Source organism: Haliotis cracherodii, unplaced genomic scaffold (genome assembly GCF_022045235.1).
Source record: "Haliotis cracherodii isolate W230 unplaced genomic scaffold, xgHalCrac1.p SCAF_11, whole genome shotgun sequence".
Classification (NCBI taxonomy): Eukaryota; Metazoa; Mollusca; class Gastropoda; order Lepetellida; family Haliotidae; genus Haliotis; species Haliotis cracherodii.
In genome coordinates this window covers 26,395,290-26,539,468 of record NW_027266266.1, presented here as the reverse complement: position 1 = coordinate 26,539,468, position 144,179 = coordinate 26,395,290, and the positions used below count along the sequence as shown (strand labels likewise).

The 144,179-nt window shown below is 38.3% G+C and overlaps 1 protein-coding gene across 4 annotated transcripts; it reads left to right on the top strand.

The window, feature by feature from the left end:
* Positions 1 to 39,355: 39,355 nt before the first annotated feature.
* Positions 39,356 to 129,177, top strand: LOC139456376 (T-box transcription factor TBX2-B-like). 4 transcript variants are annotated; one of them, XM_071238034.1, is made up of 7 exons: positions 39,356 to 39,414; positions 85,304 to 85,600; positions 111,147 to 111,414; positions 120,204 to 120,371; positions 123,383 to 123,459; positions 125,265 to 125,464; positions 125,784 to 129,177. In XM_071238034.1, the coding sequence occupies exons 1-7, from the start codon at positions 39,362 to 39,364 to the stop codon at positions 126,941 to 126,943; spliced, it is 2,223 nt and encodes a 740-aa protein (XP_071094135.1). In that variant the 5' UTR covers positions 39,356 to 39,361; the 3' UTR covers positions 126,944 to 129,177. The 4 variants fall into 4 exon arrangements, with proteins under 4 accessions (XP_071094135.1, XP_071094137.1, XP_071094136.1 ...); XM_071238036.1 differs by lacking the exon at positions 39,356 to 39,414 and having other exon boundaries at positions 85,186 to 85,600; positions 125,283 to 125,464; XM_071238035.1 differs by lacking the exon at positions 39,356 to 39,414 and having other exon boundaries at positions 85,186 to 85,600; positions 125,280 to 125,464.
* Positions 129,178 to 144,179: the final 15,002 nt, after the last annotated feature.

Below are 144,179 nucleotides of genomic sequence, written 5' to 3'. Positions count from 1 at the left end.
AACATTAACAACATACCAAGAAGCATCGAGGACAATAATATTTTAAACAACTTAGCATTAACTAAGCCGGACGAAAATATACACCTCGCTTTCGGTAACAACTTCAAGTGTTTCGTGAACGATTTCAGGAATGTGGATTCCGTATAGAATCAGTTAAACATTTATATAGACGCGTATGTCATTTGAAATATACATCTAGTCTTCCACGAAACGGATAAATATTGAATCAGAAACATTAGAGTCCCTTATTGATACCGCGTTGAATAAATTCATATTGACACTCGATGGCAGAAATGTTAGAAATGTGGTATCGGTTATGTTGCAACCTGGCAACTGACGCATAAACGAATATATTCTAACGGTATCCGTTTCCAAATTCGCCACATCAGCACTTTTGTGGAGACATATACGAAGGAATGCTTTAAGTAAATGTCCGTGGTATGCAAGGAATTCATTATGATTGTAAGAATACAAGGAACTGGATATCTACTCGCTTCTTGTTAATTACTCTCGACTTGTCTTTCACGAGCAGATTGTTTTAGCGATCTGTCAAAACAGTCGTTTTGGATTTCACTCCCTTTATACAAGGCGTACAATAGGGCACACGGAATCGTTTTTAACTGCAAGTTCAATTAAGGCAGTGGATTTGGCGTTTAAAATTATTCATGAATCCTTTCAAACATTAAGAAGGTTTGAATTATCCACTCTCGTTGTTTGATTAAAGTTTTACTATCTGTGGAATCTTGATTTACTTCGAATGACAGTGGAATTAAATATTGAAATTTCGCTTTACTGTAAAAAAGGTGTTTACTAGGATTTAGTCAAGAAGGATAATATGTTAAAATCAACTACAAAAGTATGTTGAGTTGGTTCAACTACAAATGCAAGGAGTTTTTAAAACAAATTTGGTGAAGCATTATTTTTCATTTCGATCCGTTTGTGTTTATTTAAAAAAAAACAAAAAACTTTTTAAATGCAAATAGTTTTCTCGTTATAAAAAAATATACATTCTTTTTCTTTGGGGAGGTCGGACATTCCTGTTGTTTCGCAAATACACGCAGCACTTGAGTGATATTAGGGATCGTGTATAATCTTGTTTATCAACATAAACATTCAATTTCACTTGGATATTCTCTTTCTATCCGAAGTTGTGTTTCAAATGTATGAAATAAACGAATCGGCTTAGTAAACGCATATCCAACGGAGATCAAATTGTCTTAAAAGTTAAACAATAGGTTAAACTCTTAAATGATGTAATAACGAAATAAATTTGTGAAGACTAAACGCCACTGGTGGGCTTTTCGCAGCCTGAAATAACTAAACAAATAGGAACAATCCAACATTTATACCCACATTTGATCTGGATATGATAAAACATCACACGATAAAGCTGTGAAATCGGGACCAGCTGTCAGTCAAAGTTGACATTTTGAAAAAGTAATTTATCATTTGGTGATTTTGTTGACGTATATTTTGATGGTTATTGTTCTATCAGAAACTTGACTTCTGTGCCTGATAGGGGAAACGAGAGGAACGACACACACACACACACACACACAGAGTGTGTAGGTGTGTGCGCGAGCATGTGTTAGAGTTTTGGCAGGGGGAGGGGGCGTTCATGAATGTAAAGCGGTGTAGAAATTTTACAATTTAACATTTATTGGGCTTTTAAGAATTAATGTTTATACATTAATAACGAGGTAGTATAAGGGTACTGTTTGTGCCTGGTAAATATTATAAAGTTACACAGAGATATTCATTCTCACAAATGCATGATTTTTTAACAATTAGCAAGCCTGTGGCCCAAGGTGAATTTATTACCATGTGTTTGTACTAGCATTATCTTCATCTCAGCCTTGATCAAATATTTCGCCATGTTCAAATATCAGAGAATGTACTATCTGAAAATCTCTAAAACCGGTCTGTTTTTTCGGCACATTTTAGCCTCACCTATACATTTAGTGTTTCTATTAATCCAAACATGCATGCGTTAAATTGGACAAATTCTTACGCACGTGAACACACCTGATAACGTTGTCTCATTTCGTAAATGGTGTGGATCTCGTAGGCCAAAAAGGCTCTTGTCTTGTCCTTTGTGATTAATTAGATTACCATTGCCGCATTCCGTGTATTCAGGGACGAACACTGGCACTGATCACCCCGATGTGGTATGAATATGCTGCTTGATATATTTTGTCCTTGAAATGTGTTACATGGTGCCCCAACCATGATAACATCAACTTAAGGATTTGTGTTCAAATGCTAACACAGAATTGCCTGCTACTGATACCGACAAAGAAAGGATAAGTACACGAGGATATTTGGTGTTCTCGCGGTAGTTAAAAACGAAATATTCGTAACACAATAGTCGCAATGTATTTAAATAAAGAGTGATATTAAAGGGTATGACACAAATATGACATGTGTTTTATAAAATCCTTGTTCATATTTTTCGGGGGTGTTAAAAATATAAATGATCACAACTCTCTTCAATAATAGTATGCGTGATGCACAATAGAAACTAAACTAATTAAAGTATGTTTATGTTATGTATAACGCGGCACTTGTGTAATATGTAATCAAATCATCGTTTGAGTGGGTGAGTGTTTGTTTATGACAAAATCTATTTTTGTGTAATTTATTGAGAATGAATATATTATATGAGTGATTATTTTAATAAAGAAATAACCAGGAATCAGGTTAAAAATGTCTTGCTGTGACAGTGTTATAATTCGAAAAATATCCCTTTGGCCCGTTGACATCAGCACTCATAAACGTACCCTATCTTGTCCTCAGAATAACACAACTGTTAATATTTTCACAAATCACAAATCACGAATCTTGTTTTACAATACAGACGTATTTATTTAAAATATATATCTTAATATTTCTGATAATTTTAGCCGTTTTAGAAAGCATGCCTCAATGTGAAATAATTAATCTATTTTTAGGAAACTGGTCACGAATAAGAACGTGTACTCACAGTAGTGGTCGAGTTACCTTGGCGCCGAATGCCTGCTTGACTTCGTTCAATCTTGATCAAAATCAAGTCAATTTCATTCAAAGAGCCACTAACTTATGTGTGTTTCACTGTAAGAGTGACACATGCCATGTCAATATCCAAAACATCTACATAAAACCCGTGAGCATCTGTGTCATCAATTCTATACATGCTTTGTCAATAGCAGAATACTGCAAACTTTCGTGTATTATCTATAACATTCAGAGCAAGGCTGACACACCGAACTACGGGGTACATTGGGTCGGAGCACCAAACTACCCCTTCAAAGTCAAAGTACGGATGAATGAAAGATACTACATGCATTTAAGTACTCAATTTCACCTGTCGACGATGTCGATTCAATTGAAAAAATCATTCATTCGAAACAGCGTTCTTTCGTTTCAGTTAAAGAAACTAAATTAAATGAAGGTTGGTTTTAATTGGACATGAAAAGCTTGAATTTAATGCAATGTTTGGTGCATTTGTTTGGCGAATATGCGTATGAATCGCGAGGGGCACAAATGCTGTATTATGTATTTCCCTTTTCAAAGGATGCGTCTGCTGTACCAAGGTCATTTCGTAGTTTCTTTTCCTTTCACGAAATCATATGGTAACCATTTGCAAAGATTGTTTTGTGTACAACTCATAACAGGTTGATGGTTTGAAATAATATCAATTCAGAGGGTAAAGGTGTATTTTGGGTTTTAAACACCACTGACAAATTCGGACGTATTTTAGCAGGGCGAAAACATATAATGCAGTGTGATTATGGTATGAAACTCGCATTATTTAAAAACTCGCATTATTTACACGGCAAAAATCGATTGACATAAACTCATTGTGGCTTAATGTGTACAAACAGTATTCATTAAGGGCCTTTCAAACAAAAGAACACCGCAGGTTTTCATATATAAGCATAACAGACCCAGCCATGGGGAACTTACTTTCAAAGCCCAAGATATATATTACTTAAACAATTATCGTAATTAGTAAAAATGCAGTTCACTAAAAGAATAAAACCGACAATCCATGGAGAAATAAAACCACGAACTTTTTAACAATCGTTTGGGGAATCACGAAAAAAGAATGACACTTTCGAATTTTTTTGTCCGTAAGACGCACAGGGGACAGGGTTGCGTTTAGTGAGAGCACAATAGTGTTATATTTTCCAGCACAGGTTACACGATGTATACGTGCAGAAAACCATGCTTAGGCCATAGCCTTTGGCTATATGACTCGCTCCCTTCCTATACAGATCTCTTATTTCGTATCTCAGCGCTGACCTTTGACAAAAGGGCATTTTTAATTGACAGAACTTGCGCCGAGTTCGGCGAGACGCGCGCAGATAACTTCCGTTGCTTTCTACATTGCGGATTATATTTTGCTTCATTTTTTCAAATAATTTGATATTAATCTATTGCACGTGTATACTATATAAAGAACTTAGGGAAATAAGAACTGAAAGAAAGTGTGAAATTCACAGCACTACTGCTGTTTCTTTCATTGAGAGATATAAAAAATATTTATATTATAATAACCAAAATAGATATTTCCAAAAGTGTTTTAAAAACATAATTGGTAAAATTCTGTCTTTTAAGACACAGGATTACGCGTATGTATCTCAGTTCAAATTCCTTTTTTTCAAACTATATATAGAATTATCAGAATGCTAAATTTCGTTAATTAGTTATCAAAACACAATATTAAAGATTCCTGGGTTTGATTGTTTTAAGTACCAAAATGCTAATATGTTTGATCTAAATCCAATAATCTATCCTTTAACGGTCTCATATGATGTAAGAAATAGTATCTGCCTTATGTTACATTTAATGAGATCAAGTACACATTCGTTATCATAAAGAGTGAAAATAAGGGAGACATATGAAACGGAGAAAAGTTAATATTGAATGTTTCAACGTACAAAAGAAAGATAGATTTTTCGGCGTCAACAACTCGAGACAGCTATCACCATACGAAGTAAAGGCGTCGGCTTGTTGTATGAAAATAATAAACAATGTCATTAGAGTTTGTATAGGCCTAATAAAAACTGTAAATTAAATGCTGTCGCGACATACTAAACAAATAAAGGCTTCTGACATCGATAAGAGAGAGAACTCAAAGTCTTTGTTATTTGAGTGATAAGTATTGAATTATGTTCTATAAGCGTTCTGTTGATAAAGATTTTAATATAGTCTCGTCCATATATTTCAGCGTGTATAAGTCAAGAGGGCACTGCGTCAAAAGTCGATTATTTCACACCAATACTGTAGAATAGTTTAGATGACACTCAATGATAATGTCTAAAAGCGTCGCTATTCCGTGTTACGTCCATTAAAACGATTAAAACTGGATCCAGAAAATACAGTTACAACAGTTTGTTGGTATGTGATCTTTTAATCAAATACGTGTTTATTTGAGGTATTGCGTTAGAACAAATGCGTTTGATTTGTATTCTTAATGAACATGATATAACGCATGCTTTTTCCAAGTTTGATATTACCAATAACAAAGTAGTTTTTGAAATGAAACTGCATACAGTTTAGTAGAGCATGTGCATTCCAGAGTACAGTATCTATACATGCTTCATGGTCAAATACATCCTTTTAATTAACTGACGCTTATGCTAATCGTTTTTTATATATAATACATTTGTAAAGATTTAGGATAAAAAGAAGCAAATCTTCTAATGTTCCGAAATTTAAACTTAATTAAATTCACGTATCAGTAAAAAGCTGTGTCTATAAACCTAAAAAGTAAAGAAATTGAACAGCGTTTGAGAGCGTGCATGTAATGATTGAAACAAGAGAGCTAGTGCCACGCTTCCACCGTATAAAACACTAGACTACTTAAATAAGAAAATTTACCTCAGTTACTATGACGGGGAAACAAGTGGTATGAGAAGGCATAAGTAGCTACAAGCGTGATAGTATCAGAAAAAGCGGTGCCTGAAATCTGTAACAAAGCCAGTCCTCGACCCTTGCTCCCCGGGTTTCTTCCAAACCCCCAACAAAGACCATGGGGTCGTGTATACGCCGCTACCCCCTACGCCACCTCACCGCACCCCCGACCGTCGTCGCCTAAAGCTATAAATCTACGATTTGTATAAATTACATCTACATTTTCGCAAAGCCAGTTAGGCTGCGGGGATTAAAAGATTTATACAGCGAAGACGGGATTCATTTCAATAAGACTGTTAAATTGCTAGACGGATTAGACAGCATACGGTATAGTCGGCGTTGTCTAGCTCTCTCGTTGCCCAGATTTTCAAGTAGATTTTAATCCACTGTCCGCGGTATAATATACTTTTGGCTCTATGAACAAACTAGAGATATTTATGTGTCGCCTGTGCGTAATTTGCAATGTGGAAATGTATTTATGTACATTTCAAAATGTGTCAAGATAGCGGTATGTTTGGTGCCTGTGATAACGTTGTACATAGCACACTGACAAGGTAAGTGTTGTGTCCTCGTATGATTTATTTCATAATCTTCTCATAATGGCCGCAGAACTATGCCACATGTACCAAAGCGTTTCGCTCTTTATAAATTAATCGATTAAATTTGTGATAAGTATGAAACGAACACCTTTAGCTGCTTATGACAATAAATAAATAAATGGCCTGGAGGTAGATTCATAAGAAACACATTTATTGATGCTGATTTATCGCAAACACTGTACGTGCCATGTATCGTATGATTAAATGCAATATATTTGTATACTCCGTGAAATCGTTTCAGTGTATGTAGAGATAAATAGGATAAACGGAAAAAATAACCTTCATGGAAAATACTAATGACAACAAATGACAAATACACAAATAAAACGAAAGTGAATAAAATAATTACAATTATACATGGGATTTGAACCAACAAAATAATTACAAATCAGGCACCAAATTAGCAAAAGGGCTGAAAGATGCATTTATGGCTGCTGATGCAGTATTACGGTTGTGTGAAATCCCGAGTACTCTTTCAAAAAAAAACTACTCCAAGGACATTCAAATATTTCCAATATTATTGAGATGCAACGTACATTTTCCCACGTTGGTGACACTTTCTTTAGCGAAGCAAACAAACAACTTTATTCATAAAGTAAACTATATGTTTGCTTGTTTACTCGCCAACTTCTAGAATGCCAACCAAACAGCTATTTTCTGTAAAGACCTACGATAACGTATTTCATCTTACTTAACAAACAATGACTGCATCTCATTTCTTCTTCCACACCGTGTCCGTTTAGTCCGTCGAATTGTTCAATTAAATTTCATGAAAAGTATACCGGGTATTCAAAGGCAAAGACCTCCATCCCAGATCTCTTGGGTGTTCAATTATTCAGATACTACACGACTTTCTTTCCAATACTAAATAAAAAACAATCACCACCCTTGTAGCCGTTATTGATGAATTCGGTCACATAATGGGCTACCTTTTCCATATGTGTCTTAATTGCGTCAGGGTATAAAATATGCATGTGTCTAGATACGTATGTGCTTGTCCTCCTCGGCAAAGGAAATCCATGAAATGGTTTACCAAACACACCGCTACAAGAGACGCACATTCTCAAACGATTCTAGTGAAACAGGTTCAATGGTTTGTTCGCCATGACATAAAAAACATACATTTGGAAATATATTTTACGAACTGTTTTCAAAACTGAGTACAGTAGTGTTTTGCCTTCAATCAGAACAAATCTTATTTGTTTATATTTACAGGCATGTTTTATATTTCTATTGACACCATACGTGATATATAAATAAAACAAAACTATTTTATACCATAAATAATGCACCAAAAAATAATGCACTGAAACAAATAATTAACTAACATCATAATAGGTATTATATACATAGATGTACGTGTGGCATGGGTTGTGTTGTAGTTTCTTTCTCAAAGGTTACACCTCTCCCAAAAGCAACATTGTAGTGGTTTCAGTTTCATGCTTGTCAATGATCGTACTTTCTGTCCAGTTTTCGTTTCCTACACGGCTTGCGAGAACCAAATATTTTCTTTGGAACCAGAAGACTAAACTTTGCCAGTGACGTCGAGTGGAAGTGAATTTTGAGATTATGCTCGACGTCAAGCCCGAAAATTCTCATAGCTACAAATTCTGGCTCGAAGCCAAAGGTGCCAAACCGGGAGTTGAAAGAGCCATTATGTTTGAAATTCGGACGAACCTAACTCTTCGTTAACCGTAGGAGCATCAAGCACACCTTTCTTCTAAGCCAACCACCCGGATTAGTGATGGTTGCCCCCCAAGCCCCCAAACCACAAATTAATCTCTTTTTTCGTTTCTGTCAATCCCGCCTGTGTGACTTTGAGAAAAAAACAAGATGGCGGGTGTGTTGGTTCGAGGTCGCCAGAGACGAAAGGAAGGGCAGAAACTCTAGGACAACAAGAGTAAAGAATCACGTTTGTTGCCAGTGTTGACAGTAGCTAATCCTAACATATTTCTGCCTTGAAGTTGTCCAGATTCAACCAACCAGTGTCACCTGTTCTCTATTCCCGCCTTTGGCTCCGGTAGGCGGCACCATTTGGGTGGATTTCCTCCTCGTCGTTGTGTATTGATGCCACGGAGTGCGACGAGCACTGTACGACTACCAAACAACCTTCGGTACAATTCGGCCTTTTCCGTCACACACAGCTCCACCCGCCGAAGTTTGGTCAGCAGACGACAGCCGAAGAAGGAGCAGACGACAAGCAGGGCGAGCAGACGAAATGACGGCCAGAAGTTGCAACTTGAAGTTTTGATTTAACCTCTGGTCTGAGCACTTGTAAGATCTTATTTGTGGGTCTAGACGCCATAACTCTTTACCGGTCATAACTCATGGCGATATATGGTGTCCTTTGATGACGTCACATCAGGATTAATATAGAGTTTTTCAGACGCTTACACCAACTTTATTAACCATATTTCATTTTACCGTTTTGATATGTTCATTTCCATTTTGTTGGCTCATTGTCATATTACAGGAAGTCTTTTAAATAACATATCTGAATTAAGGCAACTGTTCCAATGTAGAGTGTAGTTGGTACGTGTAGATATAGATATATTGTTTATGACATGACACACACGCTAGGTGTACATTTGTAATAGTACAAGAAGTTTGTTTGTCTATTTGGTGTTTAACGCCACACTCAGCAATATATTCAAGTTATATGACGGCGGTCCGAAATAATTGAATCTGGAACAGATAATCCAGTGATTGACATCATGAGCATCGACCTACGCCATTGGGATACAATGACAAGCATCAACCAAGTCAGCGAGTCTGACCACCCGATCACGTTAGTCGCCTCTTAAGTCAAGCATAGTCGCCTTTTACGGCAAGCATGGGTTGCTGAAGACCTATTCTATCCCGGATCTTCACGGGTGCAAAACACTTGCCATTACATTGTTTATTGTAAAGATACATATTTCATGTATTTGTAACCCAACACATGCTGCTGCTGATGTTGCCATACATACTGTTTGATCGAGTGAGTTTCGTTTGACGTCGCTATACTAGCAGTTCCGTTATATCACGTGCCAACTTGACGTGGAAGGAAAGCCCAAAGTGATGCAGGTTTTTGACGTGTTACCCTATTACGACGAAACTCACGGGTATGGTGCCGACAAACCAAGAACATTAATCGGGGCAAACCGGGATTCGAACCCACAATCTTAGGTTTCTGGCGTGTCAGAAACAACCCATTCGTATATCATTACATATCATAAGACAGAGTATTAACGTTTGGAATGAAGGCATTCAGTCGTCCAGCAAGTTTGTTTGCGGGCATTGTTTGTTTTCAGCATTGTGTAAAATGATAAGGTGGGAATCCGGACTCCTTTAGTCAGGAAACCCGCATTCCTGAGATTATTGCTGGGACAAATAAATATTAATCCGCCTATGACTTGCTAATCTGGAAACTTGTTTATCTGGAAACATTTTAACCTGGAAACTTGTTTATCTGGAAACATGTTCAACTGGAAACTTGCTAATCTTGGCGCTGTCCCTGGGAACACCATCGTTCGGATAGACTGGGCCTCATTATATGAATTCTGTAGGATTCTTACTTCCAAAAGCAAACAATTAATAAACTCATTCGCCTTGTACAACTTTGATTCACTAACAGACCTTAAAACAGATCCAGCAGATTAAAACTACCCATTTGGGGAGAGCCACTAATTCCACCTAATGTCACTATTGGGGTCGAAACAAATTTCAAGTAGCGTGTCAATGACGAGTATATGTTGTTTTAAAAATGCCAATGAAACATCCAAAGTAAACTTACTTCTTTTCAACAGTCTTCACGAACCTGACTGATTTAGCATCAGGTCCAAGACCTATGTTTACACACAGGGAAGCTGTATATCTTACTGGCCTCCACAGCCAACCAACTCATATTCACGCCAATCCCGGTCAATTGCTAGCTACACATCAACATGACCAAGAATGTACAGCAATGTGTCGACGCCCAAAGCAAAGACTCGACAGCTTTCCGGCCAGGAACATACGTATACACCATCCAATCATGTAACAGCGTCTAGACGGTGTAAATCATCATCTTCAACAACTTCTGACACACAACTATTCCCCTACAAATACATAAGTGTTCAGGTTGGTGTCAAAGCGAACCTCTTTGCCCCTGTCTGTAGGGGTCTTCAATCGGTTGACAAAACGACCATAAAACTCCAGAAGCCAGTAGCCGTTATGCGCCGAGAAGGATCACCAGCCATACAGGGAGAAATATGTACTTCTTCAAAATATTACCATGGAACTATCCACAAGTTTGACTGTGGCAAAAAAAGAGGCAAAGAAGAAATGGTTAGTCGATGGTGATGTATTTGATGCGGATTTTAGAGCTGTAAAGTTGCAGTTTTTCGGGGACTGTTTTCAGCCTTGTAATTTTTTGGTCAAGTCCAATTGTCAAGGTATACTTTCTTTTGCCCGGCAGTTTATTACCAACCTCTTTAATCTGTTTCTTGGTCCTTGGCGGTATCACAATTTATGGTACACTTATGTCTGCTGTTTTAACTCTTATTTTCGGGCTGAATGCGAACTGATTCTTTTTTTTGCAATGTAAGCATATTTATCCTCATCGGGATTTGTTTCCCTATTTTTTAAGACAGAGTATTTTCCCTCCATACACAGACAAACAATTGTTTTCCTTGAGAACTGGAACCCAACACATTTTTTTACCAACAACACATTATGTTTTAACAATCATTATATCCAGCTTACGACTGTTTTGTAAATCTTTATGCCATTGAGTGAGTGAATGAGTTCATGTTTACGTCGCCTATAGCAACGCTCCACTGGGGGCACAGCATATACAGATACCATACTAATCAAGGGTCTAATTGTAATGATCGCTTAAACCACTGGGCTACCCTATCGCATCCTTCAACCCAGGAAGACGAAAAACAAATATGAAATTTTCTTCTTCATCTAGATAACATTTTTCGTTAATAAATATTAATATTGTAAATAATCTGTATACTCTTTGCTTTATTTCGGTTCATGACTTGATTCACCATCGAGAAGATGGCTTCAGTGCCACACTGAACGACCAGAGTTACATTCAAGGGCTCTGTCTAAATAAACGAAAGTGTTCGATCCGTGTTCCAAACAATGTGAAGCACGTTTCATCTTGTCCACTTCGAAGTTCGATTGGTCAGCGATTAAGTTGTGGACGGCTGTGGACACTGGAACCTTTGAAGCAACTGTCCTTGATATCATTGTGAAAGTTGGCAAGGGAATGAATAAAGAAACTCACGATCATGACAATTTGGCGATTGAAACAATACGTTTGACAAACGCTCGCGCGATCTGGTCTGTTGACCATTGGCCAAGATGCTGTCCTCGCACGTGCAGCTCGTGTAAGTTGCCCGTATGTACACGTCTTTCGAGTCGTGATCATTTTAAGTGTTGAGAGGGATAGTCTCGAGTTTGCTTGCTAACATTGATTCTCCAAAGCCACGGCCTTCATTAATACATTAACAGTCAGCCACCATTGTTTTACCACCATTGACTTTGGCATTGGGTTCTTTGTTGTTTAAACTTCAGAGGGACCGTTCAGCAAGGAGGAAAAGCAATCTTAAGGCCCCAATTTGGTCGACAAAGTCCAATGGCATCAAAGGCAATCTTGTGAGATTTGATGTAATGAGTGTTAGATCTTACGCAGATATTCCATGTTTGGAAATTGATTAAAGTCAGATTCAAATTTCGAATTTCCAGGAAATGAAATGCGTTGCTTAAACCTTGTATTTGTTTACGCAAAGTTAATAGAATTATGAAAGATGTACAAACAAATTTCCTTCACGACAGGACCTCAACAATACAGACGGAGGGCTTCCATAAACATTTTCTTCTGTCTTTCCGAGTATCATTGCTTCAAGAAGTCGAAGCAAAATTGCTTTTATGACTAGGTTTCCGGATTAATAGGGTCCTGGACAAAGAGGCCCAGCCGTATAATCTTCATCATTCCTTACTGCCAGAAAGAAATATTAACGAAATAATACAGAACACACAAAAAACTGCGCACCTGACTATTAACAATTCGCTCATGTAAAGAGATGCATAATCCCCAATGATTAGAGTCGAAATAACACCATTAGTCAAACGGACCCTCCATACAGTCCTGTACATAAATCATACCCTCTGCTATCTCGATTTAAGGAGTAACAGTGAGCCAATATCAGCTCCATAATAAACTAGTCTCAAAGATTTATACTGCATGTTGATTTGACTTCTTGACAGCCCGACTCGCCAAGCAAGCTATGCTACCCATTATTCGATGTGATTCTCGTTAAATCACGTGTGTACTCAAAATCTCGACCTTATCAAGATCCCGTCTAAACTTTAATCCCCTTCGTCGCCAGTTCTACCCCGAGGAGACGCACAACCGCTAAATATTTTGGCTGTCGATTTAACTGTTCCAAGGCTTCAGAAACAATCCTTCTTCTCTACTATGAGACTGTTTAAAATTTCTCGCGACACCGCGGTAGTTGTTTTGTTAGGGCCGACGCCTTTTGCTGCGGAACTGGCCTTCCCAACTTCCGGTCATATCAAAGATCATCTAAAAGTTGGATCGGCAGCCTGATGGGGACGGGGCTTGACCTTTTGAAGGGAAAGTGTCGACCTAACGGAGACACAAGAGCTAACACTTTCGGCTGTGTTGTTCGGTTCTGATGCCGCCTGGTTGATAAAGTGTATAATAAATTACATGGGGCTTTAGATAAACTGTTCTAATAGACGTGTAGATAAAATGAAATTATCGCCATTTTTCAATGACTAATTCACCAAGACAACTTTTGAAAATAAACGAGCTATGTCGAAGCACGTTAAGATATATATCGTGTACATTACATACAACAAAATAATATATTACATATGTATTGAAAAGAAAGTAAAGCGAGTGTGTTAACATTATAAGAGACCTTTACGTTTTCTTTTTGATAATGATCCTTTTTCATTCTAAATGAAATATTTTACAGTATATATTGTCATATAATTATGGGTATATATAGAAGACTATGTTACCCATTTTGTAATGATTCACACAGTCAACATGAAACCAAACAAACAATAATAACTTTTAGATACACAAACAATGAACAATAATCACAACAGATGGGATTTGTCCACATTACTGAATCATAAATATCTCTGAACAGTCGCCCGACACTGACATAGAAATGTACAACGAAAAAGGTGGACGAAAGCAAACCATAACAATGTTTGCGTTTTTCAATCGAACTTTTTAAAAAACACTTGTGGTGGGAGAATAGTGGCTGTGGAGGGTATTGTCATCCCCCTTAAAAGTGTCCATCCTTGTTTTAATTAAAGCAAAATTAATGTATATTTAGTCAAATGTGGATACAGATATATATCGATGATGCAGTGGAACATAGCTACTACGAAGTATATCCCTATTAAATGCAGTTGAATAGCATCTCTAGCTTGTTACATGATGGTTCTTCGAAGCACGTTTTAAATTCGTCATATTCGGTGTTGACAAGAGTTGTCCATGTCACTGAAAGGTTTAACCTTTGACATACGCATTGTGAATATCGTGAACGTGACGAAAATTGTGTGTTACTGTGATGAAAGCGGTGGAGCTTCCTTAACATAAGTACCTGCTTGAGTGAGTGCGCCAGATTTTCTGTAATAAGCTGTGTCCCCCGGAAAATGCCAGCGTCTCATAGTCATGGGTTCGAATCCAAGCTTTGCTGTGATTACAATTCCTGTTTTTTCAGCACCTTACCCATGCTCACGTTATAACTGCCATACGGAATACTGTTTAAAACGACGTTACACTCAACCCACTCGCTCATTCAAGCACCTCGTTGGATTATCCACAGCGTTTAACTTGGCAGGTTCATTATTGGTGACTACCCTTGTGATATTGCTAGAATTATGTTAAATCAGCGTAAAACCAACCGCATCCGGTGATAATCTATCGAGTGACTCGGAATGAGAGAACGCTGGACCGGTTTACACTTAAAGAGTGAGTGTATTAACCTGGATCACTGCAACTGGGATCTTAGTTTCGCACGATGTGTCAAACACGGTACAGTTTTCATTCAACTTTTCGAACGTGCGGTCATAAGCCCCCGAGCAAAACGTTTGTTCTTTTGTCTGCCCATGAGCGGAAACTTTGTAGGACAAACCCTTCGCCTTGTGGAGGCGATTACATTAATATCTGTCATTGTGTTCCTAAGTGGACGTCCAACTACTGAATCATCGTTCGTTTCAGATGATGCATGTGGGAAGAATGGTTTTACAAGGACCCTATGTTGTAAGTGTCAGTGCCACTCAAGGTAAAAGTCACAGACCCTTGTGACGTGATGTACTGGAGATGACCTGTGACCTTCGACTTACCCGGAATGTATATTCAGTTATTACGAGTGTTTGTTTACAATACGATAATAACGTTTTACTTGTATGTCAATTGTACTCCACTGTGGAAGAAATATATTCCTGTATACTACTTTAATTATCCAAATATTGTGAAATTCCGGCAATTGTTAAACAGTCTGGATAAATTAATAATGGTAAAAGTGGCCATGTATATATATACCACGCACTGTTATACAGAACCACATTTGTAAATTATAGTTAAAATTGTGTGCAACACCTCTGTAATTTTTCTATATTCCTGTGGCCTCACAAGTGCTTGAATAAAGATTAATTTACTCTTATAAGATAATGATGCATTTGAAATTCGGAATGGCTTGGGTCCAGTAGATAGGAAAGTAGTGCTACTTGTTGTGAATACGTGAGTATTGTTATACGCAGCTTTTATCCAGCAATATCACGGCTTCGGACACCAGAAATAGACTTTACACAGTGTACCCATGTGGGGAATCGAACCCGGGCCTTCCGCGTTACAAGCGAACGCTTTATCCACTTGTTTACCTGACCGTCCCACTACATGTTGTGAATTATGTTGATAAAAAGTTCGCTTTACTTACGAGTTTACTTACTTACTTGATAATATGATGTATCAACATAATCATTGTAATAATATCCCCATAATTTCCGGACAAATGCGTTTGGTCGGCTTTGACTCATTTCGTCAATTACTGATTACCGATTTTAGTGCTTCTCCCTTTCTTCATGGGGCACAAAGTTCCTGTTAAATTGCAACTCAACTTTGGATCAAGTTATTCAAAGAACATTTTACTAATCTGCTGACTCAGGTTTCGTGATGTTCATCTGACAATAAATATAATGTCTCAACTTCATGGCGCAAATTGCAGCATCTTGATCTGTCCCGAAATCTGCACAGGCCGGTGGAGCGTAGTCCTCCTCCTCGACCGACTGTTTGGCACGCCGGGAGACGGGGGGATCTGTGATTTTATCGAAATAGATATATTGTCCCAGGAAAATTCTTGAAAAAAAGAAAACTATGATGAAAAAAAGAGATTGTCTGCCACAAAAAATACATCGTTGCAAGATGTCTTTTCTATAACTAGCTATTTAAGCTCATCGTTGTAATGAAAAAATATCTTGCTTTGCAGTAGATGAAAAAAACCAAGTCTCATTAAAAAAACCCTTCTCATCCCAGAATATGAAATGGTCGGCCCACAGGCCAATTAATGAAGTAGCATGAAAGGTTAAAAATATTTGCCTAATAAAGTTTTTGTTTCTTAATTTCAGTATTTATTTGAATTAATCATATTAATGACAAAATCGAAAGAATTGACAAACGTGAACCACTTACTGGGCCATCCTCTTACTGTCGTGTATAGATATGGTACAAGGTGATATACATAGCATGTCCATAACATATTAATTATTGTATTGAATAAACTGTCTTGTCTTGTCTAATGCACTTGGATTAGTGTGCGATCGAAATGTATTTTGACGTAGATTCGTTTAAATGATTATATCTAGTTTGTTGAACTTAAATTTCAATTCTTTTTTCCAAACGTTTTGAATTTTTGAACAGTGAATATTCATAAAGTGAACAATGAGTTTAAATATGTTGACTTTCTCTGGGTTAATTTCAATAAAATATTCCATTCTGACTTCTTTCCAGATATTGCTTTATTATAGGCAGTGGTTGGTCATCACAAACGTGTAAGCGAACACTATACTTCCCTTCAAACCATACTACCAAAGTGCACAAACTTTTGACAGCGTTACCTAACGTATTAATATGGCATTTGAAATTAATCACAAGCGATAGCAGGTGACATGACTAGTGGAAGGATTAGAGTGACCTCCCTTGTTTATGCCAACGCCTGTGACACTTTGGACATTGTCGTAACACGTCCACGTGTCAATATACAAGCGTTTAGTTGTATCTGCTGCCACAGGTGTAAACGGCAGCTTTGGTGACACGTGAGGAATGTAATATTTAGGAATGTAACTCTGTGACCTAACGCTTCACCAACAACGATGTCAACATGGCATTCATGTACAAAACAACCAAATATTTAATGTGACACCGATTTTCGTGAAGGAGCCGAATGCTAGCTCAGAGTTTAACCGAAGTATGGAAGAAATTAAAATGAATGAGTATGGTTTTACGCCGCGTTTAGGCAATATCACGGTGTGGGACATCAGAAATGGGCTTCACACATTGTACCCATGTAGGGAATCGAACCTGGACCATCGTTGTGACGAACGATTTAACCACTAGGCTACCCCACCGCCCTTGGGGAAATAAAATGTTGGGCAGTTAGTTATCTTCAAACTGTATGCATAATAATTTTGTAATTCCCAAATCATATGCGATATTGGTGACCACAGTGTTTTTGTCTGCGAGTGGCCTATCGCCATAATTCAGCGTAAAATCATAAATGGGCTAAAATCTCTTACGTAATCAAATTAATACACATATACACCCTTGCGCATGCGCAGGGAAAATTAATTCAGTCTGACCGTACTCTATGGTGTTGATGACTTCAAAGATAAGGAAATTGTTTTGGTCTTAAACAGAGAAGTATTACATGATGAGGACTTATTACTCTGTTTCTTGTTTCGAAATGATGTAATTTTCTCCTGAAAGATTGTATTGCAAGTGTCCTTTTTTCATTTAATTGATTTACTATAATCAGATGCTATCCAGTCCCCGGAAAGGTTAAGCGAGACGTACTGTGTAATGTGCCAAATTAGAGAAAATAATCATGTAATGTAATAATTTTTTGCCGCATGTTATTCAATGACTTAATTGTTTAAGACGCTGTTTTTGTGAAAATATGTCTTTAATCTCAAAGTTAAATATTCGCATCTTATTATTTTATAGCTATTTGGTTTGCATGTATTACGGCTATATATTTCTGTATAACATAATCTCTGAGCGAAATCGACAAATGAATTAATCCTCTGTCGCGTAACAAGCGACAGTCGTCAGTGTACCGTGAAATTGATCATGATTAATTGCAACTGTCAATCATAAAGCACTGATTTATGTACATATCATTCCTGATCCGACATACTGTTCAGCTTTTCAACTTAACCGGTCTGAGAAGGGATATACCTGGGCGTATAGGTGAATGATGTTACATGTGTAGTATCTAAAAGACGTCAAGTATTAATACCGAAACGAAATTAATCAACATGTCTCATCAAAAGACGATTACACCAAAGGCATGTTCCAAAGGCACTAACGAGGACGCATTTGACAGGGTATTAATTTCATAATGACGATCCCTTTTGATATCTAGTGGTCAAACACGTTGACAACTAGACTTTAATGTCAACATATAAGTACTACATTGGCAATAGTTGTGATGACGTCACATCAAATAATTAATTTTGGCTGACATTAATGATATGTACATGAGAGACGATGGTGTTTATTTCGTGCATGGCTTGTTAAACGTGTTCATTGCGTGATATGTACAACATCCTATGTGGTAACGTTAATGCTTCCCGGAGATCAAATGAAGCAAATGTCTTTCATGATGATGATGATGATGATGGTGATGGTGATGGTGACAACTGAGACTCAATTCATGTACAGATGTCAAAGATCACAACGGACACTTTATCTATCAACGATATCATGTTAGAGAATTTTTTGTTTGCAAATATCTAATACGATACGAATAATGACAACAGTATAGAAGCATATTACTTGTAACAGAAATTAAAAAAAGTAAGTGAATGTTATTTTTCACCGCAGACTGTATCATTCCAGGAGATTTAAGTCAGCTTTGAATGGAAGATCTTTAATCATTTGTTTTTCAAGCAAACGGCATATCATCTTGACCCAAACCGCAGTTCAGCGATTTTGTTACAATGTACAGGTAAGGAGATTTTTATTATTAGTATGCAGGGAAAACCACAGTTATCCTGACCATATTGAGTTCAGAGCTGTATGCTTAAGTATTATCCCCCTTTCGCTGGATCCTCCATCCATCCCACTTTGCGCTAACCACAAAAGCACGACACAGTCATTGAAACACACACAAACTACCACATCTTGTAAATAAGTAAGGGTTATTCATGCGTCTACCGTTTATGAGATGTCAAGGATGCACACAGTACACATATAATTCACGTCTTATCATCTGTCATAGTTGTTGGAGATGTAACGGACATTAAGGTGTTGGAAGCAGAATACCAACTTTAGCTGACACATATTGTTTACTCCGGAGGGTAGGGGTGTCCATGTTCGTGAAAATCCTGTCAAATGTTGTTGTTTACAATCTTGTGAATAAAAGCAACCAACCCATTGCAATAAGAATTCAATTGTACGATCCCGACTATATCTTCAGCATCAGTTTGTGAATCAAGTCAAGAAAAACAATATTTATTCAATTTCTTGACGTAAATGGGACATTTTGCTATTCAATTACGATTATTTTCATTATAAAATAATTGCTATCCATTGTATTTATTATTTTTTATTATGCGTTTTCTGAATAATTGATATGCAAATAGGCAAACAATTATTTAAACGGTTGATAAAAAAATATTGGTTTCGCTCGTATTTACACGAAGTATAAGCGATTCACTCAGTCGCTGTGTAGTTACCTGGTTTCGAAGACCATTATTTCAAAAATGTTAGATTGTTTCACCTACATGGAAATATTTGATTTGATTATGAATTCACGATCATTTATGCCAACAAGAACTGTTAATGTTCTTACAGAAAGAGTTGAATTTTAGTCAAAACATTGTCAGTGGCAGATATCCCATCATTCCTGAACTTCAGCTTTCTTGGAGGTAGTTAAAGTTAAAAAACTGATGCCTTGTGGGGCACATACAGAGAAGGTTATGCACTTTTTTACAACATTACCATAAATAAGCCACATAGAATGACAAATGGCAGTCTCTTCTCGTAGAACTTCATATCGTTATTAAGAAGAGCCATAAACATGTTAAATCCAACCTGACGCAAATGATCCCATTTTAAAGTTCTCAGAAGGAAAAACAAGGAATCGGCGTCGGGTAGTGCTTTAAACACCTGTTCTGTTCTCGTAAACAAGAATTCCATTTTATTTATGAAGGCACCTGTAGATACCGAGTAAAGCTTGTCATACCCCGAGCATGGTTGGATGCTAATGATCCATTGTATAAAGCTTTCCTTTTCCCTCCCAACCCTAATGAACAACATTTCGAACTTTAATTACAGCTGGACGAATCACCATCTTCAACTTAGCCAGCCCAGCAAATTGTACATTGGTGGAGACACGAAGCAAAGCACCCCATCTTCGTTAAGTTTCGCTGTTTGTCGCCACAACTCGCCATCAGCAGCTAATTACTGCTCCGCCGATGCATTAGCGATCGCAGGTGCCTGGTGAGCTACCCTTTTGATGTTGTCATTATCGAACGTGAATATATCCCGAAATTGCATCATAAATTTCTGGTATGTCGTGGCATGCTGTGAGTTGGCAATGCGATATAGAAGCAACCTCGCCTTAATTAAATAATTACCGTCGTTCATAAGGTAACGAGCCGGCTCCACTGGTTCATCGGTATAATGGTCCTGTTCGCGAGAACCGTCGCTCTCGCGAGATTAAACGCACGCGTTAACGAGAACTGCCAACGTCAAGGCCGACGTCAGAGTAGATTCGAAAAGTAGGAACGTCATTTAGCGTGTGATAAAACGAGCTTGGAGTGAGGTTTTTGGCCCTGGATGACAGGTGCCTGGTAGCAATAATGTTAGTTTCACTCTCGCTGTCACTTGTACGTCAGATGCTCACGAAAGCCAGTGGTATAATTGATTAGATCTACACAAATATCTGCTTAATGTGCAATGGAGATATGGATAATATGAGATACACCACATGGTGTTTCTGCGTTGTTTGAATACTAATCAATACGCTTATTTTTAAAAAAAAAATATTTTCAGCTCTGTCTTCCTCAATGAAAGGTGATTAAAGTGGATAATTAGTCGCGTTTAATCTAGCGCTTGATTTCCGTAACGACCATTTATATTCTAAAAGTGTGCGACGTTAACTTTCTTCCAAGTCGTTTACTGTGGGTAATGTGTACGGAAACGTGACTATGACATTTGGAATCGCTCATCCACGTGTTTTGTTTGTAATTGTTTGCTTAATTGATGTTTACTCATATTACGAAATTTGTCAAAAGTCGTTGTCAATGAAAAGGAGAAGATGTCGTCATCATGGCACTTTCATTTTGCCTAACTCAAGAGGAAGCAAGAGTTTGCGAATGAATGAAACAGGCGCATGTGTTCGGGACCACCACAGATGTGACCGAGACTTCGAGGTCAATTTTGACACATCTCGGGTTTTACAAAGTTGTTCTTGAGGCATAATTTAACCCCTTACTCGACATTAGCCCTTTACGTTAACTGTGTGTTCAGTGCACACACTTAACGGTAAATATGCACGACCGCCATCGTCCCTGCTTGGTTTGTCTTGCACAAAACTCGAGTGTAGCACAAGAAATATTCTGCATGTTCTTATAAAATTCTTACAAAACCAGGACACAGTGAAACAATGCTCCTGGAGTCGTGCACATTGAAGAAAATCGTTGTCGATATATTTGGCCTCTTATATGTATAATTTTTTAAAGTATTCTATTCAAGCTATAAACATTATTTCGTTAAAAATGTGACCTGAGTTTAAGTGTTCTAGTTTGTGCGTTTGATTCCCATGAAATCCCTATAACCCGAAATCTATAACGTGTACAACAATTACAAATCGACTTAATAATTGTTGTTGTTGTTGTTGTGTTGTGTTCCCCGTGAGTTCACAACAGGGCTGCCGTAAAATGGCGAAAGAATCGAACCATTTTGATTGAATAACAATGCTTATATAGAACAAAACAACAATTGTCATTTTAATAAAAATATGTCATAATATTTTTTTCCATAAATCAACATTCCGGTATGTGGTCACTTGTTTAAATGTCTGCAAGAAACGAATTTAAGTAGCACACGTTGACAATATTATGAAACAAATATACAAACGAAATTCATCGAGTTTCCAGGCAAATGTGATGACAAAATATGTCTAATTAACGAAATGTCAGTGTTTCTGGACCAGCTGTTTCTTTACCTTATAGCGCCTGTAGTTTGGGTCCATGAACATACTAACCTATTTAAAGAGACATAAATGCATGTCATGTTACTAATTACACTTAAAAACCTTGTACCTGTCGCAGAAATATCAATAATTGTCGATACTAACAATTATTTGCAAACATTTTATATTTTATTGTGATGCTTTTAGAAATGTTACTTCATTACTTTTAAGATTTGATCACCGACATTGTAATCACATTATACAAAACTGATCATATTTGATAATAATTTTAGATAATAGTACCGTATGATACAACTGACGTGATATACTTTTGTCATTGCAATGATGGTTACTTTCAATAATGTCATTATGACGTGCACATACGTTGCTATAGATTGCCTCTTACACGATCTTAAAAAGAAAATATCCAATTCTTAATTTTAGATCTTACATAATATCGATATGTGTAACTTGCATTTTAGACGGTCAAATCCAAACGATCACATACTATTTGCAGCTTATCAAGGACAAATGAAATAAATGTCATATATAATTATATGATATAATTCACATGCTGTATATATAAGCAATGTTAAAGTAATATGAAATAATACCTACATGCAGATTAATCATTTTGATGAACTAAATATATGAGTTAAATTACATTCAAAGTACAAAGTATCCCTGCGTAGTTGCGCAACTCATGACAATGAGGTATTTAAATGATCCGTTTTTATAACTGCAGATGAATATTTGGTTTTGCCTTCAGTAATTGCACGTGCTCAGAGGTTGTCATTTTATAAACAGGTGGTTAGAACGTAAGAATAAAATGGAATTTCAATGATTATTTTGATTGAAGTAATCATGAGTTATGATCACGTCAAATATAGCTTTATTATTATATTTATTGAGCATTGTTCTCTTGTTTATATATCAGTCATCATCTCTTAAAACATAAAGTTTAAACATAATCTTGAAATGTTCGCGTCTGAAAAATAATAATATTAATAAATTCATATTAGTAAGCCACTGAATTCAATGAAATGATATGATCGATTTTCGGTTATATCGGGTATAATTGTATGAATAGTATTAATGATATGCACTGACGTCTTCACAGTCTGCTCAGTTCATCGCACTATAAACCCTCTCAGCGTAACAAAGGACGACGTGGCGATGTTTTTGTATTTGGGGAATTCTATCATAAACAAAATGCTAAATAATCAACAATTATATCCTCAAGTTCTACAACATGCAACTCACCTGAACAACAACAATCACCGGTAACAGGAAATCTCATGTTTCGTTTAATCCGCTGTTCAGTGATTGTTGTTCGTAAGGAACATTTGCCACCGACGGCTTCTGGAAGGTGATATCAATGGTGGACAAACAGATGTATTGTTGTGGGTCAGGGCATTCAAGGGGAGAGGGGAGAGGGAGGGGGCGGGATGGGAGGGGTGGTGTAAGGGACATTGTGTAAGCGTGAGCAGGTTTGGATTTGGGCGGCGATTTTAAACTTTGTTGATATTAGTTTGGTTTGAACTTTCTTTGCAATTTTTTGGGAGCTCCAGAATGTTGACTTTCCTCTACTACAATCTTTATATTCACTGAAAGTATTTGGGCCAAGTGGAATTAAAATCATGTTGATTCTTAAAAACCCAAAGGATATGCTTGATGTTTTACAATCTCAAAAAAGAACCAAATTCAATTCTGTCTAAACATTTGATATTTTAACATTGTACACCACCATCCCACATGATAAACTTAGGAAAAACTTCATTTCTTGATTCCAGGGGCTTTCGTTACAAAACGTAGTGACGATATGTACGGTTACATAAGGTTCAGGGGAAAATGTAAAAAATGAAAGCAAGTGCTATCTGAAGTTTACTGAGAAAACAAAATGTGAAATGCTGGACTTTCTCATCGATAACATAGGTGTAAAATATGAGGGTAAGACACTTCGTGCCTTCCTTCTTGCTTATCTTTATGGACATGAAGCTGAATTTCCGCTCGGATTGGCGAAGTTAAACATGGTAATATTGGTCAAGAAGTTTAACTTAAGCGTCAGGTATAAGGATGTTCTGAAATCGTTCACTCACCACAAAATAGCCAACTTCCTTCCATTGTCATACCCACCTGAACGAGAAATGAAGAAGACCAGTTAGACCTCATCTGTTTCATATTTTGATCTATGCATAAAGATTCAGAGTGCCAAAACACTCATCACAAGACTGTATGACAAGAGGCAGCTTCAACCCATGGTGGTAAAATCGAGTATGCTCTTTCTACCAAGATTCGAAAGAAAACTTTACGACTCTTGCCCAGAGGTTGTTTCATTAAGGTTACAGTAAAGCTTTCAAAATGTTTTGTGGCAGACATATGGAGGACATTTCCAAATTGGACTTATTCGTGACAACTATGACAGACAATGCAATTCCCTATTTTGACTTGTACCATATGTTCCCGTATAATTTTAGGTGAACAATTGACTTGGCTTTGCATGTGTTCGGGTGCCACCGGTGGGACAGGATACGCTCGCCTTTTCGCGAACACCTGGTCTCATCAGTATTTGATAGTGATTCATAAACACATGCTTGTGATATAGTCGGTAGAGATTTCGTATTAATATGGAAAGGGTTTTGTCTCTTTTGTTCCTCAACGTGGTGTCATTGATAAGAGTTTAATAGAAAACCGGAAGCATTAAATATTAACAGATTCCATTGGGCGTAAAATCACTAAAATAGTGATGGCAATTCTATGAGTGGATCACTGAAAATCACACGACTTTCATTGTTCCAACATTTGAAAAATCCGGCTTTCAAAGACGAAAAGCCAGAGCATCGGAAAGTTATCATATGTATATTTACTATCCTTTATGTATATACATGCATGTTCCCCTCCTTTTGTCATAAAACGCACAACTGTGTAATTTGTATCAGTTCAAAGATATGTTGACATGTTCGTTACATGTCACTTCGCATGCATATTGTAGGGGGTCGTTCCCATGTGAAGCTGCTTTCAAGTTACTTTGGATTTACACCATTGTCCAAGCATCGCCAGAAAGTCTTGAAAACTCTCGCTATTTTGGAAACTTTTCAGATGGCAACAAAAGAACAGCCTTAGACTTTGACCCAAAGTGATTTGGTACTGGATTTGCAGGGAGACTCAAAGGCTACCCGGATCTTGCCCATATAGAAGAGGTCTCGTGGGGCGCTTCTTAAACACCCGGAATTACACGGGTGTAATGGAAGAGCGTGATGTGTCTATAGCAACCTGTTAAGCAGGTATCGGTGATGAAGAACTGGCTGAATACGGGTAAAGTCAAACAGACTGCTCTAACAAAAGACGTATCAATAGAAGAGGTCGGAATTCGTTACATGGCAAAGTCTCGCTAATCCGCCAGCGTCCTTTCTCTGTGAGCACGTTGTAACGGATGCTACGGCATTGTCGTATATTTGCTAAAACGTGACCTAAAGTTGGTAGAGAACAGTGACGATTATTGACCGGCACACGACGTTGTGTTTGCACTTGAAGGTAACACTGTTTAGGTGAGGCAGACTTGAATTGATCGCGGTGTCTCTCCGAAGAGCGCCGCTGTTCTCCACGATCCTGTCCCCTAAGGTTCCGTTCGGGTGTGATCGATCCTTGGAGTTATCTTGGGCATATGTGTGAATTCTTGGGGAACTGGGGTACGGGGATGTTTGATTTTACACACGAAAATGTACCGTGCATGCCAAAGTGGAAAGAGGTACTAAAAATCGTTGGTGAGTTTTGGCGTTCTGTCCTGAACAACGTCCTTGGGAGCCGCGATGACGTCAAACCACAAGCGCCATGAAGGCTGTGTGTTGTTTTGTTGAAGTACAGAAAGTTCGTGATTTTTTGCGATTTGAGAATTTTTTTCTCTGGGTTCAGGATTTTGGCCTTTGTGCGATGATTCGTTGTCTTCGTATCTAAGTCTTAATAAATAATCACTAATGCAATCTTATAATTGTTTTATTTATAACCATAATTAAGACTGTTAAAATATTGTATCAGATGTTAAGTCGGAATGTTAAAAGGTTCTGATATTAAGGGTACACTTACGATACACTCTTTTCAATAGGAAAAATCAACAACGTGAGATGAAAAGTATTGCTAAGATATTTTCAGTTATTTAATTTGGCAGAAACAAAGACAAAAATTGATACTGATTAACTGACCAAATAAATGTTAGATAAAAATATCTTTTTCATGTAAAATACGAGACGTGAAAAATATTTTTATTATATCAAATACAACCAAGTTAATTATAAAATATTAAATACTATACTTATACCTGTCAGAGTGAATAAAACTATTAACACACCGTTTCTGTAGTGCACAGGAGTACCCATTTATGCTAAGGCTGACTTGCTTAGAATATTTTTTTAAATAAATAAATAAACCAAGAAGGCAAAATGTAAACCTCAACTGAAAAAAATGCATAATGTATTTTGAATAAGTTAAGTAAACATGCACGTTCATTTAATTGGATACACAGTTGGTGATTTGATGCTTGGTATGTTGACTGTAGATATAATAAATATTCGTATTAAGGATATAAGATAAATTATCTTAATACGTTCATGAACTGCAATATGTACACTGCTAAATGCATACTGATCGTATGAAATGCCTTTTTGTCGTGAAAGGTTGTCAACAATGTAGACAATGAATTTTAACCTCGTTTTTAATATTTGTGTAATGACAAGCAGCATGGTTTATAAAGCAGAAGAAAGCAGCGTTTGTGAAAGCATACATAGTTTTTGGTTCAAGAACAGAAATTCATTTGGTAAAGAAATATTTATATATGTCAGAATAATAGATCATGTTTGCGTGTAAAATTAAGGTTATAAGGTATACATCCGGGCAAAAGAAAGTATACACCTGTGTGTGATGGTGGCTAAAAAGACATAAATATGAAATAGTCATTAGATGATGATGTATTTGATAGTTGTGTTTTGTGGTGCAGTGTTTCCGGGACTGTTTGAAGCGTGGCATCGTTTTGATCACGTTTATGTTTCTTGGGTTATTCTTGTTTTCAAGTGTATATTCGTCTTTTGCCCGGCAGTTTATTTTAGTCGTGGGTGACAGTGATTTTGGACACTGAAATTAAAAAATGTTGCAAAAGAATTAATGACGCCATCATGACCTAAATATTTCCCGATAGCTATGTATCTAGGTATCGTGTACTCTTATTTACTACCAGAACCCGATATGGGGTCATGTACTGTACATGAAGGGCCTTTGTGGCACTCTTAAAAGGATGGTTGACGAGAGAGTGGAGTGACAATCATTGGCATCATTAATCAACTAATGATGACGCAGAGACACATAACGAAACACACACACGCCTCCTCGTTCACAAACAGCTGGAACAAATCCATGAAGCCATGTTATTTTTAATCCAAGAAAATCAAACTGGGATACATGCTAGAATTTTAATCTTACCAAACCTGCAACACCATCAAAGCATAACGATGGCAGATATCTGAAAAGTCACTTGTTGTGTTGCAAATAAGGTATTCACCATTGCAAACAGGACATCAAGTCATCATGCCGACAGGTAGCAACACTTTATCTCTTCATTTACTTCTGTTGAAACACTGGTGATTGTTCAGCGGCTAAATCCGACAATCTACCCGTAACATGCCGCCATTTTGTTTGCAGAGCAAGGTCCTCAAATATTGGAGTCATGTTTTTGTGGATTGCCGAGGGGTAGAATTGAATGTCACTGACAAAGGATTTGGAATGAATACTGGGACTTACAGCGGACGCCACTAATACCAAACTTGGGTCCAACTCGGTCTTATTGCACGTCTCTGGCGAAACTGAATTGTGACAGTTTTCTTTGATGTGTTGCTGAGCATCTGTTGGGGGTAACTTCAATAGCGCGGAAAGCCTCACTATTGAGGGCTTTCTGGTTTGAAAGTTTTTAACTACGCGTCAGTTGGGAGGAATACTGTTTTTGAAGGGAACTTTTGATAAAACCAATCTGTTTTATATTGTGTTGGGTAAACGCATGCATGCCTCGACGTCACAATATGTATGTTACTTGATGGTTATCGATGAACCTATGTGAAGTGAACATTTATTTTGTAGATTGCAGTTCAGAATCATCATAGGAATTAAAGACAATTTCCAATACGGCGTCCGAAAAAAGTTCAGTTTAATAATATCCATTTTATACCCATTGCAATATGCAAATGTACTGCTATAAAATACAAACATGCAATGTAAACAAAGATAGGTAGCGGTTTTGGACTTACTTAAGTCTTTACTGTAACAAGACAATTATAAGACACTTCATCATAACAATCAATTTGTATATTTGCTATGTATGTAAACATAAATACACTGTACATCATCAAACATATTGACAGGATCAGCAGCTTTGAAACGCTTAATAAAAAACAATCGGTAATTTTGTACACACGGTTACAATAGTAAATCCATTTGTTTCATGTGATAAAAGCAAAAGTTTTGTTTGACATGGTAATAAAACGCCACTTATTGTCAATGGCATAACTGAAGATATACGTGACATGCACAGCAATGTATTCAATACCTCACCTGTCATCTTAAAATATTTCATTTCATCGAAATTGATTTATGTTACTAATTTGAAATAGACGCCCAACCAGCGCCATTTAACTATGCTAATATCTTCTTAACCTTCAGCCATACTTAATAAACTATCGGAAGCTTAAAACAGCAAAAGACCTATTATTGGGTATTAAACAGACTTTGGAGTGCCTTTGGACTGGGAAACAGTTCTTAGTGGATTTAACTATGCTATTTAATAGATGCAAGTTTGTTGTGTGTGGGTCATACGCTTCAGGTTTGGTCAATTTATTTGAGATGAAGCCACGTATTTACCTCGAGCGGTCTCACAAATTAAGAATACGGTGACTTCAAAGACTTGGAAGACTCACTCAGTTTACAAATATACGTTTTTTATAGATGTGTAACGATGCTATGTAAACAAATTCGCAAGGGAAACTTCGGTATCGGCATTATTAGTGGTCTGATAATAACTGCCTTGGTCCCCAGTGACACTAAATTTTGTTTTATAATCCTTTTGAGGCTGGCGATGACGACTTCTTGTCTGCGTTAGTATTTCTTTTAAGTTTCACGGATATAGCCGATTGGACTATATTTCTTTTCATCAACTATCATGTTCAAATTGTAGTCTTTGAAATTCAAAATTAACAATAAAACATATTTAAAATTACTTAGTAAAGCAAATGGTTTGGGTATGATATATAATTTGTTTGGTTTTAGTGGTTTAAGATATTCCAATTTGTACTTTTGAAAACAATAATGAACAATAATGAAGTGATCAATCTTGAACTGACTCCTTGACTTATATTTGAATGCATACTTGCAAATATGTAATCAATAGTTTAAAAAAAATATCTTAAGAAATTTGCATTCAAAAGCATGGCATTTGGTTATAACAACTATCGTTTGTATGATTTTATTTCTTCTCAATCTCGGAAATGATAACGTTTGCTGTAACACCTGTCTTGCAAAGGCGGGTGGAGGGTGGGGGTGGGGAGCTTTGGGGAGGGGACGGGGCAACATGAGGCTTGGGGGATGTCGGGTATGGTAAATACTTGGCAGGGGATTATGACATATAATGGTAAAGATCAGCAACGAAAGATACCCCTTTCATTCACCACCCCATCTGCACACGTTTGGAATCTCGGAGACGCGTAAACGTCGGCCATATTGCACCCGACTCGCCGTAAACGCCAGTTTTCACGCCACGTCTTATCCTCCCTTTTCACGACGGCGTCTACGAACTGCCGATCTTTCAAAGGCCGTCTTCGTCCCCGCGCCGACGGTCCCCTAGCTTCCACAAACCCTTGTTTGTCAAGCGATCAAGCTTTTCAATATGGCGAAGGCTTCACTGTCGTTGCTTTGGATACAGGACAGTTCTTGAAATTGAGCTTTAGAAAATGTTCAAACCCCTTTCGATACAGGCCCCTTCTATCCTCAGTCCATGCACTTTATCAATTACAGTTCATTTACTTCGACTTGTCTTTTAATCCAGGACTAATCTACGGTTTCTGTTGCGTCGTCGAAGATACTCCGCAACAAGGTTCCGACGTCAGTTTCCAGTATAAATTGAATTTGCTGTCAGATTGCCCTATAAGAGTTGGGCTTGTAAATTAAGACCTGGAAGACACGATCAATTTATTGGCTCATAAAATACATCCACACAAAAGTTTACTAAGTGCCCATGTTGAAGAAACATTGTAAAACGTAATCTGCGGAAATTGTGATTCTCTTATCTCTCCAGTATCGCTATTGAGTAATGATACATTATAATGAATTGATTATGCATTCACGGCGATCGTTATTCCCCTAACAAAATTGTTGTTTTAAAAGTAAATAAAACATGCCTTTTATCATCTTCCTAATAAATGTAAATCATGACATTGTGGTTAACAATCAATGCAAGCAATGCAGGCGTTCGCCGGGGCGATGTGCTGAAAGCGTGTTTATATCTGAAAGAAGAGGGAAATATACGGTACATTACCGCAACATTATATCAAGTTCTTGTTCTGACTATCTCAAATATGTACGCGATTTATGATGGTTTTACAATAATATCTGTCAAATAACACCTAGTTTAGATGCTCATTTATCAAAGTGATATGAATTATACCACTAGGAGGTTTTTCGCAAATGCAGTTCAGAATTTTCTAAGAAAAGGAGTCAAAATTGATCTGCATAAATCAATTGTATATTTTAACTGAACATATAAAAGCTTGATCAAAAGAGCGTTTCTATAGGAACGAAAACTGTTTGAAAGTCAGTAGAATTGTAATATTGATATTGTGTTAAGAAAAAGTTGTAATGAGAGAAGAAAGACAAATCTACAAGTGTTCATAGTGAATGCATAGTGATGTTTTCAAGGACAGAAAATGACATGAATTGATATATAAATCACATGATTGATTTCGTTATTCCAAAAAAGGAGGAAATACTCTATCTAACGTGGTATGCACAATGTCGCTTGATGAAACATTTTTTGCGTTTTCAAAAGAGTGTCATTGCTATTAAATCCATATGTCATGTAGCATAAATATTTAAAAAACGAACAATACAATTATTTTCTAATAATTTGAAAGGTTAATTGAAATCCAGATTGTTAGGAAATGCCTGTCACATATGCAAATAAATATAAGATATCGTGAACAGAAGATTAAGATATATGAACATTTCAAAACGTTTTCTTTGAACTCGGATACATTTAGCATTTCAATGTTTTTTTGTGGATTTAGGAAACAGTCAGGTGAGATGAGAATTGTAATTACTGCAAAGACGGATGACTACCCTGGCTAATCATGTTTCTAATTTGTCAAGTTTTCAGCAGACAAACCGAAATTACAGCGCATTTGCGACTGCTAGCAACATCTGAAGTATCGCGTTTCACGTACGTTTTGCTAACAAAACAAATGAGAAAATTCGAAATATGTCAAGAATATTATTGTGCCACTAATTGCACGAATACATTATCTCTGATGCCTCTTTAACTAATGTGATGAAATATTCATCGTCTCATTTAAGATATCTTTAACCTAATGCTCTGTCACTTTCCCAACTGAATTATAATATTTGAAAGAAAAATATTAATATTGTATGCAAATAATCAAGGTAAAAGCATATTTAAGGTTCAGTCAAAAGTCAGTTTGGGTAAATTTCAAAACACGGCGTATCACATTTAGAGCAAAGGCTCTAAAATTGAGCACTCGAAGATAGGTTTTCTTGGGGCGACGGCTGTTCAGTGAAACTCTGTAAGCATCTCATATTAGAGAAATGATTAATCATTTAAAGACATTAATATGCTCAGGCGTATCCCTATAGTGATTATTTAAACACCGAGATTTCCATAGGCGAAAATATGCAGAGAATGTTCGATCGTAGTAACACTGTATTCCACGCAAGAAGAATATTTAATGATTTCTACGCAATACTAACGTGCTTTTCTTTGTAATACGGATTGTGTCCATCTGAGACTTTTGGAATACTGAGCGCTTATAGACATTGTCACGGACATGGATCCGGGCCTCGGTCCTGTGTTGAAACTGTCACTCCAATAAACAGTACAAACACAATCTCCGCTGTAAACATCTGTACAAGATAGAACAAATGTTCTATTTGGGATTATACTTCTAGTACTTTGGGGGGGGGGGGGGGGGGGGGGGGGGGGGGGGATGGTTGAGTCCCATCCTGGATTCGATCCCACACTGTCACTGAGCACCAAATCGCCAGCCCACAAAGTCAGCGATCCAGCCCACTCAGCCACCGAGGCTTCCACAAAATGGAGTCCGACAACTGGTAGTCTAGATCACGTACTTTGTGTACACGTCTGATACGTGTAAATTGGCCGAAAGCTATGAATATACATTGCCATTTAGAAAGTGGTCAAATGTAACACATGTTATATTCGGGATAACACGTCCTTAGTAAATTACAAATTCTTGTCCTTTTGAGGGTTGAGTACAAGATACTAGAGAAATATGCTTCAAATCTCACACATACATCATGTAGTTGACCAGATGGCGGAAACATCAACACGTACATACAGCCAAAACACAAGTGTCACATCGTAATATATGTGCAAAGGAAAGAAGATTCGTGTTTCATATGGTAATATAGGTGCAAAGGGAAGAAGAGTTCGTGTTCATAATAATATGGGTGTTAAGGAAAGAAGTGTTCGTGTTTCATATCGTAATATGGGTGCAAAGGAAAAAAGAGTTCGTGTTTCATATCGTATGATAGTTGCAAAGGAAAGAAGATTCGTGTTTTTATATCGTTATTTAGGAGCAAAGGTAATCAGATTCGTGTTTTGTATCGTAATACAGGTGCAAAGGAAAGAAGAGTTCGTGTTTTATATCGTTTTATAGATGCAAAGATAATAAGATTCGTGTTTTATGTCGTAATACCGGTGCAAAGGAAAGAAAGGTTTGTGTTTTATATCGTTTTATAGATGCAAAGGTAATAAGATTCGTGTTTTATATCGTAATACAGTTGCAAAGGAAAGAAGAGTTTGTGTTTGATATCGTTATATAGGTGCAAAGAAATGAAGAGTTCGTGTTTAATATCATAATTCATGTGCAAGGGTGATATGATTCGTGTTTTGTATCGTAATATAGGTGCAAAGGAAAGAAGAGTTTGTGTTTTATATCTTTAGATAGATGCAAAGGTAATAAGATTCGTGTTTTATATCGTAATATAGGTGCAAAGAAATGAAGAGTTCGTGTTTCATATCATAATACATGTCCAAGGGTGATAGGATTCGTGTTTTGTATCGTAATATAGGTGCAAAGGAAAGAAGAGTTTGTGTTTTATATCGTTATATAGATGCATAGGTAATAAGATTCGTGTTTTACATCGTAATATAGATACAACGAAAACACGTGTTCATGTCATATATCGTAATATAGATACAACGCAAGTGTCTGTAATAGAGATACAAAGGATCGTAAAATAGATAGTATCAAAACACGCGTTCGTGTTATAGATCGTTATGTAAATAAAAATGAAACACAAATTCATGTCATATCTGCAACATAGAGGAAGTGCTCACTTCTTCATATCATAATTTGCCATATTGCTGGATGTAAGGGAAACAAGGGTTCGTGTTATATATCGTAATACAGATGAGAAGCAACCAGGGTTCGTGTTATATATCGTAATACAGATGAGAAGCAACAAAGGTTCGTGTTATATATCGTAATACAGATGAGAAGCAACAAAGGTTCGTGTTATATATCGTAATACAGATGAGAAGCAACCAGGGTTCGTGTTATATATCGTAATACAGATGAGAAGCAACCAGGGTTCGTGTTATATATCGTAATACAGATGAGAAGCAACAAAGGTTCGTGTTATATATCGTAATACAGATGAGAAGCAACAAAGGTTCGTGTTATATATCGTAATACAGATGAGAAGCAACCAGGGTTCGTGTTATATATCGTAATACAGATGAGAAGCAACAAAGGTTCGTGTTATATATCGTAATACAGATGAGAAGCAACCAGGGTTCGTGTTATATATCGTAATACAGATGAGAAGCAACAAGGGTTCGTGTTATATATCGTAATACAGATGAGAAGCAACAAAGGTTCGTGTTATATATCGTAATACAGATGAGAAGCAACAAGGGTTCGTGTTATATATCGTAATACAGATGAGAAGCATCAAGGGTTCGTGTTATATATCGTAATACAGATGAGAAGCAACAAGGGTTCGTGTTATATATCGTAATACAGATGAGAAGCAACAAGGGTTCGTGTTATATATCGTAATACAGATGAAAAGCAACAAGGGTTCATGTTATAAATCGTACTATAGATGAAAACAAAACAGGGGTTTATGTTATATTGCGTAATTCAGATGAAAGCAAAACAAGGCTTTATGTTATATATCGTAATGTAGATGATAACGAAACAAGGGTCCGTGTTATGTGTTTTAATATATGAACGCAATACAAGAGTCCATGCTATATATCGTACTAAAGATGAAAACAAAACAAGGGTCCATGATATATATCAAAATATTGGTGTGAAGGGAACACATTTTCGAGTCATTTACTGTAATATAGATCCGAAAGAAACAATATTGATGATGATGTCCTTTAAGGTGTTGAAGATACAATGAGGAAAACAGTTTCAGGTAGACCAGGGACACGGTGAGCCTACAGCCCTATCTAACTCAGAGATAGGGGGGACATTTGTATGAAACGGGATAGTCAGTGTACCCCCGCACATCCCTCACCACCACATTAGTTGCTAATACATATACCCTTTCATCCGCACATCACATTCCTGTGGGTTTTTTCTGTTGTTTTAATTCAGTTATGTCCATTAAACTATTAAACGTACGTTTTAAACATCCGTATCACGAACACATGCCCAAGCATCAATTCCACTGTCTGACGAGATGGGCGAATTGATTAAATTATGTTTTAACCTTATTACATGTACCAGTTTTATTCAGTTGATGTGTTTTCTAGAAATTAGCCTGTACTGTACATAGATTAGGTGTTATCCAAAGACCTGTGGTCTCTTTTCATCAAAGTCACTTGAATTTACTTGTCAACGTGTAAGATATTCCTCTTCGTCAATGTATCTCCCGTAAAGACATTTTAATAAATATTGATGGTTTTGTTTTGACACTTTCCTTATATATCTCTCGTGGAGTGTGCCAACTATACTCACAATATTTTAATAAACATATCAGTCCCTCCATTTCATATCACTTGATTCACCCAATTGTGTATAGCGATGCTCACGATGTCAATCACGTGATTGTCTGATCCAGACACGGGTGCTTCATATATAGCTGAAATATTGCTGAGTGCGACATTTGGAGAAAAGAAGGATTTCGTATAGAGACAACATAATTTTAGCAACAGCTGCAAAACCAGATATAATTTGTATTAAAATCATGATCCGAAATATATATTTCCATCGATAGAATCTCCACCACCCCGAATACTAATTTGTTGGTCCCTAATAAAACACTGGTATCCCATGCAGAAAGGGGGTGTACTTGTGGGGTATTTAGATCACGTATTACTTTAGGTCTGTTAGCCTGCGTATCACTCGATAGTGTCCTTTAAGCAATATGACAAAAATATATGAGTCCACGTAATGTCCACCTCCAGTGAAACATAGTTATAACGAAATCCTTTAAGACAATGTCCCAACGCACACTTTATTTCTATGACCTAAAAATAGCACTCGTGTAACTCGAACTATGGATAACTCGATATATTTTAGATGGCCTCAAGAAGCTCGCGATCGGCCTGACAATGTTCGTGAATACGTTCAGCTCATGACAGGTGCTACTCAGACCGTCGCCTAGCCATGCTGTTTTAAGAAGATTGAATCATGTTTTCACAATTTATTTCATTTTGTCTCAAAAGCTCTTTTCGGTGAAGTCACCTTCCGTTGAAACGATATATCTTAACATCCGCATTCATATTAGTGCTATTCAGTGAAGTCCTACTACATTTCTGGAAACAGATTTCAAAGCACGGACTTAAACCCAATATCGCAGGAACAATTGTGAAAGTCATCAAATTCCTTTCCATTATATTCTTAATCCAGCTTTTCAATATCACCGAAGTCTTTCGGCGTCAAAGGGGATCAGCCGCTGATTTTCATTTGCGACCATTTATTTTCCGCTATCATTGCACTTTTACACACACCCGAACAGCGCGCGTGCAACGTAATTGATAATGTGCTTCGGGTCCCCTATTGGATAAACATCAATAACGACTTGAAGGCGGTTAATCGATAAATCGTCAACGTTCGAGGTAATCTTGGTGCCTGAGCGGCATTGCCAACCGACCGACTGGCTTTGGTACCCTTCAGACACGTGAAGGATCGGCGAATACCTTGAGAAAAGAAACAATTTGGATAGTATGTTTAGGAAACATTGTCAATAAGTGCCCCCGGCTGTTGACAAAATGGCGGCTTGCTGTGGCCGGTTCTCACGTCTGCTGAGCAAGGTTGCCCGGATGGTGGCTCAGCCTCGCTTTGAGTGCGTCGCAGATGAAACAGACGGCACTGAGAACATTTGTCTCTATCCAGTCCCTAGCTTGAGCAATTAGTGTTGCTCGGAATTGGGTTGGCCACAATACGACGTCTGTTTTAAGATAACTTGTATGCGAACTTTGTCATCCATTAACAATAAACATGGCGGATAGGCAACCCACGGGGGCCAGTCATTCTTGGACCTTGCGTGCAACTCGACCAACACACATTATTAAGCTCCGTGAATTCACCAGTGAGAGATGGTTGGTAATAAACAAGTAACCAAAAAATCCAAATGTGTACATGCTCTCAATTAAGCTGAATAACAAACGATTAAATAAGGATGAAACACTATTCGTGTTGAAGGGATACGTGGTCATATAATGCTTAACATTGATGGAATATGAGATACGATCAGTTGTAATCATCAAAAAAGCAAAGGGAACAGAAACGTGTTATACTATAGATGTTTATTTCATAAAATATTTCGAAAACATATAAATATTTGAATGTTTATCTCGCCTAAGTTCCGAGTACCGAGAAAAGAGCGCACACACTGAGAGTCAGTGGGTATCTTCATTGCTGGAAATAAAAGCCTTTAGCCTTTTGTACTTTTTAATCTACTTAATCCCCATTTCAACCCGACATTGCTTTGAATATGGCTTCATCAAAGGTAGAATTAGTGATTTTAACCACAAGTTTATCAATGTCTAGTCGGGTCACTTCAGACAGCATTGTGACCTAGGACTTCTTGGCAGGCTGTGAAAATGGTGATAGACATGTCCTTGAACAAGAGACGGGCCTGACATGGTAGGTATCAAATATAAATCTGGCGTAGTATCAAGGGAGCTTATACTGTTTTTTATGCTGAAAAGAAATTGTCTATGTCTTAGCAATTAAGATAATCATCTTGATAGAGAGGTCCAAATGTTTTCCACTTTTATAGGTGTGCTAGTAATTTATGCCCCACTGGATATGAGATACATATTAACATTATTAGTAACATTGTATTCGTGCATATTCCAAAACAATATCTAGGATTCTTCACGCTTTATCCTGGCGCAAGTACACATTAGCAAAAGGAATTCTCTCCCGAGTGTTTGATTTAATGTTAAATGATATGACATGACACATGACGTCAATATGCTTCACAATGCTGGCTGCTTTAGTATGGGAGTCAAAAACTTAAACCTGTTATTCATCAACACATTCTCATGATTCGTTTTAATCGTACAGTCTACTCTGATGTGAGCAGAGATTTCTTATGAATATTGAAAGAGTTTTGTAGCTTTTATTAAAAACTGAAAACTGGCAGCATGAGAGATGATAAACATGGTTGAACTCACAATCCGAGTCATAGTTTCACCAAAGTACGTTTAAACATGGTTGTAGTTTTCAATGAAGATAGATTTGGATATATATTATATGTATTGAAAAGGGAACATAATGTATTTCAAACTAGTGAACTAAAGTCACCCTGATTTTATCATTTATTATTATTATTATTTATTTTCTGCACTGTTTAACACAATTTTCTCTCTTTGTAACTGCTCTTTTCAGCCGGGTCTATCCGTCAATTCTCGCGTTGCAACAGCTCGCACATTTCTGCTGACCATATAGACATGTCTTTTATTCATATCCTTCCTTGCAAATCATATGTTTCCAATGGGCGGTCGGGTAGCCTGATATTGCTGGAATATTGCTAAAAGTGGCGTAAAACCATACTCAATCATATTTCGAAATTGACATTTCCATTAGTTCATTCACAGACGCCAGCATAGACTCTGCAAGCTGAAAAAACTCACCAACACCCTTGTAGTCTCCCTTAATCCCGATGCCTATAATCTCCAACGATTTCTTATTATGACTATATTTGTAAGTTATTAAACGGAAATTTTTTCTTCCGAAAAGTTTCTCTTAAGCACTACTGTCTCGATTTACAGGGTTCCTCTATTCATCAAAAAGCTGAATGGATGTTTCCTTCCAATGTTTTTTTAGAGTATGTTGCATAAGATGGTATGGGTTATTGCAACAGAACAATATGTGCACAAATATGCTTACATAAAGGGACATAACTCTTATTTACAATAGCACACGTTGTAATTAACATACTGCATTTGTTATTTGTTATTGCATATATTTTAAATCATGTTTTTAAACAAAGCAAATAACGATACCACATAATATGTTAATATTAGCAGCGTTGTCGTGATTTTAATGGTTCGATAAATAACAAAATGATGTGCACTTTTTTAAAGTCAAACTTAGTGAATCAATTTCGGTTTTAACGATGTATGCGGATGAAAGCTACCTGATCAATTATTGTCTGTTGAAAATCCTTCCGTTGCCTTGTATATCAAGTGTTGGACAAGTCACATACTACGAAGCTTAAAAGTGTAATTATTGGAACAAACGGAGTCGAAAAATTCTAATTAAAATGACCTAAGTGTGTACCTACTACGATAATTGGGACTCGAATTATCCCTGTAATGATGGCAATACAAACTTCAAAGCGGCATGAAATGTTCTCCGTCGCGAATAAAGCCGCGCTGTATGATATATTGTCTTGTTATCGGTAAACTTTTCTTTGTTACCTTTCTCAATACGCCTGTCTCATACGCCCCTTAAAAGAATCATGTGGCAACTCTTTTACAGTCCCGCGGAATCACTTTCGAATTTCGGGCCAATGTTATCCAAGAAAACTTGCTTTTTATTGGCCCGATTCAACACCACTACGTCATCAATGGAACAAGTTGGCGCGTGAGGTTAGACGCTGGTATCACGCGGCACGAGCGCACGCGCTGAAGCAGACGAGATCATTGCGAGCAGACGACAACTGAGAATGGATTGGTCGCTAGACTGGCCGAATGGGCTCCGGAATCTGCCATGGTACCGGTCAGTAGTTAATATCAATAATGAGTTTTTTAGATATGTACGCTACTAAATACAGCTAACTGCTGTATCGTAATTGATGGGACTATGTTATCAACACTAAAATTTGTTTGAAATATGTTGCAGTTACTGGTCGATTTGTTGTGCAAAAAGTATCACTGATGTTAAAATTAAAATATGTGGTACTGTAAAGTTTAAAATAAATACTTACCTCGGTGAAACTTGAGAGGGTCCTGTTAATCCACAGAAAATCCTAAAACTGTTGCGACCCGCTGATGCGAAATGATGATAACAAAATTCGTTTTCTATAACAAAGCAATTCATGTTTTTTTAAATACACAAAAAGGGCCTGGTAAGCGAAAGCACCTGTCGAAAAAATTCATACGTTTCCATTGCCGTGTTCAGTCAAAGGTAGAATTTGCAACAAGGGTTGTGAATAAGTCATATTTTGTCATTATACATCGTGGCTGTAAAACAACGAGCACGTTACTTCATCAACGTGATGTGATATATACATATCGACGAGTTTGATATCGCCATGCCACGAGTCGCAGATTTGAAATTGACCTGAGACTGATTTGAAATAAGCTGCACCGTGTTCCCCAGTCACACTCGGGTAGATAGGTATAAACTTAATAGAATACTTGCACAAGTATACCACTGTCTGTTCATATAGGTAGATCTGGTACATTTTCTTTGTAGACCTGTAATTGCGAAATAATGTCTCGACAAGGATAACGAAATGCATTAATAAAAAAGATATAGTTTTGACAAGCATGCGTGCCTTATTTGCATGTTTGTGTTGACATATGCACAACATGTTGTTATTGTGCAGCCATAGTTGATAATGTCTTTGCTAATCATGTGTCTGTAGCCACTGAATATTTTATATAATTGTCAATTTTGCTTGTTTGGTGCGCGGTATTGGCTTATAAAGATTACAAAATGTGAACATTTTAATTAAGGTAGATTTGTCTATTCATTACAAACCTTTTGTTCTTTTGCATTATGTTTTGATAATTATTTTTCCTGGGTATTTTTGCCAGATAAAATGACAGCCTAATGTTTCAACTGTGTGCTTTATGTTGATGGTAATCTTTTGGACAATAATTACGAAACTGTTTAATGGTCATTGTTTATCATTGTTTCTTGTATACAATTATTGTTTCGTAAAAACGTCATTACCGAGCGCTGCATGTTATCACGTAGTCGTCAATTTGTGGTTCATTCCTCAGTCGTCAATTACAAATGACATAATTTCCATCGGCGCAGCTGGTTGCTGTTCATCATGAATTCTTGTGCCTTTCAAAGGAGACGTGTTTCTATGTTTGCTGTCATACTATTCTTATCATATTGTTCGGAACATGAAACAAGCTAGATCGTGATATTGCTATATTGTGCTGACCTTTCTAAAAAAATGTTTTAAAAATTATACACTTAAGATTCAGACAGTCTGAACGATTAATTTCCTTATACTGTTTTCTTGTTCTAAGAGAAAATAGTTTTACCATGATATATGACATTTTGTCATTTTCATTGGACGCTACATATAATAATTTCTTCTTATAATATTTTGTATTACCTCAAACTGTCTATTCGCATATTGACCATTTGGATACTTTCTTGGTAAAATAATCGCCTGTAAGAAAGAAAAGAAACCGTAGTCCATACTTGTATGGTACGGTCCTTTATTTTACAAGGTCAAAACGTGTTTATCTAAACATGACCACCGACTGACCACTTCGCCACTGACCACTACGTGTTCACGATGTTACAGCCACGAACAATGTTGTCTGTATTGGTGTTGACAAAACTTGGCATTTTTCTATGGACATGATCGCGGATAAAAAATATGTTTGAAAACCAAAGATATAAATAATGACCCAAATCGAAATTGTTATCACAATGAAATAAGAAGCTAACGATATCAGAATAAAATATCCACACATGTGTGTATCCTACATATTTGAGCGCATCTCCTTTACACATCGGGCTTCTTCAGCTTTTCAAATGATATTACCCTATTTATCCAGGAATTGTAAAAATCAGGAAGAAAGCTCTAGAAAAGAAACAAATATTTTCTGTAAGCAAAACATTTTGGGATAAATTTCAACAAAATTCAATTAAGTGTCAATTGGTCAACGCTCAAGTGTTCGTTCCTAACGCGTGTCAGATATCCGGTTTTTTTCAGCGTATTCATATGAATGTACTATTAAAGCCTCCATGCATCCTGTTCATCTTTAGGAATACTTCACAACACGTGTTAAATATGTATGCATTATATATAATTATGTACACACTTGTAACCATACAACACAATTAAACAGAGCAATTTAATACAAATCGTGAACACTAGAGAATAAGCAGTTTCGATTATTGAACGAAACAGATTCCATTGGATGTAAGGGTAAAACAACCCGGTGAAAACTGTATAAGAAATGGAGCATTCAAAGCAAGTAATATGAAAATAAACTGTTGTGCATACCTACAAAACAAACAATTAAACAGTGCCAAACACACACAGTGAACATAAGCAGTTGTGCATACCTACAAAACAACACAATTAAACCGATAGTGCAAAACTCCGTAATATGAAGGTTAACGTTTGCACATACATGCAACCTAAACAATTAAACCATGCCGAACATGTGAAATGATACATAAAGTTATCTCCTACATACTTACTACAACAGTTTGTCCCAGCCACAGAAAACCTATATTTGATGCTAATGACAATGTTCATTGCTCATCAGGAATCTTTTGTTATCCGTCACCGCGGCCCAATATGTACAAATGATGATTCAACAATAATTGTACAGGTCAGTTGAGAGTTAGAACCAAACTCCAAACAAAGACAATGCTGAAAGAAGGACATGGTTTGGGAACATTTTTGTGGTTAAGTGTGCTTTCTATGCAAACATGAACAATGCTCCCAAATGCGTGTACAATGGTTGCAATACAACTCAGCATTGTCTCAGAAGAAAGGGTATCTTTTCATTGTTTAATGTAAAAGAGCTATCACAGTTTTGTCGTAGTTAAAGATTTAAGGAAAGCGTGGCAATATAATGCTCATACGTTTTATTTTTATTCGTTTCCCCTGAAACGTTTCAAGTACCTTGCAATAAAGTGATAATTGCTATTTCGGAGTAATCAAGGTAACTAATGAATCTTTCACATGGGAGCATTACCAATTCCCAATTATTCTCTATCCCAACTAGTAATTGTCATAATTTGTGTGCGATTGGCTATATCATGTACGTTCATGTCTGATATATTTGAAATGTGTAACTTATCGGTTATGTTCTAACTTTGAATATGAAAGAATATATAGCCTTGTTCGAGGTTGAATTGGTAGCATATATTAGATTCTTTAAGAACATATTTATTCTTTTTTATGATACTCCAATGTTTTGTGAGAAGGCGAAACTCCAATGTTTTGTGAGAGGGCGAACACGGGAGGTGAACTACGCTTGTCTGCCTACTGTGGACTTCAAGTAACCAATTTTAGTATTAAAAAAGTATCGATCGATTTGTCCGAAAGTAGATGAACCACAACTTTAAACTTGTTACAATGAAGTCCGTGTGCACAGCAAAATAAAAAGCTTTAATGTAACATGTGGCTAATGTGAACGTGTGATGTTGAACCAACGTAAAATAAACATATGCTCATGCCGAATATGGTACGACTAAGATACGGGTAATAACGAAGATGTTGAAGATGTTGAAGCAATATTTTAAATGTAGTTTAGTTTCTGGTAATCTTTTATATTCTTCAATTAAATTCCTGAATTTTACAGTAAGTTTTTAAAATATTAACTGTTCAAAGACTTGTTAATTTATTTCTCATGTAAATCCTTGTTCAAGATGTTTTTGTTTTGCCTTGGTGCAACTCCTACACCTTGTTTTATGAAGAAAATCACACAGATGTTCACAGTCAAGGTGATGCGGTCAGTTCAATGATCTGCAGACCATCTAGCACTAATAGTGTAGCGTTGATGTCCGGTTTTTTTTAGGTTTTAACACCGGTTAAATTTCGTATTCGACTGGGTATATAGTTATATTTTAGTCATCAATACATTACATTGAAACAAAAAGCAATTAAACGGATTACAATGTTTGATAATGGTCCCCCAAATTATCTAAAAGTGTTGTTTTCAACTAATCACTATATTCCCTTACCAATAAGTATATCTGCATGATGGACGGAGATAAGAGTATTTGGAATACTGACATATCAACTTGCGTACTACTTTTGAAAATAAATACAAAACCATCGTGCCAACTGCTTAAAATATGAAACGTTGTATAAATGTCTGCAAATATATGATATATTTAGAAAAGAATCTGTGGTGAGATTCAAATGCCTTTTATCTTCAAAATAAACTTCATTATAAGTAAGCTGTAATTATGTACAAATATTTACGTTAATAACACAGTCGTTCCTATCCTGAATACTCGAAGAAATTGTCGGATATATGCAGAGGGTTCGATGTTACTAATTACGGACTAGCTGACATCAGATAACAGAAAAATGATATCAGTGAAAAAATATATTGGACTTTTATCATAGAAGCCATAGTCGTAGAAACATACGTGGTAATGTCACCACAGAACCCTTAAATATAGTGTATTATAGGGTAACCGTCTTTGCATTGTTGAAGAAATAATACGTTAAATCTCTCTATTACTGACGCGCGTGTCGCTACTTTGTTTCCAATTTGTCGTATATCAATCTTTGACAGCTACAATCCGATGACACCCTAATAAAGGGTTATTCCTAAGTATGTAAATAATGTAGATAAGTACTGGTGATCCCCCAGGCCTACCGGTTGACTGCAGTAATGGAAGGCACGCGTCCCTACAATAGCAATTAAGTCCCAAGGTCCTCCTCGTTGACACTCGTAATTGAGAGGGTTTGCAAAGGATGTGGATTTCAACATGAAATGGACATTCCTCTTCCGCGTCAGTGTGTTAGTTTCAGACAACGGCCATCAATCAAGAGATGATATGAAATTAACATATATCTAGAACAGGAGTGTACAAGTCAAATTCATATATAGCATCTTGACCTTGTTCATTTGTAAATTGTGTCATTCTGAAATTGGCATGAAAGCGATGACCTGCTGACATTGGTACTAGTACATGAAATCTACATTAAATGTAAACAGGTACGCCGATGTGTGTTAGGTACATTACAGTTGCTGGCATGTGCTCGTTTGAAATTGACAAAATATTATATGAAATGTTTACAAGATAATGGCCATGTTTACAACTTCTACGAGATATCGTTAGACACAAATTGCTTACATGGACAATGTTATGAAACCTCGTTCATCGAACTCCATCAGCTCTATATGTCCTTTAATCTTTTATTATATTATCGTCCGGAACTATGTTCATCGCTTGTGTCGAACTACGGATTACTCGATATACCTTCAATCTCACAAGGATTCCGAGTTAATCCTTGTCCCCATATTGTAATCAGATTGTTCAAGTTCAACACAATTGGTCATCACACGGACCATGCTGTACATTCATATCATCACTAAATCTGCACAGATATATGCATTGTTACACTAAAGTCAGGATAATGATATGATGAAGTTGTACATTGTATCATATCATTGTATTAGGCCACCTAATGATGAAAGTTACCGACCCTCCAGACTCTCAGTCGCTAAAGCAACGAATAACATATCTTGCTTGGTTCTAATTATCAGTCGACTGTTCGCTGGGATAACACTATGGCAGATACGTTGGTAACATTACTGAAACACTATCTACCTTAAGAATACTGCGCAGTGCAAAATAATCTTTAGCCTCGACGAAACTGACAAGATACTTTGAACTTCTTTATAGCATTATTTTTTAAATCGGGATATTGACTTCCTTCACTTAACAACAGGCCTTTCCTTGCGGGCAAAAGGGCAGCATCGACCCATAAGTCAGCTCTAACAGGATTTTCCAAGGTGTTATAGATGAGACCGTTTTATATTTTCTCCTCTTCTCCTGAAATCCTGATTAGCGATGAAATGGCACTACAAACTAAACTAAACTAAACTTTTCAAAAGAAAGCAGCATGGTGCTAAAATATATACCAAATATTATTATGATAAACTTTAGTCAGTTAAGGTTTAACATGTATGCTTATTATTTAATAATACATCATGACCAAGTTTACCAAGACATTTACAGGTGATGACCTTTAAATATTTGATGTATTTACCCATCTTCTTCGTATTATACATATGTATGGCTGGTTTATATGAAAATTCTTAATTTCCTACCCACGAATATTGCACTTACAACATAGATATAATTTCAATAATGATCCGTCACACATGTAAAATGTGAACACCCAAACTAAAAACAGACAATGTGAGACATAATCATTTTAAGCACAGGATCCATAATTTGATCAGTGTCTTATTATTTTTCTGTTAGAATTACTCATAATGTTAACTTGAAAGGATTTTCAATATAAATTACCATGCGTTCTTTCGTCAAGAGTGTAAATTATATATATAAGGTTTGTATTACCAACACGTATGTATGTGTACCATGTGAATGTATCACTCTTTCAACAAAAGAATACCGCGAAGACCGCCATTACATATTCCGTGTTGACAGCTGTAATCCCCCTTTACATGTATTTTGTTCGCAGACATAAATTTCCAAATGCCCACCGAGTTTTGCTTAGTTGTATGATTGCTCATTTATTACGCCAAGTCAACCTATGAAAGGGATATACCTAATACACATTCTTTTTCAGGAATAATACCGGTAGGTCACCTTTCTAAACGTGTGTTTGATTAATCTGTTTCAATTACGTTGTAAAAGAAGAACGCAGGTTAAAAAGCCTTCAGTCTGGGGATGCATGTACATATGTTACACTTATGACGTTTGCAGATTAATAGTATGACGTTAAGTAATGTCATGTGGCGTCACAGTAAACTGGTATGCGGTTCATTCGTCTTCTGCATTCTTAGAGAGACAAACACTGTAAGCATTTCAGCATGTATAAAATGCATGTGTGCTCGTGTCTCATTCTACGGTTTTAAGGTCACAAAAATGGCCTAGAATAACGTATACAATAATTTAATACATTCTAGTGTGTTACGAAGCTTAGCTTGAATTATCAGCTTTATTTTTTTATAAATATCCCTTTCATGTTACTCTATTGTAGCTTGTAAGCATTCTGCATTTTATTAATATAATCTGCAAGAGATCCTGTTTTCTGTGGTAGATTCATATAATTTTCTCCGCCATTTTGCCTTTTACGTCAACGGAATTTGTTTCGTCGGGTAATCGAGACTGGTTATTCTCTAGTTTTGACGTTGTATATTGTTAATCCCGACTCCGGGTCTCCGGGATGTCTTCATGAAGTTATCAGTGTCAAGACGAGCACTCTTAAGATAAAATTGTTATTCCAGAATAAACAAATCAGCGCAAATATGAATTATGTTTGAGTACCCCAAACAACGAAGATCCTTAGTATCAGCACTCGATAAATTGCTTTGAAGGAAGACCGCACCACCGTCCTCTTCTCATTTCCAGCCTAGGTCTAGATGTTAATGGTCCGGTGGGGTAGCCTTGTTGTTAAGGCGTTTCCCTGTCGTAATAGTGGTGGAATATTAGCGACCCAAAACCATATTCACTCCCTAGATGTTGTAATTAATGACATTGTCGCAGTGTCTTTGTGGTAACGTGTACTGTCAGGTTGATCTTCATAATAAAAGTTTAGTCAGCATACAAAGAGTGCTTTAAGGACTTAAATCAAACCTGCCACGACAACCATTTTCTTAGGGACAATCTCATTCTGCAAGAAAAAGTGAAACGCAAGCACAAACATTAACTGTATGTTTGTAACAGACACACCATGGAATGATCTGTGCCATATTTACATGCTTTAATGGAACAATATTAGCTACTTTTATGCAGCAATTAATATGATGAGTACAAATGACTTATTGTCAAGCTTTCAAAGTGAATTAAATGTTCCTTTCGTTGTCAATCAAAACTTGTTCATGGACTCAGAGCTTGGAACATGTACTTATCTTATTATCACTGAATCTGCCATGTCTACGTTGAAATCAGACGGTTTTCTTGCATCGATGGGAAAGTTAGCGTTGGTGCGGTCCCATGCTTTTCTGAGCACAACACAACTACAGAACTATGCATCTGCATTGCAGTCTCCATCAAGTAATAATTAAGGTACCAAAGAATAGTATTAATTTTCTGAACAAACGTACAGCTAGTTATAATCACCACCGGGTCGCTGAAAATGATTTATTTAATTGCATTTAGGCAATTGTTATACATAGTCATTGACATGATAGATTTCCTTTTAAAACTGCAATAAAGCGAGACGTGTCCTCTTAAATGAGTATCCCACACTATGAGATACAGAACCTCCTAGCGTCTGACATCTTGGGTTGCATACAAAACCACAGGGAGCTGAGAATACAGTACTGTGGTCGAATTGTAATAATAATTGTAATATTCCAGGGTAACAAATGTTCCAGGAAAATAAGAGCATGTCATCGTATCTCCAATTGCGTAGATCGATGATCATGATGTCAGTCACTGGATTGTCTGGTCCAGACTCGATTACTCTCCATCAGGTATGTTTCAGGTCTTGTTCCAAATCATTCTTGTAAGAAACGTTACGGAATAGCGAAAAATGTGACGAATTCGATGAGGATGTACATAGGTGATGTCTGGAGTTTCTTTAAGGCAAGAAAGACTGTCGCGCCAACTGCAGTTCCAACCACAGTTCGCTATCAAATTTGTCTTCGTTTAGGAATCAGTCATCTTCGTCAAGCGTTGTTAGTACGAACTAGGTAACCATCGCTTCCAAGACAAAAACGTTCCCAAACAACTTGAATGTAGTGAAGGGGGTACGGGTTAAAATGTCACCGGAATTCGCAGTGCAGCTTTGCGTCACAGAGGCGTTCCAAAATCATATGACGTTGGGTTCGAATCCAGTATTTGCCCTGATTAATATTCTTGGCTTTTCATATCCTACCCTGCTGAGTGGGAAAATGCCAAAAATCTGCGCCCTAGAGACCATTTGCAATAAAAGTTTGTTGTGTCATTTTGACACTGTGCCGATATAGATTGTGCCGAGACCTTCATCTTAAAGGTGTTCCCGTTATGCTGTATAATACATGAAACCCACAGATACATATAGAATTGTGTACACCACTTATCACTGTGCACATCATTTGCCCATATGCGGTACTTTCTTTCGTATAAAGTTGCAGAACTAAATATCGTTTAACTTCTACAAATAGATGGCAGAGTCGTGCAAACCGTGTAAATTTGGTGACACAGTTAGCAGAATCGCTGTCATACGTTTATATACAACATTTCATCAATAATTCCATTTTAAAGGTTTTTATAATAATACATAATTGGATTTGGCACGAAACGCGCTAATGGCTTTTGACCCATTATTGATAACTTGTAATGTGAACCGACTTAATTAAGGATAGACACTTTTAACACTACTTACAGTTGACGCTACTCACTGTGAGTTGCCTTTAAATGCAAGAGAAACAGGAGGCAGCCGTGGTTTTCGATAATATGAATGGATAATCTGGATAAGTTTCACTTCGAGACAATAGAAGTCGGTGTATCGAGAGGTGATTGTACACCAGGTACGCCAGATATTAAGTTCATTTTTCATGTATCCAAACACTTCTGCAAATAAAGTGAGATCGGTTATGTCGTCATCAAAGGCGCGAGAGTGAAATTACACACACAGAGAAATTAATGTGTTTATGTAACTTGCGAGTAAGGCCGTGGCTTTACTTCCCGATAACGAGAATATGTATTGGTGAGATGTAAGCTAGGCGTACCTTTGAAATGTCGAAATATCGAGATCGTGAATTGATATGTATTGGCCAGATGTAAGTTAGAACCCTGGCGCAACTACGAGATATTGAGAATTTCGAGGTCTCAGAACTTAATATGTATCTTCAAAAGGTAAGTTAGAGCCCTGGCTTACTTCGAGATATCGAAAATTTCGAGATCTAGAAATCGTATAAATTTGAAAAATGTAAGCTAGAACCTTGGCTTAACTTCGAGATAACGAGAATTTCGAGATCTAGGAATTAATATGTATTTGTGAGATGTAATCTAATAACGTGACATAACTTCCTGATGGCGATGTTTTTGGATAGATAAACAATTATATGTAAGATACATACAAGCAAACGTGACATCACTCGTCTATATTGATGTTTCACCTATTCTCAACAAATGAATTTCAAATTCCATAATCTCGATTCTTTGATGGCAACAAACTTCCTCAAAACGCTCATGCGGTCGTCTTAATCTTTAATTTCTATGGTATTCGTGGTCTGAAGATCAATGGCTTCTACAAGGGCGTGACGCTTATTGTAAGGCGTGTTACATCACCGTCCTGGCTTTATTTAATGTCGCCATATAGCTGCGGAACACGAGCATCTTTGTGTGTAATTTGACATATCAACAGCGGGGTATATTTCTCAAGATCCATTAATGACAACGCGGATATGTTTTTGTAAAGAAATCCATATTGGAAAAAAATTAAAAAGGGTGGGGTGGTGCCAAGGTGACGGGTTTATGCGATGATGCTTTTCACTGGCAAAACTTTTAACACATTGCTTTTTCGTTAGCTCACCTGGATAAAAATTCCAAGTGAAATTCTCTTGTGATGTTTAGGACCAACATATTTTTATCATTTCTTGAACACATGGTGTCATTGCATGTTCATGTTTTCCTTATGAAGTACTTTGATGCATGTGCTCTTCTGGTGCCGGACTTTTAACTGAGAGAAAATATTTGAATAAATCTATGGCATCAAGCTTGTTTATTTCCACTATAAAAGGATATTTATAAATTTTATCACCTGAAGGAAATTCATGTTTGTTCAATTTTAGAAAATTCTAAGCAATGAGAACGTGCATAATATACGGACCGTCACCAGAAATCGGTCCATATAATATGGCTCGAATTTCCAAGTTGTCTTTTAGATTGGTAATTATACAGTCGGGAAAATGTTCGAGATATCGGGCCATATTTTTATCTTAAAATAGACACAAGCGGTATGTTATATTGATAGTTATACATCAGTACAATCAGTAGTGCTGCATCGCATTCGAGTCAAAATATCGAGACAGCGAGACACCATTGTGATAAAAAATTAATTTTGATTTCTTTGTTCTAATAAAATAAAACTACTCTCTTCGTGTACTTTGTGTTGTTTTAAAGCTATTATGTTCACATAGTTACCCATTTACATATCTACAATTACGTGATGGGTGAAATTAATATAACACTACTTGCCTCAGGGGTACATCATGCTATGATATATCTGAAGATGAGGCTTTATTAATGATAAGGCTATGTAAGCTCCAGAAATGACTGGACCTAGATCCTTTGAAGGAAACATGTGGCGAGTGGTTCATTCTCGTTACTGGTTCTACATAATCCCTAACCTACACCACCATGACGGAAACAAACGCAAGCTTTACGAAACAAACTATTAAAATCTCATAACCATTCGTGTCACCCGTTCAAACAAGGCCATGTTTATAGCATTTTGTAATATGTTGCAAACTGTACAGCAATCAATGTGTTTGTTTTAGCTTTTCGTGAACAATGAATGTACTTCTCAGATATTGACACACTCTTAAATCTGTGATATTTTTTTCACACTGTTACGTGAGTGAGTACGCGTTTTGTGTATACGTACGCAAAGCCTATTAACACAATATTGTAATGGTGACAGAGGGATGTAGGTCACGTTACATCAGGGTCAGCCTGTATGAGAATCGGCTACGGGTTGTATATGGTCATAAATATCTACCGGGTTCCGAACTCCTTGTTTTAGACAGCCAGTGACACAATTGAAATCACAACTGTACGGTATACTTTCTCTACAGATACTTACTTTTGTAAGGATTGGTGAACCGGAAATATGCATAATATACGGAGAACGGGCATCGATAAGACACTTCGGTTTTGTCCATTATATAATTTACATGTAATTGAAAATGAAATTCAGTTTGTATTGATATGCCCCTTATATGGTAATATTCGTTCAAAATATTTCCCATTTTTCAATGTACATACTTATGCTTTTCCAAGGGATAGTTGGATGACAATCCTGCAGTCCTCCGATTAAAGGGTTCTAAAGATTTTGCCATCAATCGCCGATCTTCTCAATTGTAAATACTTGCTGTTGCACTCGTGTTAAGAATACCTTCATTGTATTAATTGTACGTGGATGATTAAAAAGATAAACCTGGAAATTCAGAAGTTGAAAAGGGTATAATTAATTTACTACAAAGGAAGGGGGCATACTCTCTAATTTACAACGGCTGGTAAGATATGCACTATGAGAGAACTGCCTTCCTAAAACGGCATCTAGCTGGAGGATGGATCAGATGTATTGCTTCATCTATCAAAGAGCTACATATAAAGGTCTCTATGACCGCCCCCTGGCACATTTGAGATCCAACAACATATTTCATTTCTATCACTGATCTAGTGTTGAGTACAAAGTTTTGTATCACTTAATCGTTAGCGGATAACGTGTCTTTCCATCCACCCGTCCAGCAACGTGCCCTTATTACCTTGTCACCATGCACCCACACTAATCCGACACGCCGTCATATAACTGAAAAGAAGGTCCAAGCTCTGTCTTCCCTTCAACCATCTAATACTCTTTGTTAGTTTGTATATCCTTGTAGTTAGATACATATTTTAACTACTATGTACCTTGATAATGTTCATTTCAACAAAAGACCTTATAATGCATATACATTGTATAACAACCACATGTTGATTGCACTGGTTGCACACATTAATAACAAATACTCCCCAAAGGTCACCACTCAGTGCGATGTTTATGCCAAGTTATTGACTATTAAACTATCTAATGCAAACAACAAAGAATAAAAAAAGCAATAAAAACAGAAAAAGCTTATTTGATTTGTTGTTTAGAAACGATAACTTGAGACGCCATTCGTACCGCCTATACCCATAAACCACTGTGAGTTTGTCGATTTTGAGTGCAAATCCTGTCGTTTTCTTTCATCCTAATTTCTCTAACTGTGGTACCTTTCTTTTTTCACGCCAGAGTGGCCCCCCTTGACAACTTTTATCGCTTACGTACATGATAATTTGTCTTTCACGCCGCTTGAGCACCATCGACGCTCCGCATATAAGACGTGATCGCATCCCGCTGTTTTATGGCAACTATTACGCTGACGGCAAATAAACGCAATGATATGGGCTATAGTGGTACATCCTCAATAGACAGAGTCAAGTCACGCGTAGTGATTTCATAATTTGAAGTCATTGTGGCTAGCCGCCCGCTCACATCATTTGCGGTGGAAAATCTTCAACGGTGGACAAAAACGTTCCAGTTTTCTTTTGAGAAGTTTAATAGGTACTACCTTCCTTACAAATAGTTCTCAGCTTGTTCCACGTGACGTGCACGAACTAGGGGAATAATATGGTAATTGCGGAGGATTTAAGACCACGTTTTATCAATAAGACGTACCTCCATGAACTTTTGAAAATGCCTTTGCACTTAAAAGGGCTTCTTTTGTCCGTTTATCTCCCTTTGTTTCGGATTGACATCGTTGACAATTTTGGCTATATTTGAAAGACAATCAATCAAACTTAGTTTTTGTTGATATGCTTTCATATTATCATTGACACATGTAAGTTTTAATCGGACAAAGTCGTTTTCTGGTAGGTTTACGTTATATAGCTGACACTTTAGGAGCATGTACATCATCGCATAAATCTGATTTATGTTTCGTCAGAAATAGACATTTACGGCTCGTATACATGTCTATCTTGCTACAAGGTACATTTGGTGCATTTGACATCATACAATCACCTTATACGAAGATAGTTCTCTCATGGTCCAAATCTCACTTCGAGCCCATTTAATTAATTATAATCTATATCAGGGAACCTCGTCTCACAATATGCAGAATATAATATACAACTAAAGTAATAAGTTATTGTGAGTCGCTTGCCACCCCCATATCTTTTCTGTTCCTCGCTACGCATGTTAAGAATTGGAATTTAAATATACAGATCGGACTCATGCTCCAAAATTGCGGTTTTCAAAAACTCCGAAGGATGAAATATACCTTTCTAAGATAGTTCAAGATTCAAGACATGTCAGATTCACCGTATGTCACATTCCAAGTCCATCGTGATAATGTCACCGGCAACAAAAGGTGTTTTCCTTCAACAAAACAGCGCCATGTCTCACCACAAAGGTTTCAAATTCTTCTTCTACAATGTCAGCGCATATACGATCCTGCCAACCTCTTTCATTTCTAAGAAGAAAGGCCTGTTAATTCAATGGTGGCTGCATATTTCTGTGAAATATACAATACCAGCGTGTCAAACGACCGTGTAAATCTTCTACTAAAACTGTTGTCGACGACTCCTTCCCTGAAATATGCAGCATCTAATTGTTGTATATTTCACTCAGTGGGTATCCGATAGCGGATATTTCTTCACCAATCTAAAATCTATGGCACCTTATATACACATATGGATGTTTCAATAGGTAATACATCTCCTTATTCTGTTTGCACATTCCAGTCAGGAAGTTGGAATGGTATCGCATTTAGAATCGCTGCCTGCTGCAAATCTTGAAAAACTGAAATATTTCAGTGCGTGAATCCAATTTGAAATTTCTCTATTTGTGAAGAATATTTATAACCGTCAATGTATAAATTCTACATTCAGGTTAACGCACAATGTCGTTTGTCAACATTTCTTCTGAAAGAGAATTAACATTTATAAGCAGCTGTTGTCATTAAAAGCCTGAATCTCAATATAAAAGCGACAAAGTCATTTCCATAGCCTTGAGCATACCACGAGTAAGTGAGTGAGTTGGGTTAACGCCGCTTTTAACATTATTATTATTATCCATCTATATCAAGGCATGTCAGCTTGATGTATGAGGAATGCCCAAAGAAGATGCAGGCATACCAAGATGTCCATGAGCATATATTATAAAAACAACACTTTATAGTCCAAATGTTTACATTTTTATGATATAAGAATGAGGGCGTTTTGTGTACACGTCAAGTTACTTCATTATCTACTAAAGTACCTCACTTGTAATAAAATATATCACAGAAAGAATAGTGTTTGAATGAACAGACCTCTGTGCCAAGGATGATAGAAGCCTCAACACTTCTTCGGGGCTTAATGTTGGACTCCCCTGGGACTCCCCTGGGTGTAGCTGTGTGTGTTATCGACCGATGTGAAAAATATAAAAAGAAGGTACATGTAATCTGTGATTTTCAAAGAATATCTTTCTCTCTCTTCTCAAATTTGCTTAAAATGCCGACAGACCAAATCATACGTTATTGCTGTATTTAGTTATATAGTTATTATTGATGTACACGAACCACTGCTTCCAGTATGTTGTAACATCTCTAGGTTTTATCTCTTCCTCATTGGTCATTTAATATTTGGGATGACCTGGTCATAAATATTGTTCGTAATTCTTTCAATACTTGTAGGGTTGTTTTCCTTTCAATAGGACGGACATTTTCAGGGCATTCCTGAAAATGCAACAAGATGTAATTTTCATCTGGATTGTATTTAAACTGTAGCATTTATATTTTCCTGAGCCATCTTATCTGTTTTGCAATATGTTGGTCTTCAAATGCTTATAATCAGCTCAGAAAACGATTAAATTCCATCCGCCATTTATCTTTTCAAACTGACTGCATCAGTACAGACATACCTGGTATGCACTACATAGAACGATCTTATTTAAGCGTGGAAAGACTGTAGACCGTTAACTTTGTCTATGGACTTTATACATTTTGAGATGGCTAACAGTCATGTGTGTCGTACACAAACTAAATGGTACTGTTGTTAAAAACTGAGAAAGTATTTGACATATGTTGATAATGACTCTGTATACTTAAAAATGATGCAAGCAAGGGAACTAAAATGAATAATATTCAGTGGTGTCTTTCAATATTCCCCGAGTCTTTCGGCAAGGGAGATAATTCGGATACAATCACTATAAATACGGGGGGATGGGATAGTCCTGTGTTCAAATCGTTTGATTTTTTTTATCGCGTTCCAGTATTTAAGGCGAAAGATATTTTTATAAGCATTATTTTGTGGTGAGGTTAGGTGAAATATGGTTTAGGATTATTGCCCTTATAAAGTGACGTCATTGAGGAAACCACAGTGAGTGAGTGAGTGAATATGGTTTTACGCCGTTATAGCAATATTCCAGCAATATCAGGGCAGGGGACACCGGAAAAAGGGCTTCACACATTGTACCTATGTGGGGAATCGAACCCGGGTCTGCGCCAACGGTTGAACCACTAGGCTATACCACTGTCCGAAACAACAGTGACGTAAAACTGCGGGGCGAAAGAAAGTATACCACGTTTGTATGTATTGTACATGTAATTGAAAATTGAAAGTGCTGTTGTTACATTGATTGTCTATTTAACTATAACAACTGCCTGCAACAGTTTGTTGTTGTTTCTTCCTTTCTGTCTTTCTTTGTTGTTTACCGCCACAGTCAGCAATATTATATAATGTAAATATAATATAATATTGCTAACTTAAGATATTTTCAATTGAAAATCAAATATGTGATGAAATCAACTGAGAAATATAGTTTCTTTTGCTCATCAGTTTAGATAGCTGTAGCTCGTCAGTGACAATGTCCGGTGTTCGGCGGAATGGTCAATGAAAACGACAGTTAGTAGATTCTGTATTACGCATATGAAGTTTGTATGATAAAAATAATATCACGTTATATTTTTAAAATAAATTGTCTTTGTGAATTTTCTCGCTAGCTTTTAACTCTATCGGGAAAAGAGTCTTTTTTCCATTAATAACCGTTAGAAATAAATACAGAAGAATAGAGAAGGTGTCATTCTTATAATGGAATCACTATTGTTCTGAGTGCTGCTGGCGGGTTAAAAAGCCTCCATTGTGGTTTCGCGTTTCTTTAAAGCAATCATTTAGTGAGAAATGGCCATATATCATTCGAAAATAGGTTCCAAATTGTTGTTTACTTTCTGTCGGTCTTGGACTTGCAAATTATTCAATTGTCCATGGCCTCGTTGACTTGGACAAGGTAATGCAAATTGAACGTCACGTTAACGAAACACATTTCAGCAGACAATCTCGCGTTAATGTGCAGAGTATAAACATTGAAACTGAATATGTTCTTTCACACTGTTCCTCCGGACAATGAATAGCTAACGGAAACGAAGCAACCTTCCTTGCGTTCTGCTGACGGTAGCAATCAAGAATCTTATTGATAATCGTTTTCACACCAGAAAAGTGACTTTTTCAATGAATATTTACGCTCCGAGTCCCAACGATAATCGTCCCTTGTTAGAGAACGAGTTTCGTTTTTGAGCGGACTGAGTTCGCGCAGAGTGAAACAGATTGGCCTGTCGCATGACAGTCACACATTTTGTTCCGCGATAAAACATATTCCGCAATTTCGATGTTTAGTCAAATTTCTCCTGCTGTTGTGGCGTAAATTGATTTCTTCACTCAAGGAGCCCTTTAGGGGTATTCCTTATCATTTTTTGGCCGTGTTGAGAAACATGAGATTTTCATTTAAGGCGGTTTCTTAACAACACGAACAACCATTTCTCCTCAGGAAAAACTCATTACGCATTATCTAAATGTGAAAAATGGCACCTTTTGCCAAGAAATCTCGGGAGGGTCCGCTCGATATGAGGATATTGCCTCTTCTCCTTAGTTTTAACGCTTACCATGGTAAACTGGCTACCAACAAATTATCGCTCGTGGTAGAGCGATGCGCAAGTTCGTGACGTGTGCGTTTTCCCATTCAAAACCTAGCACCTCGTAATTGTTCCGAGTTCGGTTGAGGACTCAGGTTAAAGTTTTCACTTAACTCCTTTAAGTGTTAAATTACGCTCTACTCTCATTATCAACGTTTACACACATTCAGGAACATTTGGCTTCCGCGGGGAATATTTAGAAGCAAATATGTCTATCCGTTTCATTTTCAAATCCGTATAATTGGTTCAACCAACAGCTGCGTGCGCAGAGATATATATTTCTATGGACGATTAGTCCTTTTTTGCTCTCATAACTGTCTTTGTTACCAAAAAATGTGTTAAGTAGTTATTTCCAAACCCACAGTTGTCATAATAGCATTATGGCGAAACATCAAACGATCTACATTTGTCAATTTCATTTTCTCTCCAGTTCACAAAGTAATTAAGAAATTGCCGATTCTGTTGAATCGCAAACGCTGTTTAACAAAACATGATCTCTCGAGCTGAACTGATTTAAACTGTTTTATCTCGGTTTTTATCTGTCGCTGATTTTCGTCGCTTTTGCATTTAACTGCGTCTGTACATGCATATCTCTATTGTTTTCCGGGCGGTTTACAGTTCTTTGCATGCAAAAGACTCCCGCTAATAAAACACATGTTGGTCTCGTTTTCTCGAACAATTTATCCCCTGTTAGTTTGATCTGGAGATATACAACAGGTTTATAATTTAGTCACTGCTGTTCCGAGCGAAAACTTTCTAAATAGCCGTGTGTTAATCCACTTTGAAACATGGCCCTTATTTTTTTTGGGGGCGTTTTTAATTTATTCGAATAATTTAGACACTACATTTGTCACAAAAATTATCTTTTTTTATTCCAGAACAACATTGTTTAATTTTATTGTTTAAAAGGATCAATGATAGACATATGGCGCAGTGGGATATCAGTTCAGCCAAATTGGAAAATATTTTGTGAAATATGAGGTGAGACTGTTTTCAGTCTGAAATTTAAAGTATTAATTAAAACAAACAGGAAATCAAAGAATAGAGAATTTTGTGGACAAAAGTATCAAACGCCGGTCTATGAATAACAGATTCGTTTGCATTCTAAACTTCTTTGAAGTGTTTTCATATTGGGATAACATACTCTATACCTCGCTTCGGAAACATCTTACACCAAATAGTATTACAAGTTCACGAATGATTTTGTTAAGATTTAGAAAGGGTCTTCAAATAGCAGAAAGATTAGAAGACAGAAAACAAGGTGTTCAACATTCTCTTCATTTAGTATTGATCGCCATGCATTCCACTCGGGTCTGGTGAGATAGCAATCATTCTTAGACCAGACTAGATATCATGTGTTGAGAAAAGGGGCAGTCGTTGTTTAAACTTTAAATTACTCATTCCACGCCGTGATTTTATGATATTATAGTGGAGAGAAATAATTACACGAATCTGTCACTGTTTGGGTCAGGGTTTGGTCGTAAATGATATCATAATATGCTGCAATTTGGTAAGCTTTAGGATAAATTCATTCACTGGTTAACATGGTGTAACATTTTCGGGCTCAGGTCTAAGCTTTCAAACACGACATTTGGTTGTGTACAAGTGGAATTTATCTCTTTGTTTGAGACGATTTACATGCATATTTATTCCTTTTAAAGCATTTAACATTACATATTTCTTATATAAGATATATTTACTGAATATTTTACTGAAGAACATATCTATAAAATGTGTAGAAGGGCGTGTTTAATATAACACGACAACGGCTGAGAAAAATCGGTCTCAGTTATCCGACGAAACAGCTTCCATTGAGCGTAAAAGGCAAAACAGCAGAAACAAACAGATGATCTCTGAAAATCAGCGGACGACGCTTTGTGAACGGCAAGGGCGGATCCAGCATTTTTTAAATGGTCCAAAATATCAAAATCCTCTCTCAGTCAATTTTACTGCCTGCAACACACTGCATTTGGTTTTCAAAAGGGTGGTGGTGGTCCGGACCCCTGGGACCCCTCCCGGATCCGCACATGAACGGTATTTCAGGTATAATACGTGTTAGATAAATAGTAAAACAAAATGTGACAGTGGTCGCTGACGTTTACCATTATTGTCTTGTTTCCATGGATACATGTGGTGCTTCTATACTGAGGGGCATCAGCGGTATTAACCTGGGATTCGAACCCGAATATAAGTTGGTCCTACCACAGATATAGGAGACACGGCGAATTACGACACCTTTTACCACGCGACAACTTGTTCCCCGCCTTCAGAAGATGTGAAAAGCGTTTAAATATGTTAACACGATTTCCATGAAATCCTTTTGTATTTTCTTTGAATGATAAAAAAACCTTATTCCTTAGGTGATGTTTGAATCACCTTTCAAATTCCACACACAAAAAACTTTCATCAGAACTAAGGGGAAATAACTCCCATACAAGAAAACGAGGCGGCGCTGTTCAACACCACTCGTTCGGCTTTGAACTGCTTGTCTAGGCGAGCGTCTGTTTCTTTGATGAACGAAGCTTATACAGAAAATGGCAAACTAATTTGTTAGTTTTGTCACCAGGATAAAATGTTTGGCGACGTAGAGTATGAAGGAAGGGTGTGTAGACGAGAAAGTTAGGACAAGGTGGCAGGTGGGTTATCAGGTTCCGATAAGACGCCATAGGGTTTACAAATGACTGTTTGATAGGGGGCTCTAGGTGCCTGCTAACGTAATATCACTGACATTGTGGAGTGAGAATGCGAAACTATTAGGAAGGAGGGGTGAAGGTGAGTGGGGTTGGTGACGGAGGGATAGAGAGATGGACAGTTGTTATGTAAGCAGGAAGGTGAATATGTACATTTTATTTATGATGATGCGAGAGGGTTCTTTCAGCAATATAGATGGATAGGTCCGTGAATATTGGTGACGGGTATGTTAGGGCTAGTTGGTGGATGCGCGTTAAGGTTATAGGAACGTGGATGGAGGTTGGATGAATACTGAGGTTCTGGGTCGATGTTTAGGTGGCTTGGTGGATGTTTGTGAAGGTTGCAGATCAATTGGTTGATGATGGGGGTGGTAGATGAGTTGATGGAAAGTAGGCGGATAGCTGTTGAACCACACATATCAGGAGGATGAGTATGTGGTGTTTTGTTTACTATTTAAAATTGAAATAAAAGAAGTACAAAAAACAACAGATTTTCGTTTGCTTTTAACTTTGATTACATTCGGAAACCTCACATAATGGCTGACATGCTGCACTTGATATAATATGAAGAAACCACTGACCGAGATGGTGTGGGAGTTTCAAGTTGTAGCCCTGATGGAAGATTGATGCATAGCTGCAAAATAAACACAGTATGCGTACGGCGCTGTGTATGAACAATAGTGTCCAATTACGTTTGTAACACTAACACAAATATATGAGCCCGAACACTGGAGAATATTTAGATAAGGAATCATTTAATAACTATTATTCGGTAGTCTTTCTTGGTAGTTGTGATGTAGGTTGCTAGTGTTAAACAGGTCCAGGGATGGTTGATCAAGTGGTAGGTAAGAAGGTGGGGTGGGATGTAACCTCGGGGTTTAACGTCGCGTTCAAGATTATTGCACTCATTTAGCGACGTGCATGAACGTGTGTGTGGCTGCTTAAGCTAGTCCGGACTAATGCCGATTTCATAACGCTAGCCCACTTAGATACCATAACGAAGGTTTAACATGAATACCCCACTCAGGCACAGTATACTGACTCCGATCAGTCCTTTCAATGCCGAGGGCAAGGCAGGGTAACAACAAGTAAAATCTTTTAACGTCTTGTGGTATAAACCGAACGGGGATCAAACCCCCAAACCCCAGCTCTCCGGGCAGGCGCTCTACCACTAGAGCACGGAGCAGGTTGTAGGTAAGAAGGGGTATGTAGTAGAGGTGCATTGGTCGTCAGTGCTGGTAGGATAATAAAGGGCATATGGGTGTTTTGTCATTGAAGGGGAAGGTTTTCATATTTATGAAAGGCATGAAAACGCAAGCAGTTATCAACATTTATCACAAAAGATAAAATATGTCCGACATTTTGGAATGTTTGACCATTCTGTGCACCAACTAAAGGATCGGCACATTTACACATCGTGCGAATAACTTTATCCAATTTTCTGTGTGGTAGTGTTTAATAACTAACTCTCCTTGACTTTTCTAGGTCTAGATGTGTCTGTTACTGAACTGAATACGTCGTCTTGTACAGAGTATTTGAGAAATGCCAACTTGAGAAAAGGTTAAATTCTTAATTTACAAAACCAACGTGCTACCTTGTTTTTTAGAAATGTTCAAAATCTATGGTGTATTGGTCTCATATTAGTTGATATTAAGTTAGACATCATCACGATATGAAGCATATTTTGCATCTTATTTCTCTTACCTCTGACATACATTATCATGACCTTTGACATACATTATCATGACCTTTGACATGCATTACCATGTTCGTTTGGAAACAATCAATCATCCGACAGTTTTATTCATGGAGGGAGAGAGTGAATGGTGTTATCGCGATTTGAACAATACCTAGTAACGCTGGTAAACATGTCTATTTGGCATTCCAGAGATTGCACCTGATGTTCTTCATGCCGGACTAATGCACAACCCACCGGTGGGTTGTGCATTAGTCCGGCATGAATGTTGCTCAAATTGTTACCTTCAGTATATTAAAATATTCACGCTAAGTCTAAGCTGTTAAAATCTTCACGGACAGATACAAAAGACTGACTATATGAATACTTGCAGTTGCATCAAAAGTACAGTCCTTGTGTGTCGAACTGATGTCTATCTTTAAGATCAATATTGAAAAAAATACAAGAAAAGAATCCGTTAATTCCTTTTGGTATATTCGGTTAAAGGGGCATTATTGTGACGTGCGTGTCTTAAGATATTATTGATAATACCCCCCTTGTGTTCCTACTATCATCTCCTTAGTAAAAGTCAGCATCAGGGGTTGTCTGCAGCTTCATTACAACTATTGTCGATTTCAGTTGACCACGGGCTACAAATTGATGTTAATTACACGCTATTGTTGTCAATAACACTGCAGACATCTTGTCAGGATATCCAAGTATTCAATTACAATAAGTTCACGCAGTCAGTTTCATATTAGAAGTTAATGTCTATGTCAAATTGCTTTCAGCAGTTAGCACAGTCGGATCGAGTTAAAATAGAGGCTGGTGTCAATTTCCACTCATATGATATTCCCCAGATTAACCTAAGTCATTGTACCGCCGATTTTATACGACTCGGGTGTGATCATGTCTAGCATTTATAAATGGACAAATCGTGTAGCGTCTAGTCCGTTAGCCAAAAGTGACCGATTACACGGGCGAACGTCCACGTATTCAGATAGATCACGATAATTATATGCCCCAGACGGGACCCTTGCCACCCCGCGGCCATTTTGAATCGTACGGCGCCATCGCGAAACAACCCAATTGACAGTTCGATGATTGTTGGGCGTGAAATTCTTGATAATGGTCATTGTCCTCCGCTATGGTCATTGTTTGGCTGGTCATTTGGGACAGATTGGTCACTCGGGTGGTCATTGCGTAGACTCTAATGCACCCAGTTATGTAGACTCAGACAGCTTAGCGCCTCAACAGACAATCAGTGGCGAAACCAAAGACGGCAAGATATGCTTGTCTGTTTTCTTGATCTGTGGGTGTTGGATCTTGTTTAAAGGAACAGGATTCCTGCATTACCCTAGGTGTAGCGAGTGGGGTTTCACACAACACCCCTAACCCCCGGGCAAGGAGATGGGTCTCGGTTTGATGGACACTGGTCACTTTAATGTTGAGAAGGTGCTACGAGGTATTCCCTGGTCAGACATTTCGTATTCAAGAAACCCGACTGCTTGAAGGTGGTGTTGGTATCAAGACGTTTGACCTTAGAACGGAAGTCAGTTGGTTCATTAAAATTTCACGGAATAGCAGACTGTAACGGATAGTATTATTATCTATTTTAGAATATTCTTCGGCCTTTTAAGACTACTTGATTTGCAATTTCAAAGATTAACATTGTACGTATTTGACTTTGAAGTAATCATAGTAAAATGGTAAAGAAAATAGCATCTTTATGTGGCGAATATCAAATAAATATCGTTTCTGAAAACTACTATCTATTCAAATATGTTTCAAAATAAAATACAGGTCCTGACACGTGAATAAGTTCCTTGGTCTCTCAGAACTGTGTATGTACATTTGTTTTACGGGTATTGCGCATCTCACGAGCCCTTCTTAGACGTTCTGTCATGACGAGACTCAGCTGAATATTTAACGGTTATTGTTTCTTTTTCGGTAGTTTTTCTTCGGGTTTGGAATTTTGTATGCACGAAAAATACAAGGTCTTGTCATCGCGGAAAATGTAGCACTCAGGCATTATTCCACGTTATCAGTTTCATAGCGACTCGTGACATTGACATATGACGGGGCTTGTCGATTGCTGTCATGGGAGAAATTGACCATAGCGTAAAATGAGACAGCGACGCATATTTCAGAATTTGGGTCAACCTTTTTTTATTACTGTAGATTAGTTGTTGAAGTCGTTAGTAAGTTATTTGAAAGTGGATTCGGGAAGTTAACGTGCTTTTTTATATCTACCGAAATATTCGAATTATAATAATTTTGAACATTTTCCATTTTTCACCAGATTTTCATATAATGAAAAGGTGGAAAGAAATGTATAAACTTAAAATCTGGAATATAGTTTTATCTGTGTCACCCGAGGTCGTATGTCTGATTCGAAGTGATGTTTAGATGTCGCTGTCAATATACAGAAAATTATAAGAATTATCTATGTTGGTCGATATTTGATGAATAAGCAAAGCCATTTTCGATAACGTTTTTTAGTACACTTTGTAGCAAGAATTTATTTCCAAGAACATGAAGTATAATCAATATTACAATTGGCAGAGCACTCAGTCACATTCGCAAACAATATAATTTCAAAATATATAATTTAACATATCCTTTAAAAAATTATAAAGAGAGATACATCGGAAATGTGATGTTCTCAGATCGACTGTAAACCTATACATTAAGTGTGGCCATAATACCAGTGTTTTACCGTTTGGATTCACAATTCAATCACCAGTTTCAAAACTGTCTTCAATTTCCATTCCCCGTTACTTTGTAGATCTCTTTAGCATTATTTGTGTTTGTTTAATGGATGGGTAAGCCATTGTATAGCTAAGATAACGTTTCACTTAATTTAAGGATTCCTGAAATCAACGCGTTTACCTAGAAAGCTTCGACTCTCTATTTCCCGAGAACCAGTTAATTGTCTATTACTCGCTAGATATATCTTTTCGAAGACGGTGAAATCTATATGCTTCTTGAACACCGTGCTCCAAATCTTTTTATCTGTCCATTATTCATAACATTTCCACCATTTAGCCGTTTGTTACGCCGATAGTGCGCGCACATTTTCAAAACCGTACGTTTTCACGAGAAGTAGAGTACCCCAAATCGCTTACACATTTTCTTTTTGTAACGGTAAGTGGGTAATTAGTTGATGATTTTATGTTTTAGGAGAGTGGGATGGAAAATGACTCCATAATTGGCTCGTCCCGTTTCCACATGATAGTGGATCTGAGAAGCGCCTCTTTTTTTCACATCAATCATAATTTTCTTGTTAGCTCTTGTTCTTCATGGTATATACCTATTCCATGGCAAATTGAGATGTGTTTCCATGGTTTGAAGTACATGTAGTTCCGACGGTGTTGGAGGGCTGTGCAACAACGACAGTTATCATCGCAGCAGTTGATGATGACGGTGTAAATGTAGTGGGGTAACACGGTGGTGGTGGTGTGAAACATAATGTAGCTGTTCTTGTTCGAAGCAGGCGGTAGTGGCGAGGTCTGTGGGTGAAAGTAGGAGTTGTTCCAGTAGAGGCGGTCGTGGTGGTAGGTGTAGTTGTTGCAGTAGAGGCGGTAGTGGTGGTACGAGCAGTTGTTCCAGTGGTGTTGGTAAGTGAAGTTGTGGTAGTGGAAGCGGTAGTGGTGGTTGGAGTAGTTGTAGTAGTGGAAGCGGTAGGGGTGGTTGATGTAGATGTTGCAGTAGAAGCGGTAGGGGTGGTTGGAGTAGATGTTGCAGTAGGTGGTAGGGGTAGTTGTAATGGTAGAAGCGGTAGTGATGGTCGGAGTAGTTCTTGCCGTAGAGGCTGTAGTTGGTGGTTGGAGGAGTTCTTGCAGTAGAAGCGGTCGAGGTGGTTGGAGTAGATGTTCCAGTAGAAGCGGCAGGGGTGGTTGGAGGAGTATAGGTAGTAGGTGGTAGAAGTAATTGTAATGGTAGAAGCGGTAGTGATGGTAGGAGTTGTTATCGTAGAAGTGGTATTGGTAATATTTTAGTAGGTGTTAAATTAGTAACACTGGTATCATCTGCAGTAGTAGAGGTGAGGGTATCAGTGGTTGCATTTGTTTAGGTGAGGGTATCACTGGTTGCAGTTGTAGAGGTAAGGGTATCAGTGGTTGTAGTTGTAGAGGATATCAGTGGTTGTAGTTGTAGAGGTGAGGGTATCAGTGGTTGCAGTTGTAGAGGTGAGGGTATCAGTGTTTGCAGTTGTAGAGGTAAGGGTATCAGCGGTTGCAGTTGTAGAGGTAAGGGTATCAGTGGTTGCAGTTGTAGAGGTAAGGGTATCAGTGGTTGCAGTTGTAGAGGTAAGGGTATCAGCGGTTGCAGTTGTAGAGGCGAGGGTATCAGTGGTTGCAGTTGTAGAGGTAAGGGTATCAGCGGTTGCAGTTGTAGAGGCGAGGGTATCAGTGGTTGCAGTTGTAGAGGTGAAGATATCAGTGGTTGTAGTTGTAGAGGTGAGGATATCAGTGGTTGCAGTTGTAGAGGTAAGGGTAATCAGTGGTTGCAGTTGTAGATGTGAGGATATCAGTGGTTGTAGTTGTAGAGGTGAGGATATCAGTGGTTGTAGTTGTAGAGGTGAAGATATCAGTGGTTGTAGTTGTAGAGGTGAGGATATCAGTGGTTGTAGTTGTAGAGGTGAGGATATCAGTGGTTGTAGTTGTAGAGGTAAGGGTATCAGTGGTTGTAGTTGTAGAGGTGAAGATATCAGGTGTTGTAGTTGTAGAGGTGAGGATATCAGTGGTTGCAGTATTAGAGGTAAGGGTATCAGTGGTTGCAGTTGTAGAGGTGAGGGTATCAGGTGTTGCAGTTGTAGAGGTAAGGGTATTCAGTGGTTGCAGTTGTAGATGTGAGGATATCAGTGGTTGTAGTTGTAGAGGTGAGGATATCAGTGGTTGCAGTATTAGAGGTAAGGGTATCAGTGGTTGCAGTATTAGAGGTGAGGGTATCAGGTGTTGTGGTGGTGGTGGTAAGGGTGTCAGTGGTCGCAGTTGTAGAGGTAAGGGTGTCAGTGGTTCCAGTTGTAGAAGTAAGGGTGTCAGTGGTCGCAGTTGTAGAGGTAAGGGTATCAGTGGTTGTAGTTGTAGAGGTAAGGGTATCAGTGGTTGTAGTTGTAGAGGTAAGGATATCAGTGGTTGTAGTTGTAGAGGTGAAGATATCAGTGGTTGTAGTTGTAGAGGTAAGGGTATCAGTGGTTGTAGTTGTAGAGGTAAGGGTATCAGTGGTTGCAGTTGTAGAGGTAAGGGTATCAGTGGTTGCAGTTGTAGAGGTAAGGGTATCAGTGGTTGTAGTTGTAGAGGTAAGGGTATTCAGTGGTTGCAGTTGCAGAGGTAAGGGTATCAGTGGTTGTAGTTGTAGAGGTAAGGGTGTCAGTGGTTGTAGTTGTAAATGTGAGGGTATCAGTGGTTGCAGTTGCAGAGGTGAAGATATCAGTGGTTGTAGTTGGAGAGGTGTGGGTGCCACTGTTTGCACTGGTATTGGGATTGGTATTATATAAGTAGGCGCTGTGGTTATAATGGTGGTTGTAATTTTGATGGTAGTATTACAAGAGCTCTATACCAGCCCCACTGCCATGCATTCTGTTGCCGACTCACCTAACTCTCAAGTTGTCACATTTCTTCGCCTGGAGAAATAAACACTCTTCAAAGGACTGCTTTCACAAGTATAGCTAAACTGGAGAGCTGGGAATCAAATGAAAATGGTTAAGTGTGAGTGTCGGTGCATTATCCGTTTTAATTTTTTTTCTCACAAGTCCGGAAATTGAACGTGATTGCAAGTCGACGCCATTTTGACGTTGGTGGTGGCCGCTGCATCGCATTGACAACGTCATCAGTTCCATATTAAGTCACCCTTATCGCCGAATGACAAAACATATGCTAAAGCAATCTTTTCAAGGCTGTCCCTGGGCACAGAATGGTTATTTTCCGAATATTACCATCACACGTTCCTTTCCCTGGGGGGTGGGGCTAAACAACTTGGCCGGCATTTGCCGAGTCCCCTAGGGTCGAGGGTCACGGAATTAACGCTTCTATTTGCCACCTTCGCGCTTCATGTACCGAAACATAGTGCGCGCCAGATAATTGGAAATGGTTTTTCTTGAAATGACCCTCTTCAGATTTCACACGTGTGTCCCGGTTGTAAAAATTGCTTTAATTTTTTGCCAGTTTCTGTAAATTTACCACCACTAAGTACTTCAACTACACGAAAGATTTAAACTTTGTTCTTAAAAGTTTCTAACTATATCCATTACTAGTCCCATTCTTCATAGCCCGACAGTATGTTTTACATTAATATTTTTAAAAGCAATTCATCTTTTCTAAACAGCTGAGACTCGCTAAATGATCCCGTTGTGGATTTTTTTCGCTTCTAAAATGAAGAGCTATTATTTCTACGCATTATTCTAAAAACACCCAATAAATTATTTAGGCTCTATCAGTCACAACTGATACATAACGCCAATTTAGAACCATTTTACTGGCAAATACAATATCTCTCAATATTCGCGTTTCTTTCTCGACACCTGATACTTATGTATTTACGAAAGTGAGGTCCATTTACTACACACTTTCACTGAATATATATTCGGTTACACGTGTTAGGAACCTGCGTGATATTCATCCGACCCAGATATGACTAAATGATACATATATCATATGTTTTAAACCCACAATTTAAATGCCTCTTATGATGAAGTACAATGCATATCGTGTGTTCATTTTATCATAGGTTATTCCAAAAGAGGGATTCACCATCGTAACAATTTAAAACGGAACTCTCTGATTAACGTTAGAATACTGCAATGTAAGCTGTGTTTAATTTTGAATGGTGTAGGTGAGAAAACGTGCTTCTGTGTGTTTGAAATCGATATTGCAAACGTTTACATAAGAGATTGTATTTGTGTGTTAACTCTGGCATGTCAGGCAACACACACCACGGGTATGTCCTGCAGGCACTGGTCATGGCCTTGCACTCCATACAGTAGACACAGATGCAGATGAGTGAGTGAGTACGGTGTTACGCCGCTTTAAGCAACTAGGGCCGTTAGCAGAGAGAGGATAGTTTCGACCACAACCAAATTTGTTTTCCGCGCAACGAATCTAAAAAATCACAATTAGTTATTTAGGTCATCCAGCATCCAGCGAACAATATGTTTGTTTTTGTAAAAAATTAGGAAAAATATTTCATTTTAAATATCATTTATTATCATTAAAAATTATCCAACAATATCAAATGGTCGGTTTCTAACGAATTACCTTAGAAACATATGTCTAGTTGTCTTAGAATTGGGAGTTAGGGTGACGTAGGGTTAGTCATAATTAATTTAGCATATCAACATCTTCGACGTACCAAACCTTACGAAAATAGTACTCACATGGCATTGATTTGGAGTGACCGGAATCCCTGGAGAGAGGACGTGGTTAGATAGCAGGCAGTTAATAGGGCGAGTGCATACTCGAATTTCCGTTACCATTGTGGAACCAAGATAGAGATGTGACGTCATTCCTGGTTTTAGACATCTCCCTCCAAAATTGCCATGACAAAGAGCTGAAATATTGTTCAAAACGACACTCAACCAAATTCATTTAAACAAGGACTTGATGGGTACGAATCGAATACAGGTCACCCTCCCCTGCGCCCCCATATGTGTGTCTCAAGAGCGACTTAACGGGTCGGGTTGCTTGTCATCGTATTTCAGTTGCGTGGATCGTGGATGATGTCAATCACTGGATTGTCTAGTCCAGGCCAGTCATTATTTACGGTACAACGTCATGTCGGTGGAATATTGCAGCATTCAGCATTCGACATGAATTTATATCAGTTTTGTTCCGTTCAATATAATGTGTAAAACGGAGCATCGGGAAGCGTGACATATATGTTACAGAAGGTGTATATCTATGTGTATCGATTACACAACAACTCGAGTGTTTGCCCGAGTACGTCTCCGGTATTTGGGGCATTTTTAAAATTCGGACAATCTGGATAAACAGGATCCGGGAGCGGGGCATATGCAAACTGTGTCATACATCGTATTGGTAACACAGGACATTTAATATTACAAGATATACAAGAGTTTTCCATTAAATATCCATGCCCTCGGCTAAATGACATGTTGTTTATACCCCGACCATGGATAAATGAATGCGATAATCTCACTTACATAATTAAAACCCGAACCAAGTCCTGCTGGCCATATGTTTGGACGGTGAAGCCCCCTTCAACTGTAATTATTTAACTAGTTATTCACTCGTGCTTAACACGTGAGGAATAAGGCACCATTTATCATTGAACAAGCTTAAATGTTCAAACAGTTATTATCTCATGCATAACTAAAGTAATATACATGTTCAGTGTTATTGACTATTTGCATGGGCCCTAACTCAGCATAATCATACCTACGATAAACGTCGGTAACACATCATTTGTTCATTTCACTTATCCGGATGTCGATTGCATTCACAACATCGTAATTGTTTGACTGCCATCGACAACAATCGCGAAAAAGTCTTCTCTGAAGTAAACTGAACAGTTTTATGACTCCATATTTAATTACACTCTCCCTGAAAGGCATTTCAAGTGATGGCCGTCAGTTGCGTTGTATCCGTTATTATGCGTATCATATAAAAGTCACTCGAAAATGATCTATTGCTAATCACATGAGACGCATCTGCGAGCTAATTTCACAAGTGAACGTAAACACTGGTCCTTGATATCGCCATAGTTCTGCTTTTACGAGCACACTCCACAAAATATGTGATGGGTTTTGATTGTCGGTTTGATGTATTAATCATGACCTTTGTATATAATCCTTGTATATAGCCCCCAGTTACATGGTAGCCTTTTACGTTTGTTTATATTGCATAAATTCAAATAACGTGGGAACAGGATATGAAATGAGATACTTGAGTTCATGAAATATTAAATTGTTTGTGTTTTCAAATTTTCAAATCAATTTACAAAACACAATTCAGTTTAAACACTCTCAACGCCATACTTCGCGGAGTCAAAACGTTACATCTGCGATATTAAGATCAAGCTAGAGGTGAAACAGAAATTCGTAAATATATTTTATTCTATTGTATTAAGTTAACTTCTCACTGAACCTGCTCTTCACAAATGATGTAATCATAACAATTAAAATATAATGGAATGCCTTTCAACTTGTTTCGGAATCGAATCATTATTTCAACGAAACTGTGGTCAGTCATCTGTCCAGAAATGTATTAAATAATCACATTTGAATCAAAAATTAGCTTTTGTTTTATATCTACAGCATCATAATTTACAACAGACTACAACAAACCCGCAAGCAACGGATATCGATAAATATATCCGAGTCTATGTCATAAATCATGAGAATGGAAATACATACCCAGCAGGTATCCTGATTTGAAAATAGAGTCATGGACAAATTACCTTAATACTTTATTCGTGTATCGAAAACTGACGCATTCGGCCACAATAACTCAGTGCGCATATTAGCGGGGATCGTGATGAACTCAGACGGAGAACCGCAAGAAGACATGAACAAAGTCTTTAGGACATAAAAGAAGTCTTGTTCCATCACACAACAAACACGAAACACGGAAAATTTGAATTTAGGTGCCACGAAATGGCGTTTATCGTTATATGTCCATCTAGACGTAATGGAACCCCGGCGTGCCTCGTTTTGAAACTGCCGAACTGTCCGCCACTTCGATTAGCTGCAATGACAGACGTGATACGATCTTGGGGTATAAAAAAGGATCAGCAAACTACATCATTTTTGCGACAGAATCATAGCGTCGCTTGTTAAATAGGAAAAGGCGATGGAATGATGGTATTACAGTTCTAAACGAAGTCGTATTTTCTATGAAACTGATAATGATCTTGGAGGACTACATGTCGTTTTGTAAATAGGTTCTGAGAAAGTCCCTCCGCGCTCACTCTTTCATGTCTGCCGCATGTATTGTTGGTTTTAGAAAATCGCCACTTGTTCCTGTGTTCAAAACGAGGCTATTATTTTAAGATTTATGGTCGCGTGTAGTGTACGAAAGTTAAAACGTTCTTGTGTTAGTTGAAGATTGTAATTATACGAACTAAGATGTTAGAGCATCAGCCTCTCCGCGTGCTGCGGTACCCCTGTTTAAATGTTGACAATGATGATGGTCATGGTGACAATAAACAATAGCGCGTAGTGTGGTCTCTTCACATCGATCTTAAGGGTGGCGATGATGATGATGACGATGATGATGAGGTTGTTGTTGTTATTGTTATTGTTATTGTTATTGTTATTATTATTAACAACTATGCGTCCTGTGCTCTCTTTACATCTATCTTAAGCATGGCGATCATAATTATGATGATGACGATGCTAATTGTGACTAACTCTGCCTTCTGTGGTCTCATAACCATCTTGGTTATTAATTGTTGATGATGATTATAATTATGACGACGACGAAGATGTTGATGGTGGTGGTGATGATGAAGATGATGATCTTACAACAACAACAATTAATACGAGTAAAAGTAAAACACCCTTATCTATAGTTAAAACAAAAGCCTAAAAATATGCTATAGCGTGTACCATTTCTCACATGGAATCGATTTCACAGTCGCATCGATTGTCCCATTAGTGATACACCTTGTGCGTTGAAACATGTTCCATTTCTACCGTGTATGTTTCGGGCCAGGTATATGACGAAGTAGGTCATGTGATATTGACACCCTGATTCCACAAGTAATAAGCTCTCATTGTATCTATGCACAAACCGGGTTTGGACCATATATTTCATCCTTAAGATATAATCGGTTGATATTAATGCATACTGAACCCCATTAGACGGACTAGATGTAGCGAAGTTATCAATATTAGCGTGCAACTTTACATTGCGCTCGTGGGATGCACAGCATACATCAAGATATGCGACTGGTAATTTGACAGAGAGTGTCCGCGGATTAATATCTCGCTAAAGTGATTAATTGTGTAATAAATGAGACTTGCTCACGAACGTTTGGCGGCGTAGTGATTGACGTAGTGTGCATTGCGCAAGTGACGGAAAACCATTGTCTAGTACAGTGTAGACTATGTCGTGGAGATGTGTCTTAAACCATATATTATATGATTTAAATAATATTAGAACCTTTACGGTTTCACTCTACCTTTAGTGAGTGAGTAAGGATGGTTTTACGCCGCTTTTAGCAATATTCCAGCCATCTCACGACAGGGGGCACCAGAAATGGACACATTGTGACCATGTGGGGAATCGAACCCAGACCTTCCGTGTGAAGAGCGAACACTTTAACCACGAGGCTACTCCACCGCCGTATACCGTATTGCAGTAAGACGACGTGACTGCTTAATGTGGGACGAAGGCCACAAGTTAAACAGATAAACGTTGCACATTTTTTAAAGGCTGCGAGCATGTGTCATAATCAGGATAACTAGCTTATCCGAATACAGCTAGGGGGAGCAACGCTACACAACAAATTACCGTGAGTTGGGTTCAAGAGCATGATGGGACATTATACTAATTTCTGAAACATTAGATCGATTAACTGATGGTGCCCCGATGGTGTAGATCCTTGCTCATGCGACTGACCACTGGTTTGCCACTGGTCCGGTCTCAAACATCTACATTCAGACCCTGAAGGGCTGGAATATATCTGACTGCGCCGTAAAACACTGTCACTCACTGTTCCCTAATTAATTTACAGATTAAAGCACCACTGCAGCGTAACTGACGTGTGTGCAAAGATCACTAACAGTTTTCGATTCATGACTATTTTAGACGGATCCAACATTTTGTAATTTTATACTTTGGTTAACATAGGGTGTCATCACTGATTTTCAGTGATCCGTTCATATTTTTGTCATCGCTATTTTGCCTTTTACACACAGCGGAGTCTGTTTCTGCAGATAATCGTCTCCAGTGGAGGTATTTCTATAGTATATATACATACATGTGAAGGCACCAAGTGTGTATTCCTGTCATCGGAGTAATAATAATAATAATGACCAGCCCCTAAATGATTAATATGTCACTATTCTATTCATACTGCGTCATTTTTTTATTTTCCATCAGATTATTTTGAATTTTGAAAGAAATACGTTATTTCGTGGACCGTCAGTGTTGAAATTAAACGATCGAACGTTCTGGCCCATGTAGCTCAAGGGAGGTTACTCTAATATCAGTTTTCATCACGTGACCGCCACTTCCGGCTCCAAGTTCCCGTGACCTTTCTATATCGTCCCGGGCATCGCCGATGACGCCAAGTAGGGGAAACTCGCGCATTTTCCCGCCATTTCCGGAGAGATCAGCCACGGGCATCTAACAGATACTTACGCAGTCTGTTATCTCGGATCGCCTTTGTCTAAACAATTGTTCTCAATGATGGCAGTTTGATACTTTGCTATTGCAACCTGCCCTAACCGTCGCAGTCAGCACGTAACACAGGCGCACGGTTTAGGGGAAGTCGCGAGACTGTTTGTTATTTTGTTTCTTGTATAGCCTCGAAAATACGCATCGTTCATATCCGTTAACGTTGCTATGGCGTTCCGGATGTTTTACAATACGTCTTTTAAGAGGCATTTCAGTTTTGCATGCTAGTCCGTGCAACAATGATTTAAAGGGCTAATTGTCTATTTCTCCAATTCCCTAATCGTGGGAAATTTAGAAACATTTATCTTTATTATGGGAAACACAGGTAAAAAAAGAACATAAATTTGGGTCAGTGTGGGACTTCATTTTCTAGAGATTTTGTTGAAAGTAACTCGCTTTTCTTTGGATCTTTCTATATCTATCCAATTATTGATCTAAAGCCGTGTAACCACCTATGCTTTCACTTTATACTTTGACATATAAGGATTTGACATGCAAATACTTAAAGCAAGATTGTGTGTCAAAATACTTGATGTATGTGCTAGGTAAGAAAGAAAAAGTCACTTCAATTAACTTTTCAACAATAGATTTTTTTTTATCTAATTCTCAATTATTTTGAAAAACAGCTTGACATTTATAAATATATTTTTTTATTATCGAACTTAGATACATCAAAACGGAAACCGACAACGGTGATAACAAGGTATGCTATTTAGCGCGGGATACCACATAATCCATCCCCAATCCTTTCTTTTCGTTTGAAACTGAAAATGTTAAATTACAACCTTTGTCGATTTCACTGTGAAGTATGGAGACTAACGTATTATTCAATCACGGAATGATGCGGATTTCATGTCCATGTGCGGTCACGTACCACACATGACAGGTTTATTTACAAGGTGTCCATCAGCCCTTTGAAGATGAAATTGACAATAAGGGCAGCCGCCTTTGATACTCATTGTATCATTTCCCTGACGCCATTTGCGTTAGTAGCAAATAAAGGTGTTATACTGTCAGTGCTGTTGTCGATTTCACTCACAAGCTTGTCAGTTTCTTTGATACCTTATCCAGTGTATATGACAAGGTAGTGCGGCGACTTGTATATTGCATGTCTATTATCTCTGTTAATTAACTAGTATATGGTCTATATTACACAGCTATGGGTTCTTAATGGTGGTGGATTTCGGTACATGCAACGCTAATTACAAGGGACGTGAGACGGTTTGAATTTACAATCTCGTCTTTGAATCAGCGGCGGTGTATCTGAGTAAAACTTGGCTAGTTGACGTGATTTGTTATGACTGAAGGTTTTTTGTTTGTGATCTATTGGATAAACCTTTTCCTTAACTTCTATCCATTTCAATCATAGTTTTATGTTTTTTGGTATTTACCTATATATATAGCATGTACATGGCCCATGTTATCTCCATATCTAATTCACTGATAAAGAGCGGTGTCTGTCAATATTACTTTGATATAAGCATTTACATTGCCTAAGTAGCCCTGTAAGTAGATTACTAAACATGTGTTTCCCTTACCATTGTCACATAACATTTATGTGAACATTACTTTGATCTAATCATTTATTTTCCTAAGTAGCCCAGTAAGTAGATTACTAAACATGTGTTTCTCTTACCATTGCAGCATAACATTTATGTAAACATTACTTTCATATTATCATTTACTTTTCCTTAGTAGCCAAGTGAGTAGATTACTAAACACGTTTTCCCTTACCATTGTAACATAACATCTATGTGAACATTACTTTGATATAATCATTTACTTTTCCAAAGTAGCCAAGTAAGTAGATTACTGAACATGTTTTCCTTACCATTGTAACATAACATTTATGTGAACATTACATCGATATAATCATTTATTTTTCCGAAGTAGCCAAGTGAGTAGATTACTAAACATTTTTTCCCCTTACCATTGTAACAATATTTATGTCAACCTTACTTTGATATAATCATTTATTTTTCCTAAGTGGCCAAGTGAGTAGATTACTACTAAACATGTGCCTCCCTTACCATTGTAACAACATTTATGTCAACCTTACTTTGATATCATCATTTATTTTTCCTAAGTGGCCAAGTGAGTAGATTACTACTAAACATGTGCCTCCCTTACCATTGTAACATACCATTTGTGTGGTTATGCTGTTACCTGTGATATTGGAATGTACCATTCACCCAAGTTTCTTATTTTGTTGCATTACTGTTTGTTTAAAACATCCACTTTAGTACATGAACGTGTTGTAATCACGGCGTGAACTGGGTTAAGGGTGAAGGCATGGGGAGTAGTCAAATGGTTTGTGTGGCCGCTCAACATTCACCACAAAGTTTCGCTTGCATTCCATGATGTACGAACGGGTAAGGTGAAATGATGGTGAGTGTGTACCCTCGAATAGACGGCGAAACCACGTTTGAATGTCAGCCTGGATAAGGAGGACATCGGGCATGTTCAAACTGGCTCAGGAAACCCAGTGGTTGATACTAAACTGGCTCACAGTCAGGAAACCCAGTGGTTGATACTAAACTGGCTCAGGAAACCCAGTGGTTGATACTAAACTGGCTCAGGAAACCCAGTGGTTGATAGTGTGAGTAAGCATCCAGTTATTGGGATAGACTCCGTTTCAATTTCTCATCGTTATGACTGAGATTATATATTAGGTTCTATTTTCAATAATATTATATAATTCTATTTTAAAAGCATCAGTCTTATTGGGTCGTCGGTTTTATTTCTTAACTTAAGAACCTGGCAATGTCACAAATTGAATTTACAAGTCACACACATAGAAGGGCAGTGACTTTTATCATATTTCTGTTATTTTCTCTGGTTGTGCTGGGTGTGAATTCAAGCCATCTTTTTGAGTAATTTGTTTCCGTGAATGTCAGAACGGTTATTATGCCGTGTAACACTCGTCTATACATATTTTAGTGGGCCCTTACTTCTGCAAACTGCGTTATGACGATTGTAAAATGGAATGATATATTGGATTGTGTATTTCGTTTCAAATAAAACACATATGGCACGTTCATGCCTAGTGGTTAAAGCGTTTGCTCGTCATACAAACATTCGGGTTCGATTCCCAAAATATTGCTGAAACAGTCGAAAGCCATGCTCGCCCACTGAAAAAAAAGACGTCCTGACATATTCATTCCATAGAACAAATAGACAGGCATCGAGACCTGTGATGACATTTCAAGTGCCAGTCTATGCTCTAGATATGCATAGATAGACATTAACACACTTAGCTTAGTGGGTTCGAATCCCGGTTCGCCCCGATTATGTCTCCGGGATTTGTCAGCATATACTCGTGATCGTGGGTTTCACCAAAAGTGGTAAACGTCTGAGTCCTGCAATATTTCGGGCTTTCCTCCCACATGAAGCTGACACGCCGTGATATAACTGGTTTACTGGTCAAATCGGCGTTAAACTCAACTCATTTGCTTAGCCTAGCTATACCAGATACGATCCAACGAGGCACAAATTGTGTAACAAATAAGCGGTAGACATGAACAAACAAAATATACATATTTAAAAGGAAAGCTACCCCCTCCCGCAACACCTCACCACCTAAGATATGATTTAATGTTTGTTATTACAACATGGTTACATTTAAAAAGTAAACATGAGTTTGAATTAATCCAAGTCGTTAAGGTGCCCTTCAGTTTAAAACCCGCGCTGATTTTATATGGGGAAATACGGTAATGTAGCACCGTTGAACTAATCTTCGGTCGATGAAATGTCTCATGCATCGGTGAGATTCTCGTGTTTGGGGGACATTTCGCCACTCCCTTACTTCATCAAGCAAAAAAATGGCGATTTGGGCGTCCGCACGCATGCGCTGTCTTCCTCATTGGATGTTATGGAGAATGTTATGCCGGTGATTTGGCTATTATTACTGACATGCTGAAATGTATGGGCGTGAAATGAACAAGATGTCCCTTTGTTGTTTCTCTCGCAGTCTCAACAGATGCGATATTTTGATGGATAGTGATAACCCCTATGTAGAATGTATTTGTACTGGGATCATACTTGTTGAAATGGTTTTGATATTAAATTATCATCCTAATGTATCATGTCACCCGAACATTGGATGTGTGTAGAATACCGTCTATGCGCTTAATGTAACAACTGGCGAACCTCGGAATGATCCGAGCGAAATGAAATTAGCAGTGATGCCTTTTATGCATGTTCTGAATGAATGAACAGTATCGAGTCTTAAACACATGTCAATGAGGTGTTGAAACATAAAGATGGAAAATGCCCGCCTGAATATACTTAAAGGAGCACTGGACTCGTCGGGCCAGGTGGCAGTGGACCCAGGCTGATTTGTTTGGTTTGTTTAATTAGATTTTATGGTGCGTACTAATCTGGCAGTTAATGATCATCATTTTGCGCTGAGATATTGTCTCAGTGTAATACTACATGCTAATAACAAAATCCATTCCCAGACTTAAAATGAAAGGTTGAAAGTACAGCCTTATCTAGACTAACATATAGTCTCTGAAATGAACATATCGTACATAAAAAAACAGTTGTTCAGTTATCTTAATAAAAATAAAATAAAAAGGAGCCCTGTGACTCTCTTCATTTTCAGATACTGCAGTGATCTAGACTTGCCAAACATTATAGACTTGCATGGGCTGTATTTGATATATGTTTGTATCAGGGTCTGTAAGACAGACTAAGCCTTATCTCCTATGTGACGTTTTATTTATAAAATGGGAATAGAGTATAGAGGAAAGTAAGTTATATTTAATTAAACAAATTAAAATATCTACATTGTAACACATATTTATGGGCCAAGCGGTCACCGAGTAATGTCCCTTTGAACGTGTTGTTTGGTTGTTGTTTAACGCCACACTCAGCAATATTCCAGCTATACGAAGGCGGTATGTAAATAGTGTGCAAGTATGCAGAAATTATGTTCGGAATTACGTGGTAGTCGGTGAAACGGGGATTCACTGTTGCGTGGTTATTGCTATAGTGTCTTGTTTTCTTCACCTCATTATTATCATCACACTATTCATATTTATGTAACGCCACCTTTGTTACTTCTGCGGTTATATTTGTGTTGTTTTTTTTCAAATTGTGGAATATGTATTAATAGTCATGTACTTTTGGATTGCCCCTTCAATTCATCAGCATATCATATATCTTTCTATTTTAATTATTCTTATTTTTTACGATTATCGTGTTTATGTTTGTCTTTATCTTTGCAAGTGTTTTTGCTTTAAACTATCGCCATTCATTGCACAGAGTACCATCGACAATATATGTTACTGTATATGGGAATAATACCACCTCTACATCTAACGTAACACTAATGTATTTTATTGTTTTAATACACAACAATAATCATAATTTTCTCCAAAAGTGTGCTATATTCAAACTACCTAATCCCTCCGGTAGTTCACACCAACCATTACACAGGGGAGGTGTGCGGATTATCGATTCAAATCAAACGAGTTCACCGTAAGCTCCTAAAACGAGTTAATCATCCACATCATTAGCGATAGGTGTGCGACAGGGCGACGCTCTCTGCCCGCTGTTATTCATGCATTTTGCTTGCAAGATGTCAAACAAGGGCGGCGTTCGAGTGTTTATCACAGGCTCTTGTACGTACTCATTAATCCGTATAATCGTTAATAAGTCTAAAGATAAGTAAATTAGTAACGCAGCAGAAATTTAGGTCTTATGCCGACTCGGTGCCTGTGTGTCTGTGCCCTCCTTGCCTTCAGCGCCGTGTGCATATCACCATTTGACACGGACAAAACTCGCTTTCTTTGCGTAAAAGTGTGAATTTCATCGAGTCATGCTGATAACTATGAGAGACACAATGTCTACCTATCAGTGCATGTGTTTATCTCGACAATCTAATATGATCTGGTTTTTGTCGCCTTATGATCTTGGGTCGCTTAAGTTCAGATTTCAGAAGTTGACGTGAATTCTGCCCTGTTTTTGGTGTACCTGCAATCTGCGTGTAACTGTGTTCTTATTTCTAATTTCTTATCCACGTGTTTTAAAAAAACCGGGGTCGTTATTGGTTTGAAAATCTTACACGTTTATTAAAGAGTGTACATTCTGTAGAGTAATCGGGAAAGATGTAAATCCAGCAAAGAGTTTGTCTTTACTGTTGACGGACCCTTTCATAATAATTCCCCATGAAGAGATCCATGCAAACATATCTATCACAAATAAAACATTTGGATGTAAAATGGTTATTTTGTGTTTCATATAGTTGGTGTAATTTACTGGAAGATAATGTACACAATATATTTTTTTTATATAAAATGTAGCTAAACAGTTCAATGTATAGTCAGTTTATTTACCCATAAGACCTGTATCCGTAACAGCAAATCCATACCCGTAACAATATATCTGTACCCGTAACATCAGATTCTACTCGTCTCATTAGCGATCACTATCGCCCTTATCCCACGTCTTACATCGACAATCGACAGCGAATCGGGGGCTATTTACTTTCGTCAGACCCTGGTGGTGCTGCCTCCCCATTGAGAAACCCTGACGCCAAAGTAATTTATGGTGGAATGGGTGAAAGTGGTCCTAGCCGGTGACATTGTCACTAATAATAAATTCTCCCCCATCGAACTTGTCTGTAAGTAGCAAGTACTGCAGTTAAGTGGTCGCGCGACCCTCGGATCGACAGTGGATTGTACGACCCGAGTATCAGAGTTTGGGCTTCTCGAGGGGAGAGGCAGTCGTTTTCAGTGTATAGACGTGCGTTTTAGTGCGGGACGGTGTTTTGTTTTTGTTTCAAGGGTGCTTGAGAAAGCTGGTCGCACCCGTCCAAACGCATCATAACCATTTTTAGCATTCCAGTTTTTACTGGTATTGTTTGGATTGGCTTTTCGAAGGGAACGCCTTTTTGTTCGTAGGCTCTTTAAAAAATTAGTATAACCCGAACGTATAATTTTGTCTGAAACGAAATAAAATCTAACAAAGATAGTAGTCATTGTTTATGAATAGTTTGATGATTACTGTATTATTTCCTTTTAGAAAATTTTTTTTTACTGCTTCTTCAGAATGCTTCAGAAAAATAGAAACGATATTGCAGAGATTTATGAGTAAAATTGGATTGCAGGTTAAGCATGAGCCTTCATCTAACCGATACTATAGTCAATGAGTGAAATGTGTCATGAGTGCAAGAAGGGTCGAAATCTTTAGGCCCAAATCCAATAGTTCTAATGTGTTGTGCAAGTTTACAAGTCAGTTTGTACAGAGTAAATAAAAGGGGTAATTTAATAATGTTTACACAGAGTCAACACTCCTGCTAATGTCATTATTATCGTCAATGTGAGGATGAGTAGTGAGGTTATTCAAAAAATATATTTCCTTATAGAAACCTTGTCAAACTAAAAAACAAATCAGGTTCCATCTCCGATCGCGTAACGAAATAGACACGTCTGTGTCTGATATCCAATAATTTGTCAAATGATTAGATCACGCTCATTATCATATCAAATAGATATAATCTGGATTAAATACACTTTTCCTCCGACGACCATCTCCTTCCTGATAAGACAGTCACGTGGGATGTTATTGTGACTCGTGTCGGGGGCTATTAACAACTAGATACATGATATTGACGGTGAATGCTGTCAGTCTGTTTGAAATTAACAAGCACGCGTTTCGATCGACAGTATATTTATGATACTGTTTTTGTCACGCATATTTGGAACGACTTCCATGTACTGTTTGATTATCAGTGTTGTTTGCGATCGTTTTATCTGCATATCGTAGAAACAAAAAACTTACGACTACCTCATATATTTCTCAACTAAGTACCACCCATCTGTCACATAGTTCCTACCATACATGTTCTCTCCCATGCATATATTGCCTACTACACACTCTCATGTTTGAAACATATATTCCCCCATACACACTTTTATGTCTCATGCATATATTCCCTCATACACACTGTCATACATATATCCCCCCATACACATTTTATGTCTCATACATATGTTCCCCTATACACACTCTCATGCATAAATTCCCCCATACACACTTTTATGTCTCATGCATATATTTCCTCATACACACTGTCATACATATATCCCCCCCCCCCCCAACACACTTTATGTCTCATGCATATATCCCCCCATACACACTTTATGTCTCATACATATATTCCCCCATACACACTTTTATGTCTTATGCATATATTCCCCCATACACACTTTATGTTTCATACATATGTTCCCCCATACACACTCTAGTGTCTTATGCATATATTCCCTCATACACACTGTCATAAATATATCCCCCCATACACATTTTATGTCTCATACATATGTTCCCCTATACACACTTTATGTCTCATACATATATTCCCCCATTCACACTTTATGTCTCATACATATATTCCCCTATACACACGTTATGTCTTATACACATATTCCCCCATACACACTTCATGTCTCATACATAACGTGTGTATAGGGGAATATATGTATGAGACATAAAGTGTGTATGGGGGAATATATGTATGAGACATAAAGTGTGTATGGGGGAATATATGTATGAGACACACTTTATGTCTCATACATATATTCCCCTATACACACGTTATGTCTTATACACATATTCCCCCATACACACTTCATGTCTCATACATATATTCCCTCATGCACACTTTATGTTTCATACATATATTCCCCCATACACACTTTATGTTTCGTACATATATATTTCCCCATACACACCTTATGTCTTATACACATATTCCCCCATACACACTTTATGTCTCATACACATATTCCCCCATACACACGTTATGGCTCATACATATATTCCCCCATACACACTTCATGTCACATACATATATTCCCTCATACACACTTTATGTTTCATACACATATTCCCCCATACACACTTTATGTCTCATACATATATTCCCCCCTGCACACTTAATGTCTCATACATTTATTCCCCCATACACACTTCATGTCTCATACATATATTCCCCCATACACACTTTATGTTTCATACATATATTCCCCCATACACACTTTATGTCTCATACATACATTCCCCCATACACACTTTGTCCCATACATATATTCCCCCATACACACTCTTATGTCTTATGCATATATTTCCCCATACACACTTTATGTCTCATACATATATTCCCCTATACACACTTTATGTCTCATACATGTATTCCCCCATACACGCTTTATGTCTCATACACATATTCCCCCATACACACTCTCATGTCTTATGCATATATTTCCACATGTACACTTTATGTTTCATGCATATGTTCCCTCATACACACTCTCATGGATATAATTCTCTGTCTCTCTCTCTCTCTTGTCTCATTCTCTTTCATTTCTCTCTCTTTCATGTAATACCTTATGTATACATCACACCTCAATATCTTCCTTCATGCATATGATATTTATTCACTCTTTCTTGCTCCGTGTGAATATATCGTTTTACCACACGTTCACAATGTCTCATGCATACATCGCACCCTTCTCTTTACATTTCCGTCACATGTTCTCCCTCAAGCGCACACGCTCTCTTCAGCCTCGTGTTGAAATCATCTTATGAAATCCTCCTATTCTCATAAATATATTTTCCTGTACACATACTCTCTCGCCGAGATATTTCTCTATCTCTCATTCCGGCTTATCTCCTAATGATGTCACGTGTAGCAGAGTTGCCAAAGAGTGTTATAACACTAAAGCCTACACATTCCCACTACACATGTCGGCCTTGACAATTGTGCATTCAGGCCTAGACGCCCGGCGCCGGACAGATTCGACCTGGGCCTACAGCAGTCCGTGTTAGCTGGCGACCACGGGACTAGCACCTCGTACGCTTAGAGGGTACTTATTAATTACTCTCATGTTACATTGCAACTTGTCGGGCAAACCAGTGTGTATAGCTGATTGGTCTTTGGTAGGTTTCACTCAGTTAAATGTCACTCAAGTGTTATTATAGGCCCGAAAGCTGGCGCTCGTAAACAAACAAAGTTATCGGGGGGATCTGTCGAGGCGCTGTATAAAGTCATCTAGGGGGCGATCAACGTGGATGTAGATGACTGTAGTCGGTGAAATCGACAGGCAGGTATTGCATGTTAGACTACGGGATCGAATGACAGTTTAGGATGTCGATTTCGTTGATGGGAATGTCAGTTTAGATAAAGTATGACGCCGGTTAGCATGTCAGAGGACTAATCTCCCGTAATACACATCCTGCGTTGAGTCTAATTGGGCTGATAAATGACTAAATGACCACCCAGTTTCTTATCATCAACAACTGGACAAATAAATATAATATTTCAATGAATATGTCACAAATCTGACATATTGCCTCCTTAAAACAACGCCGACTGGCCTACGATGTGGGAGACAATATGTCGACGAACGGCGTGTTTGTGCTATGGCGACTCTGCCCGGTATAAACACCACGATACAACTTCGGGACAGCGTGCCGGAGGGCGTGACGTCACAGCCTTGGCGCCAGCCGTACTTACAAGGCTAAGTTAGGCTGGAATTTGAAAACAGCAAATCATGCTACAGTGAGTCGCGCACCCTCTCTCGACCGACTGCCTCAGTCGGCGATTGATGGTTGGGGTTGAAAGGGAATACGTGGTTCGAGCGAAACCCCACTGAACAAGGGGTTGTGTGTACATTCGCGTTATGTTAGAGACATCCAAACATTAGCGGGCGACAGGAGATCTACACATACACTGAAATCGATATGTGACAGTTAACCACGATATTCACACCTCTGCCTGTCAGTCAAACTCGGGGGCGGGGCTTGACGCGAGAAATCGACTACAGACGAAGTGGGTCGATTTCTTGCTGTAGACACTACGCATTGATTTCAAAACGGCGTATCATTCTTTATATGGCAACAGGAATGAGCGAACTTATTGTTTGGCTTCATACTTTGCAAAATAAAACATTCTGACTGGTTTTATTTCGTGGGAAGGTTCCCGTCGCAGTTGACATGTCACCCCGTAGCACAATTTGACATGAGAGCGGAGAGTACAGCGACACCTCTTTGTGAGCGCAGTAACATGTGTACTTGTCAAAACCCCGCCCCGCTCGTTAAATGATTGGTTGAGAGGCAGATAGCGCGGCCAATCGGTGGCGCCCTTTCGCCGCGGAACAATGCCGAGCATAATGCATGTGTAATACCGGCGATGGGCCACAGGCAAGAGTCGATCACATAACTCAGTACATGTAGCCTTAGCCGTAGGTTTAGTATCTCGCTCATGATTTTGCCGGACACAGCAAAGAACTCAATCATGGCGTACAATCCCTTTCTAATTCACAGACCCATGGATTACGCGATGGGCTCTCTCCTCTCTCAGTCGCCTTTCCTCCCAACGATGACGATACAGCACCCCGGGCTAGCTGCGTCCCTGCTTCCAAAGCTCCAGCATGGGCTTGGGCGTGGTCCAATGACCCCCTCGGACATGATGCCGCACCACGACCCCTTCAGACCCCTACGTGGGATGGAACCCCCCGACATTGAGGTCAACGATGACCCCAAAGTAGAGCTAGAAAGCAAAGAATTGTGGGAGAGCTTCCACAAACTCGGCACGGAGATGGTTATAACAAAATCTGGCAGGTAGGTGCAATTAATCCGCTATTGACAACGTATCTGAACATTTCCGTCAGGACGGCATGAAATTGACAAGAGAATACATATTCTGCTGATATATACACGAATAAAGACACTTCTATCTCGTTGAGCACACCACAATGGGAAGACTAATTACGACGGATCAAATGTGGAATATTATTCAGTATTGTGTTTGCCAACGGTACGTGCAATATTGATTCGCTGTCGATGTATTATGTCCAAAACTGTGTCACGAGATAACCGTGAAATACACAGTTACATTAACACTACAACAGGATATACAAACAATGTATATATCACATGTGGTTGTAAATACTTTATATTGGTAACATCTGAAAACAGTCCTTATTCACCATTCCGTTATTTATCATAATTTTACTATGCATTACAATTGACCGGAATAGGCTGTTTTATTTGCAAAACGACTATCATGTTTTTAATGATCTTACATATACATTCAAAGACTATAACCGATTTAAGTGTTAGAGTCTATAATAGTATTATTTGACATGCATGGTTTGGATGCTAACACAGCATTAAGGCCACAGGAAGGCTTACATTTTGCAAAATAATTATTTTATCAGTGAAATCAAACTTAAAGGTGGCACTCTGGTCTTTCTGATAATGTATGCTTAGTTTACATAACCGTCACCCCTACAGGCAATGTTTGTTCTAGTTAAACGCATTAATTTCAAAGCTCGTCATATAAACAGATGCTTCAGCACTTAACCTCTCAAAGCGGATAAACGCTGTAATTAACATACTGAAAATTTACATCAAACCGTGTTGATTTCTTTGGAACGACAACATTTATATCCGATCATATTGTCACTGTCAGGTCCATTGTTGTGTAATTGACTTGAAGTCTGTCATCCAGTGACACTAATGTACATATATGTTGTTTAGATTGAAATAAAATAGACATACTAGCGCCTATCAAGAAATGTGGTGTGGGTAGCATCGGGTGGCGTGTTCCACTCTATATGATATAGATATGAAATAAGCAACACATTTTACCTAAACGTGCACACTTGATGGTTGATGTGAACAAGTGTCAATTTCACGATATGGAGCAACATGATTTATGGCCACCGATGCTTGTTGTGAAAGCATTAATATAATGAATGCATCATAAACGTGGAATATCCATTTAAAAACCCATGGAACATTCAAGTCTATTACTATGTATAGGCCAATTTACTTATTTTGAAATTGTTGAAATAGTTGAAATTTCAGTTCTAAATTGTACATATATTTTGACAGTTATTCCAAAGTAAAAATTTTGTACGAACTGATATCTAATTTGGATCATATTGTCTCACACTTGTCTCCAACTACTTGCATGGGTCACAGTGGAAGATTTATGTCTGGCCCAAGTTTAAAACATTTGTCATTTTGTTGACATGAATATTACACTTCGACAGAAATTAATGTGCATTTCATAAACAATACTACTCAGATATGCTACTCTCAGATTAATGAATATGTACAAGAGAAATAAATCAAGACATTTCTCGAATGGAACCACAGAATGCAATCGATTTAAGCCAGTCTAATGTTTTGTTATTGTTAGTGTAAAAATCCCTTTTTACACCTTCATATTATGAGAATACAACACTTAACTATACGCAAATGTTGTTATATATAATTATTAATTTCGTTGCCTGGGTAAACAATCATCAACACCTACAATGTGACGTCCTGTTCAGTTAAAAAATCAACCAACAGTTCTACATAAAATTGATCACGCAATGACACGACGTTAGTCTCAAGTGATTTCGCCATTTAATATTTTTATGTTTTCCGATATATGTTGTAGATTGCAACTCGTTATTGACAACTGACATGATCGTAGTATCTATAAAACATGTCGACTCTCAACGACAACAGTTGCCGAACATTATTTCCTGTATTTATCATACTACATATTCCAACGTGGGAATAACTTACACCATATCTACATTCGTCTAATATTCTTTGGTAATAGGTTTTGGAGAAAGCTACATACACGATAAATTTAAGTTCAGCGTTCTTATCTTCCCCGAGATCTAGGTTCATCACATTTCCACAACCTTCCAAGCCTTTCCATCGGTTGTATTAACCTTGTAGCAAGTATCTTTTTTTAAAGTACGTATTTGTCTTGTAAATTATTGAACTGAAATGTACATATAATTAACGATAAATTACATGTGACAAATTGCATTGACAACCACGTACAAAGGGCACTTTGACAAAGACATATACAAAGGACCCCCTGTTTATTTTGTGGTGTTGTTTTTGAGCGGGTCAATAAGTGTAAACAATCTATACAAGTCTAGAAGACTTGCATCTTGTTTTAAACGAGACTCGCGTGAAGTAATGTTCGAATATAATGCATTCACATTTAAGACATGTCTTGTTAAGTGTGTCTCGTATTTAAATACACGTTCTGATAACTGTTGGCGTGTATCAGGCTCGTTATTATATTCTATTGTTAGTTTTTGTCTTATGAGGAAAAAACACTAGCTTAAACACGTTTCTCGCTATCATAAATAGTCTTGAAATGTATTTTAATCTGATGTTTTGAAATCGAGTTTTTTTTATGTTGTAAATGTCAATCCTTTTATAAGATAAAGAGCTTTGAAATACAACTTACACAATGCCCTTTGTAAACGTCGGCGTATTGCAATTTAATGTAAGTACATAGTAACTGTTGGTACTTGCATTGATGTGGCATATCTCTCTACATTGATTTTTAATGAATGGAATCTCATTATATTATACAAGGAAAATATGTGGGTTTTTTGCTGATTCACGCGAAGCGCAATTAGACATTGTACAAGGAAGGCATTGACTCAAAACCTGTGATAGATGATGAGGTGTTACGTTCACAGATCAAGTGCATGCCAGTCGTGAATGTAAAGTATAATAGTGAAATAGAACCAGTTTACTTCCCCCTCTATGATGAAATTGAACAAAAACACTTTCATATCTTCTTCTGTTAACTGTTTCAAGATTTAATTAATTTCCCTTTTCGTCGCAAATTCATAAACAACCAATATTAGAGTTGCAGTTGCTTCCTTCAATCAGAGTAATCCTTTATCCCCGTATTTGTTTCGCGTATCATTCTATCATTAATTCGTCCACCTTTTGTCCTCTTCTTTTCTGTCTTCCTATCGACCCACCGCGCTCTCACCCGACCCATCTTACCTGTATACGCCTGCTAGGCAATGTTCAGAATGGGGTCTTGAAGCTCTTATCAAAGAACGGAGTCCGTTGTATTTTACACACGTCAGTCATCATATGCATGTCTATAAACCGCCCCCTATCCAGAACCATCTGTATATAAGCAGATATCTTTCACATATCTTGTCACAGGTTGTTATAGTACTTGTATTAACACAAAGTCATTGAACATGTATCTAGTCACATTTATAACCAATTTCAGACTAAACGTAGATATTTCAGCATATCGTTTTGTTTGTGTCTTTGAAGTATTTCTTTCTGTATCGTTATCACGTGTGGTTAAACTAGCCATGAAATATGTCTGAATCAGTGGGGATGAAGTGTAATTGAAGCACGGTGACGATGTTTGTTTGAAGCGATTGTTGCTATATGTCAGGCCCCTGTGTTGAAGACTCATTGAAGGAGTTTTTAATGTTCAGCCTTTTGAATACAAAACAACAACAATTCAGCATCTGTCAAACACCAGCATAATGATAGGGTGCATTTGAAATATGTTGACACCTATTGCTTTGAAAATACGAAGAGGTGTAACATATCGCGGCAGGTTACATCATTAACCATATATATGCTCCCTTTACTGAGACACACAGCCAAGGGGTCACTGTTTGATCTAACATGGAGATTGCAAATTCGTTTTATGATCGAACATAACGATTTGCAGTATCATTATTCATCAAATTTCCGTACGAATTGGTTTCAACACAAATTTCATTTATATAGATATGATGAAATGAAAAAGCATCAGCATGAAACGAACACCTGTGATAGACGTGTGATGACATGCATGAACGACAGACTTCTCCAACCATCTCAATTCAAATATATTACCAAATAATGTCTATTTCATCTATCAAGCAGGAAATATATTCATAAAAATGAAAAAACACATTCGTTTGATATATTGATTTTTCTTTGTTTAATTCCACACAAATTTGAATATAGGGCTCTTTCATGCTCGATGGTCCATACGTTTTACTTAACGGAACTTGAATTCGGTTTAATGTAAGTACTAGCAAAACAACTTCCTCGCTATCGATGACAATGAACAGATGCGTGAAGGTATCCCAAGGCATATTAAATGCAGTCATTCCGCACTCAGTCCTTCCTTTTCAAATTATACTACGGATGAGTCATCAGCACCAGACAAAAACTAAAATCAATTTAAAAATGAAATAATTTATCGTAATGGCGGCGGGTCAGTTATATAATGTCTAAAAGGAATTTAAAACATGTCTCCTATTATAATGACATTGATAGTTGTCATGTTGTGTTTACGTTTCAGTTCTACAGTATAGTATTAGGATCTTTTAGCTTAAAGTTTAGTTTCGTTAAATATAACGACGATGATGTCATGTACAGTTTTATCTGCAGTGTAATGCTAAAACACACTGTCATCGGAATTATTAACGGCAAATACATCAACAATAATGATACGGTTCTATAAATCAAAGACACAGCCTTTACAAGACATGCTTTATAACGTATATTTACTTGAAACAATAAAGGATTTAGGAATTCAGATAGTATATGGCGGTTCTCTGGACACCATCAGTAATTTCCTAGAACTACAGATATTGTTCATGGATGCGGTTGTGTACAAGGATTTGTTGACAGAGGGTGACACCGCTGTAACCATTCCTCCAAGACAAATGGCCACTCAACCTATGAAGCTAATTAGCATTATCCATTTCAGATTGTTCATCATAGAACATTGCTCCTGTTCATGTCCACCCTTTCCCCTTCTTAGGTCAGATCGAAACTTAACATGTCCAATTGTTAAAACAGTTATTTTGTTTCAGATTCTTGACAACTTCAAAACAGAAACGTTACCAATATGTTTAGGGGTTCATGTTTTCGTTTTAATCAAAGAAGTAAATTTTGTCAAACGACTTAATTCGTGTCCAGTGTTTGGACACAGGTCGGCATATTATATACCTGTAACGTCCAGGGAAGTGTGCATGCATCTAGCTGTATAGTTTGTATTGCTGCTTGTGCACCTCATGCCTTTTTTATAGAGACAGGTTCTCTTAATAATGAAGCTAGCTTCGGGTTAGGATGCAGTCCTAGCAAGTATATTATGTTTTAATCTTGTACTTATTAACGTTTTATTATGGTTTACATGGTTACATTAATTACAGAAACAATGTCTCAGCCTTACACACTGCACTGTTTGCAATCTCTACATCATGCTTAGATGTAGGCCCTAGAGTAACGAGCCAACACCGTCATTGAAAAGTTGAGGCATTTCCATTGATTCTGGACATATGGTATTGGTACGAACAGGGATACAGTGCAGACTTCCTTACGATCAGCGTTTCGACACAAGCGGGGTCGACATAAACATTATGATATTATCTACACATTTTCTTAGCTGTTCCACCTGTTGCTCGGGTTCAATCAACTCAGCATTCCAAATACGTTTATTACTATTTCGGCAAAGATAGTATCATACATCTCAAAAATATTATGTTGACCTGTAATTTACTGTACGTATGTTGTCAAACAGGAGTAAAACTCGCTTATTAACAGTACAGTTAACCCCTCAGCAACTCTGCACTATCTTGTGCACAACGAGTAACCGTTGCTGCCTATCCCTGAGATCGAGCAACGCAAAACAACCCCAGAGAGAGAGATGCTTGTTAATTAGATATATCATCAGAATACAAAGCATTTTCTTCACATTCATGTCAAACGCGTTCACGAAGTCCGTTCAATTTAACATTCGATTATTGCAAAGCTGCACCATGACTGGTTCGGGTTGAAAGTAAACTATATTTCAGCTAACGAGGTATAGGTATCCGTAAGGATGAAGGCTTTTGTTAAACCCGAAGGTTGCAGTATAAAACATCATTCTTAATTTTTAATGCTCTTCAGCAGTACCTAGTCCCATGATCTAAGAGCAACTGTCTTTGATCATCCTAGATGCCTTGATGCTCAAATCCTGGCGGAACATCCACGTTTGAAAGCATGTCATTACAATTACCGCTAAAAGCCTGACATATTCAAATACAATATCTGGTATCTGTCACATTCTGTTTGACAAATACGATCAACTGATATTGTTGTCTTTGACAAGCTTCAGCTGCTTACCACATAGATTTCATGCATTAATTTGTTCGTTAGTATGCAAAATGAAATTCGTTCAACCACACAACATCCATACAATTATTTACCTTCCTACAATCTACTTAAGTTATTTCGAAAACGGTTACTTCGAAATATTGTTTACATGTAGGTAAACTCACATCCCTGACAACTCCTTAACATTAATGTCCATCCCAATCTTGAAACTATCGAAATTGTCGTTTTGATTCCCTTCGAGACACCCAGTGTTCACCGTCTCGGTTGTTGCGGCCTTTGTCTCACTATCTCGTTAACCCAATTTAAGTCTATTTTGGTATATCTAAATCGAACACCAAATTAAATAAGTTTCGACGTGTATTGCTGTACCAACTGGCTTGTCGGCATTTTGTCTGTGGTACAGTGATGCTTTGGTATAAAACAAACAAAAAAACTATTGCCAATTGGAATCCAAGAACGTTCCTCTGTTGATTTAGTAGTCTTGGAGGTTGTAATAAATAATCGTAAGAAATTTCTACTATCAGCAGGGTCCATAGTACGATTCCGACTATATCATGAAGATAGCAATCGGTGGATGGACCACTGCAGAAGCCAGGAAGCTTTAACTGGCATATGTTTTGGAGAATGAAATTGACATGTTTGACGTAATATTAGGTTATCAGTTGATTTAAAATTTAAATAGTCCTCAGGACCATATATAGTTATATGATTATAAAAATGTGCTCTTACACATCATGTACAACTTCGGGTAGACTAACGCTTAGACTCTGAAAACATATATTTTTGATAGAAACAAGCAGCATCATTGAAATTGAAAAGGAGCCCGCGAACCAGAATCTAGACTTTCTTCATTCAGGACTATAGCATCACTTAAAGGACTGAGTGGAAGGGACATAATATGGTTCAGGGACTATGAGACAGGCGAGACTAAGCTTTAAGTATTTTTCAAGTTAGATTTCAAGTTGTCTCCTGTTTACCCCAATATAGACATAACACAATGTCGTATATAAACAAAATGATTATATTCGTGAATCTTTAAACAAACAAGTATATGAGTTAACACCTACGCATTGGCTAAACAACCAAACGCACTTTATGAATTTTATAACCCGTTCACGCTGATGAAATCAACATTGCTAACTATGATTGACACATCTGCTACAGCTGATGTCATAATTATCGGTTAAGCCGTCGAAGGCGTAGTGACTGACACAAGACATCTGATTGGCAGAATACTTGTTAATTGCACGTTCAACGCGTGCAAAACGTGCTTTGTTTAGACAGGTCAACGTGTTGAGTTTATCGCCAGCGATGACAGAGTTATGCAACCAAGTTGCTAATGAGCTACTATGTGATCTTTCTTTTGATGATATTTATTGATTAACTTCCCCTTTGTTTCTGAGGCCGCTGGTCGATTTGATCTGCGTACAGCTACATGTCTGTTCGAACTGTCGGTGACACTGTTTCGGTGTGTCTCGTGGCACACTTATATCGTTATCCAAGTGCACCGAGTGTTCAAGTATTGATTCCGGAAACGGAATACCAGTTATTTTACTTATCGTAGTATGTGTACCTCGTAACATGTAGGAGTTGCTTCTGTCACTGGTGCTGTGTGTTTATAAATACCGTGGGACCCAGGGGTAAAGAGGGGTTAATTAGTAAACTGACGCATCGATTAAGATGCGATAGCATTTTGCAGTGAGTGAGTGAGGGAATATATTTAACGCCGCTTTTAGAAACCCCATGACCGAGGTCAGCTGTTGTACCTGAATGAGGAATCGAACCTGTGTTTTCGACCCCCCCCCCCCCCCCCCGCCTAATTTTAAAAAAATGTTTTGATAATAAATATTAAGAGAGATAGCGTGTAGGAGTGTTTGAGAAACGATTTATGCATTAGACCAGAGAGAAAGGGTCTGTTTCAGAGAGAACATATTCACAGTAAAACGATATTTCAAAGACATTTCAAGGCTGTACAAGTATCACTTTTTTTAAATCACCGCACCCCCCCCCCCCCCCCCCCCCACACACACACACACACCCACCCCGGCTACGGCACTGAAAAGGATGAGTGTGTATATGGTAATATATGCAATAGTCAAATGATAAAAAAATGTTTGCATGAGAAAAGAGAGAGGCGTAGGATAAGAAATATGCTTGAGATAATAGCGAGAGAGTGTTAGTGAAGATAGATATGCATGGCAAATAGTATGGAAGTGACAATAGCGAGATAGTGTATGTTAGGGAAGATATGCAGGATACAAACGAGAGTTGTATGACGAAAACATGCATGAGGAGAAAGAGAGAGTGTGTATGACTGTCAGATCCCTGTTCAAAGTATTACACCTCACTGTGAACTCCACACAGGGTCATCTCACAGGCATAAACACAACCACTACATCATAGTTACTGCTGATCGATGAGACTGCGCACTGACTCGGAGCTGTTTATAGGAATATATTTTTATCATAATTCTGTCTCTATATTATCTTATGATTGATTGAAACATCTTGCAATTAACATCACTGTCACAGCTGCGACTGTCGATCAAACGTCTGGTACAATAAATGACTTAATCCTTGGCCAGGAAGTCTTGTGAGAACAGCTATTGGCGGACACCTAGACATGGAAAACGGAAGCATCAACAGCGAGTTTGTGATTTATAACAAAATATGTGTCAGATGTATCAAATTTTCGAAAAAAGTGACACGACGTTTTTTTTAGAAAGCAATAAACATGCAGTGAAATTTATTACACAAAGTTGAGATTTATCTTCCTAAATGTACTGGCTGGAAGTTTTCAGAATTTAATCGTTTCTATATTCTTTTCAAGGATGCAACAACTGATGCTGAAGATTCCATATATTCTTTTTTCCAGTACGAATATACACCTTAGAATTAATTCGGATTTAGTTGTGGCGGTGGGGAAGCGTTGTGGTTTAAGCGTTCGCCCGTCACGCCGAAGACCTGGATTCGATTCTCCACATGGATACAATGTGTTAAGCATATTTCTGATGTGCCCCTACGGGATTCTGATGAAATACTTCCAAAAGCGGCGTAAACCCATACTCACTTACTCAGACTGATTTTTTTCGGTACAATAGCAGTCTTTACGTCAATTTGCTATCTTAATTAATCCGATCATTATCAATTAAAAACGTGTTAATGTACAATACACATTTGCACACAAAATGGTTCACACTAGAGCTTGGTTGTCACTTTGAAGTAATAGGCAATAACAGAAGTTCAGTCTGTTGATTTGGAAGCCAAAATCTAATTCATGACTTTTTAAATTGCGAGCATTTCACACCATTATTAGTCCCTGAAGATCAGGGGTAGAATAGGTCTTCAGCAACCCATTCCTGCCGTAAGAGGCGACAATGTTTCCCGTAAGAGGCGACTAACGGGATTTGGTGGTCAAGCTCGCTGACTTGGTTGATGCATGTCATCGTATTCCAATTTCGTAGGTCAATGCTCATGATGTCAATCACTGGAATGTCTGGTCCACGCTCGATTATGTACAGACCGCCGTCATATAGCTGGAATATTGCTGAGTGCGGCGTGAAGAAGAAACAAACAAACATAACAGATTTCTTAACTGTAAGATGAATAACAACTCATTTATTTAGATATAATTGGAAACGCAAGTATTGAATCAAATGGTACTTGGAAGTTATATATATATAGTACATAGTTATATATTTATATATAAAGTGAAATAAATTAAATGCAATCACACAAGCAAAACTTTAATTATTATATCAAGAAAACAGTTAACAGATATTCGCTTTACCAATATATCAAATGGATAAAAAGTTATTTGTCGGACTGGTGTCTCGCTACGGCCTCTGAAACTCTCGCGTGAGAGACGTTGCATGCAGATACTGTCATAATATTTTCGTAAGCGATTACAACCAGATGTGTAGCTATGACAAGACCCCTCTCAGACTAAACAACGATGTAAGATGGCGTGTATGTGACATCACCTCTCCAGATCCCACAGTAATCAGGGTGATAAACTGTCCGCTATAACCCAGGCCAAGTATGCAACAACATTGGAATGTCAGGGTATGGCGACAAGTTGCGTCCAAGGATAAACTTTATAAGACTGAGGGATGTGTCGTGTGGCGCTCGGGTGGGAAAGGGGTGGGGGAGCTGAGGGGGGGTTGGGGTGGTGACGACTGGGAGGTCGGTGTGTGGGTGCTTGACAGTAAATGTTTGGCGTAGTGTTACATCTGCGGACGCTGATCATTGAATTTTTGAAAATATGATATCAATACCACTGCTGCTGCTCCTCCTCCCCCTGCTACTACTACTACTACTACTACTACTACTACTACTACTACTACTACTACTACTACTACTACTACTACTAAAAATACAACTACAACAACCACCACTGCTATTACTACTACTGTTGCTGCCGCTACAACAACCACTATCACCACCACCACCCCCACCACTACTACTTCTAATAAAAACAAGGGTGATTTTAATCAGGATAAAAATGAAATAACACTGCTGATACCACATTATATCATAAACATGGGGCAGATATGTCAGTGTTACGAGTAATGTTAAACGTGTGTGAAGAAAGTGAGTTAATGTTGTTCAACACCAAATTAATATTACTTCTGTATTTTTGATTGCATTGATTCAGAAGGTGATGATGTCAGTATGAAATGTTTAGGCAGTGATAGGATTTGTATTTATGATAGAATTGGTTCATGTGGTGGCAGTCACAGTAATTATTCATGTGGCGGCGGTGGCAGTTTTACAATCATGTGGATGATTTGAGGATAGGTTCTTGTGGTGATAGATGTGGTTCGTGGCAGTCTTTGACAAGAACATTGACTCATTGGTGATGGCGACAATATTGCATCCCCGGTTGATAAAGACAGTATCGAACGATGAAATAGCACACACACACACACACCTGTCCTTGTTCTACACATGTAGTATAAGCTACATCATTTTATCAATGTCTTCGGTGTAGCTGAAATGACGTTATGGCAGAGATAGTGTAACAAACATCTCACATTCAGGTATCCCCTTTGTCTTATCACCATTGATAACAGCTTCAGTAAACACTGATTCGAACCAATACATTCGTACAGTTGAAAGTGAATGTGTCACAACTGTAATACAACCGCACCTGTCAGGCTCTACTATAACCGTTATCACCCCCAGTGAAATCCGATCCCTTCGGTGTGTAATAGACCATATACACCCTAAGCTTCTCCACATGACTCACGTGAAATGTACAAGCAGTGTCAATTTCTTTCACGCAATAAACAAGCAAGACATGTACATCCCGCCTCCTCCACCATTTGGTACTCATTTTGAGCTATTATCGGTATCGGTGTTATGATAATGTTATACGCTCCCCACAAGATCCGTTATCAGTAATCTTTGACACTTATTAAGTTAATCAGCGCGTGCTTGCCGTGACGGGTACGGGCTACTCGAGTAATTATTTATTACGCGGTAACGGAGCCGTGACGTAACGACAGACGGACAGACAGACAGTGAGGTATGTAGACATATGTCACGTGATGCGGTAAAAGGATTAGGTAACAAGGAGATTTGAGACTGATGTGGGGGGTCGGCCACAAGCTCGATACCGTAGTTACCACGTCAAGTGTAACACGGAGTTGCCTGCAGACAGATTACATATATACTCGTACATGGGCGTACAGTGTCTTTATGTAGCCCCAGGGTGGATAGTAATCTTTGTTTACGCTTGGCGATTATCCATCGTACAAATATTGGAACATATTAGGTGGATGGCGTTAATTATGTTTTACGTGTGAAACACGCTTAAGGAAAAAGTGAAAGTTGAACTTTTTTTTATACCTACCAACGTAGGTATGTTCATGTGGTATCAGTTAATATGTCGTTTATTCATAGACGATAGTTTAAATATGGATATAATATATAACAGCTTATCGACAAGTTTTTCAATAACACTGATAGTAATTTCTGTTCTTACTTTTATATAGTATGCATTGATGGTTTTTTTTTATGAAAGGATTATAATGATTATCTGATTTATATATAAACTAAATCTACATGTACAGTAATTTCAGTTAATCCGGAGCCTTCTTTCCAGACAGGTACTATTTGGGAGTAACGCCTGATTTATACATAGACATTTCTCGATACTATTATTCACTGACTCAGATACTTGGTAATACTCTGTGAATCACTGCGTATGGTAGTTTGGAGGTGGGGTGTTTCACAGGATGCATATTGAAGTCAAATGACATAATCGTCATTTCTAAAGGGTGTTCAACATACCTTTGTCAAATGATATTTCCTGTCACTCTTGAGCCAGTGAGCTTTGTGTGGCGTCTTGTCATATTCCAGCAACATCTCGACTTAGGGCACAGTGAAGAGACACATTCGCCCATGGTAGGAAGCGAACCCGGGTCTTTTGTGTGAAAGGCGAGCACTTTAACCACTCGATTAATCGACTGGACTGTTCGACATCCATAATGAATAAAATGGCGTTGAACATGTGTCGAAAAAACTCAAGATCAAACAGAACCTACTTTGAAAATGAATTTATCTGGGAATTATGTCCAGTTTGGCAAAACGGAGATAATATTATTTTGTATTTTCACTGTTCTAAAGATGAAAATGACTGAGGATATATAGTATGTACACATCAATCAGGATGTATTGAGTGGAGGGGTTTTAGAACAGACAACTCCTTTGAGAAAACTAGTATTGATTAAGTCCTCCCTATCCCCGATGTATTTTAGTATTTCCCGTTTCCGCTTTGTCTCTCCGCAGAACAAGTTCATTTTTTTAACATTTCTTGAATGGGATCAAATCATTAGCGACTAGTATGTTTGTTTAGCAGACTGCGTTAGCTATGAGGAGGGGACCGCGAGGATGGGGATACAGGTTGTATGTGTTTCTACTTACGTGAGGATGCAGGTTATTGACACCTGTTGTCAACATTGATGTGATGAGATTATTATCTTTAACGTTTTTGCTCTCTGAGTCGGAGAGTTTTCAGACACTGACTACTCGAATTGATTTGTTTTATAACACGAAGGGGATCTTGCTAAGGGTGCTGGAGTTGAGATGGGGGAGGGGGGGGGGGGGGTCTTTGGGTGATTGTTTTATTAAATATACGTTCTAATGTCTGTAAGGCAGGCGACGTTGCTGGTGGCAGTAGTAGTAGAAGTGGTGGTGATGTGGACACTACAGTCACTTCTTTATCTTCGTCGTCGTCGTCGTAGTAATAGCAGTGGTGGTAGCAGTAGTAATATCAGCAGTAGCAGGGGCAGCATCAGTGCATCAGTGGTTGTAGTAGTAGTAGTAGTTGTTGTTGTTGTAGTAATTGTAGTAGCAGTAGCAGCAGCAGTAGTTGTTTAAGTTTTTGTTTTGTTTGTTGTTTTACGCCGCACTCAGAAAGATTCCAGATATACGACGGCGGTCTGTAAGTGATCGAGTCTGGACTAGGAAATCCAGTGATTGATATCATGAGCATCGATCCACGCAGTTGGGATACGAGATTACGAGATATATTCTAACCCGGATCTTCAAGGTTCGGCAGCAGCAACAACAGCAGCAGCAACAGCAGCAGCAGCAGCAGTAGTAGAAGAAGTAGTAGTAGTAGTCCTAATAGTTGTAGCAGCCAGCCGTACTGGCAGTAGTAGTAGCAGTATTGGTCGCAGCAGCAGGGGTACTTGTAGCAGAAGCATCAGTAGTAGCTGCAGTAATGGTAGTAGGAGCACCATAAAAGTGTTTTTTGTTGCAGTAAGATTTGCAATAACAACAAAACATGCCAGCAAGTCACCAGCCAGCATATAGTAACTTCAACGAGCGACTTCATGGTGACAAGATACTATGCTGTCAGCTTCGGAAGGGCACCAAGTCGAAGACAGCAAACAGTTCTTATAACGAACTGAGTTATGAATACCCGGGAGGGGTAGTCATGTTACTACAGTTCACGTGACTTCACGAACTTCGGATTCAGGACTAGTACATATTTTGATAACATCTTGCCATACATCATTGAACTGTACAGCCATAACTGCCACTATCAAGAAAGCTATTTTAACACTTACGTATTTTTATGAACATGAATACATATGACATATACTGTTTCTCGTCAGAACACGACCAGTTTGACACCTTAACATATATATTTATCATTTTGTCACATAAATGTATATAAAATTGGAAGTTTCGATATAAACTTCATAAAAGTGTTGACGCCTTTGAAGTCGCTCCGATTATAGTTTATGAGGGAAGGCCTAGAGGTGGATAATGCTTTGAAAGGCTCCCAATTCTCACATCAAAGTTATCGTACCTTTTCTCCTAGGCTACAATAAAATCAATAGATAAACGAAAACACATCATTTAAGAAATATGGCAAGAAGGGATCTACTAAAACAGCAGTTTTGTAAATATAGCTTAAACGATAGGAGTGTTATGTCCCTTTCATCAATACCACCAAATCGGCATTTTTGTCATACCAATTGTAGTGTGTGGATATATTTGTATCCATGCGGCCAGTTTAAAAAGTACTTGGTATTCTTTTTTCACATGTGACATGTCAAGTAAAACAAATATAAGCAAGTATATATTCGTTTAGATTGAGCGAAAAATTATTACTGGACCTGATATAAACTATACATGTTTTGTGTTTGTATTTGATAATGTAATGTTAAAAACTTACCATGACAATCTTTCATGAAAACTCTTGGAAATGGCCTTAATTGCAAGGGAATAATAATATAACTTATGCGAATGGTTAAGAGAAAAAATGACATTAAAATATAACAATGTTCTTATAAACGTTCTTTAGCATACAAAATGTCAGTTAAATACAAATAGAGAAACGATATTTTAAATGATAACACCACAATTAATTGACATGTTTTATAAACATGCATCGGTTTTGTGAGGTTATATATTTTCATGCTTGTAGTTAGGATGAGTTCTTTAATAACGACTTTCTGGAAAATATGTGCAATAATCAAATGCTAGTAGTATCAATATAAAAATACCATCAAAATATTATTATTTTTATCTGAGAATAATAAATTTTGTAACACAAATGTAAGAGAAACAAAGCCACATATAAGAGTTTTCAACAGACAGGCTGCAGCTTAACACCAGCACGGTGGAATATATGTATTTTATGAAACCAAACTGAAAAAAGATGTCTAGCTAAGGTCATCCCACCATGAACTTAGCATTAAAACCTTTTTAGACGAGAATAATTTATTGTGAAATAGATGATCTTATGGACTATTTGTCAGCCTGTCAGGCTGAGTCCAACGACACAAGTGGTAAAATTTATGAATGTTTTATTACTCTTATATTTTCTGCTGCTCAAGTATGAAACTAAATGTAAAGAATGACAAGTTCATCATTAGGCGCACCTTGCGACAATGAGCCGTGGAGGAGTTTCACGCTGAAACACCGGTTGATGGTACCGTAGTTCCGAGAAATACCACGACGAGTTCATGTGTTTCTTTGTTCATTTTCCTTAAGCCGGTATTCAGTTTACTGACCGAAAAGTGTTAGAATTTGTTTGACGAAGGTTTGCTGTGACTCCAGAGATTCTTCTCAGCTAATTCCTAAACCACTACATACCGTAAATACCTTTGAAACCGTTTACCATGTGTTGAAGCTGAACGGTGAGTACACATTTGGTATAAAATGACGATAGTTGTCTTTCGTAAGTTGCCATCAATAAAAGACAATAACCCATCGCGGATTTTCACAGTCTTCTGCGCTTTATGTTGCGTGATAGAAAAACATAGTATACGTCACCACGAAAAGTATGTTTTCAGGTTAAAAGCGATTCATCTTATCCTACATACCACTGCCTTGACAACTAGGTTCTGTAGCTACAAAATTTAATAAGGGTTCCATGGTATTTGTGTGTGCGCGCGTGTGTGTGCGCGCGTGTGTGCGCGTGCGTACGTGTACCTCATTTATCGAGACGGATTTACAAAACATCATTCAACTGAATAATATGCTGATATATTTTTTAGGTGATTTGTCACAACAAAATGAAATAAAACGGTTGTAATTCCTCTTTACAGAAGACATCCCACACGGTAAGCAACGTTTCCAATGAAGTAGCTGTTAAGATTGTTCAAACAAGTAGCTGTGATTTATTTGAAACTTTACGACCCTTTCCGCGGCATTCTATGAGAGCTTCAGTTTACCAAGTCTTACTATCTTACATACAACTAAGAAAGGGGCTTGAACCCTGTCAGACTATAGTAAAGGCAGGATTAGTTGGCAATCCGACTACGCAAAAATAGACAGACTTCAAAGACAGTGTCAAAGCGAGGCTAACAGATACGGAAGCGAGGCACCGCAGTGGCGACAAACCGTGTCGCGAGACTTTGACGAGGTTTTAATGTTACGCCATATTGGCGACTTGTTGGTACCGTATCTCACGTTAAGATTAATGATTTAAAGTGTTCACCATCTGACTTTCGTGTGAATATTAACAGACAATGAGACTATCAGTCATTATGACATAAGAATTAATAATTTATACTCTGCACAAAAAGAAACGCAAACGTGATTTTAGAAGTATATTTTATATATCGTATAAATAATCAACAGAGGGTAATCGAATGTTCAAAATTGGCACACATCATTGTCATTGACCCAGGTTCCATATGGCACACATGGAACGGTAGATTTTCAAGGTGAAGGTCATAAGTGCTCAATATCTTGTCCGGCCACCATCAGAGTCCACAACTGACTGGCATCGTTGTCTTATGGAAGCAATCACATCCCGAATTGTTGCCGGGGGAATGTTCACCCACTTTGCCTGCAGTGCTTGTGTCAACTGTCGGAGGTTCTGTGGTTAGTGCTGACGTGCTTGCTGTCGTTGATCCACTGCATTCAATAAATGTTCGATTAGGTTTAAATCTGGAGACCTTGTAGGTCTTGACAGGAACTAGATGTTGTGATTCTTGAAAAAGTCTGTTGTCAGTCTTGCCGTATGAGGTCGGGTGATGTCTTGTTGGAAAATGGCGTTCGCTTGTTGCATAATGGGAAGGACGAGTTGCCGAAGAATCTCATCCGTGTAACGTTGTGCGTTAAATTCCCCAGAACATGCACCAAGTCTGTTCCACTAGTGTAGGAGATGGCTGACTTCATCATCACACTACTGCCGCCAAATCTGCCCACTTCCTGTATGCAGTTTCTAGCATAACGTTCCCCCCGACGCCTGTAAACACGATGTCTCCCGTCCTCACGGCGAAGTATAACCGTGACTAATCACTAAACAAAACTTATCTCCATCGCAGTTGTGGCCATACTCTGTGACTTTGACCATTGACGTCGCAGCCGACAGTGTAGGTCCGTCAAAATGACTACAAAAACACTGGTCGTGTAGCGCGAATACCGTCAGCGCGTAAAAGGTTCCTCACTGTCTGGGTTGTAGCGCACGCATTCCTTGTATTGCCGTAGTTGAGGTGGTGGCCGTGGTGGTTCTTTCACGTAAGTGATGTAGCCGTATGAATCTGCCCTGTGCTCTAGTAGTGATACGTGGTCGACCGAAAATGTCTGAAGCCTATTTCTGGTGTCCCTCGATGTTATATTGCAGGAATATTGCTTAAACAGAGCGTAAAACTATACTCAACTATTCATTCACACTTCATGTTCATCTGCAACAAGACGGGTCATTCTTTGAGGATATCCATATCTTTCGGTACAACTGAACAATTTGCATCATCAACATCATCATTATCATCATCATCATCGCAGGGGGCGGTTGGGTATCCTGGTGGTCATACGAAGGCTAGATCCTCCACCGTGATTCAATGCGTGAAGCCAGTTTCTGGTGTCCCCGTCGTGATATTATACCTGAGCTTCGCTGACAACGACGTTGAACTTACATACGGCGATGGTGTACCCCACTGGTTCTAGTGGTGACGCCGATTCTCACACTCACTCACTCCAAACACAGACACCAACTCACTCACTCACACACCCTCACTTATGCTTATCTCTCATAAGACGACATGCCAAGGGCACGAAGTCAGTCCTCCATGCATAGTGACGTTATCTGCTCCATATCAAACGATGTGTCAGGTGTTGACTGTCAGATGAGGCATGTCTAGTGGTAGCTTGCAGCCACAAGCCATCTGCAGTGTACTATTACTAGCTCGCAAGGTCTACTCGTTGCTAAGGAGTGGCTTTGCTCGGCGACCAGATGACTTTTACACTTTTAAAACGACTTATTTGTAGCTCATTAGCGCTAGCAGTCAATTGTTATTTCTTAATTTCTGGATCACGGCTGTGCTTTTTTATCTTTTATTTACTTATTCATGATCATGAACGCTCGTTGAAAAGACTCACGTGACCTACCTCGGTATATTTAGAACAGGGAAACCATAAAGATCCTGACCACAACCTTGTTATTTGTAGTTAGGTTCACGATGCTCTTTTGCAACAATAGCACGACGGGGCGCCATGTATGGCCTTCACAGAATATATCTCCGTGGGAATCGAACTGAGTCTTCTGTCTGACGGGCGAACGCTTGTCCACTGTGCTGGTGCCCGGGTCTACTCTGAGAGTGTCTACTCGGTCAGTTTGTTATCATTTCACCGGTGAATCTAGTCGTTCAAACCAACTAAACTAACTCGACTGAATTTATTATTCATTTTAGTATTACAGTTAATGAGTACCCCCATAGCACCGAGGCAATGTCACATGACACTCATCACAACGCGTAGGGATAGGTTATACATAGGCACACGGCCACACAGCATACTCTCCCTTTAATACAGTGTATGCGCATGGTAACTGTCTGCAGTATTGTAAACTGTCCGGCAATGAAAAGCATACACTTCAAAATTGACTTTGACCAAAACATTACAAACGTTATCAAAACGTTACTTGGCAGAAAACAGTCGCCGATACACCGCAAGGTTTAGGTCCAAACACAGCTATGATACACATATGAAATACATCACCATCGAATAACCGTTTGTTGTCTGTTTCATGTTTAGCCATTATCAGACATGGGTGTATACTTTGTTTTGTCCGGTGTATTTCGTATCCACTCAGTTGTATTGAAAACGAAAAGGAATATTCAGCTTTGATAAAAGATATAACGAATGGTTGGAGTACCACGTTATGTCGACTTGACTACTTCGTGGTGAGTTATTAAAATCATTGGTATTTTTCGTTAGTAGATTTCTTGAATTTATCAATTCAGTGTTGTTGAAGAAACAAAGGAGTTACATAATGCGCAGTAACTGATTATGAATAGATATAAAGAAATGTACAAGTTACAAACATCAAAATAAATATGTCCTCAAAGACACCCCCACTACATCGTCACACTGACGATGAACTGTTTTAATATTAATGAGAGGTGCACATATATTAATTCGTTTGATTTATGAATATTCTTTTGAATATGGATAGGGTTTGGCAGTTAAAATGTCCGCGTAAAACATGTTTTTAATCTGGTCACGCCTATAATAAAGCCACCCATATTCCACGAGGATGTGCCTGAGCACAAATTATTCGCTAATAAGATGAGGTTATAGCTATTGTTCATCCAATCTATCACCGAATTTTCAAAATTACAACATCGAACTGAGATAAAAACCATTTCTATAGCTATACTTATGTTGATCACCATACATGGACAATGTCTTATTTCATATTTAGTATTCCAAAAATATTCAGTTAGATTCAAGATTATTTGGATGATGCAACGTGAAATGTTTTACACCCTTGAGTACAGCATTCACATGATTAATTTCAGGTCACCCTCAAATCAAGCTGATCATAAAGAGCTTATCAATCTTAAGAAGAATAAAACGATATTATGTTAAGTTTGATAAATATACACAATATCAATCTTGGTTTACTTATCATGCTCCTTTTTAAAATCGTCTTACAAGGTAATTTTTTCATACAATCTATTTATTCATTGCTTTCATTTTGTTTTCAATTTAATTACTTTTTATTATTACTTGAATCATTTTCAAGCCACGTGATATATTTCGCAAGGTTTATTTCTTCTTCTTTAGTGATATCTGCCCCAACGACACTATAAATCTGACTTCATATTACGATAAACTAGTCACACTAATAGGTGCCCTTGGTTCCGTCAACCAATTTAGCTTTCAACATCAAAAGTATTCAGTTCGAGCTTATTTGCTAATGGTAAGGATTTAATCCATTTTACAATTAGGAAATGTCATTTTTCGCAGATATCATAATACTTGTAAAAGGGGATTGTCTCAGAAGTGGCACGAGGGGAGGAAAGCTTCCTTTTTTCTGATATTTGATTATAAAATGTGATATGAGCGATTAGGCTTATGGCGATAGGCTGCGACTTCAAAAGATCAAATCAAATTTGTCTGATATAAATTAAATTCTCCCCTCAGTCTCCTCTTTTCCCAGATAACGGAAATGGTCGTTAAGTTATGATATTTTCATCCTAAAAGTTGGTGTGAATGTGTTCATATCTTACGGTTAGTTTTTTTTTTCCCATTGTGACGATGTGGTCAATTTTAGGCGAACGAAGAAACAAATATATGTTTTTAAATGGGGTTGTAAATTGAATGTAACGGTCAAGAAATTTGTTTTCGGTTCGTGAAATGTGTATACATGATCTTTGTCTTGTCAAAGCTATGTATAGTGGACGGGTTTATAATAACCTTCATGTATAGGATAATTTTTAGGTAACGATAACATCCCAAGCAAACATGTCACTCGGTGATGTTTTTACTTACAGCATACTATCTCTGATAGCAGGTGACTGGACAAGAAAATTGCAGGTTTTATTTGAAAATTAGGAAACGGAACAATTCACTGCACCTGCACAAATGATAAAGTATAAAAGGTTTTGGGATATTTTCTATATTTTTGATAGATATGTATCAGAGCATTAGCTTTTCTATCGAATTTGAATTGTTTTAAAATTCTTTGAATAATATGTTAGTAGAATGAATCTAATTGTTATTAGCACACACCTAATACGATTGGTAATTTTGTTGTCACCAAATTCATCACAATGTTTCCGAAAATCATCAAATAATTTTTATGTCGATAAATTACAAACATTTAATAACACTTAAACACTGATGGTAATTATTTAATTTAACTAATTTATATAACTAAAGTTATATTCGTATAATTCAATGAGCGGCGACATTCGTTAGACATGTCACAGTTACTGTAGTCGTTCCTGATTTCAGACACGTTAGATGTATCGATTAGAAGTTTTATAGTGTAGAGCACAATTTTTCATTTAAAACAAAAGACTAACAAACTAAAGCCGAAGCCTCTGAATCATCAGGCGTTGTTTTTACTGGATAATAACCGTGTACAAAGAATGCGTCAGCATTGTGGAACCAAACATGAGGAATATGATTGTTAAAAATAGTCGTGAGTTGAATATCTTCAAATCGATCAAATAAAAATCCATAACTATATTTTTGAAGTGTATGTGATAGCGCCGATAAATGACGATTTTATAGTCAATACTGCATTTTTAAGAGGCATTTCTTGAAATGTGAAATATTATTAAAGGTTTTGAGAGTTTTACCATATGCGTAAGAGCACATTAGTGTGTATGTATGTATACTAGTATAGTATATATTTCTATTATTCTTATAAAAGATTTCTCTTCCGACGTTAAATTATCAACTCACCTGTAACAACATATTACATATGATACTATAATATTAGATGGATGTTTGACTAATTTCAAAATAGATACATATGAATTAAAATACTCGATAGAAATCCTCTTATTGTAACCTGTATATTATGTTAACTGAAACTGCATTACGAACGGTCAACAAAGATTGAAAAAGTAGCAAAGCTGTGTAGGATTTGTGTTGAGGAGGAACAGATCGAGTTTATACATCATAGTAATACCCCATTCATAATGTTCGTCACCGTCTTCCCCAGCCATCAAAGACACAACCAATGGCAGTCCATGAAGCTTCGTCGGTTATCTACATGATATATTCATATCGTGTAAGATTCTGTCTTAAACTTCGTCAACAGTCAGCCTACAAGCGCCACTCAGCCGCATTGTGAAGATTGATTGCTTACTTAATGACATTGTCATGAAACACTAAATGACAATGCGATATCTAATGGCTTAAAATGACACAGTAAACCTTGACATGTTTTATTGACGGCGTTAAAGTTACTCTCTAATTGATTTCATGTAAGTATTTTATTTGGTATCTGATCTTTAGATATTGAAGAGAAAGTAACATGGTGTTTTGACACAGAAGAGCTGCAGTCGATTATTTTGTGTTCTATTGTTTGGATTTCCATACAAGTTGTAGCTTGAAGGAATGATGAAATTTGTCTTAAGGGAATGGTTACCGTATTTTGCATAAAGTAGATTAATTTGTAAGATTTACATTTGGAATAAGTTTTGGAAAGTTTATTAACTGTCAAGAAATATTACTTATTATTGATTACTGATGTTAGCGAGTTACAGTAAGTTAATGTATCGAGTAATGTACATGGATTTAGCAGAATACCCAACCTGCCTTGATCAAATGGATAAATCTTTATACATACTGTAAATACAATTCACATTGGTATAACACGACAATACAAGTAAATCGAACAAATGTGTCATAACACCAAATGTATATCTACTTTACACTAAGTTAACCAGTATTGTATGGATATACATGTGTTGTTATAATTTGGAAAACGTAGATTCCTTAAATAAATCATTAACATCACGCATTTTTGCAAATTTTCTCTTTTGAGCGTCGTTGCGGCTGTCAAATTAGACCAGGAGCATTGTCCTCGTCTCGCTGCTGGCATTGGCGACGGAGTGTTTATTAGAACGAATGAGGGTAGTAATTGTATAAATTTATGTTGCAAAATATTATGACGAAATGGAAAACTTAACGCGATTTACGTTGCAACGATGGGATGGAATAGTGTTGAGTGCGGCGTTGAACAACAATCAAACAAACAAAGGCAACGTTGGGAAATCCTACAACTAGGCATAGGAAATCGAACTTTACCAAATGTCTTTTATATACTCTTTACACCACGATGTACCGTGGTCACGTGGCTCTCCAAGGACTGTACATAAAGAATTGCAATGACTTTTGAGATGTTTCTAGCCATCTAAGTGAAAGGGATCAGATTAAAGGGATGCATGTTGTCTTACCAACTATGTCACTGCGGGGAAAGTCGTATGTACAGGAAATATATCATAAAACCACAAACACACAAGATTGAGTGCGTCGCTGACAAAGAAAGAAGTTTACAACGTAATGACATATGTAAATGAGACATTTATGCAAATGTTATTTTTGAAGTTGAAATAGAATGTGTAACACAACAAAACTAATATAAATAACAAAAAAGACTATATTATGATCGCGACAAACGTCTTCATGGAATGTTTATGGATGATTTGTTGAATACATGACATTGCCGTCTTGGCAAAGCGTGTTTACACTGATAACGGCATACAGTGTGTTTGAAGTCAGCTCCATGAGGAATATACCATTCAGTGGGGTCTCACATCAGGTCGTTATTTCTTTAACGTCTTCGACACATATATCACAATTACATGTTTTATTAGCCATAGATATTACTATAATAACTAGGACACATTTTCAATTTATGATTAACAAACTTTTAATTCACCCCTTTACCAGTCAAAACTTACTGTAAGTCGAACGATTTGATTCAAGGCGTGGAGCTACTTTTCTTGGTATTTAACGAAACACAAATACAGTATTGTCTCTCGGGCATCGCCCTCTGCATATCCCGTAAAATGAGTCGACTTACGTACGGAAGTATTAAATCACTAGATGAAGCATTTGGAGCATTTGAAGGTTAGGACCTATTACAGTAGTCATGGACTGTACACAATTATATAGGAGTTTTATCCAGGTTGTAAAAGGCATGGACACCGGACTTAGGGACAGTTGTAAGTCAGCATCGAGCACGAACACAAATACCTTTTTGGTTAATGGCTACTCGGTCTGCTTTGTGCAAGAGAGGACAGAGAAATCAGTTTTTCCATACCTCTGCCACAGGCATTGTTCTTTTATGTTAATTTTCACAATCTGATCATACGTACGTACACTCACCATGTGTCTGGACTCCATAAAACTCGATTGAGTTTAAAATTAGCTTGAATATGACCAATTCTATCCTCTTTTGAACAAAAGCCTCACAAACGATGTTTTATTTTCGCAAATTATCCACCTGTTTGATCAATACTGCTCAAAGCAATAAAACATATTGGGTTGAAATTGACGATTGTTGAGCTCTCACACTGACTTGGGGTTTGAATTCACCAGTCTACTATTTCGTCGTATTAGCATAAACCAGTCAATAAAAGCAGCGTTTTTACAAAGGACTGTTAAGCTGCCAGACAGTCGGATTTAGCTTGTACGTCTCAGTGTGGTAACGGGTAATTTTTGCTTTGTAGAATAATGTTTCATAGCTCTTCTCCAACAATGGAACGTATTGGTTTATGGGGTAGGCTTTCCATAGCATATTAGCCCCTGAAGGGTGTATCGTGTAGTAAATGTAGTACCACAGGCACCTACAAAGACTCTTTTGGTGATAGAGCTATTGGGATTTATGCGAAATCCTCCCTGTGATATAGCTCAAGCTGTTTTAAAAGGTGTTGAAACTCAGGGAAGGTTTATTATTTTCATATCTTAGCGTCATACGACATAAAAGCAGCACACTGACTGTATGCTACGGCTGGGACCACCGTAGGAGAAAATTGCCTATGGTACACACACGGGTCGTTCATCTCACCGAGTGAATTATCCACAGTGTTAGCATAACACTTTGATTTTATTTGAGTTTGATAGCACAACTTTGAACATGTTTATTGCTTTTTATGCTAGACTTTCGGAGGCTCCGTGTAGCAATAAAACGAAACACGTTTCAATGTCAGGGACATTAAACATAGAAATATAAATCACGGCGTGTATTCAGGATAGGAATGTCAGGTTCACAGCATAAAGACATAACACTTTAACTCCATAAAATCGTGCAGTATATGAAGTTTGACCGATAATTGTGCAAACTTGGCATAGAGATACCCCACATATTTAATCCTGTTGAAATTGACTTCAAATGAACCAGTGTATTAATACTATTCTGAAGTGCTGGGGGTTAAAACATTCAATAAATGTCTTTATTACAAACGGGTTTATTTGACCTCCACCTTGATATTTTCTTCTTTCAGACGAATGTTCCCACCGTTCAAGGTGAAGGTCTCAGGGTTAGACAAAAAGGCAAAGTACATATTGCTAATGGACACTGTTGCCGTCGACGACTGCCGCTACAAATTCCACAACAGCAAATGGATGGTGGCCGGGAAAGCTGACCCCGAGATGCCCAAGAGGATGTACATCCACCCCGACTCCCCCAGCACCGGGGAACAGTGGATGCAGAAGGTCGTCTCCTTCCACAAGCTGAAGCTCACAAACAACATTTCCGATAAACACGGATTTGTGAGTACCGTACTTCATACTTTATACTATAGTTAGTTTAGATCGTTAACGGCGCACTAAATGGACATTTAGTCGCAGAAATAAAATAAATTTATCTTATCTAAAAATATATATCTGCAAATTAAAAAGAATCAAATCCAAATGGAGCCCAGAAAATATATCTAATCTAGCCTTGCCAAATCGGTCTAAACTTGAGTTGGGCTCCTTTTTAAAAAAAAAGTTCTCTAGGATCTGGGAGACTAACGGTGCACGTATGGTCCAGTGTTAGTCGCTGCAATTCACTGTACAGAGTTGCTTCCCCTGCCGTGTCAGGATCCACTGTACGGTGGTTACAATCCCAGATTTCCACCGATAATGATGAATGGTTTGTCAGCACCATACCCATCCCGGTGACCTTCAGTAAAACCGTTAGCGTTGAAAACCTGCCTTACCTCTTACATTAAGTGGACATGCAGTGAGATAGCTGTAGCACAGTTCAAAGTTGTGTTGATCTAAGCAATACATCATTTGTTTATAGGCAAGAGTTATCCATTTCGTGGCTCGGACTGGGGCGGGACAGAGGACCACATACCATGACTCATGCAATGCATTTTTGTACAAAGCATAATGACATCCGAAAATGGAATTTGAAAGTATTCCCTGCGATACATGAAGACAGACCCTTGATTATTGGGTAGTGGAAATGTTGCTTTCTCGCAAGCAACAGCCTTCGAAATTTGCAAGGCTGTGATTCACCAAAATAAGCATGATAGTTCACGTCATTGGCATATCTGTTAATTATACCACCTCCCCATTGGTCTGACGGACAGAGCATCTGCCCGGACAACAACAGATCGCTATTTCGATCCCGTGGTCTCATCATACCAAACGACGTTAAAAGATGGTACTTGTTCTTACCCTGCCTGGTACTCGGCATTGAGATGATAAAACACACACTGGTCGGCTTGGAGTCAGTATGATGTGTCTGAGTGAGGTGTAATGTGTCAAGATTTCAACTGCGGCGTGGTATCTCAGTTGGGTAGTACTACTATACAAAACGGCATCAGTCCGTACTAGTACAAGCAGACACACAAACATGCATGCAAGTGTAAGTGAAGTAGAATTGAACGCGACGTTAAACCCCATTTCTCCTTATTTCCACATCTTTACCTGTCAAGTAAAATAGGAAAGACCATCCACAATGTGAATGGAGTCTAAAGTTCGCTACGAACGAATCACTGACAGACAGTTGTCAGATTCAGATTCAGATCCATTTATTTACACCAAACCACCCACGGTGTCGACACAGGTCCCTGGTAGAAACCTACCCTCCGATAGCTCAATCATGTCTACTAGCAAAACCAGATATAGTTGTAATTGAAACAATAAGCCAAAAAAATATTTCTCTTGAAAACTCAATGCAACAATGTAGATTCTTTTTTCCCCAGGCTAAATGAAGCATAATTATGTTTTCAAGTATTTTCGGGGGCAATTTACCTAGGAGTTAAACCATGTAGCATGGTCAATGCGACTGGGAACATCAGAGGTGAGCTCCACAACATTTACCACCTCGGGTCTTAGCTGTGACTTGGCTGATTGCGAATCAACGTTCTCCGATGGCGTGAATAGTTGCTCACAATGTAGATCATTCATTTGTCCGGCCCCGACGCGTTATTTACAGGCAGCCGTGGTGCAGCTGTAATATTGCTGACTGCAGTGTTAATCACCAAACACACGAACACTTATTTCTTGTTTATATCAAACAAGGTCGATTTATGACTTACTGCTCCTGACTTCATTGCGGATCGCGGTGACATAATAATGTTTTATGTATATATCTAATACATATACATATGTACACACAACTCCCTCATGAAAAGGGTTGTCCAGTTTTCACACGTTCAAAGCTCCTGGGTGTAATATCCAAACAGGTACACACTATACATTATTCATCAACCTTTTGTAATTTCTAGAGACATTTTCAAATAAAGACACCGGTCTTTGTCTTTACCGCCGTTTGACTCTCGACGTAAGATGAGCCTTTTATACTCGGTTGATAATGGGTGGTAAATCGAACTTAGCGTACTCATCAACTCGCATCCTCGAAGACGTTCGATAATGACCACGCCCACCATTTTGAAACCAAATTACTCCTCGCACCGAGCTAGACAATGACTATATACGTCCTTCTATGTCAATGTAAGGTAATTAGTCACTTGTAAATAACGTCGGCCCCACACAGTGTGAAATATTTATAAAATCAACGCAAGCGTGAACTTCCGTCTTATAATGTATTTACAATTTCAACAAATGGTGGAATATGGCTGAATGAAATGAACAGGTCTCGCGATATCTCGTTCCTCTCGAACGAGATCATGGCCGAGCGAATTCTGGGGGACTTATTGATTGTGTCATTATGGAGGTGAATAGTGGATCCATTAGGATTGGGTGGGCGGTTTCATATCTAGTCTTCAGAGCTGTGATTGATGGAGTGCATGTTATCAAATTGGTACCCACTTTGGGTGTATATGTGTGCATCTCCACTATAATCCTAATAAGGACATTCCTTATTTCATCAATGATAACTATACTGCCAGAATGTCACACATTGCTACAGATTCATATTTCGATTTTGTGATCAACTAATTTACACAATTGAAATGTTTTTGGAGCCGGCAAAGTTTCGCCACGGTACTCCTGTAGACTTTAAAAAACCACACTTGTATCAGAGTACTTTTAAGATAGAAACTGCTGCACACGCGCCCTTGAAATATGTATGAACTTAGTTTGTACTAAACTAAACCAAATATTACAAAGAAACATTCATCCAAATTGCGCTTCTTGTTTTTCAGTGGAAATGTCTATGACCTTAACAGAAAATACCCCGAAACAATTTGTTAAAAAAATCAAATCTGAAACGTATACATAATGCTAAAACTTAATTTAAAATGGGTAAATAATCCAAATTTCATTGAAATAAAACCTCCGAGATATGAAAAAATACTCTTTTCCAGTATGTCTATATTTGGCACTGTGCCAGTGTTGCTCGACTGGCGGCTTCTTGTACACTTAACTTTCATCCAACGAGTCGCCAAGAGTCTGCATAGGAGAAGTGGTTTTGACGGAAGTAAGTAATCGTGTTTGAAAGATAGACAGTTAAGGCTGTGTATCTTTGCTGTCCTCAAAGGACGAGGTCTGCATGAGTGATAGGCGGTATTACGACAGCGAGGAGGCGAGAGGGGGACCGCACGTACTGTGGCGTTCCAGGGAGGGATACCGTGTCGGGAGCTCACACCGTGAAATTTGCCCGTATGTCAACGTAACATGGGGCTGATTCATATGGAGAACTGGTATCGTTGCCATGTATAGAACTATAACGAGATAGGATGTATTTGGCAATACGACGCAATTTAGTATGAATTATAAATGAGGAAAGATATTGTATGGCTCAATAGAAAATATACAGGTTAGTTTCAAATTGCGTTTAAATCAATAGCATCATGTTCCTGTTGGGTCCAGTGCCATATAAAAAAACCGTACGAAACCAATAATAATTAGTCGATAAATATATACTATTCCTTACCAAATTGTCAATGAAAACAGAAACAGAAATCATTTTGAGAGGTTTCACATAACCTTTAACCTATCGATATTCGCGCCAGCAAGATTAATTTGTCGATGAATATGCTCTATTCCCTACGAACCGTTATTTTGTCATATCGATATGACAGGATCTGAAGATTAGAGGATTAGTCACGGAAAGGTAGATTTGGATTATCGTCATTAAACAGATTCAGCTTTGAAGGAGACATGAGTGGACTTGAGAGGGTACAATATGAATTGCAAGCAGGAATATTGTTTACTAGTATTTATAAATATATAAATAATATATGTTATAATATATAAATAAAAGCGACAAAACATTTCACATAGTTCGTTAAAGATCGCAAAGTGAATTAATGTAAATAAATCATATCGCTCCAATCAGTATGGTTAAGCATAGATATTTAATGAATGAATATATATATGAATGAATCAATAAATAAGTGGCATTTACGGGTTACTTTGAAATGATTCAATCTGTATTGTATTTTGAACCTTAACATTTGGCGTATTCACAGCACGTCAGGCATTACTTTGTACTATGGTGGACGTTCATATGTGAAACATCTTTAAATAAATAGGGGAATATGCGATGTTACTGACATGAACTCAGCGCATTAATTTCAAATCCGAATGTAGGAATTGTTAAGGCTGTTGAAATGTTTAGTTATAGTTTCAAGAGAAACGAATTGGATACAGTCTTACCCTAACGTCTAATATGTTAGAAATAGCATAATTTTAATGACTAAAAACTATATAATACATCTTATCGTCAGTAACAATTCTTATGAATACACGCATTCATCTGGAGAATGCGTCAGTGAAAGCATGCACCATGTCTCTATATATGGCATATCAACATGAAATGAATACCTGTCCTCTGGGGATGCACAACAGCATCAAGGGCACCCGTGCAGTTGAATAGCGCTGTCATCAGATTCAAATGATTCAAATACAGTCCTGGGCAAAAGAAACATTCATGTTTGATGGTGGCTAAAACTGAAATACCCAAATGGCTATTCGACGGTGATGTATTTGATAGGGGGGTCATAGTTGTGCTTTGGGCCTTACGTTTCCAGTTTTCAAGAGTATACTTTCTTTAACCGGTAGCTTGGTTCTTACGCATGGGTGTAAGTAGAACCATTAATGCTATCACTGTAAACATCCTTACATATTGTTGATGAAAGAAATCTTAAATGAATTAAGTCAAATAAAGTCCATTTTACCCATAAAATCTTAGAATAGGTCTTCAGCAACCCATGCTTGTCACAAGAGGCGACTACGGGGTCGGTTAGGTTCGCTAGCTTGGTTGATGCATGTCATCGTATCCCATTTGCATGGATCGATGCTCATGACACCAATCACTGGATTGTCTGGTCCAGACTCGATTATTTGCAAGCTGTCGTCATACAGCTGGAATATTGCTCAGTGTGGCGTTAAACAACAACAAACAAACATAAACAATCACGAGTTTTTGTGCTTCATTGTATGATGTATGGACTCCCCTTCTTATCCTGCCTCAACAAGAGAGTCTCACTTTTCCTTCCTACGAAGTACGGAGAAGTTAAGTTGACGTGCCTGAAAGCTTACCTGTTGCTATCTGATAACAGGGGTTACGAATTTGTTACAATATTGCATGCTATGTGTGAAATGAACACGTTTGGAAATATATGCTGGGAATCGGCGTGTGTATCTGTTTGCCGGAGTAGCAATCAGCATTACTTAACTTCAAGCGGTTATCCTAAATCTCTAACTATTTGCGTTTTCGTCTGTACTTAAGCGATCCCTAGCCTTCTGTGTGGCTGATTCCTCTCGTGCTCACTTTTCGTTTTTGCTATCAGATTCTGATAAACAGCGACACTCCTTATCGCCTACCACACGATGTCCGTAGTTTCGTTCCGTATCCAGATTCCTACGGCAGATGAAGGTTTTAGTAATACCCGCTGTCACAGGACTTCACGCTATTCATGTGTTAGAATTTCATGGAGCGAACTGCGCGTTGGGAGATTTAGCGCGCACTAGAATACACTAGGTATCGGTTGATAGATCTCACTGTCAGAACTAGCAGTCTTTTCCGTCTGGAAACCCATCGCCGATTCCAAAACGATAAGTTTGGCGGTTTGAAATGGCGACAGAAAATGGCCGCCACGCCACCTTCAAGTTAAATACGGACCCACGTGAGCGTGCTAATTGGCGCCAAATTTCTTAATCTTCGGTGCAACTCCATCGTGCCACTATGAAATTAACATAGTCAGTGCTGGCGCCATTGAAAGAGAGAAGTTCACCTCTTAAGGTGCTATCTTCTCTCAGCATCTCTAGACGAATCGCAAGATATGCCCTCAAATGCGTTCTTACTTCTTCATGCTCTCGCCTGTGTCTTTATTGTCGACAATAATTAGAGCTATTGATAGAATGGCGACAACTCGTGTGGTGAACTTGCAGTCGCAGACGCCCAAGTTAAATAAGTGTACCCGTCTTTTGAGAACAAACTGAGTGACTTGTATTCGAGGGTTTGGCGCACGTGTTTGGTGGACAGATGAACAAGTTTGGTCGCTGTAATTAATATATGATTGTATGCGATGTCTTGCGATGGACGTTTCCAATTAGTCACTTTGACCAGTGGTCAGAGAAGATGAACATGTCGCTTTTGGTCCCTTAAAAATATATTTTAGTGCCCTTTGAGTTCATTTCTTTCTGCATTCTTATAACACTGTACAAGGCGCGAGACAGGATTAATTCCATCTATTTTATTTGGTAAAATCTTTGAAAAATTATTAGTCTGTTTCTTCATTTCACAATCGTTTTATTTGTTTTGTAGCTTCTGTGGGTCAGTTTCTAGCCTTAAGTTTGTGTTGCGATCTAGGTACTCATTAATAACACTGAACTAGACATTAACATACTTGTGAATAGGGATATAAGGATTGTGAGAATATAATATATTTCACGTGTACTGTTTTCCTTTCTCGCGTTGAATGAAGTACGTGAATGTCATCAAACATCTGAGTATGTCCTTTCTGTTGCTTCCTGTCAAGCATCACTGAGTATTTGTTAAGCCAATATTAATCGACACATGTTTTTAAATTAAGTTGTTATTTTATGATTATTAATTACACCGACAATTAAGTTACAATTGTGATCATTACAAACTTTTCAAAGTTAAAGAAACTCGTAATCGTTCACACCATATAAACGCCAATCGTTCAGTAGATTCGACACTTTGAAATTAATTTAATCTTTATTATTGACCACGCAACCATACAAATTGATTACAATGGATGCAATTTATGCTCCATTCGTTAGTTAGGTATTTGTCAGTTCGGCTTGTTGAGGTGAGACAACATCTGCCGTAGTTTCGAACAAGCGACCATGCCACCCGTCAAAATGTTGACCTTAACAAATCAGCAATCACGTAGCCGTTTATTATGCAAATTAGGTGGACAAGACCTTATTAGTCCCTAATCGCCTATCAGCCGTTTTCGCTGGCAACTGTCATCATCTGTTTGCCCGTCTGTCCAAACGAGCAGAAAGCCAACTGATATGCAAGGGGGGTAATTGCAAGGGCTTCGCGGAGTTTTTACGCTTATGTGGCGAATTATTACGTGAGTGGACGGCTAGATTTACGATTGCAGCGATAGCATCGTCAAGCGCTAACTTGGCACTCATGAATCGACAACCGTGCTGAAAATATCGCTACGGAAATCCTCATTCGCGAAATTGCTGATGTCGCGATGGTTTTACATTAGAATATGTAGATGATGGATTGATAGGCTATCTCGCCGACCAGGGCCGCTCTGTATGAGGTTTTAAGTAACTTGGAGTTCATTTGTGGCTGGGGTATTGCTTTATGTTGCCAACGTCATGTGCGAAGGTTTACGCAACGTCGCAACTATCGCAGCTGCGCCGTAAACTGCTGTATGTCAGGATAAGGCACTGTTCTTGTGTCTGAGCTGATGAATGAAGAGTTTGACGCAATCTGTGCTGTAAAGTAAGGCTCGTTATCATCAGCACTTAGTATTGAAACACAGCCATTCGTTTGTGTTTAAGAATAAATAGATATGTCACCTCGTGCATTACGATCTCAACCCTACTTAAAAGTGGTTTGCGTTGTTCTGGAAGGAGTGAAAGGGGTGTTGATGTCCCGAAACATAGATTTACACCGCTATCACTGTAACTTGCCATCTGATCTCCGTTATGTCGGTACGGCCATCGGGACAACCGTATCAGGATTTTCTAGATGTATATGGTCCGGGGTCATCTTTGAAAGCCACCTATTTAAAGCTCAGAATGCCTTGAGTTTCCCTTTTGAACCTTTCCCTTCATGGTGACGAGAATGCATTGTCCTGGATATTTTGCTTGGCGGACGAAAAAATGGATTTATCAAACTGAATATGTGCCCCGAATAAAGTGCTCACAACTGCATCATATTTGGCGTAAAGGATCAGCTCAACGTCATATTGGGTGTAAAGGAGCAGCTCAACGTCATATTGGGTTAAAGGATCAGCTCAACGTCATATTGGGCGTAAAGGAGCAGCTCAACGTCATATTGGGTGTAAGGTATCAACTAAGCGTCATGTTTGGTGTAAAGCTCAGCTCAACGTCATATTGGATGTAAAGGAGCAGCTCAACGTCATATTGGGTGTAAAGCTCAGCTCAACGTCATATGGGGTGTAAAGGAGCAGCTCAACGTCATATTGGCTGTAAAGGAGCAGCTCAACGTCATATTGGGTGTAAAGCTCAGCTCAACGTCATATGGGGTGTAAAGGAGCAGCTCAACGTCGTATTGGGTGTAAAGGAGCAGCTCAACGTCGTATTGGGTGTAAAGGAGCAGCTCAACGTCATATTGGGCGTAAGGGAACAGCTCAACGTCATATTGGGTGTAAGGGATCAGCTCAACGTCATATTGGGTGTAAACTCTCAGCGCCAGAGTTGGTGTAAAGGCTAAGCAAAGCGCTATATTGGGAATAAAGGCTCAGAGTTTCCGACGGAACGAATTCGCAGATATTTACTTTTTGAAGAATTTGATATTTTGTTATGCTCCTTGTTCTATTTACAATTGAAGCTGCCCCAGTCTCCGCTGTATAGCAATGTAATTTGACGTCTTGAAGAATTCACGATGGTAGACTGTACAGCCGTTTACTTCCATTAAAATATCGATCACATTCCTTAATGCTAGCCAGGTTTTTATTCTGTGGTTTTGCTCATTTCAGACAGGGCTGGACTACTTTCAAACGATCCTAAACTCCATGCACAAGTATCAGCCACGGTTTCATCTAGTCCGAGCCAACGACATACTCAAACTCCCATACAGCGCCTTTCGAACCTACGTGTTCAAGGAAACGGAGTTCATAGCCGTAACAGCATATCAAAACGAAAAGGTAATACCATCAGTGCATATCATGTATACTTGTCATCATGCATGATTGCAACACTGGAACATGCACACTTCTGGAGAATATGTTAATATATATTGTAGTATTAATCCAATCGTGTTGGATCCTCGTTATGTCTCATTATTTTATACTGTCCCATGTGTGGCCAGTGATTCCATCCTCGATGGTCTGGGGTGTATTTTCAAACACCATACCGCTACCTACCTCACTACCATCCAACCCTCGAATTGGACTCCCTTTAGTCGGTTTTTGTATTGTTGTGTTGGAGTTAGGGATCGGTCCAGTAGTAGTATTAGTAGTAGTATTAATAGTAGTAGTAGTAGTAGAAGTAGTAGTAGTAGTAGTTGTAGTAGTACAAGTAGTATCGGTAGTAGCACCAGCAGTAGTAGTATCATCAGTGGTGGTAAGAGTAGTAGAAGTAGTAGTAGTAGTAGTAGTAGCATCGTTGGTGGTAGTGGTGGTTGTAGTAGCAATGGTAGTAGTAGGAGTAGTAGTAGCCTCATTGGTGGCAGATTTGGTTGTAGTAGCAATGGTAGTAGTAGTAGTAGTAGCATAATTGGTGGTACTGGTGGTTGTAATAGCGATAGTAGTAGTAGTAGTGATGGTGTGGTGGTGGTAGTAGTGGTGGTGGTAGTAGTAGTTGTAATAGTAGCGAGTAATTGTTGTATCAGTTAATGACATCTCAGTACAAATCGTACATGGTGTTTTAGTAACCGTAGTAGAAGACGTACGAGTAGAAGTTAATATATCTGTAGATGAAGTCGTGCAGGGAAAGGGTGGTGATCATGGTACCGATATCAGTGGTCGTTACAGCGCTTGAAGAAAACAACACGATAAATAAATGAAAGGAACCCTGGATGTAACGTTCCTTGTCATGTGAACAACTGCCTTCATTACACTGCTTCAGTTACACCTTCATTCTTCAGCCTTTCTCACTGTCCGACTTCGCTTAGTCCAAAGTTGATTTATGATCTTCTGTGTATCTAATTTCTATTGATTAACGTGACTGTAGCGTTGTACAGTTTGGATAATTAACCTCTGTCTAGAAAGAAGCGGATCCTTACTTTATTGATATTGGGATTGAAATAATCAATTATTGCAGTTGACATCACTCATACGTTACTTGTCAAATAAAGATTGCACGTAAACATGAACACGCATAGGGGTTGTTAATAAGAGAAATCTCACCTCTGATGCAAATCATGCTTATTTCGCCTTGATATGCAATTTATCACCTGTGATTCTCATCATCATGGGAACGACGATGTCTTGTTACAGGTGTATCTGGCATCACCCCTTGTCTATTGATCATCAATGCAAAGAAAAATGCAATTGACTATGTCATCATTGTAAATGAACATGTAATTAACGGTATCTTCAGTGCAATCAATCAGATATTTGAAAACCCACTACGAACATTTCATTGTCGCAAAGCCCAAGGCGATTACACTGAAATTGTTTATTCTTAAATGATCGGAAATGAACGAAGTTATCCGAAGGGAAGCGCCACCTGTTGTCGAGTTTGGATTAAATTAGACAGGGGTAATCAACGGCGTTAAAGTATCCTATTTATGTTTTGTTTTCGAACGTGAATACTGTTGTCAGTCTCAAACGACGAGCTTGTATCGTTGATCAACTCGGATGTGCACCAGATGGCTTCGCAGTCAAACATATTTCAACTTGTCATCATTAGGCGAAAGTTTTATAATAATGCGGAGTCTTCAGAGCGTGATTCCTGTCTCATCCTTTATATTTACCCATTAGGGGAAACGTTAAACGCGGGTTGATTTAGCGCAAATACATTTTCTAACGACCGAGTACCCTAAACCTACGCGGTAATTACGTCCCGATATTGTTGAATTACCCCAACTCAACAATATTTGGCAATAAAACCGTGTCAAAGCGCTACGCCTCGCCTGGTATATTTGGGATACTGAAGCCAAGAAGACAATAAAAGCCATAATTTTCGAAAATCTTTCTACGCAACACCCATAATGCAACAGTAGGTGCGAACCAATTATATAATGGTGTTATTGAGAAAAACAAATTAAGGTGTTAAATTCTCTACTCGCCTGCCCCTTTATTCAACATGACAGCCTTTTAACTAAAAAAACACTAAATCATAATTTCTTCCAAATTTCCAGTTTATAAATATCCCCATAAAACTATTCATATTCGAGCGATTACCCAGGTTCAAATGGAAAAGCCATTTATATACATAACTTTAGACTTCAACAAATCGCATAATGCTCCCATGTACTTAACAGCCCTCCGTACACTTTACCCTTTCGCCAAACAAATCTATGGAAGCCTTGACCCGTAAATATTCGGAGAATGTTATCACTCGTCAAGATGGTTCCTACTATAAGGGCTGTTAATCCTGTTCTCGTTTTATTGACACGCCGTCTTTCTATGAAAGGATAGCATCATTTAAGCTCTGATTATTATGCTGCACTCTGATGACACATGAGTGACTTACTGACACATGGTGGAGCCGGGAGACTCCCTAATAAGGAGAAATGGGGTTCCACCTCACTGCACATGTCACAACATAGTGAAAAGAAGTCAGATATTTATATCGTATGCTTAGGGTTGATAAGATGATTCTCCTGAACTACCGTGATACTGAGGGGTGATAAAATCGAAATCATGTTTGTTTGACGTAACGTGTACATGAAGAAATGAAATTACATATACAAGCCAGTGACTCCTGATACTAAATCTAATTGTGGATATGGTACTCCTAATGTAACACCTCATTTAAATAAAATTATACTGTACATTTGGAGTATATTGAAACGGGATAACAGTTTGGATGTAACTCAAAGTTAGGCCACGTTTTCCTGACACCAGTTATCATGTGCCATGGACTAAACTCATATATACTGTACACTGGACAGTATGTGAGCGAATCTCTGGATCATTATATATTTTTTAAATGAATGGTCATCAAAAAGTTTTTACAAACTTAAATAAATAATCACATTATTTTACAGATAACACAGCTGAAGATCGACCATAATCCGTTCGCTAAAGGCTTTCGAGACACAGGAGGAGGAAAAAGAGAGAAAAAGTAAGAAAAGAAATGGACATAGCATGTCTCCCTGTCGTGACCCTGTCAATCAAAAATCTTCTTCTGTCAATTTCACTTGTGGATCTTTGTGGTTTGGTATTAGCGGTAATTTTCTTGCAAAGGCGATCATTCAGTTTAAACGTTCATCGTATGAATTGGCTCTGATTTAGTTCATGGCTGTAGTCTAATTTGATTTTACGATCGGTCCGCAGTTCTCGCGTGTGTCACCTTACGCATTAGAGGGGGATAATTTAAACACAAGTTCTAAAATTTAGCTAGTCCGTAACCCTAATAATATTTCCCAATTTCTATCGTTGGTGAATGGTTGGAGATGCGTAATTGTCAACAACGTCTAGTGTTCGTGTTAGGGGGGTTATATTTGCGCAAATGAACGCCATTCATTGCTAACAGGCTGGGCACGAGGCCCGGAAAAGGCGTAATGAATTGCGAGCTATCTTCTTACAACGTGTCAGGACCATAAGACGATTACTAAAGAAACTCAAGGATCAATTGCTGGCCGTTACCAAAACGATCCGAGCTTTAAAACAATTATCTAAATTGAGAATGGCCGTGCAAACCGCATCTTTAGTAGTATAACCTTCACGGGAAAGCAGACAATTCAACACCAGTAGGTTTCAAATGAAGTTGATAGCTGAAAGCCGCGACCTGTCTAAACAATTTTATAAGGTTATCATTTTCTGTAGGATGATTGCACCCCTCCTGGGCTCTAACAATGATCTGACCCCCGTCCGGAAATACCCCTATACTGTTGGAGTGGGGAGCTATTTGGTTAGGAGGATGTAATTCTGTTGGCTTTACAAAACCTGTTTTGTTCCGTGGTAGGATAATAAGATTCGTGGTTACACTGAAACGAAGATCTTTCCGATTGCACTTTATTAAATTTGCAATCAGGCCTATTGTCCACGACCTCGGATAGGAGGCAAATTCCTTTAGCGTCATCTTTGACTGCTCTGTTTTGACTGAATATACTATTGTTAAGCCTATGACTTCTGTACCATTCGTGTATGACTAAATACATAAGCGTGTTATTGGAAATTAAATTAAATATTTACAGGTTCAAATTAAAGCGTTTCAAGTGAAATATTGATATTGCTGCATAGGATTGGTTCGTTCTTTATATATATATTGTGTCAATTTGTTGATATTGGATGTTTGTCCCCATTACCCCCAAGTAAGTAATACTACACTATCGAGCCAATACGTCAGTTTCCCATTAGCTGAAGACAATTATTTCACACCAACAATTCCTACCCCATCATAGCATCATACCAACAGCAAACTATAACAAGGCAACCAACCGTAGGACCAATTACTAAATTTACCAATACCTCATACCACCAACCATCAGCACCACCCAGCTTTAACCCACCGAGCTTCCATCACATAAAAGGCGACGGAGGAAGCCTGGTGGTTGAGGCGTTCACTTCTCAGGCCGAAGTTCCGGGGTTTGATTGCACACACGATACAATGAGTGAAGCTCATTTCTAGTGTCCCCCTCCGTCATATTGTTAGAATGTTACTAAAAACGAGGAAAAACAATACTCGCTCACTCACTCACTCAATTAACACACATATCACTGCCAAACCTTTACCCACAAGATCACCAAGCTACAAATCGTTAGTTCAACTCGCCACACAACCAACACTTAGGATACCACCAGCTCATAACTTCTCCATTCAACAATTCTACCAACCGATGAACCTAACACACCGCCATTCTCCAGCGATTATGTATTTCTTCAATTGTTCCTTGATATAATGTTATTTGACACGTTGGTTTACAGTTTTTCTATTTCTAGAAGATTGCTCCTGGGAAGCTCACAAAGCACCTCCGGCGTGCACTGCGAGCAGAAACCGGAAGTAAGTCACAATGGCAGTGATGACGAAGAAGCCGAAAACGAGGTTATCGTTGTCGTGGAGACTGACGATATGTCAGCGCCCGTAATAGCAACAGAAGGCCGTGTGTCACCGGAAACGTTACCAGGTACTACTGACGTTATGTCTGAAGTTAACGTCGTTGGCGTTGTTGTGCTCGTTGACTTTTTATGGATAGAGTAACGTGCTTTTGTCTCCTTTTAAATGTGCCAATGCTGGGGGCAGCTTCAGAAACAACAGGGACCAATAATGGGCAAAAATGCGCATTCATTCATATAATTTTTACAGCTATTTGTGCCAAATGGAATCTGTTACGGGAGATAACCAAGACTAGTTATCCTCTGGCATTGACATTACATGTCTTGCAATTGTGTTTTTGTTTAATCGTTTTTGTTTGCCTCACCGTCAAATGTCGTTCCGTGTTTCAGAGTCCAAAACTTCCGAGTCGGCAGACTTCAAGAATTCCGTTTCCGTTGATGTTCCACCGGACCCAAACAAAGATCATTCTGAAGTTCAAGGTGAAGTTCAATGTGAAGTTCAAGGTGAAAGTCAAGTTGAAGATCAGGGTCATGATAGTGAAACATCAGCCGTTAATGTCACCGATGACAAGGCCAAATGTACAGATGACGAAGGCGAGGAAGAGATTGATGTCAGTGACGATAGAGATTCCGCTCAGTACCACAATGTCTCACATTCAGAGGATGACGCATCGTCCAACCACGACCATTTACGCACGGAACCTGTGACCGACGACGAAGGTCGAGATGAAGCCAAGGACGAACTAAGTTCAAGGCCGGATTACCGAACATCTGACACTGAAAAGCGTTCAGATGGTGAGAGATCAGACTCGGACAGTGAACATGTGAAAGAAATGGTTGTTGAACGTGAGAAGTCCTTCTTCAAAGAGCACACTAGTCCCCCGAACGTGACAGTGATTCAGCCATCTGTGTCTCACCCAATGTTCCCTTATCTCTGCCCATCGGGTTACCCCTCATCCACATCGGGCCTGCATTACCCAATCAACCCTGTGCTATTCAACACATCATCCTTATCCCACGGGTCTCTTCCGGTATCCCTTCTCCATCACTCGGGTCACAACATGTCCCCAATTCCAACCTCCCATCTCCATGGCCCGGGGATGGGGTCGTCTAACCACTTGGGGGGTTCTCACGGCCTGCTCCAGAACTCCAACCTCCTCCCCCAAGGATACCCCTCCCTGGGCCTTCCCGGGACGTCGCTGTCCCACCTCGCAGGATCTCATCACCTCAGTTCTCTTTTCGCTTCTCGAAGCGCGGGCCACAGATTCAATCCCTACGCAATACCCCTGACAAAGACCACCATGGCCTCTGCAGGGTCCCCCATCACCTCACCTTGTGCTCCCCTGGGGGGTGGGGAACCATCTTCTCGGGGCATCACCCATTCAGTATCATCAATGTGTCAAAGTCCACCCTCAAGGAAAAGTCCACTCCAAAGCATAGCAGTGACTCACGCCAATCCTCACAGTGAACTGAAAAGCATAGAAAAAATGCTGAATGGTCTGGATAGAAGGCAGGCACATCGCGAATCGGACCTCCGGCTAGACAAATAGCGCAGCCTGCTCAGTACTTGTGACTTTTATTGACGGGTATGCCAGTGTAGAGAAACAGGAATTGTGAACATTTTATCTACAAATGAGATTGACCTTCTCAAATTCGAAATGGCCAAAAGTATGTATATGTGCACGTGAACTGATGACGTCATCATTATATGTGAAGTGAAATTGACACTGCCATGTGTAGTATTGTGCTGAATGTCGACATTCAATTTTGTCGAAATGACGTCATGTGGTTGTTGCTATGACACGGACGACACATAGTTTAAACTCTGTCCTTATTTCTTCAATCTAAAATTTGACATGAAAATCGTTTTTGCTGTTGTAGAACAATTTGTGATTGGGCAAATGTGCAAAAGACAAATCTGTGATGCTTGCGACTCGGTCATGACGGAAATGACCGGACACTGACGGAATTGGCCGAATTTATTCGACAGGTCGCTAATAAATGTTTTGATCTCTGTGTCCGAAAGTAGATTAGTTTAGAAGCAAACTACTGTTTCCAACAGCGGCAACTAAATCTGTTCAGTTGACATATTGTCATAAACAGACTTTGCCATAGTGTTAGTTAGAACCTTTGGCGTATTCTTTTTCAAATATAGTGCTGTGTAATTATGGTAACATTGGCACAAAGAGGGGATCATTAAAATGAAAGCAGGGCTTCTATAATCGCTCCATTAAATGTTCCGATCAACTTTTAGCCTTTTTTAAAAGGAATTATTGAGTACACGTTGGGTTCATCCTGTCTGTAACGCTATTAGCTATAATTAGTCAGTAACACTGCCAGAACAAATGCCCAATGACAGAAATAATCCCCTGTGTCTTCCTCAAAGACCAAGTAAGGCTTGTTATCCTTCCAATATTTTCCAGTGTTATCAAGGTTCCAGTTTGTCAATTGTTCTGGAAACCATATGACTTTATTTTTATTCCAAATGCCCGTTTACGAATATTCATTGTGATCTGATTTTGTATTTCCAAATTTAGAACTGGGAATACATTAGGGATAACTGCATTTATTATTTTGAATAGTTCAGTGTTTTCTCGTACTCTCAGTGTTCTCCAGATGTCCAAACGTGTCAATATAACGTCATTACACTATCCATAAATTGACACTCAGTATTTGGTTTGATAAAATCCATATTCCATTTAGTACTCGATGAATCCTATACCGCCCACTGGGCGGAAGGTGTATGTATGAAAGGCTACTATTTATTTGATATGTTATGTATGAACAAAGTGACTATCTCTCGTATCTGTGGGAGTCGTGTCATCAGTTCTCATCAGTTGACCACTTGACCAAGTCAGTTAAACGCACGTTCTGTCGCATAGAATGTTAGACCCATAGAACCAGACGTTGCAGCGATGGAAAGAAATTATAGGCATAACTAAGCATTACAGTCGATTGGAATCAGTACATGTCATTTAGTATAGTCTTGATATTGCTGTTTCCGTGATTCAGGTATATGCTTCTTTAAGTGTATGCTCCATTGAGGTATATGCTTCTTTAAGTGTATGCTCCATTTAGGTATATGCTTCTTTAAGTGTATGCTCCATTTAGGTATACACTTCTTTAAGTGTATGCTTCTTTAAGTGTATGCTCCATTTAGGTATATGCTTCTTTAAGTGTATGCTCCATTTAGGTATATGCTTCTTTAAGTGTATGCTCCATTCAGATATATGCTTCATTAGGTGTATGGCTATACCATTGGATCGATCCTGCAGTTTTAAAATGTTACTAGTATTTATTCCGAGGGACTTATTTAACAATTATGGACAAACGGACCTAACAATGCACATATTATCAGACATTATTTAAGTGGTCAACAATGATATTTATGACACGACCCCCAAGGCGGATAATGTTTTCAAAGATCTCCAATATCTATGATCCCGTAGTTATCAAAGCGACTCCTTCTTAAGTATGGCAACACCCTAAAATACAACGTCTTTTCAGATTATCCTGAATGTTTAATGAAGATGAGTAAATGGTATTAGATTTTTTTATGAACTGGCCGCCAAGGCAAACCAGCTGAACATTGTTAATTAACTAAGGGCTCTATTAACTAATTTGAAAAATATTTACAAAGAGGTGTGTGCTATCCTTAAGAAATTAAGGACGAGGTTAACCTGCCAAAGGGATCCGCAAAATGAACTCTATGTTGTAGTTCGACTGCAGAATGTGTGTAAATACCGTAATGAATGTAAAGTACATCTTGATTAAAGTCAAACGAACTGAGTAACCAAATACGATATTTTCTGTTTTTATTCAATATTTAACAGCTTTCTCGTCAAATCTCGCGTGATTGGGTGTCAGATATTTTGCTTCATAATCCTTCATTAGCTCTGGCCAGTAATTCATTGTTTTCCGACACCTGATCAATTTCACTCCCGTGGGATATTTTCCTATGAACTGTGTAAACACTTCCCGTGTACATTACACGTGGTGAAATTGATTAACCATGTCGATTGCAATTGAAGATTTGACATCGTCATTTGTCACCGGAATGACGATTTCGTTAGTTGGACATTGGCCTGAAGTGGAACATGGTTTTATGATTTAGAATATGGTCATGAGGGATAAGGTGAATAAACGACATAAATGAGAAATTTCCGTATTAATGTAACATTTTGACTTTGACTAATAACCGATGTCCCCGAAATTATGTGATGTATATTTCCACGCATATTGGGACATTTAGGGAGAAACAGTAAGGTAATTTAACAGATGGTCATTTGTAGACAGCAAGCTGAAAGATCGGAACTGATATTCATGACACGGAAGGCATGAAGCCAGTGCCATGTAAATCCTCTGAACGGCTATACGGCAAGGGCGTCAGTTTAGAGATTGTTCTGGTTACTTGCTGAAATGCATTGTATGTTACCGGCGTATTGAACCCGTACCTGTAACCAGTTTGAAAGGGTTGGCACTTATCTAACACTACCTGATCCACTTGTAGCGAGATTAAGCTAATGCATACTTCACAATAATACAGCTACGGATGGCAAAGGCATTTATGCAATTATCTCATTGAAGGACCTCGACATTTAATTTTCAAGTCTATTTAGGCGGAGCGAAGCGCTTATTATGCCGAATACGGCACGTACCTAAAATGCATGCGACTTCGGTATCGCAGAGCCAATATGTTTTACTCGGTATCGCCGGTCAAGGAAGTGTGATGAAGGGCAGAATACTCATATACATGTACATGTATTGGTACTTCATCCAAACCGGATCAGCCTCCGTAGCTTTATGATGTAGGCTATCGATTTATGTGATCAAAACGATGTTACACCCAACTCACTAACTCACTCACTCACACATCTTATCCTGTAGCTGTCCGTATGTTTCTGTTGGTATAGTACTTCAATGTGCGAGTACATGCCTGTAAGTTCGCGACCATCTCATGTGATCGCTCAACTGTGATATTGCTGTATTACTTTTCCAAGGAACTTGAGACCGTACTCCCTTGCAAGTAGGGACACATTGTCTGTTGCGTTTGTTTGTTTGTTTACTCTTTTACACCGCAACTCTACCCTTCTCACGTCGGCCTGGAAATAATCGAATCCTGGAGAGTGGTTGATATTATGAGGACCGATTCACGCCCTCGGTGGGTCTGTATTGACATGAATCAAACTTCGTGGGAAGCCAATTCGCTTGACCTAAGTACCCCTTTAACAGTTTTGCCAGTCTGGGGCTATGATGTTAGTCACTTGAAAAAACGAAAAACGAAAAACGGCCCGGAGTCGGTGACCTCTAACATTGTAGTCTCAACCGCGGACAAGGTATATCACATGAGTCTTTTCATACTCGTAATACTTCAGTATTAAAGTGGGGTATCCTAGTTAAAGCGTTCGCTCGAAGGACCTGGTTCGATTCCCAAGACTGGAATAATGTGCGAAACCCATTTCTGGTGTCCCCAGTCGAGATACTGCTGGAATATTGCTAAATGCGGCGTAAAGCAATACTCACTTACTCGTATAGTAAGTCTGCTCCTCGACCAGATGCATGTCTTTGGTCTAAAGTCGGAAAGGTGTAATTATCGCCTGAAATAAAATAGAGACAATGTTCCTATGTAAGTAGTGTAATGATTGATAGCGGGATCGATCTAGGCAATGGAGTTGACACAGCTGGAGGATAATGTTATTTGAATGACCTTTTTCAAAATTGCACGGTCTGTTAAATGTTCCAGCGCCTAGTTTCTCTTTCAAACATTGATTCAAATGAAAGGGAAAATGATATTTGTTCAGTTCTGGTCACTCCTTCAAACCTGTGATGGTCTGTCTGACATAACCATACATTATATTGTTTGATTGTTAAAGGGTTCAAGTATTTTCCACTTAAACGATGGATACCCACGTCATTTCTAGCATTAAACATCGCGTTCAGTATATATGTGATATAAATTGATTCAAAGCTCAAACTACATTTTTTAATTCAGCTTCTGTAGATATTCCCTAAAAAATCAGGGTTTTAAGAGATATAAACATTTTATGAAGATAATTCAAATGAAGGCATCTACCATTTTCACAAACCATCTCTATCAAATGTACATGACACAATCTGAAAGCTTTGGATGAACGCGCAGCTTAGATAACTAAGTGCACATGTTCTGACAAAAGTAAATAATTTTGTTGAAAGATATACAAGACTTGATTTAAAATGGACAAAAACTGATTTAAAAAAAAGCCAAACAATTTCATGTGGATGTCCGAATTTCCAAGCATAGTACCGAGTTCATCCCACATAAAATGCACGTTTTTCACGTATTGCAAAGCATGCGGCTCTCAGTCAGCTGATGATGTTAATTTCAAGCCAGCGGGCCTGTCTATCAATCTCGCTTCAGACCCGGCGTGGGGAATCGGGGAGTCGCAACAAATTCTCGCAGTAAACATTTACTCAACGTTCGGCGTCGAGCAAACGGCGACAGCATAGAAACCAGTCTATCTCACAGTCGGGCTCGCAATCTTTTCTTCTTGGGCAAATTTGTACAATTGAAATAGTTCATATTGGTTCATATGTGCTCGCTGACTAGTCCAGCTTGAGCGGAAGGGAGAATGCTGTGGTTTGCTGTGATTGAGTGACAGTTTTGAAGCTTGATGTACATTTCACGACGCTCATATCGCTAACACGTGATTCAGCATAATACGTTGGCTACAGAGAAACCTGGACGTGATATAGCCTGTATTCGACTGTTTGTGGCGATGAGCGCGTTGGATATGTAGTGTGCGCCTATGCGTGTGTTATAGTGACATAACGCAGATAATTCTAACAATGTCATTAATATTAAATATTATAAAGTACAGTATTAAGTAGGGCTTCTTTAAAGGGGTTGATAATACCGGCAAGTATTTGGTGTGTAAAACGCGTTATGCTCATTGCGGATAGGCATTGCGAACCATATGTATATACATTATTGAATAACTTTTTACACTGTTTGTCAATATACGTTTAATTTGCATTAAGTCGATGCTCATATACCCCAACCCTGTTTGTCGAGGCTTTGTTCAAATGGAAGTTAACACACAATTCGAACTTCATATTTCAATGCAAATATCAACCCTTACACTCTTTATAATTTAGACACAAAGGGTGTCTCCTTAGTCGACTTAACTCTGACATACATCACAGGCTCTCTGTAGTAGAGTTTTAAACACAAACTAAAAAAACTGAAAACAAGCCATTGTTGTATTCTTCACCATTATTTAGGGGGTTGAATTTCTTAAAAAATCAGTCATTTAACCAGTTCATCGAAAAACGATAAAAATTGGGCAATGTTCTGAAGATCTTTGTAAACACGAGTCATATTTGCTTTTCTCCCCATTATTGATATTAACACGTGTTTTTCCCTTCTTGAGGCGTTATAATATTTCTTGAATATTATTTTTCTAATATCATGTTTTTACAGGCGTTGAATATTATCTTGCTTTTAGCATAATTTCTACCCGGGCACGCTCCGTTCGCCCCTTTAAGCGCATAATCTAAACATAATTATGCAGATGTTCACGTTAGGCCGTCAATTACGTGTCAGACTGGCAGCTTGTCTATTTCAACAGTGCTCCATATCAACCGCCATTGCTGAAATGGATGCGGGTCACGTGATGCACTTAGGACCCGTATGTGCGCTCATTATTGCGCATCGACCGTATATCTTACGTGCTATTGGTCCCTTTATCAGTAGTCAATATTACTCATATTTCAAAATATAGGTTAGACCCCGAATAAATCTGTGAATAAGGCTACTTTTCTCATGCTGAACCCTCATGTCAATATCATTTTCATTTTAAACGTAAAAGAAATAGCATCAGATTAGCAACTCGACATATGACATAAATCAGCTACACTGCATGTACATTCATGAATTTAATCACACAGAATTACGCAACTATTTTTTCAGAAATAATCCAATCCACAGCAATCTAAACACATGTATAATGCACATTGATAGATACCACACCTCAGTGTGGCTCAAAATCAGCTAATGAAATATGCATGCATAATTTAACACTGAGGACATTGCAATTAACACACGCTTTTATAAATACATCTAAACCCAGAATAATAAGATGTATTGTAAGAATCAATTACAAAGGTAATGTTTATGTCGAATAAGTCAGTTAATGGACAATTTATATGAAGATGCAAGATTCAACAGGATAATATATACCAGGATGTTACCTCGATTTCATTGTTTTAATTGAATGCAAATTCACCAGACACACACTGCAATGCACATTTCACGTCGATCATTTTCAAAAAACATAACGTGTTCACGGTTCGTATATTTTTGGAAAAGGCCTATTGTGTACATACATGCATGCCTACAAAGTTGTAGCATGTAACGAAATATCGACCTGGGAAAAGCCGAGCTATTTTAATTACTGTTCGACTGAAAATCGAAGTTTGGATGTAACGAAGTGATGTTGAATTGCTGTGGTTACATTCTGAAATTGAATATTGTGTCGCAGTCAACAAAATATTTAATCTACATCACGACACCCTACATATAATCGAGTCTGCTGTCGCAGAAGAATGACATCACAAATCAGCCTAGGTGCGGTTTTACAAAGCGATCTTAGCGCTAAGGTGATCGTAACTCCCATACTTTAACATAGACTTACGACAGTCGAAGCGCTAAGGTTTCTTTGTACAACGGCACCCAGGTCTACAAATGAACCACCAGACTTTCCTTAATCGGGTCTTACGGCGAGCAAGGATACTTGTCACGATGTCATGATCTGATTGCGATGTTGTAAACCATTCCGCCTCGCTCGCTTGCTTGTACACGAGACGTGCAATATTCTTGCAATGTGTGCTTAAGCAACCATGGCGACTGCACATCTGACACCGCGCGCAATGGGAGTCAGTCTATTTGTTGAAATGGCGAACGGTACAAAATACAGCATTATTGATTACGTCTGCATGTATATATCTCTATGATATACATAACTATAAATACATGCGGAATATGCAACGAACGCCCTAAAACAACGTAAACTGCAGGGGGAAAGAAAGTACACACCCATGTTTCATGGTGGCTGAAAATGAAATAAACAAGAACTAGTTATTCGATGGCGATGTATTTGTTATAGGTATCACAGCTGTGTTTTGGAATTAAGTTAGCAGTGTTTCGGCGACTGTTTTCAGGCTAGTAACGTTTTGATGACTTTTATAATGTTTGGTCAAATCCAATTTTCAAGAGAATGCTTTCTTCTGCCAGGCAGTTTATAATCAATATGGTTTAAAAAGCGACTTTATACAAATCTATGTGTAGCATAATTAGAATGCTTACCACGTGCTCTACAGTATTGTTGGCATAGTGCAATGATTATTGACGGAATATTAAGCAACGTCACAGCGTTTAATTTTTTGATGTGACGTTGACCTTGTCAGCCTAAGGATATGGTTTTCAATACAGAAGTGGCTCTTTTTTGTGATACATATCACATGTCACTGCTCAAGTTGAGGATAGTTTAACACTGGGTAACACAACAGCTGACGGCGTGACCTAAACAGAGGAGAACAAGTTCAAGGTCGGCGTTAACCGAGAAGCGGTGCGACAGCCCACGCAGTCCACATAAAACATTCATTAATATACACTGCCGAGCAAAAGAAAGGATACACCGATGTAAGATGGTTGATAAAATTGAACAAAAAGTAAATGGTAAAGCGATGTATTTTATACGGGGATATTAGTTGTGTTTTGGACTTTTCATTAATCATAGTCCTTTATCTGAGAAATTGTAGCAAAAATGAATGTCATTTTTTTCAAGTGAATATACCAACTCAGTCAGTGTAGTAGTTGTGACGGCATCAACAATGGATGACATCATCTTCAATTATATTTAGTTCATATGGCATCACGTTACTGTGAGCCTCTTGATGATGAAACTAGATATCAAGTTTATCATATATCTAATCTTATGACATGACAACATTTTGCAACTTGCATAGGGCATATGTGTGTGCCATTATCCCCCGTGGTATATACAAATATATTACGTGTACTTGATTACACAGCATTAATTAACTTAATATACTGGTAATGTTTTAATACACTGGCATCCGGGTTAGAATTGGTCTTCAGCGACCCATGTTTGTCGTAACAGGCGACAAATGGGATCCTGTGGTCAGGCTGACTTTCCTGATGAATGTAATCGTATCACAATGGCGTAGATCGATGCTGGTGATGTCAATCACTGGATTGTCTGTCCAGATTTGATAATAATTGGAATATTGCTGCGTGCAGCGTTAAACAAAAACAAAACAATAACAAAAATTTAAGATTCACTATTTACGGTTATGTGAACTTTACAACTTCGTCTTCTGTATCTCTAGATTCTTTGTGTGTGACATGTCTTCGACTGTCTACGGTAAGGTGTGCACATCAAATACAACGAATCACTTGCTGAACTTTTAAGTTCAGTGTAAATACTTGTTAGCCAATCACATCGATAGCGTACATGACAACAATTTGAAAAACGACTTTCAATGTATGCTTAAATTTACAACTTAGTACATACTATAATACATATATATAATCTGCATAATCAAAACGCCCTTAACAGACGGAGAGCATGTACGAATCCGGCGCTTATTCTCTCCTGTATATAGCAATACATGCAATATGTTCTACTCTTTTGGTATACATTTCAGTGAAATATACATTGATATTCTAACTGTTCAATTTGTCAGGTCGCGAATACATTCATTGGACACAGATCTCTGTCATAAAACTAACTGCCCCAAGCATTATTCCCTTTGAGCAGTCAGCCATATTGTTAAACGCCAGCTAGTGCCATTGTTTTGACATGGTAGAAATACATATACAATATTAAATGTTCATGTTATCAATAATTTCAGAGGACGTTTAGTGTAAATTTAATAAAAATGGTATTGTCGAATGCATATTCATAAAATAAGGGTACTTCGTGAACATGTTTTCGTTTGAACGCATATGTGTAAATGCAGCTAATTACGCGCACGCTTGCAGTCAGATACGAAACAGCGCACATGCATTTACCTGTAAAGTATTTGCCGCATGAACATAGAATACATCACACGTTAATAACGTGAATATTTCTATTTTTATTAACATTTCGTTAATTTTATTCCAATTCTGTTGGTAATGTGTTGGTAAATATCCTGTAATAGCAATAAACATTGCATTTAGGTACATACATAACTGGGTGTTTTTCTATATATGTGATATGTACGACGCCCCGGATAATATTTTTAGTGTTCAGATCACTTTCTCGAAAGGGTCCCTGGAAATAGTCTTAGTGCTAAGATCATGTTGTAGAATGGGACCCTGGAAATACTTTTAGTGCCAAGATCAGTTTGAAGAACGGGTCCCTGGAAATAGTCTTAGTGCCAAGATCACTTTGAAGAACGGGATCCTGGTGGCATTCTTATATTAGTGCTATGATCGCTTTGTCGAACGGTATCCTGGTGGCATTCTTAGTGCTATGATCGCTTTGTCGAACGGGACCCTGGTGGCATTCTTAGTGCTATGATCGCTTTGTAGGACTTGACTCAGGATACTAAGTTTCGCGAACACCTGGTGTCGTTGTGTTTGGAATCTGGTCTGGTTTGTTTTGTTCTATTGCGACATATTTACGAAACTATTTCTTATGGGTTTTTTGCATTTCGTGACTAACATGCTTCTACAATCTTCAATCTTTCTGCGACTTAAAGTCAACGAAATTTTATTGAAACCCCCGTCATCCTAATGTTTGAAGAATAGTTAAAGAAATAGGCAAAGTCTAAAGATTTTGTTTGTTTGTTGTATAACGCCGCACTCCAGTTATATAAGGGCGGTCTGCAAATAATCGACACTGGACCAGACAATCCAGTGAGCGACATCATGAGCATCTAGCTACACAACTTGGATAAGATAACTTGCAAGTCAGCGAGCCTGACCACCCGATCCCGTTAGTCGCCTCATTCGCACGGCAAGCATGGGTTGCTGGAGATATACTCTACCCCGGATCTTCACGGGCGCCAAGTCTAAAGATAATGGTATAATGATGTATTTTCCTAACACTGAAAAGAGAGTATAACATTTGCTTGATGATTGAGTGAGTCGGCCTGGCAGATCTAAGTGTAAATGTTTACTCCAGCTGACTATTCGGAGCAGTGTTCTGTTGCTACATGGTTAGCCAGGGGGGACTGTGAGATTCGGGAATCCCCGAGACAGACTATAGGACACAGAACACAGAATACGGTTGTGATCACCGCCGAGCGAGATCGCTACAAGATCGCTTCAAGAAAACTGTAACTACACTCAATTGGTGTATATCTAAGGTTAAAACTCAAATTAACACATCAACTCCCTGGTCGTAAATATGTTTGATATGTCGGTATGTGAAAATTATCCTAGGGATGAATAACTGATGTGCTTCGTATGCTGTGTGAACAAGAAATTCACACAGGAAATGCTTCATGAAACTCATGCACAAAGCGCTAGCCGCGGTTGTTTAATGCTAAGCGAATGAGATGGTTGAATGTTATGTGCTCGGAGTACTTCAAGGTCTCTCTCTCTCTCTCTCTCTCTCTCTCTCTCTCTCTCTCTCTCTCTCTCATATATATTCACAGATACATGTTTCTCCACATCTCCCCCGGGGGCATTCTCACATCGTTTCACACATAAAATTACTCACACCCGAACAATATTTACGGGCGCATTAACACGTCTTGTCTAACAGGTAATTTTCGCTCATTTCGTCTCTTTTTCACCGCCAATTTGTGGACACGGACAAGGTGTCGAGATAAAAACAAGAGGTGAGATTCCTCAGGAATCGACCTGTTTCCCCAAGACAGAAGAATGACACCTCGCCAGTTCTCTAAAGGTGTGATCAGTGAACATCCCGACAATAAAGACATAGCATGGGACACATCGCCACTTCGGCGCCAAATCGATCAAAACTTACATACCGTTGAAAAAAATAAAATTCACACCAATTTGATCGCAACCAAGGCAATGGTACCCCTGACGTTATAAAACGTTGTCTTTGATCTATTCTAATAACAGCAAACATCTACCCGCGGACATGACAGTTAAGATTTTATTGATGTTTTATGCGCTACGTTTTCGCCACCCACGTTAAATCTCGTTCAATCTCATTTTGTCTCGCTGACACGCCGTATAAACTACATTTTGATATTTTGAAATACATATGCGATCGATCAAGTCAACAGATATGCTTCGGAAGGGGATATAGTTTAAAATTTGATCAGGTGACTTCATCTTAGCACTCTCACAAAGATTTGTAGGTAACATGAACACTTACCTTTCTGCGTTGCAACTAAGGTGCGTTTATGACTCAGATCTTTTCTCCCCATTTAACTGCATTTTATGTGGAAAATTAGACGAGATTTAATCAATTATTAAGCTGTTTCTCGAGCCAGGTGTGGTTATTTCTATTCTTTCGTACCAAAACATCTTGTGTATTAACCGCACTTTTTGCGTTCACTGGATTAGATTTTAATGGAGTTTTTATTGAATTATTTGATTATAAATTTCACATTTCCCTTTTAAAATATACCGAAACATATCTGGTGACTTGATCGATCGCATATTTATTGGGTCGTTAAGTTGGACGTATTCCCGGAATGAAGTGGAGCTGTATTCTCTATTGTGGTGTTCCTTTGTGGCAAATTGATATTTGTTCAAATGTGACTGCGATGCTATTTTAAGTCATGTTTCATTGGCATTTATTCCGTATTAATTTCAAAATATCAAAAGGCATTTTATATGGCGTGTCTATCGGAAAACGTTAAGGTAGAGGATTTTATCACCAATATTTTAAAACCATTTTTTCAACCTATTCACATGCTGTCATAAATTCCTTATTTTGATTTTGATTTTGAGATTTGTCGTAATAAAGTCGGGCACATAGAATGTAAATGCAGTCTATCAAGAAACCGTGCCATGTTAAAAGGGCTATTTTATTTCAAAGAGCGTTTGTTTATGTTTTAGGGCCTGAACACTGACCGCGATTATAAAACTCCCAGTATGCCTAGAGATGCAGCAATCATTTGACCCAACGAGAGAAAAAACAAGCGCAGTTGTTCCGCCATCCTTTAGCGATTATGTGAAAATTACCCCCGTGTTTGTTTCACTGTTGATCCGTGGGGCCCCGAGGCGCGCGTCGTACCTCCATTGACAACCATTGGGCGCTTTCAGTTGGCGACAGGGCTTGGTGTCGGGTCGTTTCTGGGTCGATAGAACTTTAAACTTTCGTCTCTTCTGCAGTTCCGTCGAAAAGATTAACTGTGCTTGCGTTTTATTTCTGATGCATTAACTGTCTAATGTCAAATGTATCTCTTTCAGAGGACCCATCGGCACCTATACCAGATGTATGCGTTGGACGAATCCCTTAAGATGAAATAGTTATCCTTTATCACTATTGATTATTGACGCTCCGTAGTATTAGTATATTGCAATACCCGTACTGATTTTGTTCACATAATCATCAGTGTTAACATCATGATTATTATGCAGTTATAATCATCACCATCGTTGTTTTTGTGGTTGCTACCGTTATCTCATTAGTGCGTGAGCGGCTTTTAGAATGGGGGGGGGGGGGGGGGGGGGAAGAGAGATATGGGCTCATTGTACCCATGTGGGGAATCGAACCCCGGGCCTTCAGCGTGTAGAGCGAACGCTTTAACCACGTGCACTGGGCTACCTCACCGTCACAAAGTCAGCAACAGAAGCACTAGTGGTAGAAGTAGTAGTAGTAGTAGTAGTAGTAGTAGTAGTAGTAGTAGTAGTAGTAGTAGTATCGTCGTCATGTTAATCGACATTTTTATAATCGTTATTACTGGCTGTGTTGTTACAAATATTGCATTATGTATAGAGAACAGAAATGGAACCCTGCCTCATCCCAGACCCGAATCTGTGCAGGATGAAGATGGTGATGGCACAAACGTCACATTCCGCATCATTTGTCAAGACAAAACTAGGATGAAGTGCAGAAGATACCAAAAGGGTACAGAATTTATTTGTATCTGATTCAATCATTTTTTATCCATTTAAGTTTAACCCGCTCTTTGCCTTATCTTGTTTCGACATCAACCTTTTGGAGGGAGACATCAGTCTCTTTTTATTGGAAATCATATATAGCGCGTGTAACCAATCTTGCGCCACAGCGAGATCTACACCGGTGTGTATGGAGTATTGATGACTTCCGGTCGAAGCACAAGTCTCGGTAATCCCGAGAAACGGTGAGATACACAAACACAACAAACCCGCAGTTACTTGTCTCTTTTTCCTCTTAAACATAGTCCTCACAAACGAAATTTACTTACTGTCCCGCCGTTATTTACAGTAAAAACGAGTCAAACGTTTGCGGAATGACGTTTCTTTTTCCAACCCTAGTCACAAACTGACAACGCACTGTACCAAGATGAAACGCCACCCGGGTACTCCTAGCGTTACCCGAGCCCTATTTTAGACTGAGCATTATCACCTGTTGGACGTTGTTGACCACGGCGACTAATCTTGACGACCCGTTACGGTTGGCGAAGGGACAGCAGACAAGGTGTCGCTAGATGTAAATAGCCGTGTTTTACAGCTTGAGGGACACATCAAACGAGAGATGCGGGAATCAAAGAACGGGCCCGTGGACACCATTAAAGGGAGTAGGGAGAGTATAGAAGGGAAAGTGGCGTGTTCTGTTTGTTCAGAGTCGTAGAATGATTGAAATACACACCTAGCCCGCAAGTCCAGACCGTCAGGCAGACAAAGTTATCTTTCGGCTTTTACCACGACCCGTTTCGAGTTGAAGACGCTCCAATTCGTAGACTGTGGTTCGTGTGATTGTTGTGTTGGTGTATACACAACTTATTAATATCCGGCTATTAAGGCCGAGGATTCATGTGAAATTTGAACCAGAGCATGCCCACGACATGCACAGGGGAGACTTTAGCGGTATTTTGTGGAGCTATGCTAGTTGCTGCGTGGACCGGATTAACGCCGACCTCACGAGGTCGTTCCTGTTTACACTCATTGCCCCTTGAAAAATAAACATAATTTAAAAGGTCTGAGTGTTTGTCTTTTATGCTTATGACAGTTCTACACTCTTATTTTTAGAAGTTATAAATCTATTTTTAAAGTTTGTTTTTCTAATTGAATATTTTTTTTTTCAATTAGCAGAAGTTTGATTCTTACATGAGTGTAGAAATATTAAAACGAATATGGATCGTATGGGTTATTAGCCCAGAGATAAATTCTATCTATAATCAATCATATTCATCTAAAATAATCATAAAACATCGCGTTAAAAGTTATCAGAATTTTTATATGATTACGAAAGCAGATTGCTAATTATCAATAATAACACAAAACGACCACGTTTGACCTCGTTAGGCCAGGGATAATTAAATATGTAAGTAAATGATTCCTTTGATGGTTTACATGATAAGGATTCACGAGGTTACACTGCCATATGAACTTTAATTCGATATGTCAAAGTTCGTTCTTCATATTATCTAACGGTATGTACATCATGTTGCTTGTTCTCCTTTAAAACGTCTTTCAGTTATCCAGACTAGATGTGTTGCTGGAATACAGAGTAGATATAGTGCTCATTTCTTTCAACGAACAAGGAACTTTTAGGAGTTAATGTATTAACGCTGGCTCCACTTCTATATCTTGCTTAGCCTTAAATATCCTCTTGAACGTCTCTTGAACATTTAACAATTTCGTCATCTAATAACCCCACACGCTCATATTGAAGAAGAAACGAATGGTACTTCGACTTCCCGTTCGTTTACAGCTTCAGATGTAATGGCTTAATTAGCGAAACCACTGCAAACTAATAAAGTATTTGAGAGTCAATTTCTTGAGGGTAGTTTACTGTAAGGCTCTTCTTCCCTGCCTGTTTGGCAATAACACAACTCCGCGTGTTACCTTAAGGCTCAACTTGACACCCGTGAGTGGATGCTCATTTTTATTATTGTCTAAACCTTTGCCTATTAATCGCTCACTTTGACTCCTTTGAAGCTTTTGTGAGGGTAATATACTCGAGATATAGGGGTTTTATTAGTAAAACATAAAATGTTGTACTACTGTGTGAAGATATAAAGTTAACAGTGTCCCGAACACTCCAGCAGTTAGCGAGTGCGTGGCAACTATAGATACTGTGGATAGTTTGGGGGGTAGCATTTTATTGTGCATACGGTCGGGTAATATACGGGTGGGTCAGGCAGTATTTGTAGTAGTTGAGAGGACAGTGACATATCGAGCGCCAGGACAGGTGTTCATGCCGGCGGGGTGGTGTCAGGGGTGATGGAAAGAGTTGGAGAATGGTCTGATTGTTTGAACAAATCAATTAAGGTCTGACAAACTAGACGAAACAATGGGAAATTATTTGGACAGATCTCAAAATTTCTCAAATGTGGCATAATATTAAACTGTGAAAAAGGGTATCCCTTCTTCTTGCCGGGCTAGTTGACAAATTTAAAACCCCAAATAGATTCATTTTGGAGGTAACATTGCTGTGCCTATCACGGAAACTAGAAAGTAAAGTATTTCTTTCATAAGTTTGTTTTCGTTTCGCTCTTTCTCTGTTCAAGGGGTTACTCTAGAAAACAATGTTTCTGCAATTTCGTATTTATTTTATTACGAAGTTTTTGGTTTTGCGAAAGCTCGTTAAATGTCGGATGATTCAGGAATTATCGTGTATTATTTTATTTTTTCATTTTACATTACTTTTGAAAAAATATTTGTAGCGGAATACGTTAGCAAGTGATCATTAACAACGACTAAAGACTGATTTGTGGTAATGTTCACTTTCTGAGATGTGGAAAGGGGTAAAAATGAGAGTACTGGCGTATACTACGAAATACTGGCGTATATAAGGTATACTACGTATACTGCGTATCCTACGAAAGTGATTACCCAGTTCAACAATACAGTCCCTGGCGCCACGGGGCGGTCGGGTAACCTAGTAACCTCGATTCCCGACAATGTGTTAAGCCCATTTCTGGTGTCCGCCGCCGTGATATTGCTGGAATATTATAAAAAGCGGTGTTAAACCTCACTTACTCACTCACCTTAGCGCTACGATCGTAAAACAATGTTTATATATAGGAGTAAGGGTATCCGTGGCGCTACGATCGTAAAACAATGTTTATATATAGGAGTACGGGTATCTGTGGCGCTACGATCGTAAAACAATGTTTATATATAGGAGTACGGGTATCCGTGGCGCTACGATCTCTAAAACAATGTTTATATATAGGAGTACGAGTATCCGTGGCGCTACGATCGTAAAACAATGTTTATATATAGGAGTAAGGGTATCCGTGGGGCTACGATCGTAAACAATGTTTATATATAGGAGTACGGGTATCTGTGGCGCTACGATCGTAAAACAATGTTTATATATAGGAGTACGGGTATCTGTGGCGCTACGATCGTAAAACAATGTTTATATATAGGAGTACGGGTATCCGTGGCGCTACGATCTCTAAAACAATGTTTATATATAGGAGTACGGGTATCCGTGGCGCTGCGATCGTAAAACAATGTTTATGTATAGGATTACGGGTATCCGTCTAAATTTTGTGTGAACCTGTCTTAAGGCGCAGGAGCTATCGAAAGACAACGACAACAACCAGCTTTCACCGAATATGTAATATATAATCTATCTGTACTTGTCAAAGTGTGACACGTCAATTCCGTACGTGTCCACTTTTCTCATTGACTATTGATCTTTGATTCAC

Excerpts from the sequence above, each read along its gene's own strand:
- LOC139456376 (XM_071238033.1), top strand. The coding sequence starts at position 85,242 with ATGATTTTGCCGGACACAGCAAAGAACTCAATCATGGCGTACAATCCC. Across the intron at positions 111,415-120,203 it reads TTTCCGATAAACACGGATTT|ACAGGGCTGGACTACTTTCA; the intron begins GTGAGTACCGTA and ends TGCTCATTTCAG. Across the intron at positions 125,465-125,783 it reads GTCACCGGAAACGTTACCAG|AGTCCAAAACTTCCGAGTCG; the intron begins GTACTACTGACG and ends TCCGTGTTTCAG.